The sequence below is a fragment of the Bufo bufo genome, chromosome 5 (genome assembly GCF_905171765.1).
Source record: "Bufo bufo chromosome 5, aBufBuf1.1, whole genome shotgun sequence".
Taxonomy (NCBI): Eukaryota; Metazoa; Chordata; class Amphibia; order Anura; family Bufonidae; genus Bufo; species Bufo bufo.
The window spans coordinates 40,046,201-40,190,379 of record NC_053393.1 but is presented as its reverse complement, the minus strand read 5'-3'; positions in this window follow the sequence as shown (position 1 = coordinate 40,190,379).

Here is a 144,179-nt window from a genome sequence, read left to right as displayed (position 1 = left end):
GGTGGCTGCTTGCTTTCTTCCAGCTGAGGCTGCAAGGCTCAGGCTGGGGATAATGATCAATTGTCTCAGCCGAGACAAGATCCTGGCTTTGGATCCCTATATCTGGGAGCTCCTACAAGCACAGCCTTCCTCTAGCAGGGGTGGCTGGCACACTAACTTAACTTCCTTCCCTCCCCATGAGGCAGGATGTGGGAATCATCCACTCTGCTCACAGAGGGGGGAGATGAACTGTAATGTACTATTCCAGTTCAGGAACACTAAACTGGCTTAAGTCCCTGCCAGAACATTGCTGCCACCTGCTGGTGAACATGAAGATTGACAACAATAAACAATTAACAAGGCTTAGAATGCACATTTGTGAGAATGTTATGTGAAATTACATTTGATAACAATGTTAATGCTCTTAACAGGTTGTAGCAGGGTAAAAGAGTTTCGTAACACAACTCTGGGGTGTTACATTTCCCCTTACTTCGAGTTAAGCCGCCCTCGGCTTATGCTTAGGAGGGGAGAGGAACCAGCTCTGGGGTACTCAATTAAATACAAAGTGCTGCATGTATTACATATAAAGACATACAAAGAGAAACATAGAATGGCTATCCCAAGGTTCCTGCCCACATGATTAGGGTGTCCTAATTAATAGTTTCCCTCTCTCGGTATAACCAGTGAACCAAGTACTGCACTAAGAAAACATTACTGACTAAGGGCTCTTTCACACTTGCGTTCTTGTCTTCCGGCATAGAGTTCCGTCGTCGGGGCTCTATGCCGGAAGAATCCTGATCAGGATTATCCTAATGCATTCTGAATGGAGAGAAATCCGTTCAGGATGCATCAGGATGTCTTCAGTTTCGGAACGGAACGTTTTTTGGCCAGAGAAAATACCGCAGCATGCTGCGCTTTTTGCTCCGGCCAAAAATCCGGAACACTTGCCGCAAGGCCGGATCCGGAATTAATGCCCATTGAAAGGCATTGATCCGGATCCGGCCTTAAGCTAAACGTCGTTTCGGCGCATTGCCGGACCCGACATTTAGCTTTTTCTGAATGGTTACCATGGCTGCCGGGACGCTAAAGTCCTGGCAGCCATGGTAAAGTGTAGCGGGGAGCGGGGGAGCAGTATACTTACCGTCCGTGCGGCTCCCCGGGCGCTCCAGAGTGACGTCAGGGCGCCCCAAGCGCATGGATCATGTGATCGCATGGATCACGTGATCCATGCGCATGGGGCGCTCTGACGTCATTCTGGAGCGCCCCGGGAGCCGCACGGACTGTAAGTATACCGCTCCCCCGCTCCCCACTCCTACTATGGCAACCAGGACTTTAATAGTGTCCTGGGTGCCATAGTAACACTGAACGCATTTGGAAGACGGTTCCGTCTTCAAATGCTTTCAGTACACTTGCGTTTTTCCGGATCCGGAGTGTAATTCCGGCAAGTGGAGTACACGCCGGATCCGGACAACGCAAGTGTGAAAGAGGCTTAACTTTGAAGTGTTCTGGCCTTTAAACACCAAAGGAAGCATGGGGGTGTCTTTACTCTCTAGTCCCACCATTATGTAATAAAAAATGCCCGCAAATGAAAGGGTGGCTTTATCCTGTATTTTCTTCCCTGCACCAAAGTCTGAAAAATATGGCTTATAGCACGATCACTATGGTGACTAAGGGTAGCTAAAATATGGCTCTAAGGTTTGAGGGCCCATACCTTAGGCAAAGGCTCAGAAGGGGAGGTATTAGCGTCTCCATGCACTTCTGGCAATGTCACAGGAGGAGGGTAGTATAATCCCATGGAACTCCTGGAAGAAACACCTCAGGATGGGAGCAATCCTGAACATATAACAAACGGGAAGGAGGGGTCTATGACTTCTAACCATTGCCGAAGCAGCGGGGTTACCCGTGTAGTTACTGGACCTGCCAGGACTTACTACTTGGTCCTACCCTGGGTACCTATGGGTATATAACACTGGGTGTAGGCCATTAGTATTAAGCGTCCGTATAGGCAGTCCGTATAAATGGGTGAGAGAACAAGAGCTGTAAAATAAGGCACACAGGAGTAATTTGCTACATTTCTGGTTAAGTGCAATGTTAAGTGCAATTATCACAATAAGTGCATGAAAATCACATTGCGGCACCTAGGAGAGAATACACACAATGGGCATGTTATACTTGAACACTACATAACCTGTAAACTTGAAATGAAATTAGTGCACAAACATTATGCAAATATCAGTGCAATAATGCGCTCAAATATGACTTAAGTCCTTTTTTTTCTTTGAAGTGCTTTCTGTAGAATCCTCTGGAAACAAATAAAAGTCACTTGTAATCCAATGGAACGATAAAGGTAATTGTAATCCACACAAGGTAGTGGGTAATTGCCACAGTGGGTAGTTTTCCTCACAGGAAAGTCTGGAAATCTTCCTCCTGGGTCCCATATTTGAGGACGCAAAAGTTCTTTAAACTGTATGCTCTCAGCAGCTGTAACTCTAGCAGAAACTTCATCTGTGATCTCCTGGTGGCTTTTTGTGGCAGAACTTGGAACTGCAGCTTCACCCTCTTCTGGAGGATCCTCTGTAAGCCTTGGCTTTTTCCTTGTAGGTGACGGGTTTTCTGGACAGCAATAAAGGACGGACCCTTGGTCTTTCATATCAAAGAGGTTCGGATTCGGTGCTGGTTCTGGAGTGCATGGAGCAGTATCAGTGGACTCCTCACTGGTAGGTAGGTCACTTTCAGTGGCTGCCGGATCTGATAGAGTCATATCAGGTGTGCTGTCTTCAGCAGGCGGCTGAAAAGAAGACTTGGAGGCTTCATACAATTCCCTTTCTCTGTGCTCTTTTTCCTCCACAATTTCTTTATATGTTTTTATGCGTTTTCTTCTTTCTGACAAGTCATCTCCACTAAACATCCTCTCTATCTTTTTCCATTCTTCCGCTCTCTTTAGCAAGTCCTATAATGTACTCCATCTGTAAGTTTTCCATTTGGCAAGGTCATCCTGCCAGATGACCTCTTCATCACTGCAGTAACTGTTGAGGAACACAAGAGGGCGCTCCTGCATCTTGTAGTTTAGGCAGGCTGCTGTGATGGAGCTCCACTGACTTCTTGTGGCGGTTCCTGGTACTGTCTGGGTAGTGAGGCTGGTCAAAGCTGCGGTGAGCTGCTGTACATCGGGAACTCCTGCCGGGGCAGAAGGACTCAGAACTCCTGGCTGTAGTGGCTCTGGCAAAGGTATCGCCAGTGGTGGTGATGGCAAGGAAGGAGCGCTCTCTCTGGGCAGCGGAGTGGGAGCTTTGGCCGCCTCCGCCGCGCCAACCGGCGTGATGAGGGACACCTTACGGACCTCTCTGGGTAAGACGTGCCCATGTACTCTGGGACTGAAAGTTAGTACTAAGTTATTTATTTGCCCCACCTGTAGATTTGAGGCCGCAGGGAGTTCAGGGATCACTATTGGGACCACCCGGGGTCTGGTGACCTGTTCCGGGACCAACGGGCATGGTGTAGGGGCAGCTGCACGCTGGACCGGGGCCTCAGGGAACAGATTGGTTACTACCTGAGGTTGCGGCCGGGTGGCCAGTTACGGTGCCTCATCCTGCTGTGCGATGGGTGACGTAATTGCGGCTTGTTCCGGTGCCAATGCTTCGGTCACTGGGTCAGGCGTTGAGGGTTCAAGCGTAGTTGTCCTCTCCGGGGCCTTGTTAGTTGGAGTCGTCGCCTCCGCAGAAGTGGGCTTGAGTCCGGCGGCCATATTGGTTTCTGGGTTGGCGGGCGTCTTTCTTGCTTCCTCTGTCATGATGAGTGCAGGAGGTAAAGGGTGAGCCTGAGAAGAGGAGTCTTCACTCCCTGGGCTTGTAGCGCAGAGTTATTGGTGGGCCGGATTTAGGTTTCCTGCTTCTAGAGGGGCATATTCAGTATTTTTGCGCTCCTGAGAGGCCGTTCCTGTGTTTTCCCGCTTCTGAAGAGCATGAAGAAGCGGTGCCATTATGTGAATATGGCAAATTAACCCATTGAGTGCTGGTGCGCACTGGATAGCGCTTTCTTACACAGCAACTAAGCAATATAGTAAATTTTTAGGGTTTTGGCACAATCCTCAGATCTTGCAGTACTGTAAAACATGCAATTTGATCCTGTTGGCACACAATTGGATCCGGTTCTGTAGGCACACAGTTGGATCCGGTTCTGTTGGCACACAGTTCCATCCGGTTAGCAGGGATAGGCACACAATTCAATCCAAACCTGTTATGGCACACAATTCAGTTCGTATCCTGTTTGTGACGCCAAAAATGCAATAGAGCCACCGGATGTATACACTCTAACGTCAATAATATGCAATCGTTGGGTCAGGTGTAAGTGATAGTTTATAGTTTTGTTCGTGATGCCAATTGCAGCGTGTGCAGGGTACTAACACAGGGCCCTTTAAGGGTGTTGTAACTCACGTACCAGGTTAGGAATGCCAGAGTGGTGTAATGTCTCTGTGTGGTAATGGCAATAGTGTCAACGTTGTCTCCTACCTGGGTACGGCTGGACTCCTGGATCCTGGCTCACTTGCAATAAAATGAGTGTGGTGCTAGTAGGAGTAATAGAGGAATTTGCAGCAGTAATTAAGATCCAGACCTTGGGTAAAGTTCAAACTTGTCTTTACTCGTTGCAGCTTTCATCCAAGCGAGATACAGTATTAATTTTTGGTCTCAGCAGGCATTGGCAATGTGTGGCAGGAATATTCCTTCTGCTCTATCATGTGCCTGGAGCTTTTGCAGGAAAAGGCGTCTGCTTAGTAGCTCTGTAATGTGGCAGGAATTTATCTTCTGCTGTCTGGGGACTGACTTGCTGAGGAGGAATTTGGCTTCTCCTGGGGTCTCTGGACGGTACTCACAGTTATTGTCTCAGGGTATGCTTCTTCCTGTAACTGGAGGTGGCTGCTTGCTTTCTTCCAGCTGGGGCTGCAATGCTCAGGCTGGGGATGATGATCAATTGTCTCAGCCGAGACAAGATCCTGGCTTTGGATCCCTATATCTGGGAGCTCCTACAAGCACAGCCTTCCTCTAGCAGGGGTGGCTGGCACACTAACTTAACTTCCTTCCCTCCCCATGAGGCAGGATGTGGGAATCATCCACTCTGCTCACAGAGGGGGGAGCTGAACTGGAATGTTCTATTCCAGTTCAGGAACACTAAACTGGCTTAAGTCCCTGCCAGAACATTGCTGCCACCTGCTGGTGAACATGAAGAATGACAACAATATACAATTAACAAGGCTTAGAATGCACATTTGTGATAATATTATGTGAAATTTTATTTGATGACAAGGTTAATGCTCTTAACAGGTTGTAGCGGGGTAAAAGAGTTTCGTAACGCAACTCTGGGGTGTTACACTCCTACCTGGATACGCTGGACTCTAGGTGTTGGCTCCGCGGCAATGAAAAGGGGGTTTGTTGATGAAGGGGATGAAGAAATAAATTGAGTCCAGATCTTGTGATAAGGTTGATAATAGCTTTTACTTTCATTAAACGTTTCTCCAACAGTTTCAGGCTTTGTCTTGGTTCCCAGCAGGCTTTAGCATTATCTGTGGCAGGTAAACTCCTCTTTGCTACATCTGTTGCTCTCTGGCTCTGCTGTGCTGACAGGCTTAAATAGAATCTCTGCTTCTGCAGGATGCTGCAACTTCTCTCTTGGAGTCTGGCTCTAGGTTAGTCCAGGGAACTATATTTCCTGGCTTCAGAGGCTCCAAGCTTCTGCCTCCATGTCCAGCTGAGCTGAAGGTGCTCCAGCTGGCCTGGGCAAGACACGTCCAGCAGGGTGCTGCTGGAACTAACTGGTTCTCACCCTTCCTGCAGCAAGTGGGACACGCCCACCACACCACAGAGGGGGGTGTTACAATTGAAGGAAAGCTCCATTCTGTGTACCTGTAGCTCTGCCATTTAGGATGCCACCTACTGATGAACCAGGCATATTACACGTGAACATAAACAGTTGCAAAATAGGAAATGCACATTATATAGGACTTGGAAATAAATACACAGATAACATGATATTAGACCATTAGAGATAGTAGTGAGGTGCAGAAGTGGTAATGCCGTTCTGGGGCGTTATACTTACCCCCCACGTAACACTCCGGGTTTTGTACGTGGCTCATGTCCACGATTGTGTTTAAAAGTCAGCATGAGGCAGGGTGCGTCTGTTGTGTGAGAGGCTGCAGATCACACCCTGCATGGCGCGTGTGAAGCAAACACTGGCCTGTGGACACTTCTAAAGGAGCCCTGAGACTGCCTGACCTTATTGTGGATGACATGAACTGATTACTTGTCCTGGCTGAACTGAACTGTAAGTTGCTGGAACAAGCAATAAACTGTATTGAAGTGACTTTGTTGTGTCCCTGCCTGTCTTTAAAACTGGTCATAGGAGCCCACAGCATTACACTATCTATTAGTGTTGAGCGAACTTGTGTTTTAACTTCTGCGTCCAAAGTTCGGGTTCGGGTTATCGAAGAATCCCGTTATGGATTCCGCTACCACGGATCATAACGGAATTTGGAATCCATAACGCTATTCTTCGATAACCCGAACCCGAACTTTGGACGCAGAACTTAAAACACAAGTTCGCTCAACACTACTATCTATCTATCTTTATCTATCTATCTATCTATCTATCTATCTATCTATCTATCTATCTATCTATCTATCTATCTATCTATCTATCTATCTCATATCTATCTATCTATTATCTATCTACATATCTCATATCTATCTATCTATCTATCTATTATCTATCTATCTATCTATCTATCTATCTATCTATCTATTATCTATCTATTATCTATCTATCTATCTATCTATCTATCTATCTATCTATCTATCTATCTATCTATCTATCTATCTATCTATCTATCATCTATCTCATATCTATCTATCTATTATCTATCTATCTATCTATCTATCTATCTATCTATCTATCTATCTAATCTATCTCATTACTTTCTATGTACAGTATATCATATTTCTCTGTTTCCGTGGTGTGAGGTTAATATTACTGCGGTTACTTTGGTTAACAGTTCATTGATTTTCCGCCATGTTCTCCAATATTATGGAGCCTTTGGGAGTCTGAACATAGTAGAAAGTAAAACACAGCTCTCTCGTCCTCTCACTACAGCGGCTCCGGTCTGCAGACCTCTTTATTAAAGGGGTTTTCTGGTTTTCCTATATCAATGGCCTGTCCTCAGGATGTGTAATCAATATCAGGTTGATGGGGGTCCGGCAACCAGCATCCCCGCCAATCAGCTGTTTGAAGAGAACATAGCACTTGTTCTCTTCATTGTTTCCTGCACAATGTAATTTAGCGGCTTCATCCCATTCACTCCTTTCAGGATTAGGGTATAGGGTTCAGGTGGTAAGGTGAGAAATCAGGCCTAGTCTGCACCATTTCCTGACTGCGTTCACAATGTCCAAGATACCCTAACAACACTCTGCAAAGACCCAGTAGTTCACTGCTAAAGGGGTTAATGGTATAAGTGGTACTATGTGCTGCATTGTAATTCCCAAAGGCTGTATACAGCGGTAAAGGGTTCATTTGCCAGCTCCGGATTTGATTGCTAGGTGTGGGCTGGCCTCACCCGGCTCATTTGAGGGCTGTGTGTAGCAAGACGAGAGACAATAGTAGTTTGAGCAGAAAAGCAGTCAGCAGACTGGATGAAAGAGACAGAAGCCCGTGCCAGCATCTCTGCGAGATAATTATTTGGCCTAGCAGAAGGTTTAGAAGCCATTACAAGTAAGAGTGCTGAAAAATACAAGCCAGTGAACGCAACACCTGTGTGGTGGCTGTGGACTTCACTGCATTTGGTTGGGGTTAGTAGTTTCTGGCTCAGTGATTCCCCCACTGTAGTTAACCCACATTGTGCCTCTTCACAGTAGTTATGTCCACATTTTCCTGCCTCACAGTAGTTACTTCCACATTGTGCCCCCTCACAGTAGTTGCGTCCACATTGTGCCCCCTCACAGTCGTTACGTCCACATTGTGCCCCCTCACAGTAATTATGCCGACATTGTGCCCCCTCACAGTAGTTACATCCACATTGTGCCCCCTCACAGTAGTAATATCAACATTGTGCCCCCTCACAGTAGTTATGCCCACATTGTGCCCCCTCACAGTAGTAATATCCACATTGTGCCCCCTCACAGTAGTAATATCCACATTGTGCCCCCTCACAGTAGTTATGCCTACATTGTGCCCCCTCACAGTACTTACATCCACATTGTGCCCCCTCACAGTAGTAATTTCCACATTGTGCCGCCTCACAGTTATGTTCACATTGTGCCCCCTCACAGTAGTAATGTCCACATTCTGCCTCCTCACAGTAGTAATGTCCACATTGTGTCCCCTCACAATAGTTATGTCCACATTGTGTCCCCTCACAGTAGTTATGTCCACATCGTGCCTCCTCACAGTAGTTATGCCAACATTGTGCACAATCACAGTAGTTACATCCGCATGGTGACCCCTCACAGTAGTAATTTTTACATTGTGCCCCCTCACAGTAGTTATGCCCACACTATGCCCCCTCACTAGTAATTTAATGTTCGCATTGTGTCCCCTTGCAATAGTTATGCCCACATTGTGCTCCCTCACAGTAGTAATGCCCACATTGTTCCCACTCACAGTAGTAATGCCAACATTGTGCCCCCTCACAGTAGTAATACCCACATTGTGCCCCCTCACAGTAGTTATGCCCACACTATGCCCCCTCACTAGTAATTTAATGTTCGCATTGTGTCCCCTTGCAATAGTTATGCCCACATTGTGCTCCCTCACAGTAATAATGCCCACATTGTTCCCCCTCACAGTAATAATGCCAACATTGTGCCCCCTCACAGTAGTAATACCCACATTGTGCCCCCTCACAGTAGTAATGCCCACATTGTGCCCCCTCACAGAAGTAATGCCCACATTGTGCCGCCTCACAGTAGTAATGCCCACATTGTGCCCCCTCACAGTAGTAATGCCCACATTGTGCCCCCTCACAGTAGTAATGCCCACATTGTATCCCCTCACAGTAGTAATACCCATATTGTGTCCCCTCACAGTAGTAATGCCCACATTGTGCCCCCGCACAGTAATGTTCACATTGTGCCCCCTCACAGTAGTTGCCCTCCAGCTCTATTAATAAAGTAAAAAAAAAAAACACAAATACTTGTTTCCCTGATGATCGGGCACATCCGGTGCTCCCCAGCGACATGTGGCCCTTACACACACACATTGTGCTGGAGGCTGATTCCCAGGCCTGCACTCTCCTCCCACAGCCAGCAGCGAGATGTGTGGACTATGGGGGATCACCGCAGCTGAGCTCATTGGGGAAGAAGAGAGAAGACTGCTCCCTGCTTCAACATCTAAATCATTTGACTGGGCATGCCCTCAACCCTCTGTGCCCGTGGCATGTGCCCCACTCTCCCATCCCCCTTGCTGCGCCCCCTGTGGCATGGTGAAAGGCAGTAGGTTAGGAGAAGGGCTGGATAATGGCATACATGGTTCCCAGAAAGTAAGAGCAGCGTTCGATACAACTGTATCCACTTCTCAGCACAACACGTAAACACGAGTGTTCTCATTTACTGACAGCAAGCAGAGATCTTGAAAACCATGAAGCGTAAGCCTTTTTTTTTTTATTGGGGAAACCCTGTTAATATGTTTAAGGTGAAGGTGCTCAGGTAAAGGGGTTTAATTGCAATACTTGCTTGCACTGGTTTGCCCACTGCAGATGAGGAGAGATCTGGATCGAGCTCCCACTTGTGATGAGGTCCATATGCGGCGTACTTAAATGGATGCAGATCACACATCAGCTATGGGTTGAGGGGGATAAACCCCTACTTTTATTCTCAACATAAATACAAGCCATTTTCCTGCAGCCACGACTAGGAGGAGATCAGTGCCAGGAGATTGTATTACAGCTCACACTAAGTTCAATGCAGGGGTCAGCACGAGCCAAAAGCACCATCTCTGCCAAAGCGCCATTTTGCCTAAGCGCTTGGCAGCTAATCATGGCGGTTAGACAGGGCAGGAGACGGAGATACTGTGTGTACTACTCAAACAAAGTTACACATAGTGTTGAGCACGAAAATTCGAAAATCTAATTTTTATTGCGAATATCGCCACTTTGAGAATTTGCGAATATTTACAATATAGTGCTATATATTCGTTATATCGAATATTCTTCATTTTTTCCATCTGAACACATGATTCCTCTCTGCTTCTTGCTTGTGGGCCAATGAGTCATTGGCCCACAAGCAACTTAAGCAGGGAGGAATCATGGGTTCAGATGGAAAAAAATGCTGAATATTCTAAAAAACAAACATACAGTATAGTACAGGGTGGGCCATTTATATGGATACACCTTAATAAAATGGGAATGGTTGGTGATATTAACTTCCTGTTTGTGGCACATTAGTATATGTGAGGGGGGAAACTTTTCAAGATGGGTGGTGACCATGGCGGCCATTTTGAAGTCGGCCATTTTGAATCCAACTTTTGTTTTTTTCAATAGGAAGAGGGTCATGTGACACATCAAACTTATTGGGAATTTCACAAGAAAAACAATGGTGTGCTTGGTTTTAACGTAACTTTATTCTTTCATGAGTTATTTACAAGTTTCTGACCACTTATAAAATGTGTTCAATGTGCTGCCCATTGTGTTGGATTGTCAATGAAACCCTCTTCTCCCACTCTTCACACACTGATAGCAACACCGCAGGAGAAATGCTAGCACAGGCTTCCAGTATCCGTAGTTTCAGGTGCTGCACATCTCGTATCTTCACAGCATAGACGATTGCCTTCAGATGACCCCAAAGATAAAAGTCTACGGGGGTCAGATCAGGAGACCTTGGGGGCCATTCAACTGGCCAACGACGACCAATCCACATTCACGTTCATCTAGGAATGCTCGGACCTGACACCCATAATGTGGTGGTGCACCATCTTGCTGGAAAAACTCAGGGAACGTGCCAGCTTCAGTGCATAAAGAGGGAAACACATCATCATGTAGCAATTTCGCATATCCAGTGGCCTTGAGGTTTCCATTGATGAAGAATGGCCCCACTATCTTTGTACCCCATATACCACACCATACCATCAAACAGTCTTGGAGGGATCTATCCAATGTGGGTTAGTGTCAGACCAATAGCGGTGGTTTTGTTTGTTAACTTCACCATTCACATAAAAGTTTGCCTCATCACTGAACAAAATCTTCTGCGTAAACTGAGGGTCCTGTTCCAATTTTTGTTTTGCCCATTCTGCAAATTCAGTGCGCCGATCTGGGTCATCCTCATTGAGATGCTGCAGTAGCTGGAGTTTGTAAGGGTGCCATTTGTGAGTAGCTAATATCCGCCGAAGGGATGTTCGACTAATGCCACTCTCCAGTGACATGCGGCGAGTGCTACGCTGTGGGCTCTTGCTAAATGAAGCTAGGACAGCCACTGATGTTTCTTCATTAGAGACAGATTTCATGCGTCCACATTTTGGCAAATCCAACACTGAACCAGTTTCACGAAACTTAGCAAGCAGTTTGCTAACTGTAGCATGGGAGATGGGTGGTCTCGTAGGGTGTCTTGCATTGAAATCTGCTGCAATGACCCGGTTACTGCGTTCACCAGACATCAACAAAATTTCTATCCGCTCCTCACGTGTTAACCTCGGCGACATGTCAATGGCTGTAAACAAAGAGAAACTTGTAAATAACTCATGAAAGAATAAAGTTACGTTAAAACCAAGCACACCATTGTTTTTCGTGTGAAATTCCCAATAAGTTTGATGTGTCACATGACACTCTTCCTATTGAAAAAACAAAAGTTGGATTCAAAATGGCCGACTTCAAAATGGCCGCCATGGTCACCACCCATCTTGAAAAGTTTCCCCCCTCACATATACTAATGTGCCACAAACAGGAAGTTAATATCACCAACCATTCCCATTTTATTAAGGTGTATCGATATAAATGGCCCACCCTGTACTATATTCTATAGTGCTATATATTCGTTTTTGACCCACGCCTGAATTGGGCGCGCAATATTTGCATATCACGCGATCATTACCTTGCCGATTTTCACATGAAAAAAAAAAGAATGTAGAATATAACGAATATACGAATTCGCGAATATATGACGAATATTCTGCAAAATATTAGCGAAATATCATGAATTCGAATATGACCCCTGCCGCTCATCACTAGTTGCACACAGCACAGGTATGCTACTTTCACATTCCACCACACTGTCCACCCTTTGTCCCTATTCTCCACATCAGTCCCTCCCTCCTTCCCTCACCCTTGTTCAGTTCCCATACACTTTATACCCTCATACATTACACTGACCCATCTTCCTCCACGGTGCAGCATGAAAAACACCAATATAAATCTCTCACCCACTTGCTGTCTCTTTCTGTTCGCCTGCTACTAGGGGATATTTCACCAAATCCTGGCCCTCCCTCTGTTGCTAACTTCTCCTCTGCCACACACAGAAACTCCAAACATCTGATTAATGTTCACTGCACGTCCTCTGCAGTCTCTTTTAACTGCGCGCTCTGGAACGCACGGTCGGTTCGAAACATACTACCCACAATCCATGATTTCCTCCTCTCGCACTCTCTGAACTAGCTAGCCCTTACAGAAACCTGGCTTCAACCCTCTGACATTGCTTCCCCTGCTGCTCTATCCTATGGTGGACCTTACTTCTCCCATACCCCCAGACCTGATGACAGGCACGGTGGAGGAGAAGGCATACTACTTTCTCCACAGTGCACATTTCAGGTCCTCCCCCCTGTACCCTCTCTCACATTCCCCTCTTTTGAGGTTCACACCATTAGACTCTTCCATCCATTCCCCCTGAGAGTTGCAGTTGTCTATCGTCCCCCAGGGTCCCCCCACCAATTTCTAGATAACTTTGCAGCTTGGCTTCCTCACTTCCTATCTTCTGAATCACCAACTCTTATTATGGGTAATTTTAATATCCCCATTGATGATTATACCTCCTCATCAGCCGCTCACTTTCTTTCTTTAACCTCCTCTCTTGGCCTATCACAGCTCACTTCCTCTGCCACGCATGAACAGGGCAATATACTTGATCTAGTCTTCTTCCGTCATTGCTCAGTCTCAAACTTTAGTAACTCATCCTTCCCACTTTCTGGCCACAATCTTCTTTCATTTACCATAAAGACCTCTCACTCTTCTCATGGCAATCCTACTTTTCACACTTACAGAAACCGACACACCATTAACTGCCAGCAACTTATTAACACCCCACAACTAGCTCTTACCACAATCACTTCCCTCCCCTGTCCAGACTTGGCTGCCAATCATTACAACCAGATCCTCAAAACCACCCTAGATCAAGTTGCTCCAATATCAATCCGTCCCTCTCGACACAGAACACGGCAACCCTGGCACACACCTTAAACACGTTTTCTCCAGCACTGCTCCCGATGTGCAGAACGCTTATGGAGAAAATCGCGAATATCAACAGACTTCCTCCATTATAAATTTATGCTTAAAACATACAATTCGGCTCTCAACATTGCCAAACAAAAGTACTCTCTCATCTCCTCACTCTCAAATAACCCAAAACGACTCTTTGACACTTTTCATTCTCTTCTAAACCCTAAAGTTCCAGAACCTGTCACTGACCTCTGCACTGATGGCATGGCCACTTACTTCAGAGACAAGATTGGCAGTATCCGGCAGGGAATAATCTCCCAGTCCCCAAATGATTTCAATCCTCCTCCCTCCAATTCCTCCACATGCTCTCTCTTCTCTTTTGACCCTATAACAGAAGAAGTCTCCAGGCTTCTCTCTTCTTCTCGACCCACAATCTGTAGCAGTGATCCTATTCCATCACACCTCCTCCAGTCCCTCTCCCCGGCTATCATCACTCACCTAACTACAATTTTTAACCTCTCTCTCTCTTCTGATAACTTTCCCTCCTCTTTCAAACACTCTATTATAACCCCACAACTAAAGAAACCATATCTTGAACCAACCTGTGCTGCTAACTACAGACCTGTTTCTAACTTCCCCTTCATCTCTAAACTCCTTGAACGTCTTGTCCACTCTCACTTAATAAGCTATCTCTCTGCAAACTCTCTTCTTGACCCCTTACAATCTGCCTTTCACCCTCTTCACTCTACAGAAACTGCCCTTACTAAAGTGTCTAACGATCTCCTAACAGCAAAAAGAAATGGTGACTATTCTCTACTGATTCTGCTGGAACTCTCTGCAGTTTTTGATACCGTAGACCATAGACTCCTCCTCACCATGCTCCACTCAATTGGCCTTAAGGACACTGCTCTCTCTTGGTTCTCTTCCTATCTCTCTGGCCACTCCTTTAGTGTACCATTCGCTGGCTTTTCTTCTTCTTCTCCTCTTCCTCTTGATGTTGGAGTTCCTCAGGGCTCAGTACTAGGTCCTCTACTCTTCTCCCTCTATACAGCCCCCATCGGACAGACTATCAGTAGATTCGGCTTTCGATACCATCTCTATGCTGACGACACCCAACTATACACTTCTTTCCCTGACATCACCCCTGCTTTACTCCAAAACACCAGTAATTGTCTGGCAGCTGTCTCTAACTTCATGTCCTCTATGTATCTAAAACTGAACCTCTCAAAAACTGAACTTCTTGTCTTTCCCCCATCTACTAACTCACCTAAACTTGATATTTCAATTTCGGTCTGCAGCACTATCATAACTCCTGAGCAACATGCCCGCTGTCTCGGGCCACATTTGACTCTGATCTTTCCTTTTTTTCCCCATATTCAATCACTTACATGATCTTGTCGTCTGCACCTCAAGAATATCGCCAGAATCTGCCCTTTTCTTACGTTGGAAACTGCAAAAAACTCTTGTTGTTGCCTTGATTCATTCTCGTCTTGACTACTGCAACGCATTACTAATCGCTCTCACTAAACTCTCCCCCCTTCAGTCTGTCCTAAATGCTGCAGCCAGGCTCATCTATCCATTCAACCGCTACACTGATGCTACTAGTCTGTGCCAGTCACTTCACTGGTTGCCCATCCACCACAGAATACAGTTCAAACTTCACACCCTCACCCACAAAGCTCTCCACAGTGCTGCACCTCCATACAACTCCTCCCTCATCTCCATCTACCACCCTACTGGTGCTCTCCACAGTGCTGCACCTCCATACATCTCCTCCCTCATCTCCATCTACCACCCTACTCGTGCTTTCCACAGTGCTGCACCTCCATACAACTCCTCCCTCATCTCCATCTACCACCCTACTCGTTCTCTCCACAGTGCTGCACCTCCATACAACTCCTCCCTCATCTCCATCTACCACCCTACTCGTGCTCTCCACAGTGCTGCACCTCCATACATCTCCTCCCTCATCTCCATCTACCACCCTACTCGTGCTCTCCACAGTGCTGCACCTCCATACATCTCCTTCCTCATGTCCATCTACCACCCTACTCGTGCTCTCCACAGCGCTGCACCTCCATACATCTCCTCCCTCATCTCCATCTACCACCCTACTCGTGCTCTCCACAGTGCTGCACCTCCATACATCTCTTCCCTCATCTCCATCTACCACCCTACTCGTGCCCTCCACAGTGCTGCACCTCCATACATCTCCTCCCTCATCTCCATCTACCACCCTACTAGTGCTCTCCACAGTGCTGCACCTCCATACATCTCCTCCCTCATCTCCATCTACCACCCTACTCGTGCTCTCCACAGTGCTGCACCTCCATACATCTCCTCCCTCATCTCCGTCTACCACCCTACTCGTGCCCTCCACAGTGCTGCACCTCCATACATCTCCTCCCTCATCTCCATCTACCACCCTACTCGTGCTCTCCACAGTGCTGCACCTCCATACATCTCCTCCCTCATCTCCATCTACCACCCTACTCGTGCTCTCCACAGTGCTGCACCTCCATACATCTCCTCCCTCATCTCCATCTACCACCTTACTCGTGCTCTCCACAGTGCTGCACCTCCATACATCTCCTCCCTCATCTCCATCTACCACCCTACTCGTTCTCTCCACAGTGCTGCACCTCCATACATCTCCTCCCTCATCTCCATCTACCACCCTACTTGTGTTCTCCGTTCTGTTACCGACCTAAGATTAATAACCTCCATAATTCGTTCCTCTCACTCCCGTCTTCAAGACTTTTCTCGAGCTGCACCGACTCTCTGGAATAATCTGCTTCGGAATACTAGGTCAATTCACGACTTCTCCACCTTCAAACATACATTGAAAACACATCTTTTCAGGCAGGCTTATCAAGCTACCTAAACTGACTATCCCCCGACTTAACCTCCCCCCACCAACTCCTCTGCCCTAAACTCGATCCTCTAGCAGTCCCAAACCCGAAGCAGATTGTCCGGCACCACTCCTATCAGTTCAATAATGGCTCAAATCCTACTTATCACAATCAACTACCTTATGTGTCAACCCCAATTCCTCATAGATTGTAAGCTCTTGCGAGAAGGGCCCTGACTCCTAGTGTTTCAGTTGCATATTAGCCAGTTACTTTTGTTTCTACATGAACCCTATGAATTTGTAAAGCGCTGTGGAATATGGTGGTGCTATATAAATACATTTTTAGTATTATTTTATTATTAATGATAGCTGTATAAATAGCTATGCAATGAGCTCCCCCTAGTGGTGGTTGCCGGCAGTCAGTTTTATGTTGTACTGAAGGTAAGCAGGAGACATGGCTGTATTTGAGGAGATGTGACATTGAGCCATATGGTGTTCAATATGATGCTTCGGACACGGAAGTCAAGTAAAAGTCGCTGAGGCAGGGAGTGACATTTTTAATTTATTTATTTTTATTTATTTATTTTATTAAAATATTCCTCCACTTAAAAAAAACGCATAATTTCATCAGAAATTTCATCAGAAATCCCCATAAGGCCCATACTAAGTTTTGTTATAAGTTTTACTCTTTTGCTTTTGGATAGTTTCTTGCCTCATAGATTGTATTAAAAGTCCCTATAAACCAAAGTTCTCCAATCCCCTTGAAACCTGCTTAGAAAAACACCAGGGTAGCAAAATTCCGCCTCCTTGTTATACGGTCATTAAATTATTAAATGAAGTGCTGATTCATGAAGCCACTACACTAAATGATGACAAATGTTTCCTCTGCCGCCTGCGTTTCCTCCTGTTAATGCTGTAAACACACTCCAAAAACAACTGCTGCTCCGTGTATGGAGAGATAAGGGGCGCAGATTACAATGATTAATTGTTGTTTGATCTAATTTATCTCCCCATATGTTCCCTGACACATTATGGAAACTGAATGTTACTTGTAAGCAGCTAAAAAAAAAAAAAAATAGCGAGATTAAAATAATGGGTTTTGCTTATCCCAGGAACATATGGTGACATTTAACATGGTATTTTTTTTTTTTTTAGAAACATCACTGCCACCTGGTGGCCACATTTCATATTGCACTGATGTGGAAATTGACAATTTTAATATTTTGCAGGTTGTCACAAAAAGGGACGGGGGCCTGAAATGTTTCAGTTATGTTTGTTAGTCTAGGGCAGGGATGCCCAACCTGCGGCCCTCCAGCTGTTGAAAAACTACAACTCCCAGCATGCCTGGACAGCCTACAGCAGTGATGGCTAACCTCCGGCACTCCAGCTGTGATGAAACTACGACTCCCAGCAGGCTCCATTCATTTCTTTTTGAGTTCTGAGAACAGCCAAACAACTGTACATCTTGGGAGTTGTAATTTTACCATAGCTAGAGTGCCGGAGGTTACCCTTCACAGGCTTACAGCTATTAGGGCATACTGGGAGTTGTAGTTTTGCAACAGCTGGAGGTTGAGCATCCCTGGTCTAGGGCTAGATGACCTCTTCTGTTCACGCACTGTGAAATTCAATGCAATGTAAAATGGTGGTCAGCGACTTCTCCTTTTGTGTCCCTGGATTTCTACAGATACATTCAGAAGTACCTAGAGATACAGAGTATGAGGGGGTTGTGCATTCACCTTCAACAAGAAGACCCCTGCAATTTAGTGGAGTTTATGAAGGTTTAAGCCCCTGCAAAAAAATATATATATTTTTATTAAATCCCCCAAAAAATAAGCTGATAAATTTCATAATACCTCTTCATAGCTGTCAGGGCACTATTTGCCTTGTACAGAGCTCCAAATATCATGCAAAGCTGTAGCGTGCTGCGTTACATTAGACAATTCTGTCTGCCTGCAACCACCACTAGAGGGAGCTTAGGAATTTTACTGCATACTGATCTCAATAATGAAGATGCATACAGTAGGCTCCCCCTAGTGGTCACTTTGGGAAGTGTGAATGTAAAACCTTTTGGGAATAGTCATTTCTTATTTGATCTTTATGGTAGCTTTTGGTAGAGAATACCTTCGTAACACGCCATGTGATGCCACCCACTGTTCTCAGTTATTCAATATGAATAACCCATATGTATGTGCTTAGCTTGTCACTAGTGTTGAGTGAATCGAAGTCCACAAAGTGATCCAAATTTCAGGATAAATTCGATTAGCCGCAAAGCTGGATTTTCTCATGCTTCGTGGTAGCGAATCAATTTAATCTGAAATAGTGTAAAAAAACAAAACAAAAATTACCTGATCCATTTGCTCGTGACGGGCCGACCGCCGGCGCATCTTGCTTGAAGACCTCGCACGAAATCCCGCGCGAGGTGACCTATGACGTCACTACGCCGGCCGGTGTGATGATGTCATCTCAGATTTCGTGCAAGATAGCAGTGGCCGGCCCGTTGCGAACCAATGGATCAGGTAAGGGCTTGTATACAGAATGGGGTGGCTCTACCAATAAGTAGGATGGAGTGGTGCTCAATATCTAAGTGTTAACTCCAACACAAAATTCTCCAAAATTCTTATATGATTGAAATTGGACATATAAAATGTATAACCAACACAATAATATAGAAGGACTTGTATTGGGCATGATGGACATGAGAATGTGGTTGATTTAAAGGTGGGTGCATTCTCATGTCCATCATGCCCAATACAAGTCCTTCTATATTATTGTGTTGGTTATACATTTTATATGTCCAATTTTAATCATATAAGAATTTTTATTTGTATATGGATTTATATATATATTTTATATATTCTTTATAAATTGTGTGTATTTTAAATTATTAGTATGATAAATGCTATATATATTGTAATCTCTACATAAGCGGTAGTGAAGAGATTATCGAAATACAAGAAAAGAGTTCAGAAAAGAATTTAGATAACACTAAATCCTTTATCTAAGATACTAAGGCCTCATGCACACGACCGTATTTTTTCACGGTCCGCAAAACGGGGTTCCGTTTTTCCGTGATCCGTGACCGTTTTTTCGTCCGTGGGTCTTCCTTGATTTTTGGAGGATCCACAGACATGAGGGGTTAATTGTACAGATCACAGCCCCCTGTAAGAGATCGGGTGCTACCAGGCAGCAGGGGGCAGTCATGTACACAGTTCTCAGTATATTCTAACTAGAAGCGTCCCCATCACCATGGGAACGCCTCTGTGTTAGAATATACTGTCGGATTTGAGTTTTCACGAAGTGAAAACTCATTTCTGAAAAAGCTTTTATGCAGACGGATCTTCGGGGATCCGTCTATATGAAAGTAACCTACGGCCACGGACGCGGATGCCAATCTTGTGTGCATCCGTGTTCTTTCACGGACCCATTGACTTGAATGCGTCCGTGAATAGTTGTCCGTCAAAAAAATAGGACAGGTCATATTTTTTTGACGGACAGGATACACGGATCACGGTCTTGGCTGCAAAACGGTGCATTTTCCAATTTTTCCATGGACCCATTTAAAGTCAATGGGTCCGCGAAAAAAAACGTAAAACGGCACAACGGCCACGGATGCACACAACGGTCGTGTGCATGAGGCCTAAGGATGATATTCCAGCAGCATTAGAGAAAAAAAACGCATTGATGGAAAAAAAACGCATAAGAATCGCATCACTATCGCAACCTGCGTTTTTACAATTTAAAGTAAGATTTTGACATAATATATCTGTGTGAGACTTATAAATTATGGAGAGATGTAATATTTTTGAATAATCGTATTTTAACATCAATTATCTTGCCATGGGATTTCTCCACTACAATCTGGGCCGGATTTTTGATATGACTCTTATCATGATCCAGGTCAGGATTTCGTTCCAACTGGATCTAATCAGGAGTAGGATATAAAAAGGTGGCGCAATAGGAGCCAGGTTACCACTGAGGAAGAAGTCAGTAACCTATGGGACTTCGAAACGCGTCTGGTAGGAATCTGGACTCTATAACACCACCATTCTTGCGTACGCTGGAGAATATCTACACCTTTACCCCCTTATCATCATCTGACTAAGAAACAGATCCGTCCCACACACGAACCAGTGCCCGCTATAGAACTTCCTGGAGTGATACTGTTCCATCCCTACCTTGACCGGAACAAGCCAGGACTCAAGCACGAGGGACGCCGAAGTAGCGGAGACCAGAGGAAAAAGCCGCACTTCGATTTGGAGGTAAGGGAATAGTACAGCTCAAAAACAGGTGGGACGCCACCTAGAGCTGAATTCCCGAATAACTTAAATTGCAATTTATTTGCGAACTATTGCACAGAGTCTCCATTATGACATATTGACATTGTTAGTCGCTCGAACGTATGGTGTGGACCCATACAGCACCTGCAAGTCGCAGCTAATATTCGAATTGAACTGAGCTCAGCCGATTTTTTGCGAAAGTTATACAAGTGTATTATAATACCAGTATTTGACGATTGTATTAATCGAATACCCGGCGATTATTTTAGTCGATTATCCGGATCTGGCGATTATTATAAATCGAAAAACAGGTTTTGATTGTGGTGGATATGCTAAGTGCTTATATGATGTCAGGCTCATGTGATTAATTAGTCATCTCACGCCTTAGTGATCATCACTTATATTCGCCATTTTAGTGATGTTTTAATTGATTGGTTTTTAATTTCTGTACAATTTACGTATCTTGTATGACTTTTTAAATATTATGATTTATGAAATATTGTATTAATTGAACTCCATTAAAGTCGAGTGTTCAAGCAGTCCTCCAGGTATATGAGTGCCATATCTTTTACTACTATCTATTTATAATCCTCAGGTAAGGGCTTGTTCACATCATTATGGATTGCACCCACTACTTACAAAGAAATGCGCTTCGTGACAAAGTAATTTGCCACAAAGCAAATTTTTTTTGTAAAATTCGGCAAAGCAGGCGAACCGAATTTTCCTATATTTCGCTCAGTTCTCAAGTTGTCACTTTGAAATTAGTTACCTTGGAAAATCTGATAATCTGGTGACTGTTTTAAGGCCTCTTTCACACGAGCGTGACGGATTAGGTCCGGATGCGTTCAAGATGCGTGCAAGCAAAATAAGTCCATTTTGACTGCGATTGTGTTCAGTGTTTGCATTTTTTTCCATGCGGATGACATCCGGATGGCATGCGTTTTAAACGCGCTTTAAAAAAAAAACGCAACCATCCTCTATAGTCGCATGTTCATTTGAAACACATAAAAAAAAAACTCCAGCATCTTCTTCTGTTTGAGAAAGCTCCATTTTGTGTGGATCTAATATGGTGTGTGGAGTGTTTGAGTTTGTTCCTTTGCAGGGTGTCCGTTTTCTCCTTATCAAATCCTGACCATGCGCTCTTGCCCTGGCTGGTGTACCGATACTTTGGAGAGCGGAGAGAAATGCTTGAGGAGGAATCGCGGAGGAAGAGGATGTGGGTTCATCCTAATATTTCACAGAGGGCTTCCAAAAGTCAGTTTGCAGACCTACGTGAGCACCTTGCAAAATTTTATAATTATTGTCGAATGTCGATCCCTACTTTTGATCTGCTTTTGGCAGAGTTGAGGCCTGGATTGACCTTCATGGGCACCAACATGCGGCGTTGTGTTTCAGCTGTGGAACGGCTAATTATAACTCTGAGATATGTACCGTATTTTTCGCCCTATAAGACACAGTTTTTTTCCCCCCCAAAGTGGGGGAAAAATGTCCCTGCGTCTTATAAGGCGAATGCTAATGAGCGCTTCCATTATGGAAGCGCTCATTAGCGCCGGAGGATCGGGAAGCAGTGGAGGCTCTGTACTCACCGCTTTCTGGTCCTCCTCTCGGCTGTCGGCTATGCTGTGCAGTGGCTGCGCACAGCGTGATGGCGCTCTGTGACCTCACCCTGTGCGCGCCAATTCACAACACAGCTGACAGCAGGAAGATGAAGAGCGCGGGCGGGGAGGAGCGGCGGCGGCCAGGAGCAGGAAGGGTAAGTGGTTTCTTTATTTTTTATGTTCTGAGGCTGCTGGGGTCTGAACTGAGATGCATGGGGGCAGTAACAAGAGGCATGGGGGCAGTAATAGGAGGTATGGGGGCATTAATAGGAGGTATGGGGGCAGTAACAAGAGGCATGGGGGCAGTAACAAGAGGCATGGGGGCAGTAATAGGAGGCATGGGGGCAGTAACAAGAGGCATGGGGGCATTAATAGGCATGGAGTAGTCATAACAGGCATGGGGCAGTAATAAGAGGCATGGGGCAGTAATAAGAGGCATGGGGGCAGTAATAGGAGGCATGGGGGCAGTAACAAGAGGCATGGGGGCAGTAACAAGAGGCATGGGGGCAGTAATAGGCATGGGGCAGTAATAAGAGGCATGGGGGCAGTAATAGGAGGCATGGGGCAGTAATAGGCATGGGGCAGTCATAACAGGCATGGGGCAGTCATAACAGGCATGGGGCTCTTATCTGAGATCTGATTGGGGGTCATTCACATTGGGGTCTGATCTGAGGTCTTATTGGGGTCTTATTAACATTGGGAGTCTGATTGGGGCTGTGAGCTGAGGTCTGATTAACATTGGGGGTCTGGTCGTTGGTCTGACCTGAGGTGTAATGGAAAATATTTTTTTCTTTTCCTCCTGTAAAACCTAGGTGCGTCTTATGGGCCGGTGCGTCTTATAGGACGAAAAATACGGTAAATATTTCTGCAGTTATAAACAAATAAATGTAATTTAGTTCCGATGTATAGATGATTTAAAGTTGCATATTAAAAAGATAAAGTGGATGGTGATAGTGTTTTGAGTGTTCCCTGATGTATATATTTTAATTTTTTTTGTGTTTACAGACTTTTGGCCACAGGAAATTCATTTGTGTCACCATTTAGTTGCGACTGCGAGCTGCTGTGCTGCCACAACCAACAAGGCAGCGATGGCTTCAGATTGCCCAGAGCTTCCTGGAGAAGGCACAATTCCCCAACTGTATTGGTGCCCTTGACGGGAAGCACATAGAAGAAGAACCCACCGAACTCAGGGTCCTGATTCTATAATTATAAACAGTTTTTCTCTGTAGTTTTGTTGGCCTTGGCTGACACAAACTACAGGTTTATAATTGTAGATATCGGGGTCTATGGAAGTTCGGCTGACGCTCGCATCTTCCGGGCTTCCAGAATGGGTTGGTGGCTTCAGTCCAACCAACTGGACATTCCCCAGCCAGCTCCTCTTCCTGGCTCCTCTGGCCCACCTGCACCATATGTAATAGTTGGCGATGAGGGGTTTGCCCTATCGCTAAACCTTATGCGTCCTTTCCCCAGAAGATGATTCGATGAGAGGAGACACACATTCAACTATTGGTTAAGCAGGGCAGAAGGTTTGTGGAGTGTGCCTTCGGGATCTTGGCCAGCAATTGGCGTATATTTCTTTCGGCCATCCAGCTTGCCCCGGAAAATGTGAATAATGTTATCAAAGCTTGTGTAGTTCTCCATAACTACATTTGCATGTATGAGGCCACTCCTGATGAAGATGCGGACGTCTTTACTGCAGCAGCCCATGGAGACCCCTCTCAACTTGGAAGAGCTGGTTCAGCAGGACTGAGAGTGAGGGAATTATTTTCAGAATATTTCATCTCTCCAGCTGGTTCATTCCCTTTTCAGCAACAGCAATCTTCACGTGGAGCAACATAATTTTGTTTCATTACCCTCAAGCTGACTATACATTGTATATATCCTGGATGGATAATTTTTCGAGTTTTTTTTTTTTGTATTTTTTTTGTTAGGGACTCGCAAAACGATGAGGACCCTTGACGTGGGTTGCTGGCTTACATATTTCGCATGCATAATGTAAGTTAAAATGTGTGTGAAATATAAACTAATCCCTCATTATTACAATATAATAAGTACTCTTTACAACCTTATTGAAATAAAATGACAGTGTATATGACTTCAAATAAAAAATAAAACCAAGTCCTTTTTTTGTCAGTATTATTATTTTAATTAAAATATAATCAAATAAAAAACTATAGTCGGATCTGACAAGGTAAAGAAAATATTTCGCAATATACCAAACATAATTACAAATTATAATAGCGTACTGGTGTGGCCGGGGGACCTTCACATTGAGAGGGCTGGTAAGTGCCCTGAGAAGAGGGTCCCAAGTCCTGGGAGGAGCAGTCTGATCTGTGGAGGTTGCTTGTTGCACATATGATGTGCCCATATTGTTGGGGTGGAGGGGCAAATGTTTGGCGAGGAGGAGGGTAGTGGGGAGCCCTGATGGGTATATGTGGAGGAGCCCTAGGTGGTGGCCCATTGATGTTCTGATGTGTACACCACTTTTCTAGGACACAAATTACATCGGTGGGGTCATTTGGAGGAGTGGCTGCTTCCAGAACGATCCCAAGTGCACCTTGTGTACGCAGATATAGATCCTCCGGTACTTTCTTTAAAAGAGGGCCCAGACTCCGCCCATACATTTCATAACGGTCCCCCTGGCGGGCACCCAACTATTCATGTCCACTTCAGCTGATGGCAACTACCGTTTCCGATGTGCCGGCAGCTGAAGTCAAGGTGCCGACTCCAATGCAGGAGGGATGTGGGGCCTGGAGATTGTAGATGGTCCTGCTTTGGCCATATCTTCAGTAGCGTGGAAAGGGGGATTCTCCTCCTCAGCTGCTGAAGAATGCTGCTGGCTACCCTGGTCACTCTCTTTCTCCAGGTTGTCCTCCGTTCTTCAATAGAGAAAGCGTAAAGAAAAAAAATGTATTAACAATTACACATTTGATTTTGGTCAAACCGATAATTTCATATACATTACAAAGCATATATGATTATATACAGTACAGACCAAAAGTTTGGACACACCTTCTCATTCAAAGAGTTTTCTTTATTTTCATGACTATCAAGGCATCAAAACTATGAATTAACACATGTGGAATTATATACATAACAAACAAGTGTGAAACAACTGAAAATATGTCATATTCTAGGTTCTTCAAAGTAGCCACCTTTTGCTTTGATTACTGCTTTGCACACTCTTGGCATTCTCTTGATGAGCTTCAAGAGGTAGTCCCCTGAAATGGTTTTCACTTCACAGGTGTGCCCTGTCAGGTTTAATAAGTGGGATTTCTTGCCTTATAAATGGGGTTGGGACCATCAGTTGCGTTGAGGAGAAGTCAGGTGGATACACAGCTGATAGTCCTACTGAATAGACTGTTAGAATTTGTATTATGGCAAGAAAAAAGCAGCTAAGTAAAGAAAAACGAGTGGCCATCATTACTTTAAGAAATGAAGGTCAGTCAGTCAGCCGAAAAATTGGGAAAACTTTGAAAGTAAGGGCTATTTGACCATGAAGGAGAGTGATGGGGTGCTGCGCCAGATGACCTGGCCTCCACAGTCACCGAACCTGAACCCAATCAAGATGGTTCGGGTGAGCTGGACCGCAGAGTGAAGGCAAAAGGGTCAACAAGTGTTAAGCATCTCTGGGAACTCCTTCAAGACTGTTGGAAGACCATTTCAGGGGACTACCTCTTGAAGCTCATCAAGAGAATGCCAAGGGTGTGCAAAGCAGTAATCAAAGCAAAAGGTGGCTACTTTAAAGAACCTAGAATATGACATATTTTCAGTTGTTTCACGCTTGTTTGTTATGTATATAATTCCACATGTGTTAATTCTTAGTTTTGATGCCTTCATAGTCATGAAAATAAAGAAAACTCTTTGAATGAGAAGGTGTGTCCAAACTTTTGGTCTGTACTGTATATATATATACTTACGGGCGCAGATCCAGTATGCCACGAAGTAACATATAGGGCCTTTTCTTAAGTAAGCCTGACCCACTGTGGCCTTGATGGGTCATTTCTTTGCGAAATTGGTCCTGGCAGATCCTCCATCTATTCTTGACTTCTTCAACTACAAACTATTGAATTAATTTACTTCCTGAAAAGGGAACACTTAAAAATAGTTTTATTGTCAAACTATTAAAAAACTAATGTGTGGCTACCCACCACAAGTATGAAACGGTCAAAAGTGCGAGAGGGAGGTTATTATTTCTTTAGTCAAATCTGATCAAACCTCCTTCTATCTGGAGACATGTAGGGGCACATAGTAGCGATGATATGTTTTGTAAACTCGATACTATGTATCACCACACACAGTGTTTATCTCCATCTGTTACACTCAACGGGCATGTCTTTGTAAATCTATTGCAGAGGTAACCAGTGGACCCATAGAGGGAATTAGGGATGAAAAGTTATATTGCGAGCACTCTCTATTAATGCAATATTAAAGCCATCAGTGCTCATTATATTATGATCCCATCTTCCCACTTATTAGAGCCCCACTGATATACCCATTTATTCTTCCTGTATTAGCGTCTGCTCGGCGCGTTTCTATGCCATTAAATAGCATGTCATCAGGAGCAGTGAAAAAACTGTACGTCAATAACTCCGGCCTGTAACAGCAAAAACAGGACTGAGAGATGCGCGCTGCATGCCCGTACACTAAGCGCGCAGCAGCGCTACAAAAGACAGGACGCTGCACTCCACTGATAGCGGGCGTGCAGCATAATAGAACCGAACCTCCGGCACTGTTTTCATAGTAGTGGTGGGTAGCCACACATTAGTTTTTTAATAGTTTGACAATAAAGCAATTTTAAGCGTTCCCTTTTCAGGCAGTAAATTAATTTAATTCTTTTGTGGCGACGCAAACCAATGTATCATATAGTTAATCCCCTACAAACTATTGAAAACAACCACTTTTGAAAAAATTAAATACGGTATCACTACCATGTGCTAACCTAGGGGTGTCGGCCAAACAATGTCGTCTGTAGCATAGCACATGGCAAACTACTGTATGTCGTCTGTAGCATAGCACATGGCAAACTACTGTATGTCGTCTGTAGCATAGCACATGGGAAACAATGTTTTCATTTAACATGTGCTATGTAATGGAGTACAACGTTAGACATGTGCTATGCTACTTACATATTACACATGTAGTTATATATGGACAGTGCACTTACTTCAAATCATGGGGTTTTGGACCAAACACTTGAACACCTCCTGTGTTACTTCCGCCCAGGCGGCATCCGTTTTTGTATCGGTCATGTTAGTCCCCCGACCTGGTGTCCCAAATGCAGGGCCTCTCCTGGACCATCACGATGAGCTTCTTCGCATCCATAGGCTTGCTGGGTTGCCTTGGCATCTTGGCTGTGGTTCAGCAAGGGCAGCAATATGGCCAAAGAAAGCAGTTTTTGCACAGGTAGTAGGAGCCAGACACAGAAAATGCTAATTTCCTGTGGGATCTACCTTCCAGCTGGGAAGTAACATGCATTAAAAAACGGAACACAACGCATTGCATCCGGACGCAATGCGTTATTCACGCAGCCCCCCATTCATTTCTATGGAGCCAGGGCTGTGTGAAAAACGCAGAATATAGAACATGCTGCGATATTCACGCATCAGTTCTGCAACGCTCATGTACACAGACCCATTGAAATGAATGGGTCAGGATTCAGTGCGGGTGCTACGCGTTCACGTCACTCATTGCATCCGCGAGGAAAACTGAAAGAGGCCTAAAGGAGAGAAGCAAAAGACTGAGCAAAAAGAAATAATGAAATTCCGCTAATTAATTTTTTTTTATATCATTCAATTTCAATTCTCTCTACCCTTACAAGTGAGTGTTATATAAATAAATGACTATTCATAATCCAGAATATTTCATAATCCGACACCCACCCAGTCCTATTGATTATTACTGTGCAGTTTGTACCAAATTAACAAATAATTAACATGGCTACTTAATTTCAAAAACGGTTATATCTGACCATGGACTGTGTCTAATGTGTCTAACACTGCAGCTCAGCCCCATTCATTTCAATAGGACTGAATTGCAATACCAAACACAGCCCATGGACAGGAGTGGCTCCTTGCTTTCGTTCTACAGGTATTGTATCATTTCTAAATTACATTGATATTTTGTATCCTGCATTGTGGGAGCTTAAAGGGCTGGTCCAGAATTCAAAAAGCATGGTTCAGAAACAGCACCACTCACCTGTCCATGGGTCATATCTGGAATCTCAGCTCCGCTCCATTCAAGTTCATGGAGCTCAGCCACAATACCGCAGGGGTTACAGTACGCTGTTTTTGGAAGAAAGTAGCCGTGTTTTTGCAATCCAGTACAACCCCTTTAAATGACAGTGATACAGTTGCTAGGTCGCATGATTGTAGAGGGGAGAAGCCAAGCCACTGATTTGTCCAAAGGCAATTCTGAATAAGCTTTGAAAGCTGTTTTGTACACGAATGGCGAAAAGAGCGCGAAAATATTTGGAATCTGGGCAAAATCCGTTAAACAATGTATTTGAAAAGTTTCTCAACTTTTTACTCACTTTTCCTCTGTAAAATTATGTAAAAATGGGCAGAAAATTTGGAATGAGTTTTAAAAAGTGTGAAAAGTGAATGAAGGGAAATTTCATAGCTGATCATGCAGTTAGCATTCAGGCCACAAGAGGGCACTATAGATCTCTAGATTTATGTTAATCTGCTGTAGCTCTCATAGGACAAGAGGACGTAGTCAGGAGACACAGACCTATAGACTCAGGAAGGACAGACTGTGACAGAGAGATGACAAAGCTCCCTGGAAGACGAGACCCACTCCAGCACTGAGGTGCACTTACCTGCAGAGACTTTCTGACCCCATTCCAGACGTCAGCTCCATAGAAGACGAGAGAAAACTCCACATTCTGCTGGCGGCAAATGGAACAAGTGCAGAAGTGGCGACATATGTGACATAATGTCACCGAGGGATACAGACTCACCCGCTACTGTAATGACATTCCTGGACTCCTTCCTTGTAAACCCTTTTAGGTCCTGGCCTCATACACAACAAGTATGGTGATCCTCAGTGGACAAGGAATACTGCTCCAGTGTGAGCACGTGTGTGCAGAGTCTGTGTGTGGTGCTCAATCAGAACCCTGAACAGAGCAGCCAGAGGGAAGAACCACAGCTTAAGGGCTCATGCATACAAACTTATTTTTCATCCATTTCTGTTCCGTTTTTTTACAGGTTCGTATACGGAAACATTCATTTCAATGGGCCTTGAAAGAAAAAACCAAATGACTCCGTGTGCATTCCGTGTCTGTATGTCCGCATTTCCGTTCTGCAAAAAAAAAATAGAACATGTCCTAGTCTTGTCCATTTAGCGGATGAGGACAGGCATTGTTACAATGGATCTGCAAAAAAATGGATGCAACACTGACGTCACACGAATGTCAACTATATTTTTTAGCAGATCCGTATTTTGCGGACTGCAAAATACATATGGTCGTGTGCATGAGTCCTAAAGAGGAACCAATGTGGTCTTGGGGCCCTGGTGCAGAGGTTCAGCCAAAGAGAGCGAGAACCAGCCGGATATCGGAGCACCTGGCAACAAGAAGAGCTTAAAGGGGTTGGCCCAACTCGCACTTGGGTGGCATATCGCTAAGCTATGGCACCAGTGTCCAATGGCGTGGGTTCCTCTGGGACCCTCAAAGCAGAGAGCGCACCGTGCATAAGTGACGTGGTCTACCTTCACTTCTATGGGAGTTCTGGAAAGAGCCGAGAGAGAGCACGCTTAGCTATTTCTGGAACTCTCATAGAAGTCAACGGAGAGCGCACCACGTAAGCGTGGCTGGCCACCTCTCCACTATGGGAGATCCAAAAATAGCTGAGCCGGCACTCGACCATTTTCAGCGCTCCCATTGAAGTAAAGGGAGGGTGGCCGCACTTGTGTAGTGCACCCTTGTTCACTTTAGGCCCCGTTCTATAGATAGATGGGGGTCCCAAAGTGTGAGATAGGACAACCTCTTTAATGGAGACCAGGAGTATAGAAGCCATAGCATTGCTGGAGAACAAAGGCGAGAATAGACATCACCAGGAAAGGGGGGCAATTTGCTGAATTTAAAAATAAAATAAAATTCAGTTTGGGTACAAATAAATTCTACCCGTATCAAAGTACTATTAAAAGAAGAGAGAGGCACTAATATTCTGTTAGAAAATAGATTGAACTATTTCGGGGTTAGCACCAGATTTACAACCAGTCCTTTTTCATAAAGGAAAGCTAATATGTATATTTTGGGGTTTCTGGGAAAGATATTTAAATTAGTTTTTCTTCAAAAAAAAAACAAAAACAAAAACAAAATAACTAAGCCTATCTGAAGGCAGTAGAAGTAAGATATGTGAATTTACATATATGATTCCCAGAAGTGCAAAGCAGCTGGACTGCAATACTCCACTTGCATACTAGGTAGTCTCCCTAATAAAAAAGAACCCCCCCAATACCCCGACAAAGGCCACTCAGCTACCTAGAGCAATGTTTTCTGGAGACACTCTGTTTTCCTGTCCTTTTAGAAGGAGAACTGACTTGCACATTTATTTTCCAATAGAGTGTATGGTGCGTGGGTCCCTTTCATTTGCTTGAAAGGAAACACAAGTAATTCAGGCTTATTAGAATCTTTTTAGACGGTCGGGAAAAATTCGGAATCAGTAGAATCGATTTGTTTGTCTCTATTCTGCAGTTGCTCTCAGCGCAATCAAGACTGGTCGCTGAGAGCAGAGACCGATCAAGCATTGTATTATCTGGTTACCGCTGCGAGACATGTAAAGAGCGTTCTATACATATATACAGTTTATATCTATCTATTATCTATCTATCTCATATCTATCTATCTATCTATCTATCTATCTATCTATCATCTATCTATCTATCTATCTATCTATCTATCTATCTATCATCTATCTATCTATCTATCTATCTATCTATCTATCTATCTATCTATCTATTATCTATCTATCTATCTATCTATCTATCTATCATCTATCTATCTATCTATTATCTATCTATCTGTCTATCTATCTATCTATCTATTATCTATCTATCTATCTATCTCTCATATCTATCTATCTATCTATCTATCTATCTATCTATCTATTATCTATCTATCTATCTATCTATCTATCTATCTATCTATTATCTATCTATCTATCTATCTATCTATCTATCTATCTATCTATCTATCTATTATCTATCTATCTATCTATCTCTATATCTATCTATCTATCTATCTATTATCTATCTATCTATCTATCTATCTATCTATCTATCTCTCTATCATCATGTATCTATCTATCTACACAACTTTTAAATGCTTTATATCATTTCTTTTTTCTTTCTACCAGTTTTTCCTTGCACAGCAGGCTTGTCACATCTTGTACTTCATGGATCTGCCTTGCATTTTCCTATTCACCTGATTCGGCGGTGACCGGCGCGGTGCTGTATACACAGAGATGTTGGCAGCTCATGAACTCCGGAGAGCTGGAGCGTTACATTGTGTCTGTTATCTATGGCACATAAAGTGCTGACTTGCCCCAGGCGCACACATTCTTATGGACGTGTAGTAAATAAAACATTGTTGCTATGGTAATTATCCCTCAATTCTGCCAACGTAAAAATTTCCCTAATGCCAGCTAACGTTGAAATCTCTGGGGGCACCGTCTACCTGACTGACGGGATAACACCAGCCATAGAGACATACACCCAAACGTGACTGTATGCTATAAGAGGCTTGGTGCACCAGGGGGACCCTTATGAAAGTGTTTGACGAGGGGTCTACACCAACCTAAATCCTGCCTAGGCAAGGTATAGTCATATGTTGCTGCTCATCCCACATAGAGGAAATGATGATAAAGTAGGGTCGCCATCTTTACTACCAATAATACAGTTAAGATAAACTGCAGTGCCCCCACAGGGAGAATGCAGTATTACACTATTCCTATTGAAATGAATGAGCTTTGTACCTCACATGGATCCGGAGATCTCCCCATTCATTGCTCCAATTGTTCTGCTAGATCTATTTCAAGCTGGCAGCTGCAGTGGCGTGAACTTTCTCAAGAGGCGTGCCCTTTCTGCTGCAGTTCTCTCCCAATCACAGCGCAGGAGGTGTGTCCTTTCTCAGGGGGCGTGTCCATTCTGCTATTGTTCCCTTCCTATCTCAGCCCAGGAGATGTGTCCTTTCTCAAGGGGCAATGTTCTTTCTGCTGCAGCTCTTTCCCTATCGCAGCTCAGGTGGTGTGTTCTTTCTAAAGGGTAAAACGAGTACAGTTCATTATATATAACAAGAGGAAGATACCAATGACATATCTATAAAATCATGACTGCCGCTATACCCATCGTTAGAACAGTGATTACCAGTTCACCAGTTTCCAGGATCAACTCCATTAAACCAGGCATACTAATAGGTAGGGTTGATCTTGCTGATTAAAATGATACCTGTCTTGTGAAAATCTGTTGTGTCGTCCCCGAGAAATAAAGATTTTTATTTTTTATGCAAATTAGAACTACACTCCGCCCCTTTGTGCCCATTAGCCCCTCCTCTTTCCTGTGCTGGCCCCACCCCTCCAGTGCACTGAAGGTCTCTCTTGCATATAGAATAAAAGTATTTTTTCTTGGGAATGCTGTATTCGATTTTCACAAGACAGGTATCATTTTAATCAGCAGGATCTACCCTACCAGACGGTATAGCTGGTACAAAAGGGTTGATCTTGCTGACAAGTGCACTTTAAAGGGTTATATTATAAATGCAGGGCACAAGGCCATAGTTTTTATGCCAGGTGACTGCATTATGTATGAATTCTGCATATATTATACACTTGTGTATTTATCTGGGCTGCCACCTGCCATAGATTACAGAGGACTCCGCGTCACACATCTCCTCCGGGGCAGCGGGTAATGACTCCTGTAATGGTTCCAGTATATATTACGTTCAGGCTGGATAATGTACACTGTGCCTTCCTGGAGAGGTTTACATTTCTTTAGTTAATCAGGTCATTGCTGATTCTTGTTACAAGCTCCCTGCTCCTTCCAGGAATCTATCGCCTCATGTCTCAGGAACATTTAAGGGTCACTTCCCCTAAAATAAGAAAATTCCTTAAATAGTCCTCCTCTGTAGCTGTGTGTAAGTTATATAATTTCCTGGGAAAGCTGGGTGGCATCCAGTAGGGCTACTGCCATACAGCTCCAACATTAATTTTGACCCTGACCTTTGACTGCCATATCTCCTACTCCTGCATCATTTGCCATTCTGGACTCTAGGAAAGCTGGGTACTATATTTTGACACAGCTTTCCCAGAAAAAAAGATGGAACGAGTTGACAGTAGGGGAGAAGTAATTTTTTTTTATTTATTGGGAATTTTTTGTACACCTTTGGATTAGTCTTGTCTGACGCCATCAGGATGATTGGTTTGTGTAAACTTGAGCTTTGAATCCCAAGTGGTTTGTTTTTAATCTATACTGTATAGTTAAATTTGTGCTGCGTCATTTCATAATATTATTTTCTAGCGGTTGTAGCTCTAGTGAACCCCCTGAACAAAGAGAGCTAAATGATCCTTTTCTTTCTGTTTGCAGCCACCACTAGGGGGAGCTTATTGCATACTGTGTGTTATGATTGAGATCAATGTATAAATAGTAAACTCTTAAGCTCCCCCTAGTGGTGACTGCAAGGTTAGCCAAGACTTAGCTATCGATGGGCAAACTGCGTCTCTCCAGCTGTTGTAAAACTACAATATCTCCTCATTTATTTCTTTATTTGCTCTGCTAGATTATCTTCAGCCTGGCAGCTCAGGGGCGGGTCCTTTCTGCAGCAGCTCTCTCTCTATAATTGTCAAAGCTTCCAACAGAACATATGGTGGCAGTTGAAGATTTAATCTGAGCATGATCGACCAGCTCAGTAAGACGGACAAATAAAAGGAAAAGAACAAACAGCAGGTGGCGCTATACAGATACATTTTATTGAATAGATCAGTGACTATACATAAATATATACATTTTTCATTACATGAAATTACAAAAGTATTCAGATCCAGGTGCTGGTTTAAATGAACATATTTTGTGACACAACCCCTTTTAACTCTGTTTGCTACTATAGTAGCTGTAGAAAAGCGCAAGCGGCCGTCATTGACAGAAGATATGTGTCACCGAGGTTCCTGGCCTCGGTGAGGTAAGAGCCGGTAATTTTAAGTGTCAGCGGCAGCTAGTGCTGACTGACACTATTGGTTATTTAGTGTGGCTGTAAAGCCGATCCGGGCCGGCTCATACTGGGAGCAGCCAAAGTGCAGGGTGGGTGGCTGTTCCCCACGTTCCAGGCCGGGTTTTGGTTAGGGATATAAAACCCAGCCAGCAGTCTCAGCTGAGTGTGGATTATCCTCCATTACACAGTGAATCTGTGAGTCTCTGTGGTTTGAGATCTGTATGATGTGTGCCGTACTAAAGGGCTGAGAGGCGCATTGCTAGAAAGCAGGCCCTAAACCGTAGACCGCACACTATAGTGTAAATGTCCCGGTAGACCGCACACTATAGTGTAAATGTCCTGGTAGACCTAGCTCTGTTGATGCAGGGGATTTGGTGCTTTGTGTGAGAGAAAAGGATCTCTGACCATCTAAAACTGTAGCACTGCCTTCACGATCAGAGCGTTGAGAAGCTGCCGTACAGGGAATTACAGGGCACCTAAGGCCAGGAAGTAAAGTGCGTGCGTGCACGAGGCGCCTATCCTCATATATCATCTACCTGAATGCCGAGAGCTCCCTGTGCGGCAGATTAATCCTGCACATAGGGGGAACAGAATAAAATCTTTTCTAAAGAAGCTCTTGGCCCGGATCCCGAAACAGTCGTTAAACAAAATCTATTATAGAGAAGAACCCGATATCCTCCATTATAGCGCACAAATGTAAAACATTAGCAGAATATGTCATTATACAAACAGAAGCCCACATAGCGATTCCTGATCGTACCCGGAGATAAGCGGCCGCCCAGACATATTCCTTTCATAACGTTATTTACTGATAATATGAGATAATCCAAAGGGAAATGTGATTTCAATTTCGGTGGTGGATTTACCTGAGGGGACACTGGAAAAGACCTACACGGCGGCTGCGGAAATGCAAATATTCAGTGTGTTATTCAATGTAAACTTAAATAATGCTCCCATATAGCGGTATATTGTGCGGTATGCCAGACCTTGCAGGGGAATTATGTGTGAGCATTAGGTGGGCCGAGGTAAATACAGTTCTGGTTACTCACGGTTATGTCGTCCCTGGGCAGGCTCGCATTAGTGATGAGGAGAACGGCACAGGAATTCTCTGGGGCACACTCTGGTGTAAGGGACATAGGCCAGATGGTGGTTCGAGGTGCGCTTGATGGTCTGTATTAATGTGCCCATGGCAAGGTCCCTTGTAGTCGTGATGCCAGTACCTTTTGTGGTGGTACAACCATTTACTGTAGTGTTAACTGAGGAATTGGAGACTGAGACAAGGATGGTGCAATCCAGCTTATAACTTTTACTGAACGTTGCTCCTGGTAACGGTTACATCCCAGTATAAAACAGTCTCTAGTACATCCAGATATGAAATACAGTCTCTTTATGAGGGACAGAGGTAAAGCTGCAAGAGGTCCACTGCTTACAGGTGTGATGTCTGTCTCTCAGGGTATTAATGATATAGGTTTTATGCTTACTGGTAGAGGACCTCTACGCTGGTCCCTGTTATCCCAGTGCAGGTTAGTGAGGCTGCCGGAGGCCGGTAAATCCTTCACTTTTAACTCCAAAGGTCCTAAGACGCGTATAGCGATGGCCGCAACCCTTTGGGTCTCTGTTTCTTTTGTGCTTTCTGGATTAGTATCCTTTTCTGAAGCTAAACTTCTAGGAGAGTTCTGAGCAAGATGTGGACCACTTCAGCTCAGGGCTGAAGACTGAGGACTACTACCTAAGACTAGGCCTGAGCTGGGCTATATAAATATGGGATGTGTTGTCTCCCCCTAGTGGTAGGTTCAGTGTAATAGAATCTAACACACCTGTAGGCAGGAATTATGCATAAAGATGCACCGCAGCATAAAACAGGTTATATAAAGCATACAAACCATAACACTACGGCTTTGCAGTACCCACGTGGGTAGTGGGACTCTGCAATTGTACCGTACCTGTCATATTGAGAGGCCATGTAACTGCTATAGGGCCCTTTGTACAGGTGGGGACCCATCGATTCCGTTTTTGAGATGATTGGAGCGCATTTATTTTGGGGGCATGTTTCTTATGTGAATTTTTTAAAACTTTCCCACACAGTATGCCTGATCGGCTCTGCTATAGGAGGGCTCATTCTTTTTTTTGCCATCAAAAACATTTATTTTAAGTTTGGGATAAATTTGTGATAGATTGCAACAATTATTATTCTAATTATGATCTACTTAATCCACCACTGGTATAATGTGCTTTGCTTTTGTTCAAATTTTTTCCATCATGCTCGGCCCATTTATATAGGACACGCCCCCAACCTATGGCAGCCCCCTAAACTATACAGACACACAGAGACCGTACCCTCTAAACAAACACATACCTCTACACCAAAACTCCTTATACAAATAGCCCCAAGTCAGAACCCATAAACGAGTACAAATACCAGACCCCCTAAATAAATAAAGACCCAGACAAGACCCTCTTAATATATAGAGACCCCAGAGTAGATGTTGCCTAAATACAGGCCCCAGACCAGCCTCTCCATTAATATAGACCCAAAACTATCCAGACCCCAGATCAGACTCCTCCTTGAAGGGGTTGTGTCATCTCAGACACCGGTGGCATATCACCGGCATATGCCGTCAAAGGCGATCCCCTCACCTGGCCTCATTGGTAGTGAACCCCTGCTCCTTACAATACCCTGGAAGAGATGAGTATATGTACATCTAGTATGTGGTCTGTATTTCAGGGTGGGGTCAACATTAAGGGGGAGTCTGATCTGGGGTCTTAACTAATGGGGCTTCTAGTTTTGGGTCTGTACAGGGATGCACCACCAATGAGGCCAGGTGATGGGCAAGAGGGGGACAGCGGAAGGGCCATGGGGAATGAGCGCTTTCATTGTAGCAAGGGGTTAGGTTAAGAAATTGGCATTCGGGGGGGGGGGGGGGGGCCGTTTCAGTTTCCGCCTCAGGCAGCAGAAAGGCTAGGTGCACCTCTGGTAAGGAGAACTGCAAGAATGGGTAGAGGTGAGTGTATTCCAAAGAAGACACGGTGCCCAGTTGATTTGCCTGCTCTTCCAGGCCTTACCTTCCAGCTGGACCTTATTTTAACATTATGTCAAGGCCGTGGGCAGTTTGGGCACTTTGACATAAGAGGAGTCAAGTTAGAAATGCGACAGGTCGTCACTCCTGAGCCCATGGGAAGAACACTGCAGAAGGAGACAGCCAGAGACACCTATGGTGACGGCCTGTGTGCAGCCATGGACACTGCGTCTGCTCTACTCCAACTATGTTCCTACTAGAAAGGTTTTTTTTCTGGAACTCGTTTCCGTGTGGAAATCTTTCCCAGAAATAGGCTACATGCACACGAATGTAAAGGCTCCGTGCCCGTGCTGCGGACCGCAAATGCACGGGCACAGACCGTGGGGCAGCCACATGAGGATCGCAGACCCATTCACTTGAATGGGGTCCGCGATCCGCATCCAACGGTCCGCACCGCAACAAAGTAGTGCACAGCAATGTAACTGTAATTGGAGTGTTATTATATGTCCAAATGCCACTTCAACAGTGTGGTGCAATGTGACGCGGCAAAGCCGCACTTACAGTCCCTTGATGCTTTTTCTTATTTCCTGGTCCACTCCAGAACTGTATCCTACAGACACGACACTCCTGGGGTCGTCGCTGCAAACCTCCCCCTTCGTGCTGTCGCCAGTCTCCACCGTGAGCCGGCCCATTCCCTTCCAGATTCAGCAGAGATGATCCCTTGTGGTTTCTAGCAGCACCAAGCACAGCCTCCTTCTGCTCACTTCCTGCTTCTGGAGGAACCTCCTCCCCTTACACAGGGAGAGTGTGATGCAATGAATCATTTGCTAAGTGCAGGGTCAAACTTGCATGTTCAGTTTTCTATCACACTTGTAGGGGTCCAAAACAGCCCATAAATTAGCTAATTTCCAACTAAATAGGTTATTCGTATTCCTCTGATAGGCAGCTCCAATGCTGGATTGCAGGGTGGTCTGTAACCATGGAAACGAGTGATGTATAATGTGATAGAAAAATGAATCCAACCAGCAAAGGAAGCAATATGGATAATAAAAATATATTAGTAAGTGCCTTGTATTAACTTTCTCTACATGATAAATGCCACTTACTGAAGTGAGACAACTCCTTTAAGAAGCCAAATCAGTAAAATCCAGAACAGAGACTGCGAACAAGTGTCAATTGTGTGTTCTTTTCCCGCCGAAGGTCACATTGTACATCAGGACAACATCAGCGTCGGTTCCTGCAGTACATGGTATAAGGCTTAGTTCGCACTTCAGTGTTTGGTCAATGATTTCCAGCAGTGATTTTCCAGCCCAAAGCAGGTGTGAGTCAAAACCACAGGACAGGTGCAGATCTCTCCATTCTACCTTATCTATGAAGGCTCCATTCCTGGTTTTGGTTTTAAAATCATTTCTGAAAATCACTGAAGCGTGAACTAGGCCTAAGGGGGGAGATGATAAAAAAGGGAACGTTAGAAGAATATCGAAGATTGACTTACCTTCTTCAAAGTGGGTTTAAATAAACAACTGCAATTTTCCGAATAAACAGAGCACAGCGTCTCTTCTCCGGATTTCCTTATGCCTTGGGCCGCGCCAGCTTAATATTTGCTTGACTGATTCGCTAGAGAGCCAAGGTGTGTATTTTTTTTTTAAAGGCTCTGCCCCCCCCCCTCCTTCCCCATCACTGTTTGATAATACAGTAACTTTTTTCTTTCATTCCGAATGCACAGTAATGGATATAAAGAGATACATTGCATCAGATGGCTTGTGAAGATAGGTAGTCGTGCATGGGCTTCACACCCCACTGAGACCTCCAACATATTGTCCATTATATTTAAAAGCAATGTCTTGTTCAGGACACCCTATTAGCGATTTCTGAGCTAATGTGGTGGAGGTCCTCTGTTCAGGATCCTCACCTTTTGGCCAAAGTGGAGATCAGGTACAAAGAACATCTCTCACTCTGGAGGACGACCTGTCCTGTATTACACAGAAAAAAAACATTGATTTGAATGGACATTGTGTAATACTTCATTTCTCCTGTGGTGGCGCTGTAGAGAAAATGAACACTTACTTATTTCCCTTTGAGATCATAGTTGATTGCTGAGGGTTTCAACAGGGAAACACAATGTCATTAGCTTATTGTTCAGGGACCCTATTATGAAAAAGAGACTTACCAAAGCGGAAAACCTCTTTAATAATGATTATCTTTATGGGGGGTCAGAACTATTGTTTTTATGCATCATGCTACAATTCCTCTGTATCCATTCACAGAGGGTAAAAATGACACAATTCTGGCTACCACTAGGGGGAGCTCTTTGCATGTGGATTAATACAGCTTGTATTAAACTCAATGGGTAATGTAAATATCTGTATGCAGTGAGCTCCCCCTGGTGGAGAAGCAATTTAGCCTCTACGCCTCCTCACTAAGGCCTATTTAATACTTTGTGCGGACTCAACCCCCCACTATTTAACACTTTGGTTGCGGAGCTCTGCTGTACATGCGACATGACGCGACAGTAGTGAAAAATTCAAACCTGCTAAATTTTTGGTCGTAGATCACAAAACCAAAGCGACTTTTCCAGTGTAGATTTTACAGCGCAACCCCTTTTATTTGGCCGCACAATATGTTCTACAGGAGAATCCATTTAGTGTAATTCTTTGCTCTCGGGCCTGGGCAGGCCTTTTATTTTCTGCATATTGTCATCAGTCAAGAGTTATGTTAGCAAATGTCCTTATGATGGCAGTAGTTACCTGCTTGACTATGGTTTCCAAAAATAACAAATCAGAGCCTGGATCCTTCAAGGAGTCTTTCCCGAGACTGTAGCTCACAGCTGATCTGCGATGAAGGCTGGTGGGGATATCTGCTAAGATTTGATTAGTTAGTTGTGGCTGCACTGCATTTTGGGTGCAGCAAAAAAACACAAAAAAAACACATGGTTTTTGAAACAATGTATCTGTGTTTATGCTGCTTTTAATTCCAGCTCAATTTTGTATTTTGTATTGAGTTTAATTCAGTTTTGCTGTGAGAGATTACATTGTAGTTTTTTTTTTTCCCTTTGCTGGAAGAAAACACAGCATAAAAACATACCTGTTGCAAAAACCACTGGTGAAATGGACAAAAAATATGTAAAAAAAAAAAGCCATTGCATCCGTATTGGAAAAATAATCCCAAATAAAAACAGGAAATTCCTTGGCTCCAGCAGCGCAATCCTCAGCCTCGGTGTGACCGTGGCGGGAGAGACACACTGCTGACTCACGCCCCCTGGTGACACAACGGCATCCTTAGCAAAACTCTGTTTCTCCCTGCTGCGGGCGTGTGCTGGAGGAGATTAGCAGTGGGCGGATTGCTCAGCTGCTCTATTCCTGGGTGCTAGTGTTCTGACTAATGGATTGCCTAGTCATGGACCTGTCAGGTTCTGATCCAGGGACTCGGCGCTCTATTTAGACCCCCTTCTGGCCAGATACCAGTGCCAGTGATAGGGCCCTTGCACAAGACAGTATGCCCTTTGAGGTATAGGGTCCTTGAGCTGGCCATATGTCCTGGAGCGGCATCGATCGTGCACGCGGGAGTACACAGCATCATAGATTACAATGATGCTGTGGACGTCGGGCCGCCCGCGGGGCTATTGTCCCGCACTCATATGATCTTATGAGTGCGGGACAATAGTCCCGTGGGCGGTCCGACGTCCACAGCATCATTGTAATCTATGATGCTGTGTACTCCCGCGCGCACGATCGATGCCGCTCCAGGACATATGGCCAGCTCAAGGACCCTATATCTCGGAGGGCATACAGTCGTGTGCAATGGCCCTTACTAGCTCGGTTCCTAGTTCCTTGTTCACATGCTTATTTGGATTGCTCATTCCTCTGACCCTGGCTTGTCTTCTGACCACTCTCTGTCTCTAATTTGACCCATTTACATACTAGTCTATATTGTGTTTGTCTGTCTTTGTTTGTTACTCCGTATCTGCACTTAAATAGCGTAGGGTCCATCGACCAGTTGCGGTCTAGCTATCTAGGGCTTGTACGGCAAGTAGGTAGGGAAAATGGGCTGGGTACTAGCCTTAGCGCTCACTGTATCATCTATCTATCTATCCATCTATCTATCTATCTATCCATCTATCTATCCATCGTGCAGTATTGTGCATGATTTTAAAAACATGATTGCTGTCTTCCCAAACTTCTAAAAACAGCTGTACATTTGTCCATAGGTTTAAGCTGAAATATCACACACAACCTGTGGCGCTGTTTTTAGAAGGGGTCAGCCATGTTTTCCCTGTGCCTCCTCTTTAGCTAGAATGATGGTGTTTACCCTCCTGCGGACTGGATGCAGATACAGCAGTATACCAGGAGGAGGTGACGCGTCTGCTGCAGCACCTCCTTGCATGTGACCTGCCGCTGATTACCGTATTGTAATTAAAATTCAGCTTTCCTTCTATCTTATCTCCGGCCCACACACATTCCGCCACACAGGGTTTTATAGCTTTATTAGCCAATAAATTATAGGTGATTAAAATTTTAAAAAAAATAATGGAAAGTCTTCAAGGACACGGCTAAGAATATCTGATGGACGCGGTGACAATCATGAAAATTATATCTGGAAAACACGCCCCCCCCAGTGGTAATCAATAAATGAGGTTATTGCCGTGAAGTAACAAGCCACTAATTAATGTTCTCCTCATTATGCTCCCACAATGCCGTGCACTGCAGCGCTGTCCTATTAGGATACAAATCACAAACACGCGAAAAAAATCCATTGTGTCTATCAACGCAAATCCCACTGTGAATCCTCAGCAAAAAATAGTACATCACATTGAAATGCTGGGGATTTAAAGCCAATCCACAGGGCAGTTTTTGCACTGATTTTTTTCTGCATTTGTTAACATCTCGTTCACACTTTGCTGCTACTGTAAGGCGGGTTTTCCACCTCAAAATCTGGACAAAATTTATAGAAATGTTATTTTTCAGCCTCTTGGCTCAATGACTATGTACTGAGAGATCTTCTGTGGGTCTCGTACAGACAAGGCAGTGAGAGAACGGAGGAGCAAAGATACTGCACAGAAGTAGCGTCATACTGTGACCATATAAATGATGTCATGCAGTACTTAATAGCGCCATACAGTGCCCTTATAACTGATGTCATATAATACTTACGGTAATAGTGCCATGCAGTGTCCTTATATCTGATGTCATACTATACTAAATAGTGCCATACAGTGCCCTTATAACTGACGTCATGCAATACTTAATAGTGCCATACAGTGCTCTTATATCTGACGTCATACAATACTTAATAGTGCCATACATTGCTCTTATATCTGACGTCATACAATACTTAATAGTGCCATACAGTGCTCTTATATCTGACGTCATACAATACTTAATAGTGCCATACAGTGCTCTTATATCTGACGTCATACAATACTTAATAGTGCCATACAGTGCTCTTATATCTGACGTCATACAATACTTAATAGCGCCATACAGTGCTCTTATATCTGACGTCATACAATACTTAATAGTGCCATACAGTGCTCTTATATCTGACGTCATACAATACTTAATAGTGCCATACAGTGCTCTTATATCTGACGTCATACAATACTTAATAGCGCCATACAGTGCTCTTATATCTGACGTCATACAATACTTAATAGTGCCATACAGTGCTCTTATATCTGACGTCATACAATACTTAATAGTGCCTTACAGTGCCCTTATAACTGACGTCATAAAATACTTACGGTACTAATAGTGCCTTACAGTGTCCTTATAACTGATGTCGTACAGTACTTAATAATGCCATACTGTGCCCTTATAATTGATGTCATATAATACTTACGGTACTAATAGTGTCCTTATATCTGATGTCATACAATACTTAATAGTGCCATACAGTGCCCTTATAACTGACGTCATACAATACTTAATAGTGCCATACAGTGGCATTATAAATGACTTTATGCAGTACTTACATTAGTAGTGCCATATAATTAAAAAAGGAATAAAACTTAATCAATAAGAAATAGATAATTCCCCAAAATAATGGCAATGAAAATGAAAACTCATCCTGCAAAAAAGCCCTACATCAGTGAGCTGTACAATCAACGTCTTGGAATGCGGTGACACAAGAACATTTTAAAGTGTTTGTATTGTGCAAAAATAATGCAACATAAAAAAAGTTATAACTTTGATATCATAGCAATCATAATGACCGACAGAATAACTGTATGATGTCACTTATACCGCAACGCGAACCCTGTAACGACAAATGGCGGAAATCCAGTTTTTTCTGTCCTCACCCACAACAAGAAAATAAAGTATTCAATGCATTTTATGTGTGTGCTGCATATGTTTATTTCAAGGGAGAGCTTTTTATATCTGGCCAGAATCCTGCGTTTCCTCCTGTCACTCTCGTGCCGCTCCTCAGCTGTTCGGTTCCTGTAATTGGCCCTATTGATGTATGTTGTGATTCATTTTTCGTGTAGGAGTCACTGCACTCTGTTTAACCACAAAGTCAGTGTTACTAATTACACCGCTATCAGCTCTCCAGAGGATGATGGACTCAGTATGGACTGGACAGATGGTGAATTTTACTCCATTTATTCCAGATGATATCATGTAAATAGACTTACATGACGGCTCGATGAATCATTGCCACTTCCAGTTCAGGATGTGAATAGACACACAATTTACATCTAATAACATGCACTAGAACATGACCCATAAACCTTTAGAGGGGTTTCCTGAAGATACTTTCATGGCCAGTCCCTAGGCCATTCTCATAAAACATTAAAAAGAGTCTAAGTGGGACCTTCGCTGGTCTGGAGAATGAGAATGTCTGGCTCCTGGTCTTGGTGTAGAGGCGGCCACACATGTCTTCTTACATCTATGTCTCTCTGTGTTGTCTTCAAGATCAAGACCATTGTCCAATCCTTGGATTTGGAGGATTAATCATGGAAGACGGCTGAACCCTTGGTGGTTGGTTCCCAACTTAGGGTTTGGGGAAACTCTCAAACCTCTTTGAACCTGGATAGGTTATTTCCCTGGAGGACAGCAGCAAATTTTCCAAGGTGTAAATTTTTGTACAGGGTTTTCCCCATGGTCAGGGTTGTACACAGAGGCATAGGTGTAGGAGATGCAGAAAAAGGAGTCACATCCAGGCCCTGGTGCCTGAGGAGGTCCAAAAGCCCCTCGACCACATAAGATGACGTAGCTAAAGGTTTATGGGCCCTGGTGCAAGAATTCACCTTGGGACCCCTTCCCCTGAGTGCTTTGTGACAAGTGGCAGGACAGCACATAGCCTTCCTTCTGCCTGGAACAAAAATTGAAGCAGCACCCCTTCCACATCCCGAATTCTTGACCTAACCCCTTCTCTCCAGCCAGAGGTGTAACTTCTGGGCCCCAGTGCAAAATCTATGACAAAGTCCTCCTAGCATGCACTTTCTATAATACCGTTTTCTTCCTCTGTGGCACAAGGGTCTTTGGGACCCTCCTGGGCCCGGTAGCAACTGCTACCTCTGCACCCCCTATAGCTACACCCCATGGCACATGGTAGGTGGGGCATATGTTGCAAATTTTGCATTGGGATCTAAGAGCTTGTTTCTGGGTTCACATAGAGAGGCTCGGACTGGCCCACCGGGGAGCCGGGGAAATCCTCGGTGGGCCCCAAACCAGCAAGTGAGCTTCTTCGCTTAGAAGCGGTCTGCGATAAGCTCCGCCCCCTGTACACAGTAGGATGCATGCTGCCTGCGATTCATCCTAAATGACAAGGAGGGCTCCACACCAGCGTTGATTCATGGGAACTGACATGTTTTGTGTAATCAGCACTTCTGGTCAGTAGGCTGTTTCCACATGATCTGATTTTCATTAAATTGCGTAAAAGAAAAACCTGAGGCATTTTGCAGCGATTTTATGTAAATTAGATCATGTGGAAACAGCCTTACTCTGACCAGGAGTGCTGATTGGACTAAAACCTGTTAGTCAATAGCACTGACACGATCTCCTCCAATGAGGCAGCTGTGCTAGAAGGACTGCTGCCTGTGTGATCAGTCTGGAGCCCTGCTGCTGCGAGGGGGAGGAGTCTGGCTCAGGACCTGGGGACACAACTAGCAGCACAGAGGGCCATGAGGTGAGGAAGGAATCTACATGTATTGTAATTGGTTTAAAAAAAGTGCCTGCATGCATGACAGTGTGTGTATATAAGAGTGCCTGCATGTATGACAGTGTGTGCATGTAAGAGTACATGCATGCATGACAATGTGTGTATATGTAAGAGTTCCTTTATGTATGACAGTGTGTGTATGTAAAAGTGCCTGCATGTATGACAGTGTGTGTATGTAAGAGTTCCTAAATGTATGACAGTGTGTGTATATAAGAGTGCCTGCATGTATAACAGTGTGTGCATGTAAGAGTACATGCATGTATGACAATGTGTGTGTATGTAAGAGTTCCTGCATGTATGACAGTGTGTGTGTAAGAGTGCCCGCATGTATGACAGTGTGTATGTAAGAGTTCCTATATGTATGACAGTGTGTGTATGTAAGAGTTCCTATATGTATGACAGTGTGTGTATGTAAGAGTTCCTAAATGTATGACAGTGTGTGTATGTAAGAGTTCCTAAATGTATGACAGTGTGTGTATGTAAGAGTACATGCATGTATGACAGTGGGTGTATGAAAGGGTGCCTGTATGTATGACAGGGTGCCTGCGTGTATGACAGTCTGCGTATGTAAGAGTGCCTGCATGTATGACAGTGTGTGTATGTAAGAGTACATGCACGTATTACAGTGTGTGTATGAAAGGGTGTCTGCATATATGACCGTTTGTGTATGAAATAGTGCCTGCATGTATGACAGTGTGTGTATGTAAAAATGCCTGCATGTATGACAGTGTGTGTATGAAAGGGTACCTGCATGTATGACAGTGTGTGTATGAAAGGGTGCCTGCATGTATGACAGTGTGTGTATGAAATAGTGCCTGCATGTATGACAGTGTGTGTATGAAAGGGTACCTGCATGTATGACAGTGTGTGTATGAAATAGTGCCTGCATGTGTAGAAGTGTGCATGTAACAGAGTTCTGTTGCTGTATCTATGCAGATAGACCAAGGCCAGTGATTAGCTGCAGCAGCAGCCATGTGGGCTATTACACTACAGCTTCCTATATAAAGGATTGTTTTAAAGAATGTTGAGGCAAATCGGAAAAACCCCTTAAGTGTCAATATTTGTATGAAACTATAGGGTGGGCCCCTAGAGTCACTTCTACTGGTGGGCCCTTGGCACCCCAGTCTGACACTGTACATAGAGGCAGGGAGCCCCATTGTAAAGTTAAAATGTGATCCTTTTTGATGTTGCTAATACAATCAATCCTGGAGCAGGAAGACCTCATGTGTCTTTGCTCCCCATCTTCTTTCCATGAACCTTGGGCCAACAGCTATCTAACGTTTATGGCCAGCCTCAGATATTACTCCATCCTCTATGATTCTAGGCTTCCAGTAAATGGAAGTAGTATCTTGAGGCGGAATGGGTCAGACTTAGAGAGGAGCAAATTTCTTAAAATTCGATTCTGGTCCAATTGAGTCCCTGGTGAAGTCTCTCTCATTATGCAGAATCTAATCACACAACATTCTGATTTATTAGATTGAGAACTTTTTTCAAAACTTGGGTTGAATTCCCAAATTTTAGACTCAATTTGCAAATCTCTAGTTAGACTACTTGCCCCCAACTCTTTGGGGTCAAAGCCTATGTCATGGCCCTACCACTGAAGGCTTAGAAGCTTGAACAGTAAGCGTTCCACCTAATAGGGCACATCTATGGTCACCTCAAACATCCATTATTTCTGGATTGATCTCACATCAATGGGTCATATCTTATGAATACAAATTTATCTTATTAAAAATTTCCCTGATAACAGACATTAATTTATAAAAAATTTTTACGAGGGTGGAAACTGATGAGTAAAGTAGGGAAATGTGGAAATGTTCAATTAAACAAGAGGAGGGTAAATAATTAATGGAGCTGACCTGACAACTCCTGCTGACTTTCTAAATAATACATTACATTTTCACAAAGTCGGGGATTGAATATTCTCTGCACGTCCATTTAGTCGAGCAGAGTATTACAGACCCACAGATCGATTTAACCAGCCACCCCCGGAGAATAGTATACCTCAGTGAGGAGAATCACTGTCTATCTAGTCCTTTCATGGTCTATAGATATTTAGTAAAACAAATGGGCCGGAAAATGTGGAAATCACAAAAGTCCATGACAAAAGTCAGAATTAACCCAGTCAAAATTTGCAAAAGGTGTCGATATGGAGGCTGATGCCAGCAAATGTATGGTCTTGACTCTTCAGGCACATGGTGGCTTTGAGATGCGAGAAAACCTTGGAACAATCTCAATCAATTGGGAAAAGTCAACAGCCAACTTTCAAAATTTTCACTGGAATGGGAGGAGAGCAGCAGTGGACAGAACTGTTTGGGCGCCTGAAATCATATGGGTCAATATTAAAGTTGAAAGTGGGCTTAGAGTTTGGTGGACTTGTCATGTAGAGCTACAAAAGACCAATGTTCTCGATTTTGACAGGAATCTCTGACAACATAGAAATCGTTGGATTTACCAAGGCAAACAAGATAATTGGAAAGGGAAGGAAAATCCACATTGTATAGCGAGACAATATGCGTGTTGTTTCAGATGAATAAAGATGACAGAATTTTGCTTACAGGAAAATTTGGGAGCAGATACAGGAAACGTAATGACACAGTATTGTATTGTAAAATCCACTGGGTCACCATAAGATGGATGTAGTGCTAATGGACATCAGAGAAAAACAGACACAACATGCTTGATGACCACCCTTATCGTCACCACAATCTAAAAAGCATGTCTGAAGAGCTGACCTTAATTGTTTTCATTGTGTCTGCTTTTTTTTGGTATGGGTTTTATGCATGGTGCTATGTCTTATACTGTGAGCTGCTAATGTGTCGGATTCAACAGGGTATGAAAAATGGTTGGATGCTCAACTGAACTGTAATCCAGCGGACGTGAACCCACTGTGTCACTGAATTTGGCTTAGGGTTACTCCAAAGGGCATTTTCTAAGTGGCCCCCTTGGTCTTCACTAGGGATGAGCGAACCCCAACTGTATAGTTCGGGTTCGTACCGAATTTTGGGGTGTCCGTGACACGGACCCGAACCCGAACATTTTCGTAAAAGTCCGGGTTCGGGTTCGGTGTTCGGCGCTTTCTTGGCGCTTTTTGAAAGGCTGCAAAGCAGCCAATCAACAAGCGTCATACTACTTGGCCCAAGAGGCCATCACAGCCATGCCTACTATTGGCATGGCTGTGATTGGCCAGTGCACCATGTGACCCAGCCTCTATTTAAGCTGGAGTCACGTAGCGCCGCACGTCACTCTGCTATGATCAGTATAGGGAGAGGTTGCAGCTGCGACGTTAGGGCGAGATTAGGCAGATTAACTCCTCCAAAAGACTTCATTCTGTGATCGATCTGCAGCTGTGGATCATTGAAGTGCTATTATTGACTTGCTCACTTTTTTGAGGCTGCCCAGAGCGTTTTTAGATCACTTTTTTTCTGGGGTGATCGGCGGCCATTTTGTGACTTGTGGTGCGCCAGCACGAGCTATCACCAAGTGTATTTAACCATCGATAGTGTGGTTATTTTGTGCTATATCCTACATCAGCTGCAGGCTGAGCCTGTGTCACCGAAGTGCATTTAACCATCAACAGTCTGGTTATTTTTTGGCCATATACTACATTAGCTGCAGGCTGAGCCTGTGTCAAAGAAGTGCATTTAACCATCAACAGTCTGGTTATTTTTTGGCCGTATACTACATCTGGTGAAGGCTGAGCCTGTGTCACCCAAGTGCATTTAACCATCAACAGTGTGGTTATTTTTTGGCCATATATTACATCAGGGGCAAGTTGAGCCTGTCACCCAGCGCCTAAAAAATAGACCTGACATTTCTATTCAACCAAATCTGCACAGTTTTAGCTGGTCAAGTTATTTGTAGTGACCGTAAAAGCAGACTTTTTGTTCTGGGTTGAAAAAGCATTCCCAAATTTGCCATTCTGAAAATAACTAGTTTGTGGTATTTGAGGCCTACTTGAAATCTATCCCAAAAAGAAAATCTTACATTGAAGGTATTGATAGTGTCATTCAGAAAAACCTAAGACATACGCTAGCGTGCTGATAGAAGTGTCATTCTGTGATTAAACCTATAACTGTCACACAGCGCAAAAAAAAACAGGTCTCACATCTCTATTCAACCAAATCTGCACAGTTTTAGCTGGTCAAGTTATTTGTAGTGACCGTAAAAGCAGACTTTTTGTTCTGGGTTGAAAAAGCATTCCCAAATTTGCCATTCTGAAAATAACTAGTTTGTGGTATTTGAGGCCTACTTGAAATCTATCCCAAAAAGAAAATCTTACATTGAAGGTATTGATAGTGTCATTCAGAAAAACCTAAGACACACGCTAGCGTGCTGATAGAAGTGTCATTCTGTGATTAAACCTATAACTGTCACACAGCGCAAAAAAAAACAGGTCTCACATCTCTATTCAACCAAATCTGCCCAGTTTTAGCTGGTCAAGTTATTTGTAGTGACCGTAAAAGCAGACTTTTTGTTCTGGGTTGAAAAAGCATTCCCAAATTTGCCATTCTCAAAATAACTAGTTTGTGGTATTTGAGGCCTACTTGAAATCTATCCCAAAAAGAAAATCTTACATTGAAGGTATTGATAGTGTCATTCAGAAAAACCTAAGACACACGCTAGCGTGCTGATAGAAGTGTCATTCTGTGATTAAACCTATAACTGTCACACAGCGCAAAAAAAAACAGGTCTCACATCTCTATTCAACCAAATCTGCACAGTTTTAGCTGGTCAAGTTATTTGTAGTGACCGTAAAAGCAGACTTTTTGCTCTGGGTTGAAAAAGCATTCCCAAATTTGCCATTCTCAAAATAACTAGTTTGTGGTATTTGAGGCCTACTTGAAATCTATCCCAAAAAGAAAATCTTACATTGAAGGTATTGATAGTGTCATTCAGAAAAACCTAAGACACACGCTAGCGTGCTGATAGAAGTGTCATTCTGTGATTAAACCTATAACTGTCACACAGCGCAAAAAAAACCAGGTCTCACATCTCTATTCAACCAAATCTGCACAGTTTTAGCTGGTCAAGTTATTTGTAGTGACCGTAAAAGCAGACTTTTTGTTCTGGGTTGAAAAAGCATTCCCAAATTTGCCATTCTGAAAATAACTAGTTTGTGGTATTTGAGGCCTACTTGAAATCTATCCTAAAAAGAAACACTTACATTGAAGGTATTGATAGTGTCATTCAGAAAAACCTAAGACACACGCTAGCGTGCTGATAGAAGTGTCATTCTGTGATTAAACCTATAACTGTCACACAGCGCAAAAAAAAACAGGTCTCACATCTCTATTCAACCAAATCTGCACAGTTTTAGCTGGTCAAGTTATTTGTAGTGACCGTAAAAGCAGACTTTTTGTTCTGGGTTGAAAAAGCATTCCCAAATTTGCCATTCTGAAAATAACTAGTTTGTGGTATTTGAGGCCTACTTGAAATCTATCCCAAAAAGAAACACTTACATTGAAGGTATTGATAGTGTCATTCAGAAAAACCTAAGACACACGCTAGCGTGCTGATAGAAGTGTCATTCTGTGATTAAACCTATAACTGTCACACAGCGCAAAAAAAAACAGGTCTCACATCTCTATTCAACCAAATCTGCACAGTTTTAGCTGGTCAAGTTATTTGTAGTGACCGTAAAAGCAGACTTTTTGTTCTGGGTTGAAAAAGCATTCCCAAATTTGCCATTCTCAAAATAACTAGTTTGTGGTATTTGAGGCCTACTTGAAATCTATCCCAAAAAGAAAATCTTACATTGAAGGTATTGATAGTGTCATTCAGAAAAACCTAAGACACACACTAGCGTGCTGATAGAAGTGTCATTCTGTGATTAAACCTATAACTGTCACACAGCGCAAAAAAAAACAGGTCTCACATCTCTATTCAACCAAATCTGCACAGTTTTAGCTGGTCAAGTTATTTGTAGTGACCGTAAAAGCAGACTTTTTGTTCTGGGTTGAAAAAGCATTCCAAAATTTGCCATTCTGAAAATAACTAGTTTGTGGTATTTGAGGCCTACTTGAAATCTATCCCAAAAAGAAACACTTACATTGAAGGTATTGATAGTGTCATTCAGAAAAACCTAAGACACACGCTAGCGTGCTGATAGAAGTGTCATTCTGTGATTAAACCTATAACTGTCACACAGCGCAAAAAAAAACAGGTCTCACATCTCTATTCAACCAAATCTGCACAGTTTTAGCTGGTCAAGTTATTTGTAGTGACCGTAAAAGCAGACTTTTTGTTCTGGGTTGAAAAAGCATTCCCAAATTTGCCATTCTCAAAATAACTAGTTTGTGGTATTTGAGGCCTACTTGAAATCTATCCCAAAAAGAAAATCTTACATTGAAGGTATTGATAGTGTCATTCAGAAAAACCTAAGACACACGCTAGCGTGCTGATAGAAGTGTCATTCTGTGATTAAACCTATAACTGTCACACAGCGCAAAAAAAAACAGGTCTCACATCTCTATTCAACCAAATCTGCACAGTTTTAGCTGGTCAAGTTATTTGTAGTGACCGTAAAAGCAGACTTTTTGTTCTGGGTTGAAAAAGCATTCCCAAATTTGCCATTCTCAAAATAACTAGTTTGTGGTATTTGAGGCCTACTTGAAATCTATCCCAAAAAGAAAATCTTACATTGAAGGTATTGATAGTGTCATTCAGAAAAACCTAAGACACACGCTAGCGTGCTGATAGAAGTGTCATTCTGTGATTAAACCTATAACTGTCACACAGCGCAAAAAAAAACAGGTCTCACATCTCTATTCAACCAAATCTGCACAGTTTTAGCTGGTCAAGTTATTTGTAGTGACCGTAAAAGCAGACTTTTTGTTCTGGGTTGAAAAAGCATTCCCAAATTTGCCATTCTCAAAATAACTAGTTTGTGGTATTTGAGGCCTACTTGAAATCTATCCCAAAAAGAAAATCTTACATTGAAGGTATTGATAGTGTCATTCAGAAAAACCTAAGACACACACTAGCGTGCTGATAGAAGTGTCATTCTGTGATTAAACCTATAACTGTCACACAGCGCAAAAAAAAACAGGTCTCACATCTCTATTCAACCAAATCTGCACAGTTTTAGCTGGTCAAGTTATTTGTAGTGACCGTAAAAGCAGACTTTTTGTTCTGGGTTGAAAAAGCATTCCAAAATTTGCCATTCTGAAAATAACTAGTTTGTGGTATTTGAGGCCTACTTGAAATCTATCCCAAAAAGAAACACTTACATTGAAGGTATTGATAGTGTCATTCAGAAAAACCTAAGACACACGCTAGCGTGCTGATAGAAGTGTCATTCTGTGATTAAACCTATAACTGTCACACAGCGCAAAAAAAAACAGGTCTCACATCTCTATTCAACCAAATCTGCACAGTTTTAGCTGGTCAAGTTATTTGTAGTGACCGTAAAAGCAGACTTTTTGTTCTGGGTTGAAAAAGCATTCCCAAATTTGCCATTCTCAAAATAACTAGTTTGTGGTATTTGAGGCCTACTTGAAATCTATCCCAAAAAGAAAATCTTACATTGAAGGTATTGATAGTGTCATTCAGAAAAACCTAAGACACACGCTAGAGTGCTGATAGAAGTGTCATTCTGTGATTAAACCTATAACTGTCACACAGCGCAAAAAAAAACAGGTCTCACATCTCTATTCAACCAAATCTGCACAGTTTTAGCTGGTCAAGTTATTTGTAGTGACCGTAAAAGCAGACTTTTTGTTCTGGGTTGAAAAAGCATTCCCAAATTTGCCATTCTGAAAATAACTAGTTTGTGGTATTTGAGGCCTACTTGAAATCTATCCCATAAAGAAAATCTTACATTGAAGGTATTGATAGTGTCATTCAGAAAAACCTAAGACACACGCTAGCGTGCTGATAGAAGTGTCATTCTGTGATTAAACCTATAACTGTCACACAGCGCAAAAAAAAACAGGTCTCACATCTCTATTCAACCAAATCTGCACAGTTTTAGCTGGTCAAGTTATTTGTAGTGACCGTAAAAGCAGACTTTTTGTTCTGGGTTGAAAAAGCATTCCCAAATTTGCCATTCTGAAAATAACTAGTTTGTGGTATTTGAGGCCTACTTGAAATCTATCCCAAAAAGAAAAACTTACATTGAAGGTATTGATAGTGTCATTCAGAAAAACCTAAGACACACGCTAGCGTGCTGATAGAAGTGTCATTCTGTGATTAAACCTATAACTGTCACACAGCGCAAAAAAAAACAGGTCTCACATCTCTATTCAACCAAATCTGCACAGTTTTAGCTGGTCAAGTTATTTGTAGTGACCGTAAAAGCAGACTTTTTGTTCTGGGTTGAAAAAGCATTCCCAAATTTGCCATTCTCAAAATAACTAGTTTGTGGTATTTGAGGCCTACTTGAAATCTATCCCAAAAAGAAAATCTTACATTGAAGGTATTGATAGTGTCATTCAGAAAAACCTAAGACACACGCTAGCGTGCTGATAGAAGTGTCATTCTGTGATTAAACCTATAACTGTCACACAGCGCAAAAAAAAACAGGTCTCACATCTCTATTCAACCAAATCTGCACAGTTTTAGCTGGTCAAGTTATTTGTAGTGACCGTAAAAGCAGACTTTTTGTTCTGGGTTGAAAAAGCATTCCCAAATTTGCCATTCTGAAAATAACTAGTTTGTGGTATTTGAGGCCTACTTGAAATCTATCCCAAAAAGAAAATCTTACATTGAAGGTATTGATAGTGTCATTCAGAAAAACCTAAGACACACGCTAGCGTGCTGATAGAAGTGTCATTCTGTGATTAAACCTATAACTGTCACACAGCGCAAAAAAAAACAGGTCTCACATCTCTATTCAACCAAATCTGCACAGTTTTAGCTGGTCAAGTTATTTGTAGTGACCGTAAAAGCAGACTTTTTGTTCTGGGTTGAAAAAGCATTCCCAAATTTGCCATTCTCAAAATAACTAGTTTGTGGTATTTGAGGCCTACTTGAAATCTATCCCAAAAAGAAAATCTTACATTGAAGGTATTGATAGTGTCATTCAGAAAAACCTAAGACACACGCTAGCGTGCTGATAGAAGTGTCATTCTGTGATTAAACCTATAACTGTCACACAGCGCAAAAAAAAACAGGTCTCACATCTCTATTCAACCAAATCTGCACAGTTTTAGCTGGTCAAGTTATTTGTAGTGACCGTAAAAGCAGACTTTTTGTTCTGGGTTGAAAAAGCATTCCCAAATTTGCCATTCTCAAAATAACTAGTTTGTGGTATTTGAGGCCTACTTGAAATCTATCCCAAAAAGAAAAACTTACATTGAAGGTATTGATAGTGTCATTCAGAAAAACCTAAGACACACGCTAGCGTGCTGATAGAAGTGTCATTCTGTGATTAAACCTATAACTTTTTATTTACATTTGGTCATTGGGACCATAGATGTCCCTGATTTACACGTGTTATTGATTCTAAAATTTAACATTTATTTCTTGTCCTTAAAATGTAATGAGCACTACTATTAAAATAATCAGCTATGCATACTGGATACATATGTGAATTGTGCCAGTGATACGGTTCCTGAGTTCTCAGTGTTGCCAATAGAGGCCGCTTATGGCATAGGCTGTTTGAGGCTCTCTTGCCTGTGATTATGATGCTCCAATACTAGGTTGCTGCGCTCTGTTATTAGCACAGTGCGCCACCCTCAACAACAATCGCCCTCATGAGGCACACTCTCTCACTCTGTGTCCTCTACAGATCACTTCCTAGTTATGCATAAGCTTATGCACTTCCTAGTTATGCATAAGGCTTATGCATAACTAGGAAGTGATCTGTAGAGGACACAGAGTGAGAGAGTGTGCCTCATGAGGGCGATTGTTGTTGAGGGTGGCGCACTGTGCTAATAACAGAGCGCAGCAACCTAGTATTGGAGCATCATAATCACAGGCAAGAGAGCCTCAAACAGCCTATGCCATAAGCGCCCTCTATTGGCAACACTGAGAACTCAGGAACCGTATCACTGGCACAATTCACATATGTATCCAGTATGCATAGCTGATTATTTTAATAGTAGTGCTCATTACATTTTAAGGACAAGAAATAAATGTTAAATTTTAGAATCAATAACACGTGTAAATCAGGGACATCTATGGTCCCAATGACCAAATGTAAATAAAATGTTGTACAGTCCCAACACGTGTTAGGGAGAGATATGTAAAGAAAGTAAACCTATAACTGTCACACAGCGCAAAAAAAAACAGGTCTCACATCTCTATTCAACCAAATCTGCACAGTTTTAGCTGGTCAAGTTATTTGTAGTGACCGTAAAAGCAGACTTTTTGTTCTGGGTTGAAAAAGCATTCCCAAATTTGCCATTCTCAAAATAACTAGTTTGTGGTATTTGAGGCCTACTTGAAAATTGTGGTGAACGGGAACAATGAGGAAAACATCTAATAAGGGACGCGGACGCGGACGTGGACATGGTCGTGGTGGTGTTAGTGGACCCTCTGGTGCTGGGAGAGGACGTGGCCGTTCTGCCAGAGCCACACGTCCTAGTGAACCAACTACCCCAGGTCCCAGTAGCCAGCAGAATTTACAGCGATATTTGGTGGGGCCCAATGCCGTTCTAAGGATGGTAAGGCCTGAGCAGGTACAGGCATTAGTCAATTGGGTGGCCGACAGTGGATCCAGCACGTTCACATTATCTCCCACCCAGTCTTCTGCAGAAAGCGCACAGATTGGCGCATGAAAACCAAGCCCATCGGTCTGTCACATCACCCCCATGCATATCAGGGAAACTGTCTGAGCCTCAAGTTATGCAGCAGTCTCTTATGCTGTTTGAAGACTCTGCTGCCAGGGTTTCCCAAGGGCATCCACCTAGCCCTTCCCCAGGGGTGGAAGAGATAGAATGCACTAACGCACAACCACTTATTTTTCCTGATGATGAGGACATGGGAATACCACTCAGCACGTCTCTGATGATGACGAAACACAGGTGCCAACTGCTGCGTCTTTCTGCAGTGTGCAGACTGAACAGGAGGTCAGGGATCAAGACTGGGTGGAAGACGATGCAGGGGACGATGAGGTTCTAGACCCCACATGGAATGAAGGTCGTGCCACTGACTTTCACAGTTCGGAGGAAGAGGCAGTGGTGAGACCGAGCCAACAGCGTAGCAAAAGAGAGAGCAGTGGGAAAAATCAGAACACCCGCCGCTAAAAGACTCCGCCTGCTACTGACCGCCGCCATCTGGGACCGAGCTGTCACGGAACCATGAACCAGACGTACAACAAGAGATAAGTGAAAATAAGAAGGCTTTATTGAAAATAAAGCTGTAAAGCAAAAGTCCAAACGGATGGTGAAACCGAGCAGAGTCTTTGCGAAGCCAGAGGTCAGGAACCAGAAGGGTAGTCAGACGAAGCCAGGATCAGGAACCAGCAGGGTAGTCAGACGAAGCCAGGATCAGGAACCAGCAGGGTAGTCAGACGAAGCCAGGATCAGGAACCAGCAGGGTAGTCAGACGAAGCCAGGATCAGGAACCAGAAGCAGCAGCAGTCTTAGAAGCATGTGAACACAAGAGGACCTGTCATGGTCTTACCTGCTTGCTGCTCTCCTTCGTTTGACATGTGCTGGCGGCCATCTTGGGTCCTGGGTTTCTTGTAGCCTTCCACCCTGCGGCTCCTCCTTCCCCTGGGAGGAGCTGGATGCCTAGCTCACATATATAGGAGGTCTGTGGCTTCAGTTCCTTGCTTGGTCCTCTTGTGTTCACATGCTTCTAAGACTGCTGCTGCTTCTGGTTCCTGATCCTGGCCTCGTCTGACTACCCTGCTGGTTCCTGATCCTGGCTTCGTCTGACTACCCTGCTGGTTCCTGATCCTGGCTTCGTCTGACTACCCTGCTGGTTCCTGATCCTGGCTTCGTCTGACTACCCTTCTGGTTCCTGACCTCTGGCTTCGCAAAGACTCTGCTCGGTTTCACCATCCGTTTGGACTTTTGCTTCACAGCTTTATTTTCAATAAAGCCTTCTTATTTTCACTCTCTCTTGTTGTACGTCTGGTTCATGGTTCCGTGACATTAGGACCAAGCCATGAATTCTGACGGTACAGGGCCATCCTCGCTACCCACGCTGGTTGCCAGACTTGATCAGCAGGATCACCTGTTGGGTCGGTTCGCTGTGGCGTTGCAAACCCTGCTTGAACGCACGGCTCATTTCGCTCCCGTTGCCGATGGGTCGGTTGTCGCTCCTGGGCTCGCTCCTACTGCCGCTCCGGTGGTTGCGCCAGAGTCTACCCCGACACCTGTTGTTGCGCCTGCGGTGTTTCGGGGTATGACCGGTTCTGCCCCTCTTCCACAGCGCTTTGGGGGAGAGCCAACTCAGTGCCGAGGTTTCCTTAACCAGGTGGGCATTTATTTCGAGTTGCTGCCACATGCCTTTCCTACTGAGAGATCAAAGGTGGGCTTCTTGATCTCGCTGCTCTCGGACAAGGCCTTGGCCTGGGCCAGCCCTTTATGGGAGAACAACAATCCGGTGGTTGCCGAGTTTTCCGGTTTTGTTGCTTCTCTTCGGAAGGTATTCGATGTGCCGGCTCGTGCTGCCTCTGCTGCGAAGCTCCTTATGTCCATCAGACAGGGTTCACGATCCGTAGCTGAATACGCCATTGAGTTTCGTACCCTGGCAGCAGAGGTGGGCTGGAATAATGAGGCTCTGGTCGCTGCTTTCTCTCATGGTCTCTCGGATGCCTTGAAGGATGAGGTTGCAGCTAAGGACCTACCAGTTGAGCTCGAGTCTCTTATTTCTTTCCTGATTTTGATTGACACCAGACTCAGGGAGAGACCTTCCTTTAAGGAGAACCTGCGGAGGTCTTCTAACAGATTGGTGCCTACGTTTGCTGTCCCACCCGTGCCTCCCTCTCCTCCCACGCCTCCTGGGGATGACTTGTCTGGGGGTGAACCCATGCAGCTGGGGTTTGCTCGCCTGTCCGAGGGGGAGAGGGCACTCCGGAGACGCGAGGGCCGATGCATGTACTGTGGTCTCGGTGGGCATTTTCGGTTGGCATGTCCGAACCGTCCGGGAAACGCTCGTACCCTGAGATCCTGTCGGGGGCAGATCTTGGGTGGAGTCTCCTCGTCCCCGGTTTCCCGTGTTGACAAACCACTGATCACTGTTGTCCTCTCCTGGGTCGGGGGCTCGGTGACGACCCAGGCGTTGGTGGACTCTGGTGCTGGTGGTTTGTTCATTGATAGTGTGTTCGCTGCCGCCAATTCCATTCCTCTGAAGGCTCGAGGTTCCCCACTGGCTCTTGAGGCGATAGACGGCAGACCCCTTCTGCCGCCACACGTGACTCATGAGACCCTTCCAGTGGGAATAGCCATTGGTGCCGTTCACAGAGAGTCGGTCTGCCTTCAGGTTATTTCGTCTCCACACTACTCGGTGGTCTTGGGGTACCCCTGGCTCCAGAAGCATAATCCGACTTTCGATTGGAGATCGGTCGAGATCCTCTCGTGGTCACCGCAGTGTGGGGCTAGTTGCATCCATGGGTCTGTCAAGTTGCTGTGTACTTCCTCGGACTCTCTGTTGCCTCCTGAATACGAGGAGTACCGGGATGTATTCGATAAGGTGCGCGCGGTTGCCCTACCTCCGCACCGCCCATACGATTGTGCCATAGAGTTACAATCTGGTGCCGTTCCTCCTCGTGGCAAAGTCTATCCACTGTCGGTAGCGGAGAATGAGGCCATGGAGGAGTACGTGAGGGAGGCGCTTTCACGCGGACACATTCGCAAATCTTCGTCCCCGGCAGGGGCTGGATTTTTCTTTGTGAAAAAGAAGGGCGGTGAGTTGAGGCCTTGCATCGATTACAGGGGTCTCAATCGCATCACGATCAAGAACGCTTACCCGATACCCTTGATTTCCGAGCTGTTCGATCGCCTTAAAGGGGCCACGGTCTTTACCAAACTCGACCTGAGGGCGGCATATAACCTGGTAAGGATCAAGGCGGGCGATGAGTGGAAGACCGCGTTTAACACTAGGACCGGTCATTACGAATCCTTGGTTATGCCCTTTGGGTTGTGCAATGCGCCCGCAGTCTTTCAGGAATTCATCAACGATGTTTTCCGTGACCTGTTGCAGCAGTGTGTGGTAGTCTATTTGGATGACATCTTGGTATATTCTGAATCCATGGAGGCCCACATTCTGGATGTCAGACGAGTGTTGCAACGGTTACGAGAGAACAAGCTGTTCGGTAAGCTTGAGAAATGCGAATTTCACCGATCCCAGGTAACCTTCTTAGGTTACATCATTTCCGCTGAGGGGTTCTCCATGGATCCTGAGAAGGTTTCGGCTGTCTTACAGTGGCCCCAGCCCAGTGGTCTTCGTTCCCTGCAGCGCTTTTTGGGCTTCGCCAATTATTATCGTAAGTTCATCAGGGACTTTTCCATGCTGGCCAAGCCTCTCACGGATCTGACCAGGAAGGGCAGTAATTCCCAGGTCTGGCCGCTCGAGGCCATCCGAGCTTTTGAGGCCCTAAAGTCCGCCTTTGTGTCGGCTCCGATTCTGTTGCATCCCAACCCTGGGTTGCCCTTTGTCCTCGAGGTGGACGCGTCTGAGACGGGAGTAGGCGCCCTTCTGTCTCAGCGTAGAACACCAGAGGGTCCTCTGCTTCCTTGTGGGTTTTACTCCCGGAAACTGTCTTCCGCGGAGTGCAACTATCAGATTGGTGACAGGGAGTTATTGGCCATCGTGCAGGCCCTTAAAGAATGGAGGCACTTGCTCGAGGGTTCGGTGGTTCCGGTTCTCATCCTGACGGACCACAAGAATCTGACCTACCTTTCTGAGGCCAAGAGATTGACACCACGTCAGGCCAGATGGGCTCTGTTCTTGTCACGTTTTAATTACGTGGTCTCCTACCTACCCGGTTCCAAGAACATCAGGGCGGATGCCTTATCACGGCAGTACTCCGAGCTGTCCAGGGAGGAGTCGATTCCGACTTCGGTCATACCTCCGAATCAGATCCTGGCCGCCATTCGCACCAGCCTGACCTCTCCCCTGGGTGAGCAGATTTTGGCGGCTCAATCTGGTGCTCCCTCTGGGAGACCCAACGGCAGATGTTTTGTGCCTGAGGAGTTGCGCACTCGGTTGTTGCGAACCTACCATAACTCCAAGACCGCGGGGCATCCTGGAAAGAATCAGCTGTCCTGGGCTGTTTCACGTCTGTTCTGGTGGCCTTCCCTACGTTCCGACATCGCCGCATATGTAGCGGCATGCTCCGTTTGTGCCCAGAGTAAGTCCCCTCGGCACCTTCCGTTGGGCCTTCTGCAACCCATAGCCACCGGGGAGCGCCCATGGTCACACCTGGGGATGGATTTCATTGTGGACCTCCCTGCATCCCGAGGCCATACGGTCATTCTCATGATTGTGGATCGGTTTTCCAAAATGTGCCACTGTGTTCCTCTCAAGAAGTTACCCTCTGCACAAGAGTTGGCCACGATTTTTGCCAGGGAGGTCTTCCGGTTGCACGGTTTGCCTAAGGAGATTGTGTCGGATCGGGGGAGTCAGTTTGTGTCCAGGTTCTGGCGCGCCTTTTGCTCCCAGTTGGGGATTCATCTCTCCTTCTCCTCGGCCTACCACCCTCAGTCCAATGGGGCCGCAGAACGATCCAATCAGGCCTTGGAGCAATTCCTTCGTTGCTATGTCTCCGATCACCAAGACAATTGGGTTGACCTCCTGCCTTGGGCTGAGTTTGCCAGGAACACGGCGGTGAACTCTTCCTCTGGGACGTCTCCCTTCATGGCCAATTATGGGTTCCAACCTGCCGTGTTACCGGAGGTATTCTCTCCCCAGGATATTCCGGCTGTGGAGGATCACCTTTCCGTCCTACGTGCTTCTTGGGTACAGATCCAGAAGTCCCTTGAGGTCTCTGCGCAGCGCCAGAGATTCCAGGCTGATCGCAGACGAGCGCCTGCTCCTTCCTACCAGGTCGGAGACCGTGTATGGTTGTCCACCCGCAACCTCAACCTTCGAGTGCCCACTCCCAAGCTGGCGCCTCGCTTTGTTGGTCCCTTCCGAGTGCTTCGCAGGGTAAACCCGGTAGCCTATGCCCTTGCGCTTCCTCCTGGCATGCGGATCTCCAACGTGTTTCATGTCTCCCTGTTGAAGCCACTGGTGTGTAATCGTTTCACTTCCTCGGTTCCTCGGCCTCGTCCGGTCCAAGTGGGCAATCGTGAGGAATATGAGGTGAGCAATATCCTGGACTCACGCCTGGTCCGCGGTCGGTTGCAGTTTTTGGTCCATTGGCGTGGTTATGGTCCAGAGGAGCGTTCCTGGGTTCCCTCCGCAGATGTCCATGCTCCTGCCTTGCTCCGAGCCTTCCACGCACGCTTCCCTCAGAAACCGTTTTGTGCTCCGCGGAGGAGGGGCCCTTGAGGGGGAGGTACTGTCATGGTCTTACCTGCTTGCTGCTCTCCTTCGTTTGACATGTGCTGGCGGCCATCTTGGGTCCTGGGTTTCTTGTAGCCTTCCACCCTGCGGCTCCTCCTTCCCCTGGGAGGAGCTGGATGCCTAGCTCACATATATAGGAGGTCTGTGGCTTCAGTTCCTTGCTTGGTCCTCTTGTGTTCACATGCTTCTAAGACTGCTGCTGCTTCTGGTTCCTGATCCTGGCCTCGTCTGACTACCCTGCTGGTTCCTGATCCTGGCTTCGTCTGACTACCCTGCTGGTTCCTGATCCTGGCTTCGTCTGACTACCCTGCTGGTTCCTGATCCTGGCTTCGTCTGACTACCCTTCTGGTTCCTGACCTCTGGCTTCGCAAAGACTCTGCTCGGTTTCACCATCCGTTTGGACTTTTGCTTCACAGCTTTATTTTCAATAAAGCCTTCTTATTTTCACTCTCTCTTGTTGTACGTCTGGTTCATGGTTCCGTGACAGGACCAAGCAAGGAACTGAAGCCACAGACCTCCTATATATATGAGCTAGGCATCCAGCTCCTCCCAGGGGAAGGAGGAGCCGCAGGGTGGAAGGCTACAAGACACCCAGAAACCAAGATGGCCGCCAGCACATGTCAAACGAAGGAGAGCAGCAAGCAGGTAAGACCATGACAGTACCTCCCCCTCAAGGGCCCCTCCTCCGCGGAGCACAAAACGGTTTCTGAGGGAAGCGTGCGTGGAAGGCTCGGAGCAAGGCAGGAGCATGGACATCTGCGGAGGGAACCCAGGAACGCTCCTCTGGACCATAACCACGCCAATGGACCAAAAACTGCAACCGACCGCGGACCAGGCGTGAGTCCAGGATATTGCTCACCTCATATTCCTCACGATTGCCCACTTGGACCGGACGAGGCCGAGGAACCGAGGAAGTGAAACGATTACACACCAGTGGCTTCAACAGGGAGACATGAAACACGTTGGAGATCCGCATGCCAGGAGGAAGCGCAAGGGCATAGGCTACCGGGTTTACCCTGCGAAGCACTCGGAAGGGACCAACAAAGCGAGGCGCCAGCTTGGGAGTGGGCACTCGAAGGTTGAGGTTGCGGGTGGACAACCATACACGGTCTCCGACCTGGTAGGAAGGAGCAGGCGCTCGTCTGCGATCAGCCTGGAGTCTCTGGCGCTGCGCAGAGACCTCAAGGGACTTCTGGATCTGTACCCAAGAAGCACGTAGGACGGAAAGGTGATCCTCCACAGCCGGAATATCCTGGGGAGAGAATACCTCCGGTAACACGGCAGGTTGGAACCCATAATTGGCCATGAAGGGAGACGTCCCAGAGGAAGAGTTCACCGCCGTGTTCCTGGCAAACTCAGCCCAAGGCAGGAGGTCAACCCAATTGTCTTGGTGATCGGAGACATAGCAACGAAGGAATTGCTCCAAGGCCTGATTGGATCGTTCTGCGGCCCCATTGGACTGAGGGTGGTAGGCCGAGGAGAAGGAGAGATGAATCCCCAACTGGGAGCAAAAGGCGCGCCAGAACCTGGACACAAACTGACTCCCCCGATCCGACACAATCTCCTTAGGCAAACCGTGCAACCGGAAGACCTCCCTGGCAAAAATCGTGGCCAACTCTTGTGCAGAGGGTAACTTCTTGAGAGGAACACAGTGGCACATTTTGGAAAACCGATCCACAATCATGAGAATGACCGTATGGCCTCGGGATGCAGGGAGGTCCACAATGAAATCCATCCCCAGGTGTGACCATGGGCGCTCCCCGGTGGCTATGGGTTGCAGAAGGCCCAACGGAAGGTGCCGAGGGGACTTACTCTGGGCACAAACGGAGCATGCCGCTACATATGCGGCGATGTCGGAACGTAGGGAAGGCCACCAGAACAGACGTGAAACAGCCCAGGACAGCTGATTCTTTCCAGGATGCCCCGCGGTCTTGGAGTTATGGTAGGTTCGCAACAACCGAGTGCGCAACTCCTCAGGCACAAAACATCTGCCGTTGGGTCTCCCAGAGGGAGCACCAGATTGAGCCGCCAAAATCTGCTCACCCAGGGGAGAGGTCAGGCTGGTGCGAATGGCGGCCAGGATCTGATTCGGAGGTATGACCGAAGTCGGAATCGACTCCTCCCTGGACAGCTCGGAGTACTGCCATGATAAGGCATCCGCCCTGATGTTCTTGGAACCGGGTAGGTAGGAGACCACGTAATTAAAACGAGACAAGAACAGAGCCCATCTGGCCTGACGTGGTGTCAATCTCTTGGCCTCAGAAAGGTAGGTCAGATTCTTGTGGTCCGTCAGGATGAGAACCGGAACCACCGAACCCTCGAGCAAGTGCCTCCATTCTTTAAGGGCCTGCACGATGGCCAATAACTCCCTGTCACCAATCTGATAGTTGCACTCCGCGGAAGACAGTTTCCGGGAGTAAAACCCACAAGGAAGCAGAGGACCCTCTGGTGTTCTACGCTGAGACAGAAGGGCGCCTACTCCCGTCTCAGACGCGTCCACCTCGAGGACAAAGGGCAACCCAGGGTTGGGATGCGACAGAATCGGAGCCGACACAAAGGCGGACTTTAGGGCCTCAAAAGCTCGGATGGCCTCGAGCGGCCAGACCTGGGAATTACTGCCCTTCCTGGTCAGATCCGTGAGAGGCTTGGCCAGCATGGAAAAGTCCCTGATGAACTTCCGATAATAATTGGCGAAGCCCAAAAAGCGCTGCAGGGAACGAAGACCACTGGGCTGGGGCCACTGTAAGACAGCCGAAACCTTCTCAGGATCCATGGAGAACCCCTCAGCGGAAATGATGTAACCTAAGAAGGTTACCTGGGATCGGTGAAATTCGCATTTCTCAAGCTTACCGAACAGCTTGTTCTCTCGTAACCGTTGCAACACTCGTCTGACATCCAGAATGTGGGCCTCCATGGATTCAGAATATACCAAGATGTCATCCAAATAGACTACCACACACTGCTGCAACAGGTCACGGAAAACATCGTTGATGAATTCCTGAAAGACTGCGGGCGCATTGCACAACCCAAAGGGCATAACCAAGGATTCGTAATGACCGGTCCTGGTGTTAAACGCGGTCTTCCACTCATCGCCCGCCTTGATCCTTACCAGGTTATATGCCGCCCTCAGGTCGAGTTTGGTAAAGACCGTGGCCCCTTTAAGGCGATCGAACAGCTCGGAAATCAAGGGTATCGGGTAAGCGTTCTTGATCGTGATGCGATTGAGACCCCTGTAATCGATGCAAGGCCTCAACTCACCACCCTTCTTTTTCACAAAGAAAAATCCAGCCCCTGCCGGGGACGAAGATTTGCGAATGTGTCCGCGTGAAAGCGCCTCCCTCACGTACTCCTCCATGGCCTCATTCTCCGCTACCGACAGTGGATAGACTTTGCCACGAGGAGGAACGGCACCAGATTGTAACTCTATGGCACAATCGTATGGGCGGTGCGGAGGTAGGGCAACCGCGCGCACCTTATCGAATACATCCCGGTACTCCTCGTATTCAGGAGGCAACAGAGAGTCCGAGGAAGTACACAGCAACTTGACAGACCCATGGATGCAACTAGCCCCACACTGCGGTGACCACGAGAGGATCTCGACCGATCTCCAATCGAAAGTCGGATTATGCTTCTGGAGCCAGGGGTACCCCAAGACCACCGAGTAGTGTGGAGACGAAATAACCTGGAGGCAGACCGACTCTCTGTGAACGGCACCAATGGCTATCCCCACTGGAAGGGTCTCATGAGTCACGTGTGGCGGCAGAAGGGGTCTGCCGTCTATCGCCTCAAGAGCCAGTGGGGAACCTCGAGCCTGCAGAGGAATGGAATTGGCGGCAGCGAACACACTATCAATGAACAAACCACCAGCACCAGAGTCCACCAACGCCTGGGTCGTCACTGAGCCCCCGACCCAGGAGAGGACAACAGTGATCAGTGGTTTGTCAACACGGGAAACCGGGGACGAGGAGACTCCACCCAAGATCTGCCCCCGACAGGATCTCAGGGTATGAGCGTTTCCCGGACGGTTCGGACATGCCAACCGAAAATGCCCACCGAGACCACAGTACATGCATCGGCCCTCGCGTCTCCGGAGTGCCCTCTCCCCCTCGGACAGGCGAGCAAACCCCAGCTGCATGGGTTCACCCCCAGACAAGTCATCCCCAGGAGGCGTGGGAGGAGAGGGAGGCACGGGTGGGACAGCAAACGTAGGCACCAATCTGTTAGAAGACCTCCGCAGGTTCTCCTTAAAGGAAGGTCTCTCCCTGAGTCTGGTGTCAATCAAAATCAGGAAAGAAATAAGAGACTCGAGCTCAACTGGTAGGTCCTTAGCTGCAACCTCGTCCTTCAAGGCATCTGAGAGACCATGAGAGAAAGCAGCGACCAGAGCCTCATTATTCCAGCCCACCTCTGCTGCCAGGGTACGAAACTCAATGGCGTATTCAGCTACGGATCGTGAACCCTGTCTGATGGACATAAGGAGCTTCGCAGCAGAGGCAGCACGAGCCGGCACATCGAATACCTTCCGAAGAGAAGCAACAAAACCGGAAAACTCGGCAACCACCGGATTGTTGTTCTCCCATAAAGGGCTGGCCCAGGCCAAGGCCTTGTCCGAGAGCAGCGAGATCAAGAAGCCCACCTTTGATCTCTCAGTAGGAAAGGCATGTGGCAGCAACTCGAAATAAATGCCCACCTGGTTAAGGAAACCTCGGCACTGAGTTGGCTCTCCCCCAAAGCGCTGTGGAAGAGGGGCAGAACCGGTCATACCCCGAAACACCGCAGGCGCAACAACAGGTGTCGGGGTAGACTCTGGCGCAACAACCGGAGCGGCAGTAGGAGCGAGCCCAGGAGCGACAACCGACCCATCGGCAACGGGAGCGAAATGAGCCGTGCGTTCAAGCAGGGTTTGCAACGCCACAGCGAACCGACCCAACAGGTGATCCTGCTGATCAAGTCTGGCAACCAGCGTGGGTAGCGAGGATGGCCCTGTACCGTCAGAATTCATGGCTTGGTCCTAATGTCACGGAACCATGAACCAGACGTACAACAAGAGATAAGTGAAAATAAGAAGGCTTTATTGAAAATAAAGCTGTAAAGCAAAAGTCCAAACGGATGGTGAAACCGAGCAGAGTCTTTGCGAAGCCAGAGGTCAGGAACCAGAAGGGTAGTCAGACGAAGCCAGGATCAGGAACCAGCAGGGTAGTCAGACGAAGCCAGGATCAGGAACCAGCAGGGTAGTCAGACGAAGCCAGGATCAGGAACCAGCAGGGTAGTCAGACGAAGCCAGGATCAGGAACCAGAAGCAGCAGCAGTCTTAGAAGCATGTGAACACAAGAGGACCAAGCAAGGAACTGAAGCCACAGACCTCCTATATATATGAGCTAGGCATCCAGCTCCTCCCAGGGGAAGGAGGAGCCGCAGGGTGGAAGGCTACAAGACACCCAGAAACCAAGATGGCCGCCAGCACATGTCAAACGAAGGAGAGCAGCAAGCAGGTAAGACCATGACACGAGCACCCCAAAGGCAGCTTCAAGGAGTTCCCTGGCATGGCACTTCTTCAAACAATGTGCTGACGACAAGACCCGAGTGGTTTGCACGCTGTGCCATCAGAGCCTGAAGCGAGGCATTAACGTTCTGAACCTTAGCACAACCTGCATGACCAGGCACCTGCATGCAGAGCTTGAACTGCAGTGGAGTAAACACCTTAAAAACAAGGAAGTCACTCAGGCTCCCCCTGCTACATCTTCTGCTGCTGCCCCCTCGGCCTCTTCTGCTGCTGCTGCCGCCGCCTCGGCCTCTTCCTCCGCCTCTGGAGGAACGTTGGCACCTGCCGCCCAGCAAACATGGGATGTACCACCAACACCACCACCTGCGTCACCAAGCATCTCAACCATGTCACACGGCAGCGTTCAGCTCTCCATCTCACAAACATTTGAGAGAAAGCGTAAATTCTCACCTAGCCACACTCGATCCCTGGCCCTGAATGCCAGCATTTCTAAACTACTGGCCTATGAAATGCTGTCATTTAGGCTGGTGGACACACACAGCTTCAAACAGCTCATGTCACTTGCTGTCCCACAGTATGTTGTTCCCAGCCGCCACTACTTCTCTAAGAGAGCCGTGCCTTCCCTGCACAAACAAGTGTCCGATAAAATCAAGTGTGCACTGCGCAACGCCATCTGTGGCAAGGTCCACCTAACCACAGATACGTGGACCAGTAAGCACGGCCAGGGACGCTATATCTCCCCAACTGCACACTGGGTAAATGTAGTGGCGGCTGGGCCCCAGGCGGAGAGCTATTTGGCGCACGTCCTTCCGCCGCCAAGGATCGCAGGGCAACATTCTTTGCCTCCTGTCTCCTCCTCCTCCTACTCAGCTTCCTCCTCCTCTTCTTCCACCTGCTCATCCAGTCAGCCACACACCTTCACCACCAACTTCAGCACAGCACGGGGTAAACGTCAGCAGGCCATTCTGAAACTCATATGTTTGGGGGACAGGCCCCACACCGCACAGGAGTTGTGGCGGGGTATAGAACAACAGACCGACGAGTGGTTGCTGCCGGTGAGCCTCAAGCCCGGCCTGGTGGTGTGCGATAATGGGCGAAATCTCGTTGCAGGCTGGGACTAGCCGGTTTGACGCACATCCCTTGCCTGGCGCATGTGCTGAATTTGGTGGTGCAGAAGTTCATTCGCAACTACCCCGACATGTCAGAGCTGCTGCATAAAGTGCGGGCCGTCTGTTCGCGCTTCCGGCGTTCACACCCTGCCGCTGCTCGCCTGTCTGCGCTACAGCGTAACTTCGGCCTTCCCGCTCACCGCCTCATATGCGACGTGCCCACCAGGTGGAACTCCACCTTGCATATGCTGGACAGACTGTGCGAGCAGCAGCAGGCCATAGTGGAGTTTCAGCTGCAGCACGCACGGGTCAGTCGCACTGCGGATCAGACCCACTTCACCACCAATGACTGGGCCTCCATGCGAGACCTGTGTGCCCTGTTGCGCTGTTTCGAGTACTCCACCAACATGGCCAGTGGCGATGACGCCGTTATCAGCGTTACAATACCACTTCTATGTCTCCTTGAGAAAGCACTTAGGGCGTTGATGGAAGAGGAGGTGGCCCAGGAGGAAGAGGAGGAAGAGGGGTCATTTTTAGCACTTTCAGGCCAGTCTCTTCAAAGTGACTCAGAGGGAGGTTTTTTGCAACACCAGAGGCCAGGTACAAATGTGGCCAGACAGGGCCCACTACTGGAGGACGAGGAGGACGAGGATGAGGAGGAGGTGGAGGAGGATGAGGATGAAGCATGTTCACAGCGGGGTGGCACCCAAAGCAGCTCGGGCCCATCACTGGTGCGTGGCTGGGGGGAAACACAGGACGATGACGATACGCCTCCCACAGAGGACAGCTTGTCCTTACCTCTGGGCAGCCTGGCACACATGAGCGACTACATGCTGCAGTGCCTGCGCAACGACAGCAGAGTTGCCCACATTTTAACGTGTGCAGACTACTGGGTTGCCACCCTGCTGGATCCCCGGTACAAAGACAATGTGCCCACCTTACTTCCTACACTGGAGCGTGATAGGAAGATGCGCGAGTACAAGCGCACGTTGGTAGACGCGCTACTGAGAGCATTCCCAAATGTCACAGGGGAACCAGTGGAAGCCCAAGGCGAAGGCAGAGGAGGAGCAAGAGGTCGCCAACGCAGCTGTGTCACGCCCAGCTCCTCTGAGGGCAGGGTTAGCATGGCAGAGATGTGGAAAAGTTTTGTCAACACGCCACAGCTAAGTGCACCACCACCTGATACGGAACGTGTTAGCAGGAGGCAACATTTCACTAACATGGTGGAACAGTAGCTGTGCACACCCCTCCACGTACTGACTGATGGTTCGGCCCCATTCAACTTCTGGGTCTCCAAATTGTCCACGTGGCCAGAGCTAGCCTTTTATGCCTTGGAGGTGCTGGCCTGCCCGGCGGCCAGCGTTTTGTCTGAACGTGTATTCAGCACGGCAGGGGGCGTCATTACAGACAAACGCAGCCGCCTGTCTACAGCCAATGTGGACAAGCTGACGTTCATAAAAATGAACCAGGCATGGATCCCACAGGACCTGTCCATCCCTTGTGCAGATTAGATATTAACTACCTCCCCTTAACAATATATTATTCTACTCCAGGGCACTTCCTCATTCAATACTATTTTTAATTTCATTTTACCATTATATTGCGGGGCAACCCAAAGTTGAATGAACCTCTCCTCTGTCTGGGTGCCGGGGCCTAAATGTGCGACAGTGGCCTGTTCCAGTGGTGGGTGACGTGAAGCCTGATTCTCTGCTATGACATGAATACAGATTCTGCGCTGACATAAGGCCAGATTCTCTGTTACGGGACCGCTCTCCTCTGCCTGGGTGCCTGGGCCTAAATGTGTGACAGTGGCCTGTTCCAGTGGTGGCTGACATGAAGCCTGATTCTCTGCTATGACATGAAGACAGATTCTGCGCTGACATAAGGCCAGATTCTCTGTTACGGAACCGCTCTCCTCTGTCTGGGTGCCGGGGCCTAAATGTGTGACAGTGGCCTGTTCCAGTGGTGGGTGACGTGAAGCCTGATTCTCTGCTATGACATGAATACAGATTCTGCGCTGACATAAGGCCAGATTCTCTGTTACGGGACCTCTCTCCTCTGCCTTAGTGCCTGGGCCTAAATGTGTGACAGTGGCCTGTTCCAGTGGTGGGTGACGTGAAGCCTGATTCTCTGCTATGACATGAATACAGATTCTGCGCTGACATAAGGCCAGATTCTCTGTTACGGGACCGCTCTCCTCTGTCTGGGTGCCGGGGCCTAAATGTGTGACAGTGGCCTGTTCGAGTGGTGGGTGACGTGAAGCCTGATTCTCTGCTATGACATGAAGACAGATTCTGTGCTGACATAAGGCCAGATTCTCTGTTACGGGACCTCTCTCCTCTGCCTGGGTGCCTGGGCCTAAATGTGTGACAGTGGCCTGTTCCAGTGGTGGGTGACGTGAAGCCTGATTCTCTGCTATGACATGAAGACAGATTCTGCGCTGACATAAGGCCAGATTCTCTGTTACGGGACCGCTCTCCTCTGTCTGGGTGCCGGGGCCTAAATGTGTGACAGTGGCCTGTTCCAGTGGTGGGTGACGTGAAGCCTGATTCTCTGCTATGACATGAATACAGATTCTGCGCTGACATAAGGCCAGATTCTCTGTTACGGGACCTCTCTCCTCTGCCTTAGTGCCTGGGCCTAAATGTGTGACAGTGGCCTGTTCCAGTGGTGGGTGACGTGAAGCCTGATTCTCTGCTATGACATGAATACAGATTCTGCGCTGACATAAGGCCAGATTCTCTGTTACGGGACCTCTCTCCTCTGCCTGGGTGCCTGGGCCTAAATGTGTGACAGTGGCCTGTTCCAGTGGTGGGTGACGTGAAGCCTGATTCTCTGCTATGACATGAAGACAGATTCTGCGCTGACATAAGGCCAGATTCTCTGTTACGGGACCGCTCTCCTCTGTCTGGGTGCCGGGGCCTAAATGTGTGACAGTGGCCTGTTCCAGTGGTGGGTGACGTGAAGCCTGATTCTCTGCTATGACATGAAGACAGATTCTGCGCTGACATAAGGCCAGATTCTCTGTTACGGGACCGCTCTCCTCTGTCTGGGTACCGGGGCCTAAATGTGTGACAGTGGCCTGTTCGAGTGGTGGGTGACGTGAAGCCTGATTCTCTGCTATGACATGAAGACAGATTCTGTGCTGACATAAGGCCAGATTCTCTGTTACGGGACCTCTCTCCTCTGCCTGGGTGCCTGGGCCTAAATGTGTGACAGTGGCCTGTTCCAGTGGTGGGTGACGTGAAGCCTGATTCTCTGCTATGACATGAAGACAGATTCTGCGCTGACATAAGGCCAGATTCTCTGTTACGGGACCGCTCTCCTCTGTCTGGGTGCCGGGGCCTAAATGTGTGACAGTGGCCTTTTCCAGTGGTGGGTGACGTGAAGCCTGATTCTCTGCTATGACATGAATACAGATTCTGCGCTGACATAAGGCCAGATTCTCTGTTACGGGACCGCTCTCCTCTGCCTGGGTGCCTGGGCCTAAATGTGTGACAGTGGCCTGTTCCAGTGGTGGGTGACGTGAAGCCTGATTCTCTGCTATGACATGAAGACAGATTCTGTGCTGACATAAGGCCAGATTCTCTGTTACGGGACCTCTCACCTCTGTCTGGGTGCCGGGGCCTAAATATGTGACAGTGGCCTGTTCCAGTGGTGGGTGACCTGAAGCCTGATTCTCTGCTATGACATGAAGACTAATTCTGCGCTGACATAAGGCCAGATTCTCTGTTACGGGACCTCTCTCCTCTGTCTGGGTGCCGGGGCCTAAATGTGTGACAGTGGCCTGTTCCAGTGGTGGGTGACGTGAAGCCTGATTCTCTGCTATGACATGAAGACTGATTCTGCGCTGACATAAGGCCAGATTCTCTGTTACGGGACCTCTCTCCTCTGCCTGGGTGCCGGGGCCTAAATGTGTGACAGTGGCCTGTTCCAGTGGTGGGTGACGTGAAGCCTGATTCTCTGCTATGACATGAAGACTGATTCTGTGCTGACATGAAGCCAGATTCTCTGCTATGGCATGAAGAGACTGATTCTCTGCTGACATGAAGCCAGATTCTTTGCTATGGCATGAAGAGACTGATTCTCTGCTGACGTGAAGCCAGATTCTCTGCTATGGGACCTCTGTCCAATTGATATTGGTTAATTTTTTTTTTTTTTTTTTTTTTTTTTTTTAATTCATTTCCCTATCCACATTTGTTTGCAGGGGATTTACCTACATGTTGCTGCCTTTTGCAGCCCTCTAGCCCTTTCCTGGGCTGTTTTACAGCCTTTTTAGTGCCGAAAAGTTCGGGTCCCCATTGACTTCAATGGGGTTCGGGTTCGGGACGAAGTTCGGATCGGGTTCGGATCCCGAACCCGAACATTTCCGGGAAGTTAGGCCGAACTTCTCGAACCCGAACATCCAGGTGTTCGCTCAACTCTAGTCTTCACCCTTTTATCCCTATACAGGGATCTGGTCTTTTCTGCAGGGGAACTACAAGGTCGTTACCTCATAGTGTAGTCTCTGTTCAGTGATAGCTGACCTAGGGGGGTCAAGAGACACCAATGCGTAGCAGACATGAGTGAGGTCAGTAGACAAGTTGTGGACAGTACAGAGTCAATACGATGGACGGGCCGAGATCAGAATAAGCATGGTAAACAGGCAGGGATCAGAAGACACAACCCCCATTACAGAGACTAAGAATGATAGGAACCTTATTGCTCAGGCAGCCTCCCATATTATTATTATTTATTATTAAAGCGCCATTCATTCCATAGCGCTGTACATATGATATGTGGTGCACATACATAATACAGACAATTGCACTAAGCATGAACAAGACAAGATGCAGACTGGTACAGAAGGAGAGGGGACCCTGCCCGTGAGGGCTTACAATCTACAAGATAGGTGCTTAGTATATCCTAGGGAGACCAGTCATTGTCAGGGGGTTCAAGTAGGCTTTTCACACTGGATCTTAAAGAGTCAGGGAGCATACACACACTCTCTAAGGACGTATGCACAGGAAGCATCTATCTATCTATTAGGGCTGGGCCGACAATCAAACAAAAATAGCTAAACCAACCATCATCCTGATTAACCAACTGTACTTTGCCTATGTCAGTTTATTCGGTTTGGTTTCATGACGTCATGTGGGGCAAGGCCGGGCAGTGGTAAACATAGAGAATTAAGGAATACCCCTGACGAAGCTCAACCGAGCGAAACCCGGGTCGGGTGATTGATCCATTGATCCATTGTATACTGCCTGTATACCGTATACTTGTGCATTGTGAGTATAATAAAACCATTTTTACTCCAATTTGCATGACGGTACTTCACTATTTGGTGTTCCATAGAAGCCTGGAAAGGAGAGGAGGAGAGGTTTTGACTGGCCTGTTTGCTTCCCCATGCTTGTGATTATCTTGCTGGCTTCGATTGTGGATTCTCTGTGATTTCCGAGGTAGCGCGGTCCAATCAAAAGAAACGCTTTCACCTGTGTGAACTGTACCCACTTCACCGTCGGGACCTGCGACACCACCAAGCAACGTACTTTTTGAGGCTTATTTATTTATTTTTTATAAATAGAGAATTAAGGGCCCCATAGCAAGGATCAAACCAGGCCCCCTCACAGGACAGAAGGGTTTCCAAATAGAAAAGATACACTCAGATACGTAGCTGTATTCTCACTCTGCAGGTCCTCAATGTGATGTGGGTAGAAATCACAAAATTAAGCAAATAGAAGACGGCGCGGCTGCTCACTCCTCTGAGCCTCCTTATTCTCTCAGCACAAGGACAATCGTTCCTCTAGACATGGAAAAGAACCATCAAGCTCCACAGATAGGCGTCTCTTCTCTACCCGACCCTCCTGTAGGTAATCAAGGAATCGCAACCATAGTGAAGCACTGACTTCCTCCGCATATTATAAAATGATTTATTTAACTCACAAACGGATTCTTGTTAAAAGCATATAAGATCATAGGACTGCATACAAAGTATCGCCCAACCCGAGTTTTGCTTTTTACGCTCTTCTTCAGGAGCGATGACTGCACTTAGCAGCCAAACCTTATAAACCACATCGCAGTCCCACCCATTATTAACAATACCCAAATCCAATTCACATTCCCACAGATACAAACAAATTATAACATATTAAATAAATACATCAAACATCTTTCCTATGCTTATCTTTCATATCTCCTACACTTATACTTAATTGTTTAAAACAACTTCAAAAGGATTCCGCTAGTCTCATTCATAAAACTCCTCCTATCACATGTCTCTGCACCTGATCCTGGTCACATGGCCCGTTCTACCCATCCAGCACTAAGCACCATCCCTTACATCTGAAGGTCCTACCTCACCACCACTGCCGTAAGTACGGCCCACTGAGTTATACTTGAAAGTCGTCACACTAAACTAAACATGATTTTAAATCGCATTCTATTTGAAGCCCATTAGGCTGGAGGGAATCAAGCTTGTACATCCATTCAACTTCCCATTTATTTATTTTAGCAATAAAGTCCCCCCCCCTCCCCGCCAGTGCATTTTAACCAATTCTATACCCATAAATCGCAATCCCTTCGGAACCTTCTGATGACATCTCTTAAAGTGTAGGGGAACACCATGTGTTTCTACTCCTTTGTTTATATTTCGAATATGTTCATAAATCCTAGTTTTGAGTTTCCTAGTTGTTCTACCCATGTACTGGATGCCACAAGGATACTCTAGCACATAGATAACCCCTGTACTCTCACACGTAATGGTCCCCTTCACCTCAAAGGACTGTCCTCTCTTCTTGCAATAGACTCCTTGCGTTACCCTTAGTCTATCATCCCTACTCCTATTCTTGCAGGGAAGGCAAAACCCACACCACGTAAATGTATTACCTTTATTCCCTCCATTGCTTTATTGTTCCGCACTATGCACCAAATGTTGCCAAAGATTAGAGGCCTTTTTAAAAATGACACTAGCGTGTTTTGGAAGGACACTTCCTAGAACAGGGAAGAATGACCCTGTTCTAGGAAGTGTCCTTCCGAAACACCCAGATGTCAGGCTGGTGCTGGCCGGGTGTCATAAAACTTTCCCAGGCCTTGGAGAATGTTGCCTTGCCTCTGTTGGAACTGCTATGTGTTCCCCTTGTATCTCCTCCTCGGTTGGCCAAGGAACTACGTACTGTACTCTGCAGCCAGCGTTGTCAGCTGGAAATTTTAGGAGCAATTTTTCCACAAGGGTGCCTGCATGTATGACGTGTGTGTATGAAAGGGTGCCTGCATGTATGACAGTGTGTGTATGTAAGAGTACATGCATGTATGACAGTGTGTGTATGAAAGCGTACCTGCATGTATGACAGTGTGTGTATGAAAGCGTACCTGCATGTAACATAGAAACATAGAAACATAGAATGTGTCGGCAGATAAGAACCATTTGGCCCATCCAGTCTGCCCAATATATCTGAATACTATGGATAGCCCCTGGCCCTATCTTATATGAAGGATGGCCTTATGCCTATCCCATGCATGCTTAAACCCCTTCACTGTATTTGCAGCTACCACTTCTGCAGGAAGGCTATTCCATGCATCCACTACTCTCTCAGTAAAGTAATACTTCCTTATATTACTTTTAAACCTTTGCCCCTCTAATTTAAAACTGTGTCCTCTTGTGGTAGTTTTTCTTCTTTTAAATATGCTCTCCTCCTTTACCGAGTTGATTCCCTTTATGTATTTAAAAGTTTCTATCATATCCCCTCTGTCTCTTCTTTCTTCCAAGCTATACATATTAAGGTCCTTTAACCTTTCCTGGTAAGTTTTATCCTGCAATCCATGTACTAGTTTAGTAGCTCTTCTCTGAACTCTCTCTAGAGTATCTATATCCTTCTGGAGATATGGCCTCCAGTACTGCGCACAATACTCCAAGTGAGGTCTCACCAGTGTTCTGTACAGCGGCATAAGCACTTCACTCTTTCTACTGCTTATACCTCTCCCTATACATCCAAGCATTCTGCTGGCATTTCGTGCTGCTCTATTACATTGTCTTCCCACCTTTAAGTCTTCTGAAATAATTACTCCTAAATCCCTTTCCTCAGATACTGAGGTCAGGACTGTGTCAAATATTCTATATTCTGCCAACTGGCAACTGTGTCTCATCATCATAATCCACCTTGTGAAACACTAATTGCTGTTCCCCACCGTCATCTTCTTCTGACTGTGGATCCTCAAGAGTTTGGGAGTCAGGGCACAATATCTCCTCATGTCCCTCGTCAAGCGGGCTTGGTGAGAGGCCCAAATCAATGAATGGCGATGAAAAGAGCTCTTCGGAATATCCGAGTCTGGGATCACTTGTTTGCCAAGACTCTCCATGGTGGGAGGAAGGAGGATCAGGGTAAGGATTCTGTTGACCAGACTCTTGGCAACTGAGACTGGACTTTGTAGAAGACAGGGTGGTGCTTAACCGACTGGAAGCATTATCTGCTGCAATCCAACCAACCACCTGGTCGCACTGGTCTGACTTCGAGAGTGGTGTCCTGCGCCACCCTGCAAACTGGGACATGAATCTAGGTATCGTGGATGAGTGTGTTTCTTGTGCTCTGGCAGCAGGCACAGTTTCACCGCGCCAGGGCCATGGCCTCTGCATGCCTCATTAGCAGCATGGCCACTTCCCCACTTTTTACTGCTCACCTCTCATATATTAAATGGTATATATGCTTACAAGTATGTCACACGTACAGTAGCGCAGGTTTTGTAAGTGTATGCGCAAATAAAGTACACAAAATGTCAGATATTTTTATGATGCGCACACGTTATATAGGAGATGTAGCGCAGATAATGTCTCTGTCACCAGCGGCTAATAAAAAATTACACTGAATTAATGTCACTGATATTTAGGATGTGCAAACGTTATACAGGAGATGTAGCGCTGGTAATGTCGCTGTCACCAGCGGCCAAACAATTGCGCTGAATGTCACAGATATTTAGGATGCGCAAATGTAAAATAAAAGATGTAGCAGAGGTTGTGTCACTATCAGAAGCGGCACTAACAATTGTACGCAATTTAGCGCAGGTTGCGTTAATAATATATATTGCAGCCAGATACAACTATAGTCCTAGCACCCAATGACGCGTTCCGGCCAGCCAATCACTGTAATGCCAGTAACCAACATGGCTCCGGCATTACAGTAAGTGCCAGTACCTCATCGAACGTTTATTGGCTGTGTAGCAACCAACAAACGTGCGGGGAGGAGACTTGAGCATTGCGCTCGAGCACACGCAGTGTTCGGCCGAACACCGCGATGTGCCGAGCATCGTGATGCTCGAGTAAAATTTGTGTTCGGCCGAGCATGCTTGCCCAACACTAATCAGGATGTCTTAAGTCCAGTCCCTTTTACGGTATTTGGCCAGATAAAATACTGCAGCATTCTGGTCTGTACGTGCGCAGACCTTTAAATCTGTGAAAAAGATAAATACCGTATCCGTTTTTCCAGATGACACCAGAGAGACGGATTCGGTATTGCAATTCATTTGTCAGACGGATCCGCATCTGGATCCGGAAATAAATTATATCCGTTTGCATACGGATTTCCGGATCCAGCAGGCAGTTCCGGCAATGGATCTACATTCTTCTAACGCTAGCGTGAAAGTACCCTTAAACTTGCGCTGCAGGAACAAACTGGAACTTGGATGCCAGCGTGCTCCCTCTGCTGGCAGTCCAGCGCTGTGTGTGGCCTTTTTAAAGTGCTTACTTCCAGCGTGTGGGCCCATCATTGCTGCCGCCTCCGGACCGAGAAGCGTGTTCTAACGCTATGGTCTGAGGCTCTGAGATCAGAGGTTACCAGCTATGGGGTATGCAATGTGTGGGAGAGGGGGATAGGAGGTGCGTGACTTGCAGCTGCTGTTTATCCCTGTAGGACATGTATAGTGTGACCGCTGATATAGCCTTATATATACCCCTGTGTATTGCTGTATACTCCTGTATATACCCATCTATTTGCTGTGCACTCCTGTCCTGTATATGCTTCCCTATATTGCTGTATACCTGTGTACTCCTGTTACAGGAGGAAGTATATACAGGAGTACACAGCAACAAAGGGGTATATATACAGGAGTGTATAGCAATACACAGGGGAATATACAGGAGTCCTGTATACACCCCTCTATATTGCTGTGTACATAACCTCAAACAGCTCATCTGTGGGTGTTTATTCTTCAGTTATTTTAACATCCTTAAAATATGCATGATTATATTACCAAAAATATCCCAGATTTTATACTTAAGCAAAAGTAAAGTACACAGGAGTATCTCCAAAGGAGAAAAAAATTGCCTTGTTTTTTTTTTTTAACGCAGAACTCAAAATGTGATCAAACCATTTGGTGTTTTATAACACCCCATATTAAGCCACACCCGAGTCACACCTCAAATAATTGTTCTATAATCGAAATCGAGGTTACATGTTCAATTAATCACGATTTTCATTTTTGACATAATTTCCCAACCCTTCTATCTATCTATCTATCTATGTATATATCTATGTATATATCTATCTATTTCATATCTACAGTATCCGTTTACACAGTAAAGAACATGCATTGTAGGTATCTAACCTTCCATGAAGATGGTGATATATTGGCGATGTTTTTCTTTGCATTGTCTATCTATAGGTCAGAGAGATGGTCTTCTGAGGTCAGCACTGCTCCCCTCTTTCCTGTTCAGTGAAGGCTGGTAATAAATGCTCTCTCTTCCTAAGAAGTAGTGTGTAAATAATGTGTCTTGTTGTCTAGGTCCTCACTTCTGACAACTGTCTCCAGGTCTTATCTGTCACAGGAAATAGCGCCTCATTAATCTTTTTACAAAAATGTAGAACCAAGTTCATTTCATTTAACAAAGTATTACTAAGCAATACTGTAGTGTAGTTGTTGATTACCTTACTTAGGATATTATCCATAGTATAATAGTATACTGGGTCCTGTTCACACTAGATTCATAGCTTCCATTTAAAGAATAATGAAGTTGTGGCCGGTGTGACTTATGAATATATGAATTGTTGTAATAAAATACTATGGTCAACCTGTGGAACCACAGCCAGCAAACCCATAAAACTACTACCAGTCTTCCTGAACCACCCCGGTTGGAAGAAACCTAAGATTATTCCTAGGTTCGACACCAGAGCCTACTGCAAGGCCAGATGGACTTTGATGTTAGGGACCCAGGTATCATGTGCAGAATAAGGCAGCAGAAAACTGGTATGAGCTTGCTAGACAAAGACTCACCGGAATGACTAGGATGCAAGAAGTAGTATACAAGCAGGGTTAGACCCAGGAGAGACAAATAGAGCCTAACAGCAAACAAGGGGTTAATTCCGAAACTAGTCATGGCTGGGGCTTGATTGGTCAGCATGGCAATCCTTCCAATATAGCCCTGCACAGAATTATGACTGGGTAAACTCCTCAAAATGGGTTCTGTCAGGGTTTCCTGTATTTTTGTGGCAAGAATAGCACTGCAGATCGAGCTGTTCTTGCTGCCAGAAAAGGATTCTCTCACCCAAGTGTAAACAGAGCAATTACAGTATCCTCAGGATAACAATATCTGATAGTCTGCCACCCCAAACCCCACCAATCAACTGTTCTGCAGTAGCTTCTAGTGAACGAAGCTGGTTCCTGCAGCACTGCTACTAACAGACTGAGCTGTGTAGTTCTGGTGCTGGAGCTACTGCAGAACAGTTGATCGGAAGAGTGCGTTGTGTAGTATCTTGGCCAATCAGATAGATATCCTAAGGATAGCCCATTACTTGTAAAGGAGTGGACAACCTAATTGAGAGCCTCATGCACATGACTATATTTTTCTTCGGGGTGCTATCCATTGTTTTCATGGATACAACAGGGACCCATTCATTTCTATGGGACCATGCACACATCCATTCTTTTCACAACTCCATGTGCCCGATCTGAGAATCTCGCCACAGGAGCTATTCTTGTCTGTATGTGCGAATGAGAACAGCCCTTTCTGCAATGAGCAGGACCGTGGCACGGTTACACGGACCCCAAATTATGCAGTGGGTCAGGATATGGGTGTAATAGTCTATAGTTTGTTCGTGACGCCAATCGCAGCATGTGCAGGGTACTGTTGCAGGGCCCTTTAAGATGTAATAACTCACGTACCAGGTTAGGAATGCCAGAGTGGTGTAATGTCTCTGCATGGTAGCAGTAATGCTGTCAACGGTGTCTCCTACCTGGGTACGGCTGGACTCCTGGATCCTGGCTCACCTGCAATACAATGAGTGTTGTGCTAGTAGGAGTAATAGAGGACTTTGCAGCAGTAATTGAGATCCAGACTTTGGTTCAAACTTGTCTTTACTATTTGCAGCTTTCATCCAAGCCAGATACAGCATTAGTCTTTGGTCCCAGCAGGTATTGGCAATGTGTGGCAGGAATCTATCTTCTGCTCTATCATGTACCTGGAGCTTTTGCAGGAAAAGGATGTCTGCTTGTTGCTCTGTAATGTGGCAGGAATTTTGCTTCTGCACTATCTATCTTCTGCTGTCTTGGGGACTGACTTGCTGAGGAGGAATATGTCGTCTCCTGAGGTCTCTGGGCGGTACTCACAGTTATTGTCTCAGGGTATGCTTCTTCCTGTAACTGGAGGTGGCTGCTTGCTTTCTTCCACCTGAGGCTGAAGGGCTCAGGCTGGGGATGATGATCAATTGTCTCAGCTGAGACAAGATCCTGGCTTTGGCTCCCTATATCTGGGAGCTCCTACACGCACAGCCTTCCCCTAGCAGGGGCGGCTGGCACACTGACTCTAACTTCCTTCCCTCCCCATGAGGCAGGATGTGGGATAATCCACTCCGCTCACAGAGGGGGGAGCTGAACTGGAATGAACTATTCCAGTTCAGAAACACTAAACTGTAGCTAAGTCCCTGCTAACACATTGCTGCCACCTGCTGGTGAACATGAAGAATGACAACAAAGGACATTTACAAGGCTTAGAATGCACATATGTGAGAATATAATGTGAAATTACACAGGATGAAAATGTTATTGCTCCTAACAGATTGTAGTGGGGTAAAAGAGTTTCGTAACACAACTCTGGGGTGTTACATTTCTATTAATGGGAGCATGTACACAGAAGGAATCCGTATTTTGCAGATCAGCTTTTGCAAACAAAGCCATGTGCATGAAGCTTTACTCACAGTCAAAATGTAAAGGTAAAGGTAATATGTATTAAACATTTTTCTAAAATGTCAGAGTACAAATACAGCATTGTGTCTCCATCCAAAACTATTATTGGAATAGAACATATTTCATAATTTTGTGGCCCTCAGATGAGGGTCCACAGATGGGGCTCCAGGACCTTGCTGCAGTTGGACTTTCTTACTCACGAGGAACTGTAATGGGGTAATACACCACCTCTACAGGAAAGTTCCTAAGAAGACTATACTGTACCTGCTAGTTAGCATTTCTTTGGGCACATCCTGATTATTGATAGAGTACAAAGTAATGCATGCCTTTGTAGATCCTAGACAAAGGTCAACAGATGGGTTTCAAAAACCTCATTACATTTGGGTTCTCTCATTCATGAGGAACTGTAATGGGGTCCTAAACCACCTCTGATAGAAGAGCCCTTAGAAATTTTTATACCGGCTAGGCAGTTATTTTTCCCAGACCCTAAAACAAATAATGATTTTTGTTTGTTATTTTATAGACCTCAGTCTGGTTTTACAGATGCAGCTCAATGAACTTGTTGCAGTTGGGCTCTTTTATTCATGAGGGACTGTAATGGGGCATTATGCTACCCCTTTCTGGAAAGTCCCTTAGAACTGCTTTACCTGCTGGGCAGCAATTCCACCAAGACTATATAACAAAATGTGGATATGCCCTAATTATTAGAGGTGTGAATTTCTTTATAGACCTGTTTGGAGCCCACAAATGTAGCTTTATGACCTTGTTGCAGTTGCACTATCCTATTCATAAGGGACTGTAATGGGACATTATGCTACCCCTTCTAGAAAGTCCCTTAAGAACCCCTTTACCTGATAGACAGTAATTCTTCCACAACCATATATCAAACTGTGGGCACTACTTGATCGTCTAATCCACAGTGATCTTGTATACTACTGGCATATACTGTAATCATCTCTACCACTGCATTTATTTGTACCTGTAACCTCAAAAGTATGCATCATGGTCTCTAGGTAGAAAATTATTATTTTTTCTCACAACATATAGGAAATATGGAATTAACTTCGAGGAGTGATGACTGAAATATTTATAAACATTAGATACATGACTGATCGAAAACAACTACGCCTTGTCACACTGTGTAGTTTGGAGTTTGGAGTCACAGAGCGTGGGAGGCATATCTAGAAGAGCATCTGGGTAGTTTGCATACCTGACAACACCTTCCTTTCACATTATTTGACAGTTACATGTTTGATTGCTTGATGAGAGTTTAGCGGCACTTGACAAGTGCAGTGTATGAATAATGCCACGGGAGTGATAGGAATTCACAAGGTGCCCTCCCCTCCCCCTTTAGTTACACAAACACTGGAACGGCTGTTTCGCAATCTAAATAAGACGGAGCTAGGTCTTCCGTACAAACTTGTAAAATCATTAGAGATATGTGTGTTGCAATTCTGATATTGTGGATCTACCCACACAGTAAAATTTGGAACAGTCTGTACTAACAGATAATATAATTACTTACAGAATGACTTCATAAAACTGGCTATACTTTTTTAATAGCTCCCTTATCCCCTACACAAGCACATTTGTTGCGGCCCAGCAAGCATGTGTCCAAAATTGGCAGAGCCGCTGTCAAACACCCAAGCATATCACCTTGAGAATTAAAATGGCTTTCCAGGACTTAGATATTGATGACCTACACTCAGGATAGGTCATTAATATTAGATCAGTAGGGATCCAATACCTGGCACCCCCCTCCCGATCACCTGTTTCAGACACTAGAAACTGTACAACATGTCGGGAGATGGAAACAGATAGCTTTGTAGACTGTGTATTGGCCATGCCTGTTTACCGCAGCTCAGTTCCTATCTTAATTGAATGGTAGCTGAGCTGCAGTATGCCGGCAACGGACACTATACAGTGTACAGAGCCTTCTTCTTCCATTCTGTACACTCCAGTGTCATGGCAGCCCAACACAGGTGATCGATGGGGGTGCTGGGTGTTGGACTGTCACTGATCTGATATTGATGACCTATCCGGAGGGTCATCAATATCTATAGCCCAGAGAGCCCCTCTAAAGGATCAGCCAAAATAATTGGACACATTAGATGGTTGGCCAGCCCTGTTGAAATTGGTCAGAACTTCCCTTTACACAGCCATAGAATTAAAGGGTGTTTCTGACCCCTAAAAAAGTACATCAAAAAGTAAGAAAATGTAATATATGTTGTTACTCCCCACCGTCACTCACTAGGGTCTCTAGCGAAGAAGAAGCCGCACTCACTTTTGTGACGATGTGAATAGACCATATGCAGTTTGAAAAAGGCTCAGGCTTGAGATTAAACTAGCTACTGATGATGCTATTATGCTTTGAATAAATGTCTCTTCATATCGTCAAGAAAGTGGGTGCCGGTCCTTCTTCGCTATATACTAGTGAGACGCCTTCTCTGGATGTGTGCACCATGTGCAAACTGCAGTGTCAACTCATCTTCTTCGATACTCACTAGGGTCTCTATCATGCCATCCAGCAACATGTGGCCAATGCACATGCTACACGCTAGGTGATAAAATTTAACTGCAGCCACCACTAGAGGTAGTTCATTGAAGATAGAGTTATGTGGGAACTTATATACGTTACATACAGAGAGCTCTTCCTAGTGGAGTCGGCAGGAAGCTAGAATTTTAATCCTAAGAAGTGAGACTCTGGCCACAATCTAAAATTTTACAAAGTGGTTTCAATCAAGTTTATTGCGTGTTGTAAAATAAATCCCCCCCCTCCACATGCTCATTTTCTAGGGGTGTTAGGACCCCTTGGTGTTGGCGAGCACTAGACTGTGCTGTCTTATTGCTCATAAATACTGTAGGAATCAGCTACAAGGGCATAAAGCCCCCCAATGGACCCAAGACAATAACGGAAGGGAATAGATTTTGACTACTACTCTCTGTATCGTGGACGTGCATTTGCCAAAAGGAGACACCAAGAAAACTATCTCCCAAACATTCAAGAAAATTGGGGTTTGAAGAGGAGCAAGGGATCTGAAAAATAAATTAGAATTAGACACAATGTTAGTTTTTACAGTACTTATTGTATGGAGTTATAAGGACAGTTGTATATCATTTTATGTATATTCTTTCTAGAGGATACTCTGGTGAGTTTATTTTGCATTGACTGTTTGCTTATGAAGGCTCCATTTCCTGAAAGTTTTCTTGTTTGGCATTGTTTTTTGTGTAATTAGTCATTCGAAAAAAAGCTGGAAGATTAATGAAGTGGTGACAATTCAAACTTTTTCCCCCACACCCTTTGAAACTATAATAATAAAAGCTGAAAATTTTAATGAGCTTCTCTACTTAAGAGGATGGTTTACGCTCAACATTGACTCAATCACTAAATAGAAACAGTATAATTAGGTACATAGTGCTCCCCCTAGTGGTGTCTGCAGGTAGCCAGAATCTTATCATTGAATCCTGTGGCCCTCTGAGAGGAGGCATTATGCTGGCACAAGTTGTGATCAGCATTGACACGGGCTGTTATCAGTATTGTCTGTTTGGGCACTCTGCTGGCAAAAAATAAAATTCTGGCTGCATGCAGCAATCACGAGGGGGACTGTAAAAACCTCTATGGTGCAGGTAAACAGTATGTAAGGGCAGTCAGTCTTTACAGAAAGTATATTTTTGGCTGCTTGTTCTAGGGCTGTATTGGAAACAGGTGGACATAGATGTATCAGGAACATCAGTTCTTACTGTTCACACTAGAGGCAACAAACTTAATGGTTACAGCAGCATGGTCCAGAATGGTTCCAGTCTCTCAGTAAGGGAAACAGGTGTAACAGTAGTACTTTCTTTTTAAGAGGCCATATCTTACTGTCTTCTTTTTTGTGATGCACCCAACTTCCCTGGATGTTGACACCCTGGCTGTAGTCTCCTCAAGGTGGCAGCTGTGAAGATGGCTAAGCTACAGTTGGCACCACAATATCTCATTAAATGTGGCACGGTCTTGCACATTTTAGACAATTTCTCCCAGATACTCCCAGACTGTTCTCGCAACCACGGGGCACACCCTGACCCTTCCTTGTGACACACAATATTGCTCACAGGTGGCAGGTTAGTTGGTCATAGGCCTGTCTGGTACACAGGTCACAGCTGCTATCAGCATCCGGGAGGTGGGTGTCTCTCTTCTATCCCTATGCTCCTGCCTCAGCTCCTCTTTGGTGCCCAGCTGCACCTAGGCACTTTGATGATGCACCTTTTTGTGTAGCGCCACTCACCTCCACTGAATCTACAGTGTTTTCCAGCTCACACCACTGCTGTGTCTCTCTTTGGCATTTCTTATATCTAACTTCTAACCACAAAGCTCTAACTTGACTATATATTGACCCTAAGAAACGTGCAAAGTTGCTTGGGGATGACCTCTAAGCCCAGCCTCTGCCACATTACCTAGCTTAAAATATTACTTATGACCCTAGAGATTCACCAGTAATCAATGTAGACCATTTGTAGGACCCCTCAGAAATCTTTTCAAGGTATATGACTGTCCTTAGTTGTCAGAATGCTGTCACAGGCTGCCCCTGACATCACCAGTGGTCTCCCTCTAGGGTATTTACACAACTAGTTTCTGTGGAACATGATTGTGTCCACATTGTCCAATGGTTATGCTTAATCCTTGTATTATGGTATAGATTGTTACTTACAGCCCTTCAATCTGGTCCCAAAATGACCATTGATGGAGTGCCTTCTGTCCAACCCATCCATCTGTGGCTACTAGAGATGAGCGAAGTTTTGAAAAATTCTATTTGGCCTATTCACTGAACTTCGAGAAGAGATTTGATTCATTACGAAATCATTTGTCACAAATCGAGATATACCCAGGTCATTCTACATAATCATATTCCTCAGACTTGGTGGCCCAATTCCAGTGTGGAGGCTTTGAAGTTAAACTGCAGGGAGATTGCAGGGAGAGTGTATCGCTGTATGCATTACGTTCTAATGCCCACTGGCTGGGAAGGAATTGCATGCCCATGGCAAACTCGTCCAGTGGTGGCCACACTTCAAGTTTGCATGACAAGTAGTCCAGGGGATCTTGGATCATGGGTGACAGGGTGCAATCCAAGTATACAACCACCTGCTTGTCGCGGTTCTGCTGCATGTACTGCTGCTGCTGGGTGGTTTCTTCAGTAAGCGGCTGAAAAAAACTGCAAAGACTAAAGTTGCTGCATATGGAGTAGGTGCTGCTCCTGATCCCCTCCACACCAGTCATGACAGTGGAGCCTGAGCGCAGAGGGTCCCCCTTATCAGACCTTTGTGAGGATGGGCGATGGCGCTCGTAAGCAGCGACCAACTGAATACACAGCATGTCTCTATAGTAGTCTATTTTTGCATTTCTCTCAGAAAGTCTAAAAAATGCCCCCATTTTTGACCGGTAGCGAGGGTCTAACAATGTGGATAGCCAGTAGTCATCCGTCTGCCGAATCATAACAGTGAGGCTCTCACTACACAACCATAACAACATGCATCTGGTCATTTGCACAAGGGACTTGGAGGGCCTCCCTGCCTACTGCCATGGTCTGTCGGGGTCATCTGCATCGTCTTCGTCTGCCAATTCATTCTACTCGGGGCTCTGGTGGTCATGAAATGTAGGTGATAAGTCTTCTGTCCCCTCGCCAATCAGATTTCTTAGCATCCCCTCCAGGAAGTGAAGGAGTGGAATGACATAATTCATCCCATAGTTTTGCCGACTGACAAATAAAGTGGTCTCAAATGGCACGTGTCACACATGAGCTGCCACTGGCTAAGGTTGATGTTACACTAGGGAGTAAACCTGTCCATCTGCAGCATTAATAAATCGTTGACCGCCTTCCTCTGCTCATACATATCGAGCGTGGAGTTCCAATAGGTTCAAACTATATCAGGCGATGTTGGGGAAGAGCATTTTGCCTGTGCAGCTCAAGGAAGGCGTGTTTTGCAAGGTAAGAGTGGCTGAAGTGCATGCACACTTTCCTGGACTTTTTTACAGCTCTTGCAGTTTAGTGGAACCGGTTGACAATGAGATTGAAGACCTGCTCCATCCAGGGTGCATGGGTCAGCTCTCCCTTAGGCCTCTTGCACACAAACGTTTTGCATCCATTCCGTGCATTGGGGACCGCAATTTTCGGTCCCCAATGCACGGGCAACGTCCGTGCAGCGGTCGGGACGGATCGAGACCCATTCAACTTGAACGGGTCCGTGATCCATCCGCACCGCAAAAAAATAGAACAAGTTCTATTTTTTTGCGGTGTGGAGGCATGGACAGAAACACCACGGAAGCACTCTGTAGTGCTTTCGTGAGAGGTTCCGATCCGTGCTTCTGTTCCGCATCTCCGTGATTGCGGACCCATTCAAGAGGCCTCATGCAGTGCAGACAAAATATTCTTCACCATATCAGTAACCATGGTTCCTATCTCCAGTTGGTGCAGAGACAGCCAGTGTTCAATTTCTTTATTGATGTTGTGGAGCAAGTGGCTCCCTGCACCAAGGCTGATCAGGTGCAGAATTGAGTGACGACGCCTAGCTTTGCATAAGTGATATGATGGAGGACCACTATGAACTTTAATTAGATGGGAGGGTGAGGACAAGGAGAAAGATGAGGAGGCAGAAGAGGTACCTTGGCCAGGAGCACATTCAGCTTCTGTGCAGTTGGATGTGTGCACGCATACTGTTGTCTTTGTGTAATCACCTCGGTGATCGATTGCTGTCGAAACAAGTGACGAGGAGGAGGAGGAGCATCAGGAGACGACATTGAAGTCAATGGGAAGAATCAACAGCTTCCTTCTGCTGACATTGTCAAGCCCATACTGCTGGAGAGGGGGTGCGTGCCAGTGGGAGATGCAGCGGTTGCTGCATCAGACTATAAGACTAAATGAGTGGTACGGTTTTCCCACGACACTTTATGCTGATGCTCCATGTATTGACACAGGGCCGTTGTGCCAACATTAACATCCTGGCCATGCCTCACCTTTTTCCCACATATTCTGCATACCACCACGCTAACGTCCCCCAGTGACTTGGTGAAAAATTCCCACACTGATGAGTATGGCATTTTCCCTCTATCACTGCGTGATGCCTGCCTGCCGCTGCTTTTATGAACTCGTGCACTGCTAGATTGTTCCTCACAGGTATTCTCCCGAGTAGCAAACAGTGTACCCCTCCCACGTTTGGCAGCAGATCTCCCACTGCTTCCACCCTGCTGTCTTACGGGCATGCTGCCACCCTCGCCCTTTGATGATGGTCGTCACTTTTGTCACCCTCACCTGTCTCTTGCACACTTCCCTGACCTCTTGCAACATGTACTCCCACCTGAGTGTCTTCATCAGTAGTTGCATGCCTAGAGGACTCTCAGCGGACCTCTCCTCCAATTCTGTGCTGGCCTGTAGCTGCTGACTGTCCTCACAAAGCTCACTCTCGCTGAAAAGAGGAGCAGAGCCGCCAGCATACACTACTTGGCTAGCAGAAGGAGCAGTAAAAGAAAGAGGCGGGTTCAGGACAGGTGAGGGCACAGAGGCAGTTCCTGGGCCATTCCAACTAAGCGTGGTGCCAGACCAACTCGCCGATTCTTGGCTGTGTGCATCTGTTGTCGCTTGAGATGATGTTGAAGAGCACGTCAACCATTCCAGTACAGCTGGATTGGTGGTCAAAACACGACCACTGGATGACAGTGGCAGCTCTGGCCTGTCGCTGTGGCTGCTGCTGCCACCACCCCTTCTTCTGCTGCTACTTGTGCCGGCTACAGCAACATTTTTGCCACTGCCCATTCCATTGGAAGGCCCAGACAACTGTCTGTTGGCCATAGTATACAGTATCAGTAATGTAACCGATTAACTAATAATGTGGCAGCAGTTCAACAAGATGCACGCGGTGATATATTTGACCGCCCTTTAATACTGAGGCACAGTAACTCAATATATAAACTAACTGATTAACTGGGATTGTGGTAGCAGTTGAACAAGATGCACACGGCGATATATTAGACTGCCCTTTAATAATGAGACACAGTAATTCTAAGTATAAACTAATAAATTAATAAGAAATGTGGCAGCAGTTCAACAAGATGCACGTGGTGATATATTTGACCGCCCTTTAATACTGAGGCACAGTAACGCTATATATAAACTAACTGATTAACTGGGATTGTGACTGCAGTTGAACAAGATGCACGCGGCGATATATTAGACTGCCCTTTAATACTGAGACACAGTAATTCTAAGTATAAACTAACAAATTAATAAGAAATTAGACGGCAGACGGCAATGTATTAGACCGCCTTTTAATACTGAGGCACTGTAATTCTATATATAAACTAACAGAATAACTGGGATTGTGGCAGCAGTTCTACAAGATGCACACGGCAATTAGACTGAGCCTGCAGTGTCCCTGCAATGTCTCTGTGCTCTCCCTATCCAATATTCTTCAATAGAAAGCTTTCGGCAGCCCTGTTCCTAATGCATTAGTGCTTGTCTCAGCTCACAGTGAAATGGCAGAGACTGCATGGGCTGTAACATCACAGGGGCTGGCTATCTGCTGATCGGCTGCCTGCATGGCATTATGGGTCATATCACGTTCCCGGGCTTCTTACTTTCACTTTGTAAGATGTGCAGAAGCTATTTTAGAAGCGCAAGGAAATTCGGATTCGTGGTTGTGCACATGTATGGGGGTGGGTGTTATAGCTGTCATTTTATATGGAGAGCCAAAGGAACCCCAGTTTGACACTGGTTCGCTATTCTTTGTAAAATATTGCATAAGGAAGCTAGAAACACGACACCTGGTTATTCGGGTTCCTAATCATATTAACTCTTATATGTTTTATAAAAAAAAAAAAAAGGATCAACGGTTCTTGTGATCAAAAGTTTCCATGGAAAGGGACCTGACTGTCAGACCAGTTACAACAAATATTTCCTGATTAAAATCCCCATAACTATGCAAAGCAGCGTTCAATCTGAATTCCAGTCCCCGAGGTGTAACAGACATCAAGCATGTCAGAAATGATCAAGGAAACACTTAACGGTGGAAAGGCTGCAATGTTACGCAATGAGATTGGCCAGTCTCCCGGAGCAGACATGTGGCTAGACTATCCCTTCAGTCCAGTGCCAACAGTATCTTCATCTTCTTTTATTCCTTTTTCCTTCTCTCAAATTCAATTTGATCCATGATCATTTGGTTCAGAAGTTCTTCTCTGGGTTTAAAAAAATATTATTATTTTATTTTTATTTTTTTTCAGAAACAGCTCCACCCTTGTCCACCCCTTAAAGGAGTTCTTCAGTTCATTTTAACTGATGATCTATCCTAAGGATAGGTCATCCGCGTCTGATTGGCAGGGGTCTGACACCTGGGACCCCTGCCGATCAGCTGTTTGAGAAGGTAGCGGCGCTCCAGGAGTAGGCTGGACAGTCCGGTTTTCTGTCTCCCTGCCCTCCGTCCGGCGCAGGGCCTGGACGGACACAGGGATGTCCACCCTTTCAGTAGCTCACACTCAGACAGCAGCACTGCGCTGTCTGAGTGTGAGCTGCAGCAACTAACTGAGGCTTCTCTCATCCCCAGTCAATCACTAGAGCCACAGACTGGAGAGAAGCACCCCGTGGGTAGCCAGTGGCCAGTGGCTACCCTATTTGATGTCAGAACTAGTATCACTGGCTTGGGCGGGGCTAAACTCTGTTCACTTGAATGGGGTTTTAGCTCCGCCCAGGCCAGTGATAATACTTGTGATGTCACTGGGCCTAAGGGGAAACAGAGAGAAAGCCTCTATGTTTGTCCCTATGACACTGGTTGACCTGTTACATGTGCGCTTGGCAGCTGAAGGCACCTGTGTTGGTCCCATATTCATATGTGTCTGCATTGCTGAGAAAGAGGATGTTTTAATATATGCAATTTAGTCCCTAGGAGCAACGGGGGCATTACCGTTACACCTAGAGGCTCTGCTCTCTCTGCAACTGCCGCGCCCTCTGCACTTTGATTGACAGGACCAGGTGTGATGATATTTTTACTGCCGAGCCCTGTCAATCAAAGTGCAGAGGGCACGATAATTGCAGAGAGAGCAGAGCCTCTAGGTGTAACGGCAACGCCCCCATTGCTCCTAGAGGCTCATTTGCATATATTAAAACTTCATTTTTCACAGCAATGCGGGCACATATGAACATTATTACTATTATTATTATATTTTATTTTTCTCATTCACTTCTAGCGCCGACATGTTCCACCTAGCTTTACAGACGTTATCATTGCTTGCTGTCTCCATTGGAGTTGTTGAATTGTACTATCAATTGGGAGCAGAATAGTTAAACTTTCTTCAGAATACGAGCATCCGCCAGGGGTGAAAACTAATCGAATCTCTTGAATATATTTGCCTAAATTTTCACGCCATTATTTTTCACTTGTAACCATTTGTAAAACCAAGAGAAACAAAATCATAAACAAATACAACTGCGTAGAAAGCGAACATCTCCCTCCACGCTCTTATTTTCTTCTTTGTGCGTTCTTTGGAGTATCACATTACGGAGTATTCTCCGCTCTAATCGGCATGCATGCCTGCATCCGTGATGAGCTTTAGTTCCGGGGGCTGATTTCAAGATACGATATCCTGATAATACGTGAAGATTCAGAAAAATCTGAAATAACTCAATGCAGATGCCCAGAAGATTGAAGGTAAATTCTTTTACCCGTGCCAGGAGACAAACACGTTTTTCCAAGGGTTGTCCGAGATGTTAAAAAAAATGTGGCAAAAAGCAGGCAATGTGATAAAATAACAGAAGAACCTATAATCTCCTGTTAGATCTTGCACTGTGCCAGTGATAGATAGATAGATAGATAGATAGATAGATAGATAGATAGATAGATAGATAGATAGATAGATAGATAGATAGATAGATAGATAGATAGATAGATAGATATGTATTGCCCTGGAGCAAGGGTGCTTTGAAGTCTGAACGTTTGTGGACATTTGCCCATATTTCCAATATGCAAATTCATCAACTCCTTACTTTATTGATTGCACTTTAAAGGGTTAACTTGCACTGACTTACTTAGTGGATGATGGAGGCAATGACTAGGCCTGTTTGCTTATAATAATGTCTCTCTCTTTCCTGAGAAGATAATGGGAGTTGTAGTGCATACACAAGCAGTAGGCAGAGTTCTTAGTTATATAACACAGCAGGTTTTATATAGGAGGTGGCAATAATGGTAGTAATCCTCTCCGAATCTCTATACTTTCTTCAATGCCCAGGCTGCTGGGTGCAGATATTAGATCCGGATGCCCAGTCCGTCTCTGAAGTGTGGTGAGCACTGGAGGCAATTAACCCTTTCCACATGTAGTAAAGTCTCTTACAGTAAACGTACGATTACCTTACTGTCTTAGTCCAGTATGGCCTTCAAAGGCGTTCTTTAGGAATACCATGATTTTTTAGCAAGTGCTCGCAGTCTGCCTCTGTAAACAGAAGGTTTATATTTACCTGCCCCCCCCCCCCCCCCCCCACTCTGGTCCTCCTGTGTCAATAATCTGATCATCAGCCTGTTAACCCTTTAGCAGTGTTCCACTGGGTCACTGCAGATAGATAGATATGAGATAGATAGATATGAGATAGATAATAGATAGATAGATAATAGATAGATAGATAGATAGATAGATAGATAGATAGATAGATATGAGATCTGGATGCCTGACCTAAATAAAACAAGTACAATCATAAAAGTATGGAATCATGCATACTGTGTAGAGGCTTTGTACTATAGGTAACTGCTGCTTAAAAGAAAGGCTCCTTAAAGGGTATGTTTGCACTGCTCTCCCAAGCACCTACCTAGTGTTGTCAGCAGTTTTGCATGGTCAAAACAGCTGAGAGACCCCCTTTAAGAAAATAGGACTGAGCTGCAGTACCAGGTGCAGCTACAAGCCTATATGCCTATATACAGTGCTGTGCCAAAGAGATTCTATGGCAGCCAGGGAGCTTACGATTGTACGGTCAATTACAAAAAAAAGTAAAAAAAAATAAAAAGTTATATTATGTGTAAAATATACAATCTGTAACAAATCAAACAAAAATATTTTCCATTACAAAATAGTTTATCATGTAAAAAAAAAAAATAATAATAATTGTATCGCCGCATTAGTATAGCCATATACTATACAACAAATGCATTATTTATTTATCCTGCAAGGTCAATCTCTTCTATAAATGATCAAAAGTTACATGCACAGAATAGAACCAATAAAAACTACATCATGTTGCACAAACAATGAGTCCTCCCATAGTTCTGTCATTTTAAATTAAAAAAAATTAAATCCTAGAAGGGTCCCATTAAAAATGCAACTCATCCTATCAAAAATACCCTTAAAGAGGACCTTTCACCGATTATGACATTGTGAACTAAGTATACAGACATGTAGAGCGGCGCCCGGGGATCTCACTGCACTTACTATTATCCCTGGGCGCCGCTCCGTTCTCCTGCTATGTCCTCCGGTATCTCCGCTCACTAAGTTATAGTAGGCGGAGATTCCAGTCACTAAGTTATGGTAGGTGGAGTCAGCCCTCGTTCTGCTGTAGCGCTGGCCAATCGCAGCGCAGAGCTCACAGCCTGGGAGGTTATTTTCTCCCAGGCCTTGAGCTCTGCGCTGCGATTGGCCAGCGCTACAGAAGAACAAGGGCAGACTCCGCCTACTATAACCTAGTGAGCGGAGATACCGGAGGACAAAGCGGGAGAACGGAGCGGGGCCCGGGGATAACAGTAAGTGCAGTGAGATCCCCGGGCGCCGCTCTACATGTCTGTATAGTTAGTTCATAGTGTAATAATCGGTGAAAGGTCCTCTTTAATACGGCTATGTCGACAATATAGTGGTAAAAAGTTATGGGTTTTGCAATACAGAGCTAAAAAAAAATATATTGTATTCCTAAGGGCCAAAAGAGCGTCGTCCTTAAGGGGTTAATAAAATAAATGCTCCTTCCAGTCAGCGTGCACCCTCCTTGGTTGGGTGCACTTCAGACTCCTCGGAGATCACTGGTTACTTCACACTTCAAAATGAATATTAAGCCGCTAACACTTCCCCTGCAGCAATACCCGCCACACATCAGGGCGCTGCCATTTGCATTCTCACTGTGCTGATCCATCGCTTCTTTGGCATCTGAGCTAGCAGGTGTTGAAATCACACTGCATTCCCTCATTATCGCTCTATGGGAAGATTACTATAGTACTTACGTGGCACTGTGTGGCACAATTGGCAGTCCATACTAGATGGTACATAATGTGCTATGAATCAGCAGCAAGCTGACTTACTGAGTAGATATAGTAAAGCTGAACTTGTGAACTGTTTCATTTGTGCAGTATGCAATAGTAAAGGGGTATTTTTTAGTATAATCAGAGTAAAACAATATTTTGCATTAATTCCTCAAATACCTCTGTTAGCAGTCATTGAATGGGAACCTTCATCATGTGATGATCACCCAGGTCAAAGGCTTGTTTCAATACAGTTATCAGAACTCTCTCTTCTTCGAGGAGCCTGGTGTATAGCTAATATCCCTGAGTGGAGGGATTTATGAAAACATCTTAGGTCATCTAGGGTGGTGAAGGAGTTAAAAGAAACTTTCCTATAGTATAAAGTATTAAAGGGTAAAAAGTAACATCTCCTGTGGTCTAGGGTAGTGAAGTGAGCAGTGCCTAGTTTCTATGGTGCTCTACCAAAATCTCTAGCGGTCTGTTGCAGTGAAGGGATTAACACAAGGTTCCCGGGGGTTCGTCTAGGATAGTGGATAGGTTAATGTTGACATCAGAGAGATCTGAGGCGGTGGAAAGGCATATTATGGTACTAGCGTGACAAATAATTTAAGGTCATGTAGGGATGAATACTCATATCCCTGGTGGTCTAGAACATTGAAGGGGTCAATACCATTTTCCCTGTTGGTCTAGAGTAATGAAGAAGTCAATGCCAACAATCATGGGGAATTACGGTGGAGAGGGGTTCATGCCAATATCCCTGGCGATCAAGGGTAGTGGAAAAGTAACCAGTAACATCCCTAGTTATGGAGTATTCAATGTTTTTAAAGTTCCCTGGGGTATAAACTATTAAAAGAGTAAATTATAACATCCCAATCCCAAGTGGTTTAATGTAGTGGAGAGGTTAATGCTCACTTTCATGAGGATCTAAAATACCAAAAATGGGAATTTCAACATCCTTGGTGGTCTAAGACAGTGAAGTGGATTTCATTGTGGGCTAGGGTTGTGCAGAAGTTAATTCCAACATCTTCCATCGTTTTTAAAGGTGTTTACAGTAATATCCTCGAGATGCAGGCTATTGAGAGCTTATTGAAAATACTAGCATCCAAAGTGGTCTAGGGTAGTGGAGAGATTTATGCTTACTTTCCTGGTGGTCTAACATATGAAAGAGGCAAGTTTAAAAATCCCTGGTGGTCTAAGGTAGTAATGAGGTTTATAATCCCTGGTGGTTAATAGTAATGTCCCTGGGGTATAAGGTATTGAAGGGGTTTATAGTAATATCCATGGAGTGTAAGCTATTGAGAGTAGTGGAGAGTTTTATGTACACTTTTGTAGTGGTCTAAAAAGACCAATTCCAACATCCATGGTGGTCTAAGTTAGTGAGGAGGTTTATAATGTCTGGGGTCAAAGTAAAGGGGGGGGGGGGGGGTCAATGTTTTTAGTTAGTGTCCAGTTTGGTATTGTCATAGACTGCAATTAAGACAGATGACAGATCTTTAATATGTTGGCCAGAACCTCCTCTTTCTCTGGATCAGGGGAGGCTTCAGTGACCAGAACCCCATCGGTCCCCCTTCTATGACATCCGCTATATTCCTAGCAGTGCCACATGAACAGTAAGACCAGTGATGAGTCCCTATGGATGTCTAGCAGAGTAAACAGCAGTTCCCGCTCTGTAGGTGGGGTACTATTTGTATTCTGCACTTTGGTTTTGAATGAAATACAATTCTTTAACTTTACTTAAACAAACATAATCACATTCCACACTGCATGACCCAACTCATGTGAAGACTGGAAGTCTTGCGTAACGGCGCTCACCCAATGAGAACGGATGCATGTGTGACCTAATAGTTGATTCATTAGGTTAAAGCTGTGCCAGCTATTGTATACGGTGCCAACCTGTGGGTAGAACATACCTCAGCATTGTCCCAATGATCCTGGGCATCTGCATTTTGGAAAAAGACTTAAATCATCTTCCATGATTCCTGTGACATCTAAGGTTTGATGGATGAGTCAAGTTCTCATCATCAAGAGCAAACAATAAACCTCATCTCAATAAAATTTCAATATTATGTGCCTACATCAGAGGTCTCTAGCCTGTAGCTCTCCAGTTCTTGGGCAACTACAACTCCGAACATCTCCTGACAGCAGTATCAAAAGATTTATGCTGCCCGAATTTATGGCCTAGAACGTTCAAGGAGCATTAGACCCAAAGAGATGCTAAAAATAATGCTATAGGGCTTTGGTTGCCGCTTTATATTAAGGGTTCACGTATTTACTTCAAATGCCAACAGTTTGAAAAACTGAAGAAGGAAATGCAGATTAAATAAAATCTTAAGGAAAGATTTTCCATTGAAGTTAATGGAAAAAGGGAAGCGGGGAGAGGCATAGTTTTAGGGTATGCTACATGTAAAACGGTATGCAAATTAGTTCTCCTCCAGATGGAAAAAAATTGTGTAGTGCCACCTATAGGTAGTTGGTAAGATAGGTTTCTTCCTTTGGTAAGAGAACTAATGTGCATACTGTTTTCCCATAAACCATTGCTTGTAGGGCACCATTCCTCAGCTTGATTGCCTCAATGAGAACCAGTACCCGCTCAGAGCAACAGCACTGTGAGAATAAAGCCACTTCTCTAGTTCGTATTAGCTGACCAAACCAAAAGCAACCAACTAAGTGAATTCTGTTCACAGTGGCCACCATTTTTAGCATGGGTTCTACTTTTTGTAGACCCTGATTTGGATGATCCAACAGAAGGCTAGATAGGTTGCATTGGGCCAACCCCACTGGAGACATCACATATGGCCTGGTGCTGAAAATGTAGACATTGTATAGCACATGCATGGTCACTGTATGGTATTACTTGAGCACTGTATGGTGCCACTGCTACTTAGGCCCTGTATAGTACATTATTTTTTATAGTGTACTGTGTTTATATTCTTAAAGGAGTCGGTCACCTTCTAAGGGCCTTTCTGCCAGACCTGCAGAGGGAAGCATAATAACCTGCTCCCTGCCACTGGGTTCCAACTACTTCTGTCCCCCATTACCACCTCCACACTCCAGTTTCCAAATGTCAACGTTTAGTTGCAGCGATTACATGTCTCCCATCCATCATGTGACCCAGTGATGTGGCACATGGGGACAAGTCACCACTGTGGCCAGTCATTGGCTGCAGTGGCCATATGATCCATGTCAAACTGGATGTTAACATGTAGAAGCTGGATCTTGGCAGGAAGGAATTTGAACCCAGTGGAGGAGAACAGATAAGGGTTCTTCCCTCTGCAAGTCCAGAGACGGGAAGGTTGTGGGAGGCTGCAGAGAAGCCCACAAAGGTGAACAACCCCTTTAAGCAATGTTATTTATGCAACTTTGCAGAAGTATTCTTTGGCCAACATATGGCTTATGGCACTATACCATATGAAGGTTATATTTGGCCGTATATAGTGTGGTTTTTACTACACTGGATAACCATGCACCATAATGATGGAGACACCAAAGTAGCCTACTGGGCATCATGCAAGGTATGGCAGGCTTTGGACTGGGACAGTAAATGTATCATGCAATGAAGGCTCCTGAAATCTTTTTCCAGACCCTTTTTATTTTTAGATGGCCAAGGACCCCATAATAGCACCAAAGCCATGCTTGCCCATACTGATCTGCCTTGCTATGGTTAGAATCATGGAATGTCTGAAAGTCCGACTGGCTATTGTCTCTGCTGGCCAAACATCAAGATCTACTGAATCCTCACTTTGCCAGTAGATCACTATGTGGTCATCATTACCACCTCGGATGCCATAGATTTCTCCTTCTCCCTGACCTATTTTACATTGCGGTTTAGAAAGTTTGCTGTATAATTGCTCCACTTGCAATAAAACATTTCCGGCCTTATATACACATCCAGCTGTTTTGAAATATCTTGTATAAAGGTGCTTCAAGAGACACACCCTTGGACTGAAAACACAAACGCCCATTGCCACCGGCGCATCACATGAACAAAATGTCCTGGGCATAACCCTTAGCTTATTAGAACTTGGAATAATGTTATCTTGATAGTTCTTGGATATTAAAGATAAAATTGATAGGTGATAGTTATACCAGGGGCGTAACTACCATAGCGGCAGACCAGGCGACTGCTATGGGGCCCAGGGCAAGAGGAGGCCCAGTCTTAGTTGGGATTATCTCCTCTTCTACTGGAGGTGAAAGCTTGGTCAGGACTCTATCCTCTAAAAGGAACAACTTTTAGCAAACGATGCAGTGGAACAACGGCTCAAGGGTCATTGAAAGGGGTTTAGGCGGAATCCCTTCTGTCCTGTGTGGGGGGCCTGGTTTGATCCTTGCTATGGGACCCCTACTTCTCTATGTACACCACTGAGTTATACCTAGTGGAGAGGGAGGAGCCTGACACAGGAATTCTTTGCTCCCCCTACTCATGCCTTGCTCTAAATTCAACCATATTTGTTATCTCCTTCTCTGGAAGTTGCTAGAAAATGGGACTTCATCCCAGTAGATCAGGCAAACCATCCTTCAGAGTGCCCTACGTCCTGCCAAAACACTCTCCTCTACACATTCCAGTAGTCCTTTTATCTCTCTTGTAAGTGACGAGGGCTCTACACTGCAGGAATAAGGAGAGTAGAGTATCTATAGAGTCTGGTCTGTGTATTTGTTTAGGGCGTCTGGTTTAGGATGTCTGGTCTGGGGTCTGTGTTCCATTAGAGTATCTGTACTGAGGTATTTATTAATTTAGGGAGCCGGTCTGGGGTCTTTACTTTTTTAGTGGGACTGTATTGACTCTGAATCGGTCTATTGTCTGTTAATATTTGCAGTGGACCCTGTAAGCCACAATTTGTTATGTACTGCCTAAACCAAGGAGCGGAGTGTAAGGAATTTCCTGGTATTCACCCTTTAACCCTTATACAGGAACCTGCATTTCTCAAGTCAATGGTCCTGGAGTAGTCTTGGATTGGCGGTGTAGCCTGGGGTGGCCAGGAGTAGTGTTGATCACGAATATTCGAATTGCAAATTTTTATCGCGAATATAGGTACTTTGAAAATTCGCAAATATTTAGAATATAGTGATATATATTCGTAATTTCGAATATTCAAGATTTTTTATTGCAAATTTTTGTAATGCGAATGTTCGTAATTTTTATTGCTAATTTTTCAATTGCCGAGTAAAAACATGATTCCTCCCTGCTTCTTGCTTGTGGGCCAATGATTCATCGAATATATTAGTTTTTTCGAATATTCGTAATACTCTAAAACAAGAATATATAGCAATATAGCGAATAGTCGAAAAAAAAAACAAATCTAGAGCAATTTCAACTATTGAAAAAAAAGATTATAGCACCATATTAGCACCATATTAGCTAAATTTGTCTATATTCGTTTTTTTTTTCGAATATTCGCTATATTGCTATATATTCTTGTTTTAGAATATTACGAATATTTGAAAAATATATTCGATATAGTGCTATGACTCATTGGCCCACAAGCAAGAAGCAGGGAGGAATCATGTTTTTGCTCGGCAATTGAAAAATTAGCGATAAAAATTTGCATTACGAAAATTCGCATACTACGCGGTCATTACCTTATCGATTTTTCGAGTAAAAAAAAATCGGAGAATATAACGAGTATTCGAATTCACGAATATTCTACAAAATATTCGCGAAATATCGCAAATTCGAATATGACCCCTTCCGCTCATTACTAGCCAGGAGCAAGAAAGGTCTCCTAGATGTGGTTCTGGAGCCTAGTTGGGAGAGTAACATGGTTTAGCCTGAGGTCTGTATTCAGTTTGGGGTGTGATGAAGGTCATATGGCTATGTGTTATTTATAAGGCTTAGGTTGGGACGGTGTCTTAGGTGAAATAATTGTGGTTCTCAGTTACCAAAACCACCTGTGACATTGCACCCAGGAAATACCTCAAAACGTTTTTGAAGTACATTTACACAAACCCTCTCTTTCCCACCCTCCTTGTGACCCATTGGATTGTTGGCAACTAGGTTCTCCCTTTTTATCCTTCTAAAAAGTTGGCAGGCATGAAAGTAACCTAGGGTAAGGATGGTGGGGGACAACTCCCTTCTGTTACAAATTCTCTCTTCTCTTGGCATCGTGGACTTGGCCCTCTCCTGGATTACCACATACCTAACAGACTGGACATTTAGTATCTCCCGACTCTCCCACTACCTCCTCGTCTCGTCCCCTCTCTGTTGGTGTCCCTCCGGCTCTGTCCTAGGACTCCTGCTCTTCTCAATCTACACCTTCACCCTCAAACAGCTTATAGAGTCCCATGGATTTCAGTATCACTTCTATGCTGATGACACGCAAATTTACCTATCTGCTCTAGATGTCACCTTCTTGCTATCCAGAATTGCGCAATGTCTTTCTGCTATATCTTCCTTTTTTTTGGAGAAAAATTAACTTATTATCTTCCCCCACCTCACCCAGCCCCTCCCCCCCAAACAGAAATATCTATCACAGTTAATGGCTGCCCGCTCTCTCCAGTCCCCCAAGTCTACTACCTTGGGTTAATCTATCATTCTACTTCATCCAAACCACATATCTGAGCCTTTCCACCTCTTGCCTCCTCCAACTCAAAAATATCTCTCGGATCCTTCCGCAACCAGAAGTCTGCAAAAATGCTTGTACATGCCCTCATCATTAGTGTTGGGCGAGCATGCTCGGCCAAACACCATTTTGACTCGAGCATCGCGATACTCGGCACATCGCAGTGTTCAGCTGAAGCTCGAGTCTCCTCCCTGCATGTTTGTTGGCTGCTGTAATGCTGTAGCCATGTTGGTTACTGGCATTACAGCAATTGGCTGACCAGAATGCGTCATCGGGTGCTATATAGCTCGGCTCAGTCTTAGTCAGGGCGAGCTGCAGCAGACGGGCCAGATAGTGTAGGGACAGGATTTTTTTTATTTTTAGGCAGGGTTTAGTGTTGAAAGGTGTTAGAGACCCAAAAGTCCTTTTAAGGAGTAATGTTTTATCTGGCTGCAATATATATTATTAGCGCAACCTGCGCTAAATTGCGTGCAATTGTTTAGACGCTGCTGACAGTGACACAACCTCTGCTGTTGTGTTACATTTGTGCATCCTAAATATCTGTGACATTCAGCGCAATTGTTTGTCTGCTGCTGACAGCGACATTATCTGCGCTACATCTCCTGTATAACGTTTGCGCATCCTAAATATCTGTGACATTCAGTCTAATTTTTTTCTTAGCCACTGGTGACAGCGACATTACCCGCGCTACATCTCCTGTATAACATTTGCGCATCCTAAATATCTGTGACATTCAGTCTAATTTTTTTCTTAGCCACTGGTGACAGCGACATTACCTGCGCTACATCTCCTATATAACGTTTGCGCATACACTTACAAAACCTGCGCTACTGTATGTGTGACATACTTGTAAGCATATATACCATTTAATATGCTCAAGGCAAGAAGTAAGGGACGGGGAAGTTGCCGTGCTGCTGATGATGCACGCAGAGGCCGTGGCCCTGGGCGCGGTGAAACTGTGCCTGCTGCCAGAGCGCAAGAAACACACTCATCCACGATACCTAGATTCATGTCCCAGTTTGCAGGGCGGCGCAGGACACCACTCTCGAAGTCAGACCAGTGCGACCAGGTGGTCGTTTGGATTGCAGAAGATAATGCTTCCAGTCGGTTAAGCACCACCCTGTCTTCCACAAAGTCCAGTCTCAGTAGCCAAGAGTCTGGTCAACAGAATCCTCACCCTGATCCTCCTTCCTCCCACCATGGAGAGTCTTTGCAAACAAGTGATCCCAGACTCAGATATTCCGAGGAGCTGTTTTCATCGCCATTCCTTAATTTGGGCCTCTCACCAAGCCCGCTTGAAGAGGGACATGAGGAGATCTTGTGCACTAATTCCCAAACTCTTGAGCATCCACAGTCAGCAGAAGATGACGGTGGGGAACGGCAATTAGTGTTTTACAAGGTGGATGATGATGATGCCAATAAGTCAAAAGCAATTGTCTCAAGAGGTTACTGATGAGGATGAGACACAGTTGTCAATAAGTGAGGTTCTTGTTAGGTCAACAAGCCAGGAGGATGACTAGAGTAAGGAAGTGGAAGGGCTAGGTGTTCCAAAGTCTGACGCTTTTTTGAGAAAAGTGCGGATGATAAAAGAATTGTCATTTACAACCTGTGCCGTACCAAAATGAGCAGGGGTGTTAACACTAGCAACCTCACCACCACCAGCATGATCCGCCACATGGCATCAAAGCACCCAAACAGGTGTGCCGAACACTTGGGTCCACAATCAGTGTCTGTGGGTCACACCACTGCCTCCTCTTCCCCTATGTTACTTGCTGGCCAATCCCCTGTCCAAGACGCAGGCCCGGATGCTTTCTGCCCTGCACCTGGACCTTCGCAAGCACCATCAGCTAGCACATCCACTTCTCTGTTCCAGCGCAGCATACAGATGTCCATACTCCAGGCCGTTGAACGAAAGCGCAAATACCCAGCCACCCACCCACACGCCATAGCACTAAATGCACACTTTTCCAAATTGCTGGACCTGAAAATGTTGCCATTTAGGCTTGTGGACACTGAGACTTTCCGCAGCCTGATGGCGGTGGCAGTCCATCGTTACTCAGTCCCCAGCCGCCACTGATATTTTTCCCGGTGTGCCATCCCTGCCTTACACCAGCATGTGTCCCGTAACATCACCCGTGCCCTGAGCAACGCAGTTATTGGGAAGGTCCACTTAACGACTGACACATGGACAAGAGGTTTCTCAAAACCCACCCCAATTTGCCTAAGCTACTGGTGAAGGTGCGCCGCATTTGTGCCCATTTCCGAAAGTCATCTACAGCTGTCACCGATCTGGCAATGCTGCAGCAGCGCTTGCAATTGCCAGCTCACCGGCTGTTGTGCGACGTGAGCACGCACTGGATCTCCACGTTCCACACGTTGGCCAGGCTTTGTGAGTAGCAGAGGGCAGTAGTGCAATACCAGCTGCAACATGGTCATCACCTTTCCAGTCAGCTACCGCTCTTCACAAGCGACGAGTGGGCATGGATGTCTGACCTCTGTGAGGTTTTACGCAACTTTGAGCTGGTGAGCGGCGATGCCACTATTATCAGCGTAACCATCCCACTTCTGTGTCTACTGAAATGCTCGCTGATCACAATGAAGGCCGACACTTTGCATGTGGAAGAGGTGGAAATGGGGGAAGACAGTACACAGGGTGATAGCCAGACAACCCTCAGTTCGTCTTCTCAGCGCGAATTGGTTGATGATGATGAGGAGGAGGAGCAGGAGATTGTTGCCTCCGCTACAGAGTGTAATACCCATAGCAGGTTATTTAATCTGTTCAACCTGGATGGGCCGAAGAGGAGAAGGATGATGAGGAGATTAAGAGTCATCCTCCTGATGAGGACAGCAAAGTCTTGTCTGTTGGGACTCTGGCACACATGGCTGACTTTATGTTATGCTGCCTTTCCCGTGACCCGCGCGATGTACGCATTTTGGCCAACACCGATTACTGGTTGTTCACCCTTCTCGACCCCCGCTACAAAAAGAACTTCTCATCTCCCATTCCTGTGGTGGAGAGGACTAGCAAACGGTGCAATACCAGAAGATCCTTGTAGAAAAATTGCTCCAAAAATTTCCATCTGACAACGCTGGCGGCCGAGTACATAGTTCCTTGGCCAACCGAGGAGGGGAGACAAGGGGAACACACAGCAGTTCCAACAGAGGCAAGGCAACACTCTCCAAGGCCTGGGACAGTTTCATGACACCCCGCCAGCACCCTCACCCTGATGAGTGTCACAAGGAGGGAAAAGTTTTGGAAGACGTTGAAGGAGTACATAGCAGACCGTGTGAATGTCCTCAATGATCCCTCTGTGCCATATAACTATTGGGTGTCCAAGCTGGACACGTGGCACGAACTGGCGCTCTACGCCTTGGAGGTGTTGGCCTACCCTGCCGCCAGCGTTTTGTCAGAGCAGGCATTTAGTGCTGCTGGGGGCATAATAACTGATAAGCGCATCCGCCTGTTAACTGAAAATTCTGACAGGTTGACTCTTATCAAAATGAACAAGGCCTGGATTGCCCCCGACTTCTCTACTCCACCAGAGGAAAGTTGATGAACATAAAGGCACTTTAAATGTGCCTTTTATGGTGTATTGAATACACTGTATTCCCATGCACCCCTTCCACCACAAAAAAGGGTATATGGTTCAATCTTCCTTTTCTCGTCCTCCTCCTCCATCATATCAACATGCTTATTAGGCTGCCCACGCTCCTAATGTTTTAAAGGGTCAGATCAGCAGCAGACCCTCACACCTAATGTTTTAGAGGGTCACCAGCAGGCCCTCGCCCATTATGTTTTAGATGGTCAGATCAGAAAGCCCTTGCTCCTTTTGTTTTTGAGGGTCACCAGCAGGCCATCAATCATAATTTTTCAAGGCTGTGTATGATACCCTCCTTTATGTGTAATAAAGGGTGTATTGGAGTGCCGGTTCCTTGTAATTTTTGGCAGCCCTTTCACTTAGTGCATAGGCTTTATGAGTGTAGGAATACCATAATTGTACCACAATGTGAATGAGGCCTTCCTTTGTGTGATATACAGGTTGTATCGGAGTGCCTCTTCCTTGTAATTTTTGGCAGCACTTGCACTTTATATACAAGTAAATACACAGGAAAGAATGTTTCATAACAATTTTTCCTCTTAAATCGATTTTATCTTCAGTTTTGTGCGTATTATTGTCAGTCTGTAAAAGTGGCGTACTACTCGGACAACATCGTTCCCAGCAGCGACCTGGGAGTCCAAGATGCATCCAGACATCCTCCCCATGCTGTTCCCAAACAATTTCAGTTGTGTTTCCATCAATTTCTGACCTTTTCCTGTAAACCAGACACCTTCCCCTCTTCAGAGCAGGGGGTGCCTGGTTTAATGCTCTGGTTCTCCCATTAAAGGGACTCTGTCACCACTTTCTAACCCCCCCTTTTCAAAGTATTGTTATCTGCATGGCGCCCTTGTGATTATAAATGTGTTGTTAGAAGTTAAATTCGCCGTCTCCTTTTGATAAAAAGAGCTTTTATCTAACCTGTCAATCTTCTTGATAAGGTGCCCAGGGCGTTTCTTTTCGTCTCAATCTGCCGCCCGCCGCCGCCACCGTTGGTGCCCAGCTCCTCCCCTCATGCTTTCAGCGCCGCCTGAATGTAATCAAATACGCCTCCGGCTCTCTCTGTGCCCCCTCCTCCTTTTCAAAGATCCCGCGCGTGCGCACAGGGCTGTGCCTGATGCGCCCGTGCGGACATTTACAATCAGCCTCATTGAGCGAAGTGCGCATGCGCGCACTTCGCTCAACCTCCTCATCAGACGAGCACTGCAGCAGGCAAAATGTCCGCACGGGCGCATCAGGCACAGCCCTGTGCGCACGCGCGGGATCTTTGAAAAGGAGGAGGGGGCACAGAGAGAGCCGGAGGCGTATTTGATTACATTCAGGCGGCGCTGAAAGCATGAGGGGAGGAGCTGGGCACCAACGGTGGCGGCGGCGGGCGGCAGATTGAGACGAAAAGAAACGCCCTGGGCACCTTATCAAGAAGATTGACAGGTTAGATAAAAGCTCTTTTTATCAAAAGGAGACGGCGAATTTAACTTCTAACAACACATTTATAATCACAGGGGCGCCATGCAGATAACAATACTTTGAAAAGGGGGGGTTAGAAAGTGGTGACAGAGTCCCTTTAACTTCCATTATACTCGGGTGCTCTGTAGAGCACCCGAGCATCCCAAAGTGTTCTACTTGAGCACCAGAGCACCCGAGCACTTTGGTGCTCGATCAACACTACTCGTCATCTCCCGCCTAGACTATTGCAAAATCCTCCTCTGTGGCCTCCAATCGAACATTCTCGCACACCTCCAGTCAATCCTCAGCTCTGCTGCCCAACTAATCCACTTCTACCTTCTGTCAATCCCTTCACTGGTTCCCCTTTTTCCAGAGAATCAAGTACAAAACACTAATTTTGACATACAAGGCTGTCCACAACCTGTCCTCTCCATATATCTGTGATCTCCCAATACCTTCCCACATGCAATCTCCCGTCCTCACAAGACCTCCTTCTCTACACTCCTCTTATCTGCTCTTCCCACAATCCCCTCCAAGCTTTCTCCCTTGCATTCCCTGTACCCTGGAACTCTCTACCACAACATATGAACCTCTACTCTACTGTAGAAACCTTCAAAATGAACCAAAAAACCCACCTCTTCAGACAAGTCTACAACCTACAGTGACCCTACTTCACCAATACTGTTGGATGACCAGCCTTACCCTCACCTACTGTATGCTTCCCCCATCCCTTGTAGATTGTAAGCCCTTGCGGGCAGGGTCCTCTCTCCTTCTGTATCAGTTTGTAACTCATCTTATTGATCTTGATTAGTTTTTTACGTATATACACATTTCATATATACAGCGCCATAGAATAAATGGCACTATAATAGTAAACAATAATAATAACTATGGTACTTCTCTTCTCTTCATTGAGTTATTTCTGATGTAGCTCCTTCCCATAACTTGTTCCTACCAATATTAAATTAATTAATAACACATACATTTGACATGATAGTATATATAAAAAGTGGTCATACAAAAAACAAAACAAAAAAAAACAGGAAATTAGGAAAGGCAGAGATAAAACAGAAGCCCATTTGGTCTGTTCCTAAGGGTTAAAAAGAAAAGCTAAAAACAAGCAACTTCAAAAGCAAAAAAAAAACATAGAAAGCACATCAGTCTATAATGAAACAGAATTAAGGTGTAACACGATGCTGATGTGCATCCCTCGGGCTGTTGCTGTGATAACGATGCCCTGATGGTCCTGGCACGAGGGCAGAACAGCTGCAGTGAATCCCACAGAGCAATAGTAGATGATTCATCGCCATGAAATGCATTGTATCCGCTGACTGTGGGTGAGCTCCTATCTCAGACTAGTGTATCCTGATACAGTGTATCAATCACTGACAATGTATGTTTTATTCTGTAGCCGCCTTTCATCACCAGCAAAATGGGATTTTTATGCTTGCTTCAAAGGACCTCGTCACAATGACAAGCAAATCTACTTGATTTTCCATCACTAATGCACAAAGTTTCAGCTTGTCCCTAGTTTACCCGTCGCAGAAAAAAATTGCAATCTGCCAACTATCAACTACTGTACATGAATAGAGGGGACAGTATTATATTCCTGTACATAGGGGGCAGTATTATAGTAGTTATATTCTTGTACATAGGAGCAGTATTATAGTAGGTATATTCTTGTACATAGGAGCAGTATTATAGTAGTTATATTCTTGTACATAGGAAGCAGTATTATAGTAGTTATATTCTTGTACATAGGAGGCAGTATTATAGTAGTTATATTCTTGTACATAGGAGCAGTATTATAGTAGGTATATTCTTGTACATAGGAGCAGTATTATAGTAGTTATATACTTGTACATAGGAGGCAGTATTATAGTAGTTATATTCTTGTACATAGGAGCAGTATTATAGTAGTTATATTCTTGTACATAGGAGCAGTATTATAGTAGTTATATTCTTGTACATAGGAGGCAGTATTATAGTAGTTATATTCTTATTCATAGGGGCAGTATTATAGTAGTTATATTCTTGTACATAGGAGCAGTATTATAGCAGTTATATTCTTGTACATAGGAGCAGTATTATAGTAGTTATATTCTTGTACACAGGAGCAGTATTATAGTAGTTATACTCTTGTACATAGGAGGCAGTATTATAGTAGTTATATTTTTGTACATAGGAGCAGTATTATAGTAGTTATATTCTTGTACATAGGAGACAGTATTAGAGTAGTTATATTCTTGTACATAGGAGCAGTATTATAGTAGTTATATTCTTGTACATAGGAGCAGTATTATAGTAGTTATATTCTTTCATATAAGAGGCAGTATTATAGTAGTTATATTCTTGTACATAGGAGCAGTAATATAGTAGTTATATTCATGTACATAGGAGCAGTATTATAGTAGTTATATTCTTAACCATATTTCTTTTTATTGAGGTAAGAAAACAAGGCCACATGCCTACACAAGACATCAGTTTCATAATATTAAGAGTCACAATAGTTATCCAGCATACAAGTCATGTGTAAGCAATACCAGCTATTATCATTTTCATCAGAAACATACATCAAAAGAAACAAAAAGAAGGGAAAAGGGGGTAGGGAGGAGAAGTGAGGGGATCCTGTTCTATTATGTGAAATTCCTGTGTGATTTCCACGGGGACCATATCTTTAGGAAGCAGTGACGTGAGTTTGTTTCCCAATGCGCCAGTTCCTCAAAGCGGTAGATTTGATCTACCTTGTCCGTCCACATATCGAGATTTGGAGGGGAATCGTTTTTCCACAAAAAGGGAACTAGTAATCTAGCAGCTGTGATCAGCATTGTAGGGAGATTATTTTTAGCAGGGGTTATCGTGCTATTAGGGCACCAAAGTAAGATAAGTTTAGCATCTAGTGTGACTGTAGTTTTGCAAACACTATTGATCATTGATTCTATCAGTTTCCAAAACGGCTGGATCTTATGGCAGAACCACCAGATATGTGATAATGAACCGGTTTCTATGCCACACCTCCAGCACACCTCGGGTACCTCAGGGTTAAGTTTGTGCAAGAATTCAGGAGTTTTGTACCATCTACTTAGTAGCTTAAAAGAATTTTCCTGAACTCTCACACAACGACCAAAGCCGTGAGAATGAGCCAAAACAAAGGCTCTCTCTGGTTCCGTTAGGGTTATAGAAAGCTCTCGCTCCCATGAAGTCAAATACCCAAGCTCTGGTGGTAAGAAGGTAAGCATTTCTTTGTACATCTGGGATAATGGCCTAGGAGGAGGCTTAGGGGCCAAGACTTTCTTCTCAAGCCAAGAGGGGGAGCTATTACTAACAAAGGTTCCAACGCATAACTTGGTATCTCTCTTAAAATCTGCCAGATGGAAAAAGGGGGCTGTCTTGATTTCGGGGCGATCCGTTATAAAATCCCACTGTAAACTACCATCTGGGAGAAGGACATCCCGCAGGGACAAGCCGGCTAGCCTAGACCAAATCCCAGAGGGGCTTGACACAGAAGGATGGATATAGCTCTGTAACAATTTAAGAGGCATGCAAGGATTGGGAAAGCTAAACTGCTGGGATTTGACCATTTTAGACCATTCTACTAGCATTCCTTTCCAAACCGGGGATGAGGCGTAATGGTTAGCTGAGAAGGGCCTGACACCCCATAGAGTGAGCTGATCTTGGTTGGTGAGTAGTACAGATTCGAGCCGTGAGCAAAGGGAGCTAGATTTACATGTCAGGGTGGATACACATCTACATAACTGAACACCAGTGTAATATGACTTTACATCAGGCATCCCAAAGCCTCCAAACTTCTTATCTCTCGTAAGGACAGAATAGGCAATGCGTGGCGACTTGCCATTCCAGAGAAAGCGTGTGAACACTCGGCGGACCTCTGAGAAGTATGAATTTGGCAACCATATAGGTATGGCTTGTAGCAAATAAAGAAATTTGGGGAGAATGAATGCTTTCAGATAGTTTTTCCTCCCTATCCATGAAACAAAAGGGAGTTTCAAATTTTGTAAGTGGGTGCGAACCTCTTGCAGGAGTGGGGCATAGTTAAGGGATGCTAGGTCTTGAATATTGGCCGAAACATGCGTTCCTAAAAATGTAATGTCTCTGGAGGCCCAGGTAAATGGGGTGGAACGTTTTAGACTGTTGACTACAGATTGGTGGCAAGAAATATTAAGTGCCATGGATTTCCCATAATTTATTTTAAAATTGGATACAAATCCAAAGTCCTCAAAAGTATTCCACAACTTGGGCAAGGCTTCTGCAGGGTTGGAGGTCATGACTAAAAGGTCATCCGCGAATGCTGCAGTAACATGGGTTTGTGAGCCAATCTGAAGGCCTCTAATAACAGGGTCTGATCTAATTTTACACAGAAGGGTTTCCATGACCAGTACAAATAGTGCCGGGGAAAGGGGGCACCCCTGTCTTGTCCCGTTGGTGATGCGAAATGGTGGGGATAATACTCCATTGACTTTGACCATGGCAGAGGGGGCCGAACAAAGGGTGTTGACAGCACTGATAAACTGGTCCGGGAGGCCAAACTTCGACAGGGTCCGCGACATAAAAAGCCAGCTGACCCTGTCGAAGGCTTTTTCCGCATCTGTACTCACTAGGACTAGAGGCTTAGAAGATTTCCTAGCCCAATTCACCAGATGTAGAAGCCGTACCGTGTTCTCCGACCCCTGTCTGCCATGGACAAAACCTACTTGTTCCTCATGTACAATGTCGGGAAGAACATCCTGGAGCCTGGTAGCCAGAATTTTCGCCCACCACTTCACATCATTATTAAGTAAAGATATTGGCCTATAGTTACTGCAGCATGTTGGATCTTTGTTTTCCTTATGGAGGACAGTAATGTGCGCCAATAAGGAATGAGGAGCGAGAGAACCCCCTGTCAGAAGGTAGTTGCACAAGTTCCTGAAACGTGGGATTAACACATCCTGAAAGGATTTATAGTATGCAATGGAAAATCCATCAGGGCCGGGGCTTTTGCCCGATGGGATAGACATAAGGACCTTGCGCACCTCCGAATCTGAAATAGGCTTAATTAGGAGGGAAGTTTTTGATGGGGAGACAGAAGGAAGGTCTAGAGACTGCAAGAATTTATCAGTGGCCTCAGATAGATCTCCAGGGGTAGTCCCATTAGGGGGTGGCAAATTATATAAGGCCTCATAGAAGGCACAAAATGCTTTAGCAACATCTGGGGTAGACTTATGTACTTTGCCCTTGGAGTCCTTAATGGAGGAAACAAAGGAGTCAGAAAACTGCTTCTTGGCAATTGCCGACATCAGTCTGTTTCCTCTATCCCCATGAGCATAGGCCTTAAATCGGGAACGAAGTACCAGCTTTGCTGAGGTGACATTCAATAAATTTTTTAGTTTTGTTCTGGCTTCAGTTAGTTCTGCTAGGGTGCTTATAGCACGAGATTCTTTGTGGGAGGATTCTAGACGGGTTATGGTCGCCAATAAGGCGTCTAGGGCTAGTGTCCTTTGTTTTTTCACAAAAGCTCCCAAAGCTATAAGTTCCCCCCTTAGGACCACCTTATGAGATTCCCATAGTATAGAAGGAGAAGGAGGTGAATCTGGGGTGTCATTATGTGTGAAAAATTCAGATATTGAGGCCTTAAGTTTGTCTGCGTGTCTAGGGTCTAGAATCAGGGTATCATTGAGACGCCACAAGCGCTCCTTTCTCTGCGGGCCAGACAGGGAAAAATTTACAATGACAGGGGCATGGTCGGATAATGTTATATTACCTATCCGGGCTCCAGAGACATTACGCATATGTGAACTGGACAGGAAAATGTAATCCAATCTGTGAAAAGATAGTTTGGCATGTGAGTAAAAAGTATAATCTCGGCCATTAGGGTTTAGGGCCCGCCAGATATCTAAAACTTTAAGTTTCCTCAGGGAAATTTTTAATCTTTTCAAAAGCTTATAAGAAACAGAAGGTCTGCCCACCGAGGTGTCCACCGCTGGCTCCAGGGCAACATTGAAGTCGCCCCCCAGTACTAATAAGCCCTCTGAGAAGGAGGATAACGCAGCAAGGGTCTGAACGAGCCATGGCACTTGACCTTTATTGGGAGCGTACAAGTTAGCAAAGGTCACTGGAGATTCACCCAGTAAACCCTTTATAAAAATGTACCTACCCTCTGGGTCTGCTGAGATAGCTGAGTGTTTAAAGGGGAGGCATTTATGAATAGCTATACTAACCCCCCTACTGGTGGAATCGTGAGTACTATGAAACCACTGGACAAATTTCTTAGGGGGAAGCCTAGGAATCTTGCCCGTTCTGAAATGGGTCTCTTGCAAAAAGGCCACAGAGACCTTATCTTTCAGAAGGAGAGATAGTGTTTGAGACCTTTTACATGGCTCGTTCAGCCCGTGCGCGTTTAGTGAGGCGACTACTATAGAGGACATTGCTGCGTACATTCAGGTGAGTAAATGCATAATACATCCGTGGAATTATGGAAGAGCACATAGATGATATGAGCAGGAGAAGGGAAAGAAGGTAAGGGAAGTGTAAAGGAACAGAAAATTAACAAGAGAACATTAAACATGTCAAGTTGACAAATAAGTGACTCAGACAAGACACCTATCCGAGGAAGGTTGGTACTCTACCTATCACCAGCCAAGACAGGATTGGACTGGCGAAGGGGCAAGTAAAGCACCTGTGGTCTGAACAAAAGAGACCAAAACAAAAAATGTGTCCAGCATCTTAATCCGTCCGGTCATCACCCTGCAATGAGGAACGGAATACGTTGTCTTAGAGGTAGCGTCCCATAGCAGCAATGAAACGGTACAGAACCGTTTAAACATAGCATTAAGCCAAAATAAAAGGTAGGCCACAAAAATAAACACTAAAAATGTAAAAAACTCTGAAAATGTAGAAAGGCCAAGTTCGCCTTTAGTAACCCGTATAACATGGAGATGAACAGCAGTCATCTCCTATTCTGGGGAGATAAAGATATCAGCAAGGTATGCTTACAAGCACCTCTAATCAGGTGGGATCTCTGTCCATCCTGCTGCGTCCCGAACGATCCGACTTGCCTGCGGACGCCGTTTGCCATGCGGTCACACGAGGTGGTATGGGAAGAGCGCCATCTTGGTCAGCCGGTAACCATGAGGGGATTTCCATCGGGGGAACGTCCAGGGACCGCCAGACAGATTCCAGGTCAGCGGGAGAGCGTACGGTGAGTAGCTTGCCATTTCTGGAGATCGCCAACCCAAAGGGGTATAGCCAGCGGAATGGGGTCGAGGTTTTCCTCAGGATATCCAGGAGAGGCTTGAGAAGGCGCCGCTTGGCCAGGGTGGATGGAGCTATGTCTTGGAACATCTGAATCGGGGTATTTTCGTACTCCAGTACCTCCATTTCTCTTTGGCTTTTCAGGATGGCTGCGGTATCAACGTAGCTCAATAAGCCACATATTACATCGCGTGGCGGTTCTTGCGGTTTAGGCCTAGGGCGCAGCGCCCTGTGTATGCGTTCCACCACGATTCCCGCCGCTCTGTCAGGATCCAGCAGCTTAGAGAACAATTCCCGTGCCACTGTCGGTAAGGCCTCCGCTGCAAATGACTCAGGTAGGCCGCGGATGCGGATATTGCGCCGGCGGCTGCGGTTTTCTTGGTCTTCCAATTTCAGGAAGGCATCGTTTAGCAAGGCCTTGTGAGACGCCATCACCTCCGACGCTTTACTTTCATATGTCAAGATGGCCTCCTGAGTGGCTTCTAACGCCACCACTCTCTGCCCCAGATGCTTCATGTCGTCCTTGATATCAGACAGGTCTTGTTTCAGGGGCAAGAGGGCAGATTCAAGGACCCGGCGCAGGGTTCGCTCTGAGAGAGGTGGGTCTCTGGGCCTCTTATCCGAGACATCGGAGCCACTGCCTGCATCTGATAATTCCCCTGCGTCAGAGTCTTGTGCAGTAGACGTCGCCATATTGGAGCCTTTCTGCGCCGTGAACCTTGACGTTTTCCGGAGAAACTTCTCCATCTCTGGCTGTTTGGAGCGCCGTGGGGTGGACTCTGAGCTTCCTCTGTTCTTTTCTCTGCCAGGTTTCCCCATAATCAAGCAAATTATAGGCTTATATAGGGCAAATGGGCCGGAATGCTGGAGGAGCTCAAGCTCGTGCGGCCATTCAGCAGCGTGGCTCGGCCTATAGTAGTTATATTCTTGTACATAGGAGCAGTATTATAGTAGTTATATTCTTATTCATAGGGGCAGTATTATAGTAGTTATATTATTGCACATAGGAGCAGTATTATAGTAGTTATATTCTTGTACATCGGAGACAGTATTATAGTAGTTATATTCTTGTACATCGGAGCAGTATTATAGTGGTTATATTTTTGTACATAGGAGCAGTATTATAGTAGTTATATTCCTGTACATAGGAGGCAGTATTATAGTAGTTATATTCTTGTACATAGGAGCAGTATTATAGCAGTTATATTCTTGTACATCGGAGACAGTATTATAGTAGTTATATTCTTGTACATAGGAGCAGTATTATAGTGGTTATATTTTTGTACATAGGAGCAGTATTATAGTAGTTATATTCCTGTACATAGGAGGCAGTATTATAGTAGTTATATTCTTGTACATAGGAGCAGTATTATAGCAGTTATATTCTTGTACATAGGGTCAGTATTATAGTAGTTATATTCCTATACATAGGAGCAGTATTTTAGTAGTTATATTCTTGTACATATGGGCAGTATTATAGTAGTTATATTCTTGTACATAGGAGGCAGTATTATAGTAGTTATATTCTTGTACATAGGAGCAGTATTATAGTAGTTATATATTCTTGTACATAGGAGCAGTATTATAGTAGTTATAGTCTTATTCATAGGGGCAGTATTATAGAAGTTATATTCTTGTACATAGGAGACAGTATTATAGTAGTTATATTCTTGTACATAGGAGCAGTATTATAGTGGTTATATTCCTATACATAGGAGCAGTATTATAGTAGTTATATTCTTGTATATAGGAGCAGTATTATAGTAGTTATATTCTTGTACATAGGAGGCAGTATTATAGTAGTTATATTCTTGTACATAGGAGGCAGTATTATAGTAGGTATATTCTTATACATAGGAGCAGTATTATAGTAGTTATATTCCTGTACATAGGAGGCAGTATTATAGTAGTTATATTCTTGTATATAGGAGCAGTATTATAGTAGTTATATTCTTGTACATAGGAGCAGTATTATAGTAGTTATATTCTTGTACATAGGAGGCAGTATTATAGTAGTTATATTCTTGTATATAGGAGGCAGTATTATAGTAGTTATATTCTTATACATAGGAGCAGTATTATAGTAGTTATATTCATGTACATAGGAGCAGTATTATAGTAGTTATATTCTTGTACATAGGAGGCAGTATTATAGTAGTTCTATTCTTGTACATAGGAGCAGTATTATAGCAGTTATATTCTTGTACATAGGGGGCAGTATTATAGTAGTTATATTCCTATACATAGGAGCAGTATTTTAGTAGTTATATTCTTGTACATAGGAGGCAGTATTATAGTAGTTATATTCTTGTACATAGGAGCAGTATTATAGTAGTTATATTCTTGTACATAGGAGCAGTATAATAGTAGTTATATTCTTATTCATAGGGGCAGTATTATAGTAGTTATATTCTTGTATATAGGAGCAGTATTATAGTAATTATATTCTTGTACATAGGAGCAGTATTATAGTAGTTATATTCTTGTACATAGGAGGCAGTATTATAGTAGTTATATTCTTGTACATAGGAGCAGTATTATAGTGGTTATATTCCTATACATAGGAGCAGTATTATAGTAGTTCTATTCTTGTATATAGGAGCAGTATTATAGTAGTTATATTCTTGTACATAGGAGCAGTATTATAGTAGTTATATTCTTGTACATAGGAGGCAGTATTATAGTAGTTATATTCTTGTATATAGGAGGCAGTATTATAGTAGTTATATTCTTATACATAGGAGCAGTATTATAGTAGTTATATTCTTGTACATAGGAGCCAGTATTATAGTAGTTATATTCTTGTACATAGGAGGCAGTATTATAGTAGTTCTAATCTTGTACATAGGAGCAGTATTATAGTAGTTATATTCTTGTACATAGGAGCAGTATTATAGTAGTTATATTCTTGTACATAGGAGGCAGTATTATAGTAGTTATATTCCTATACATAGGAGCAGTATTTTAGTAGTTATATTCTTGTACATAGGAGGCAGTATTATAGTAGTTATATTCTTGTACATAGGAGCAGTATTATAGTAGTTATATTCTTGTACATAGGAGCAGTATTATAGTAGTTATATTCTTATTCATAGGGGCAGTATTATAGTAGTTATATTCTTGTACATAGGAGGCAGTATTATAGTAGTTATATTCTTGTACATAGGAGCAGTATTATAGTGGTTATATTCCTATACATAGGAGCAGTATTATAGTAGTTCTATTCTTGTATATAGGAGCAGTATTATAGTAGTTATATTCTTGTACATAGGAGCAGTATTATAGTAGTTATATTCTTGTACATAGGAGGCAGTATTATAGTAGTTATATTCTTGTATATAGGAGGCAGTATTATAGTAGTTATATTCTTATACATAGGAGCAGTATTATAGTAGTTATATTCATGTACATAGGAGCAGTATTATAGTAGTTATATTCTTGTACATAGGAGCCAGTATTATAGTAGTTATATTCTTGTACATAGGAGGCAGTATTATAGTAGTTCTATTCTTGTACATAGGAGCAGTATTATAGTAGTTATATTCTTGTACATAGGAGCAGTATTATAGTAGTTCTATTCTTGTACATAGGAGGCAGTATTATAGTAGTTATATTCTTGTACATAGGAGCAGTATTATAGTAGTTATATTCTTGTACATAGGAGGCAGTATTATAGTAGTTATATTCTTGTACATTGTACCTAGGAGGCAGTATTACAGTACTTCTAACTATCGGGCAACCTATCACATACAGTATTTAGTTCACTACATTGAGGGATTCTCTTCCCTTATTCATACTTTTATACTCAATTAGTAAAATGTAATGTTATTAGATTTTGCTGTAGATTTGCTAATCCTGCCTAATATTTAGACCGTGTAAAGTAGACTGTTTGCCAAATTTGTCATTGTGGTTTAATGCTGGATGATAAATTTGTTGTATTTTTAGGCACTTTTGTATCTGTTTTTATGGATCTTGTTTGTGCCAATTTAGCTAGGTTGCTCGCTCTTATCAAAGTGTATAAAGCACATAATAAAAGTAGTACAAAACATGCACTCCAGTTTTTGGGTGGAAATTACGATGGAATTCTGATTAGTTTTTCTTAGGAAATCTCCCCTATCGTGCAATGAAAACTCGCAAATATCAGCAACGACAGATGGCAAACATTTCAGACCATACACCTGGGGCACTTGCTTTCTGGAAACTTAGAAACCCTTTTGGTGCTGCCGTTTGACCAAAAGGGCTTAATCAGTATGGTCGTCGCCCAGCATATGTTGTGTGTATGACTGATGATTAGTACTGCGTTTGATCAAAGATGGGAGGGTGTCCTTTTGTCTGTATTATTGATATTTAAAGAGATCTACCAATGTGACAAATTACCTTTAAGGTGTTTCTGTACGGCCCTAGAGAACTATGCAGATATCTCCACCCTGCTGCTCCTCCTCCCCTCTCACAGCATCAGTCTCACACATAGCTTGAGGCAGAGAGTCTGCAGCTGCATCCCCCCATCCCTTTCCCTCTCCTTCCTGTCTTTAGTTACTGAAAATGAGCTTTTTACTGAATGAAGAGCTTTGCAGGAAGGAAAGGAAGATTGCAAGGAATAGTAAGTACACTGTCCTCTAATGTATAATAAAATATCAGATTGTGTGGGCTGCTTCAAATAATGTACAGTCAAAGGGATAATATTCCAACTAATGTTATGGTGTTATAGTTAGAAGCATTACTTCCGGCATGATTAATGTTAGATGTTCCATTAAAAGTGAAATTATAAATAACAGCTGCTTCCGAGGAGCTTATTAAACTTTCAGCATGGAGGTATGTTGACTAGTGTTGGTCGAGCACCAAAGTGCTCGGGTGCTCGAGTAGAACACATCGGGATGCTCGGGTGCTACAATAGAAGTCAATGGGAGAACCCGAGCATTAAACCAGGCACCCCCTGCTCTGAAGAGGGGAGGGTGCCTGGTTCACAGGAAACGGTCAGAAATTGATGGAAACACCACCGAAATAGGTCGGGAACAGCATGGGGAGGATGTCTGGATGCATCTTGGACTCCTAGGTTGCTGCTGGGAACTATGTTGTCCGAGTAGTACGCCACTTTTACAGACTGACAATAATACGCACAAAACTGAAGATAAAATCGATTTTAGAGGAAAAATTGTTAGGAAACATTCTTTCCTGTATATTTACCTGTATATAAAGTGCAAGTGCTGCCAAAAATTACAAGGAAGAGGCACTCCGATACAACCTGTATATCACATAAAGGAGGGCCTCATTCACAACCTTGAAAAATTATGATTGATGGCCTGCTGGTGACCCTCAAAAATATTAGGAGCAAGGGCCTGCTGGTGACCCTCTAAAACATTATGGGCGAGGGCCTGCAGCTGATCTAGCCTACTAAAACATTAGGGATGAGGGTCTGCTGCTGGGATGACCATCTAAAACATTAGGGGTGAGGGCCTGCTGCCGAGCTGACCATCTAAAAATTTTGGTGGTGAGGGCCTGCTGCTGAGCTGAGCCTCTAAAACATTAGGAGCGAGGGCAGCCTAATAAGCATGTTGATATGATGGAGGAGGAGGACGAGAAAAGGGAGATTGAACCATATACCCTTTTTAGTGGTGGAAGGGGTGCATCGGAATACAGTGTAATCAATACACTATAAAAGCCACATTTAAAGTGCCTTTATGTTCAGCCGCTTTCCTCTGGTGTAGTAGAGAGGTCAGGGGCAATCCAGGCCTTGTTCATTTTGATAAGAGTCAACCTGTCAGCATTTTCAGTTGACAGGCGGATGCGCTTATCAGTTATTATGCCGCCAGCAGCACTAAATACTCGCTCTGACAAAACGCTGGGGGCAGAGCAGGCCAGCACCTCCAAGGCGTAGAGCGCCAGTTCGTGCCACGTGTCCAGCTTGGACACCCAATAGTTGTAAGGCACAGAGGGATCACTGAGGACGCTGACACGGTCTACTATGTACTCCTTCACCATCTTCCAAAAATGTTCCCTCTTTGTGACACTAGGCCTGCTCATCAGGTTGAGGGTGCTGACCGGGTGTCATGAAACTGTACCAGGCCTTGGAGAGTGTTGCCTTGTCTCTGTTGGAACTGCTGTTTGTTCCCCTTGTCTCCCCTCCTCGGTTGGCCAAGGAACTACGTACTCTGCCACCAGCGTTGTCAGCTGGAAATTTTTGGAGCAATCTTTCTACAAGGACCTTCTGGTATTGCACCATTTTGCTAGTCCTCTCCACCACAGGAATGAGAGATGAGAAGTTCTCTTTGTAGCGGGGATCAAGAAGGATGAACAACCAGTAATCGGTGTTGGCCAAAATACATAGATCATGAGGGTCACGGGAAAGGCAGCCTAACATAAAGTCAGCCATGTGTGCCAAAGTCCCAACAGACAAGACTTCGCTGTCCTCATCAGGAGGATGACTCTCAATCTCCTCATCCTCCTCTTCTACCCATCCACGCTGAACAGATAGAATAAAATTTCGATGGGTACTACCCTCTGTAATGGTGGCAACCGTTTCCTGATTCTCCTCCTCCAATTTGCGCTGAGAAGAAGAGCTGAGGGTGGTCTGGCTATCACCCTGTGTACTGTCTTCCCCCATTTCCACCTCTTCCACATGCAAAGCGTCCGCCTTCATTGTGAGCAGCGAGCGTTTGAGTAGACACAGAAGTGTTATGGTTACGCTGATAATAGCGGCATCGCCGCTCTCCATCTGTGTTGATTCCTCAAAGTTGCGTAAAAAACCTCACAGAGGTCAGACATCCATGCCCACTCATCGCTTGTGAAGAGCGGAAGCTAACTGGAAAGGCAATGACCATGTTGCAGCTGGTATTCTGCTACTGCCCCCTGCTGCTCACAAAGCCTGGCCAACATGTGAAACGTGAAGTTCCAGAGCATGCTCACGTCACACCAGTCGGTGAGCTGGCAATTGCAAGCGCTGCTGCAGCATTGCCAGGCCGGCGGAAGCTGTCGATGACTTGCGGAAATGGGCACACACGCGGCGCACCTTCACCAGTAGCTTAGGAAGGTTTTGAGAAACCGCTGAACCACTAGATTGAACACGTGGGCTAGGCATGGTATGTGTGTGAGCTTGCCGAGCTCCAAAGCCGCCACCAAGTTACGGCCATTATCAGACACAACCATGCCTGTTTGTAGGTTGAGTGGCGAGAGCCACAGCTCAGTCTGGTCCCTTATCCCCTGCCACAGCTCTGCCACGGTGTGCTGTTTGTCACCTAAGCAGATCAGTTTAAGCGCGGCCTATTGCCGCTTCCCCAACACAGTGCTACACTGCTTCCAGCTACTGACTGATGGCTGACTAGTGCTGCAAGATGAGAATTCTGAGGCGGAAGTGGAGGAGGAGGCAGAGGAGGAGAAGGGGGGTTGCAGCCACTAACGTAGGTGGTGGTGGAAACCGTGATGGAAGTAGGGCCCGCAATCCTTGGCGTCGGTAGCACCTGTGACATCCCAGGGTACGACTCACTCCCAGCCTCCACAACGTTTACCCAGTGTGCCGTCAGGGAAATGTAGCGTCCCTGGTCAAAAGCACTTGTCCATGTGTCAGTCGTTAAGTAGACCTTCCCAATAACTGCATTGGTCAGGGCATGGGTGATGTTACGGGACACATGCTGGTGTAAGGCTGGGACTGTACACCGTGAAAAATATTGGCGGCTGAGTCCCGCGGGACAGCCGCCGCCATCAGGCTGCGAAAAGTCTCAGTGTCCACAAGCCTAAATGGCAACATTTCCAGGGTCAGCAATTTGGAAAGGTGCGCATTTAGTGCTATGGCCTGTGGGTGGGTGGCTGGGTATTTGTGCTTTCGTTCAACGGCCTGGAGTATGGACATCTGTATGCTGCGCTGGAACAGAGAAGTGGATGTGCTAGCTGATGGTGCTTGCGAAGGTCCAGGTGCAGGGCAGAAAGCATCCGGGCCTGCTTCTTGGACAGGGGATTGGCCAGCATGTAACACAGGGGAAGAGCAGGCAGTGGTGTGACCGGCAAACACTGATTGTGGACCCAGGCGTTCGGCCCACCTATTAGGGTGCTTTGATGCCATGTGGTGGATCATGCTGGTGGTGGTGAGGTTGCTAGTGTTCACGCCCCTGCTCATTTTGGTACGGCACAGGTTGCAAATGACAATCCTTTTATCGTCCGCACTTTCCTCAAAAAAGCGCCAGACTGCTGAACACCTACCCCTTGGCAAGGGAGATTGTCGCAAGGGGGTGCTCCGGGGAACAGTTGCGGGCCTTCTTTCTATTGACACCCCACTGCCTCTTCCAGCCTGTTTCGGTGCCGCGGATCCCTCCCCTGTGTACTGCTGTCCTCGGTCGGCTTGCCACCTTCCCAGGTTGGGTCAGTGACTTCATTGTCCAGCACCTCCTCTTCCACTTCCTCACTCTGGTTATCCTCCTGACTTGTTGACCTAACAACAACCTAAGTTATTGACAACTGTGTCTCATCCTCATCATGAAACTTTTGAGACACTAATTGCGGTTGACTTATTGGCAACTGTGTCTCATCATCATCATCAACCTCGTAAAACACTAATTGCCGTTCCCCACCATCATCTACTGACTGTGGATGCTCTCAAGTTTGGGAATCAGGGCACAAGATCTCCTCATGTCCCTCTTCAAGTGGGCTTGGCGAGAGGCTCAAATAAAGGAATAGCGATGAAAACAGCTCCTCGGAATATCTGAGTGTGGGATCACTTGTTTGCCAAGACTCTCCATGGTGGGAGGAAGGAGGATCAGGGTGAGGATTCTGTTGACCAGACTCTTGGCTACTGAGACTGGACTTTGTGGAAGACAGGGTGGTGCTTAACCGACTGGAAGCATTATCTGCTGCAATCCAACCGACCACCTGGTCGCACTGGTCTGACTTCAAGAGTGGTGTCCTGCACCGCCCTGCAAACTGGGACTTGAAGCTAGGTATGGTGGATGAGTGTGTTTCTTGTGCTCTGGCAACAGGCACAGTTTCACCGCCAGGGCCTCTGCATGCACCATCAGCAGCACAGCCACTTCCCCATCCCTTACTGCTCACCTTGCGCATATTAAATGGTATATATGCTTGCAAGTATGTCACACGTACAGTAGCGCAGGTTTTGTAAGTGTACGCGCAAATATAGTGCACAGAATGTCACAGATATTTTTTTAGGATGCGCACACGTTAAACAGGAGGTATAGCGCAAGTAATGTTGCTGTCACCACTGCCTAATAAAAAATTACACTGAATGAATGTCACTGATTTTTAGGATGAGCAAACGTTATACAGGAGATCGCTATGGCGAAATACATATACAAACGGAAAATGCGAATGTGATCGCACACTACATCCAGCACTCTGCCCTCCATGCTGGATGAGACATTGGTTTATATTTTGGCCAAAGCATAGTAAGCCACTCACCGCGTCAAGGCTGTCTCATGAGTGGTCCCTAACTCTTGTTCCTACCTGTTCATGGGCCATGACAGCCACATAAAATCCAGGGAATGCAGGTCAGCATGCAAGCCAAGTACACTTTGCTTGTAACCCCGTCCGGTGCCATTACAGCTTTCATCGGATCCAGGGATGCAAGTACCAACATGCATGCTGAACCCACCATATACTTCTCCTGGAGCCAAATGGCTAATGGTAGGTTCTATACAAGCAGACTCAGTTTTATACTGACTTTAAAACCAGCCTCAAGGACAGATTAACTGGTCAGGTGTGCAATGACTCCAAGGAGATTGCCACGCCTCCAATATATACTACAAAGAAAAAAATAAGGGGTTGGGTCAGCACAACCTGCCTGTAGGTGCAGATCGCTATGGCGAAATACATATACAAACGGAAAATGCGAATGTGATCGCACACTACATCCAGCACTCTGCCCTCCATGCTGGATGAGACATTGGTTTATATTTTGGCCAAAGCCAGGTAGGAACAAGAGTTAGGGACCACTCATGAGACAGCCTTGACGCGGTGAGTGACTTACTATGCTTTGGCCAAAATATAAACCAATGTCTCATCCAGCATGGAGGGCAGAGTGCTGGATGTAGTGTGCGATCACATTTGCATTTTCCGTTTGTATATGTATTTCGCCATAGCGATCTGCACCTACAGGCAGGTTGTGCTGACCCAACCCCTTATTTTTTTCTTTGTAGTATATATTGGAGGCGTGGCAATCTCCTTGGAGTCATTGCACACCTGACCAGTTAATCTGTCCTTGAGGCTGGTTTTAAAGTCAGTATAAAACTGAGTCTGCTTGTATAGAACCTACCATTGGCCATCTGGCTCCAGGAGAAGTATATGGTGGGTTCAGCATGCATGTTGGTACTTGCATCCCTGGATCCGATGAAAGCTGTAATGGCACCGGACGGGGTTACAAGCAAAGTGTACTTGGCTTGCATGCTGACCTGCATTCCCTGGATTTTATGTGGCTGTCATGGCCCATGAACAGGTAGGAACAAGAGTTAGGGACCACTCATGAGACAGCCTTGACGCGGTGAGTGGCTTACTATGCTTTGGCCAAAATATAAACCAATGTCTCATCCAGCATGGAGGGCAGAGTGCTGGATGTAGTGTGCGATCACATTCGCATTTTCCGTTTGTATATGTATTTCGCCATAGCGATCTGCACCTACAGGCAGGTTGTGCTGACCCAACCCCTTATTTTTTTCTTTGTAGTATATATTGGAGGCGTGGCGATCTCCTTGGAGTCATTGCACACCTGACCAGTTAATCTGTCCTTGAGGCTGGTTTTAAAGTCAGTATAAAACTGAGTCTGCTTGTATAGAACCTACCATTAGCCATTTGGCTCCAGGAGAAGTATATGGTGGGTTCAGCATGCATGTTGGTACTTGCATCCCTGGATCCGATGAAAGCTGTAATGTCACCGGACGGGGTTACAAGCAAAGTGTACTTGGCTTGCATGCTGACCTGCATTCCCTGGATTTTATGTGGCTGTCATGGCCCATGAACAGGTAGGAACAAGAGTTAGGGACCACTCATGAGACAGCCTTGACGCGGTGAGTGGCTTACTATGCTTTGGCCAAAATATAAACCAATGTCTCATCCAGCATGGAGGGCAGAGTGCTGGATGTAGTGTGCGATCACATTCGCATTTTCCGTTTGTTATACAGGAGATGTAGTGCAGGTAATATAACTGTCTGCAGCGGACACCGTCTACAGAAAAAGTACACTGGATGTCACAGATATTTTTAGGCTGCGCACACGTTACACAGGAGATGTAACGCAGATAATGTCACTGTTACCAGCGGCGAAAAAAATGACACTGAATGTCACAGATATTTCGGATACGCAAATGTTATACAGGAGATGTAGCACAGATAATGTCGCTGTCTGCAGCGGCCAAACAATTGCAAGCTATTTAGTGCAGGTTGCACTAAAAATATATATTGCTGCCAGTTACAACTATAGTCCGTAAAAGGACTTTTGGGTCTCTAACAAGTTTTAGCAATTTAGTGCAGTTTGCACTAAAAATATATATTGCTGCCAGATACCACAATAGATCTTAAATAGACTTTTGGGTCTATAACAAGTATAAAAACTAAAATATTGCTATTTTAATCCCTACACTATCTCTTCCTTCTGCTCTCGATGCACCCGATGACGTGTCCCGGCCAGCCTATCACTGTAATGCCAGCAGCCAACATGGCTACCGCAGTACAGTGAATGGCAGCACTTACCTGCACGTTCATTGGCTGCGTAGCAGCCAACAAACGTGCGGGGAGGAGGCTCGAGCATCGCGCTTGAGAACACGCGGTATTCAGCCGAACACCGCGATGTGCCGAGCATCGCGATGCTCGAGCCGAACTAGTGTTCAGCCGAGCATGCTTGCCCAACACTAATGTTGACTCATTCGCTTGGATTTGACATTTGCATGATAAATCATGGCATGGAGATCAAGTGGCAGCATGGTGGCTCAGTGGTTAGCTCTGGTGGCTTGTAGTGCTGAGATCCTAGACTCAAATCTGACCAAGGACAACATCTGCATGGAGTTTGTATGTTTTCCCCATGTTTGTGTGGGTTTCCTCCCATACTCCAAAGACATACTGACAAATATTAATAAAATGGGCTGAAGATTATTAATGAAGAATGGCCATTAGGAGCATTAAGTTTTTGGGCAAAAGGGCTATGATTTTTTCATTTTCATTTTTCCTTCCCCATCTTCCGAGAGCCTTTTTTCATTGTGTTCACATAGCTGGGCTTGTTTCTTTGTGTTTTATTTTTTTATGGCACTGTTTATTCTACCATAGCTTGTAATGAAAAATGGGGAAAAAATTATTTGAGTAGTGAAATTGGGAAAAAAGTTTTTTGGGGTTTTTATTAGTGTTGATCGAGCACCATAGTGCTCGGGTGCTCGGGCCGAACACATCGGGATGCTCGGGTGCTCTAGTCTAGGAGGGAGATGGTGAGTAGTGTTAATCAAGTACCAAAGTGCTCGGGTGCTCGAGTAGAACACTTTGGGATGCTCGGGTGCTCTACAGAGCACCCGAGTATAATAGAAGTCAATGGGAGAACCCGAGCATTAAACCAGGCACCCCCTGCTCTGAAGGAAAAGGTCAGAAATTGATGGAAACACCACCAAAATGGTTCAGAACCAACATGGGGGAGGATGTCTGGATGCATCTTGGACTCCCAGGTCGCTGCTGGGAATGATGTTGTCCGAGTAGTACGCCACTTTTACAGACTGACAATAATACGCACAAAACCGAAGATAAACTCGATTTTAGAGGAAAAATTGTTAGGAAACATTCTTTCCATCATACACAGCCTTGAAAAATTATGATTGATGGCCTGCTGGTGACCCTCAAAAACATTATGGGCAAGGGCCTAGTGCTGCTTTGGTGACTCTAGATAACCTGTGGCCGATTGCATGTCCCCGTGACGGCGACGATCCATTCGGACGTCTGGCCTATCAACTTTCGATGTGATTGTCAACGCAAACCATGGTGACTACTGGTAACAGGGAATCAGGGTTCGATTCCGGAGAGGGAGGCTGAGAAACAGCTACGGCTACCACATCCAAGCATAGCAGCATGCGTGCAAATTACCTATTAGGTATAATTAGGTGAGGTTGAATTGATATATCAAATCTGTGTTTTTTGGACGGTAATTTAATGGGCATTAATGTCCATATGTTGTTGTTCACATTAGTTGACGATTCAGCAAACATCAATGCTCATATGTTGTTATTCACATTGATTAAGCTGCAATTGATCCCAAGTGAAAATTAGACTTTTAAGTTGATGTTCAGATGCTGCATATATTCATGCGTTAATATGTCCATTCACATGGATAATAACCGTATGGGATTTAGTGGCTGGCGATTTTGTGATACCAGTTTAAGGAAAGTACCAGTTGAAAAGAGCAGAATCTATGGTATAAATGCGCTGTGTTGTTTGATGGTTCATAGTTCATACTCAAGCCAGATAGTTGTTGCAGGTTACTCACGGCTGCCATCCTCTCTGTGGGATTCTCCGCCACTTGTGTGTGTCCTCGCTGGCTCAGAACAGCTTCGGCGGCTACACTCACCGCAGCTTTAGATCACAAGCGCGCAATGTAACGCCTTGTGCCAGTCTGTGGATATTTCTCTTGTGCACAAAAAAAAAGAAAAGACACCGTCCTCAATATCTTCGTGTCGGCCCTGACAAACCAGACGCGTTTCGAAACAGAGTTTGTTTCTTCCTCAGTGGTATGTTGTGAAAAAAATATAGACCTGGGGTTCCATATTGGAGTTTTTATCCCGATTAAAGTCAGATCAAATCTATGGCCTGGATCACCTCTATAGAAAGCCCGGATCACTCAAATACACAGATTTGATATATCAGTTCGGCCAATTTTTGTTTTTTAAATTTGATTTATGCATGAGCTCCGCATATTATAAGCCTGGATCACCAAATAATGTATTTTTAATATTTTTATTTATTTTTTTAAATAAGATGAATTAATAAAATACAGGAGATGTGTTAAGAGCCAGTCATATTAGTGAACTATTTGTAGCATTCGGTACCGTGGGGTGAACGGCAGACTGGGCTCCACACCAGCTGGTGAGCTCCCTCAAACAGTTAATATAATATTATAATTAGGTGAGGGCCTACAGGTGATCTGACCCTGTAAAAGATTGCAGATGAAGGCCTGCTGGTGAACTGATCCTGTAAAAAATTATATGCGAGGGCCTGCTGGTGAGCTGACCCTGTAAAAGATTGTAGGTGCGGGCCTGCTGGTGAGCTGACCCTCTAAAAGGTTGTAGGTGAGCTGACCCTCTAAAACATTATATGCGAGGGCCTTCAGGTGAGCTGACCCTGTAACAGATTTTAGGTGCAGGCCTGCTGGTGAGCTGACCCTCTAAAAGCTTGTAGGTGAGGGCCTGCAGGTGAGATAACCCTCTAAAACATTATATGCGAGGACCTTCAGGTGAGCTGACCCTGTAAAAGATTATATGCAAGGGCCTGCTGGTGAGCTGACCCTCTAAAAAATTATATGCGAGGGCCTGCTGGTGAGCTGCCCCTGTAAAACTTTACACTCACCTAAAGAATTATTAGGAACACCTGTTCTATTTCTCATTAATGCAATTATCTAGTCAACCAATCACATGGCAGTTGCTTCAATGCATTTAGCGGGGTGGTCCTGGTCAAGACAATCTCCTGAACTCCAAACTGAATGTCAGAATGGGAAAGAAAGGTGATTTAAGCAATTTTGAGCGTGGCATGGTTGTTGGTGCCAGACGGGCCGGTCTGAGTATTTCCCAATCTGCTCAGTTACTGGGATTTTCACGCACAACCATTTCTAGGGTTTACAAAGAATGGTGTAAAAAGGGAAAAACATCCAGTATGCGGCAGTCCTGTGGGCAAAAATGCCTTGTGGATGCTAGAGGTCAGAGGAGAATGGGCCGACTGATTCAAGCTGATAGAAGAGCAACGTTGACTGAAATAACCACTCATTACAACCGAGGTATGCAGCAAAGCATTTGTGAAGCCACAACACGCACAACCTTGAGGCGGATGGGCTACAACAGCAGAAGACCCCACCGGGTACCACTCATCTCCACTACAAATAGGAAAAAGAGGCTACAATTTGCACGAGCTCACCAAAATTGGACTGTTGAAGACTGGAAAAATGTTGCCTGGTCTGATGAGTCTCGATTTCTGTTGAGACATTCAAATGGTAGAGTCCGAATTTGGCATAAACAGAATGAGAACATGTATCCATCCTCTGATGGCTACTTCCAGCAGGATAATGCACCATGTCACAAAGTTCGAATCATTTCACATTGGTTTCTTGAACATGACAATGAGTTCACTGTGCTAAAATGGCCCCCACAGTCACCAGATCTCAACCCAATAGAGCATCTTTGGAATGTGGTGGAACGGGAGCTTCGTGCCTTGGATGTGCATCCCTCAATTCTACATCAACTGCAAGATGCTATCCTATCAATATGGGCCAACTTTTCTAAAGAATGCTATCAGCACCTTGTTGAATCAATGCCACGTAGAATTAAGGCAGTTCTGAAGGCAAAAGGGGGTCCAACACCGTATTAGTATGGTGTTCCTAATAATTCTTTAGGTGAGTGTATATGCGATGGCCTGATGTTGAGCTGACCCTGTAAACCATTATATGCGAGGCCCTGCTGGTGAGCTAACCCTCTAAAAAATTATATGCAAAGGCCTGCTGGTGAGCTGACCCTGTAAAAGATTTTAGGCGCGGGCCTGCTGGCGAGATGACCCTGTAAAAGATTTTAGGCGGGGGCCTGCTGCTGAGCCCACCCTCTAAAAAATTATATGCGAGGGCCTGCTGGTGAGCTGACCCTGTAAAACATTATATGCGAAGGGCATTATATGCGACGAATAAGCATGTGTTGATATGATGAAAGAGGAGAGGAAGGATGAGAAAAGGAAGATTCAACCATATACCCTTGTTTGTGGTGGAAGGGGTGCATGGGAATACAGTGTATTCTGTACATTATAAACAACACATTTAAAGTGCCTTTATGTTCAGCTTTCCTCTGGTGGAGTCTTGTTCATTTTTATAAGAGTCAACCTGCCTCCATTTTTAGTTGACAGGCAGATACCCTTATCCGTTATAATGGCACCAGCAGCACTAAATACCGGCTCTGACAAAATCTACTGTATAGCAATACTTAGAGATATATAGATGAAGCAGAGCTGGGTGTGCTTGGGCAGCTGTCATATATAGAGATATAGTAGAGCTGAGTGTGCTGGTGCAGCTGTCATGTATATTAGATGTAGCAGAGCTGGGTGTGCTGGGGCGGCTATCATATATAGAGATATAGCAGATCTGAGTGTGCTGGGACAGCTGTCATATAGAGATATAGCAGTGCTGGGTGTGTTGGGGCAGCTGGGTGTGTTGTGTATAGATGTAGACTTAGCCAGCTATAACAGTAGAAGTCTCATATTTTTTCAGTCAGCAGCAAGGCAGCTCTTATGGTCGTATGGTTAGGTGCTTTGCCTCTGATACAGAAGGTCATGGGTTCAAATCCCAGCAGAAACTTTTCTGAAATACAAGCACTGACTCCATATATGGACATACAGGGTGAGACACAGGAAGAGGCTGCATCGAATCGCTGACATGGAGGTAAGTATAAGTGTTTATTTTTATTTTTCTAATACCCGACTGTTACTGCCATGGGGGGAGCGGGAGGCACTTGATACTGGCACATGGGGGGGGAGGGGGGTTGGCGCCTGATACTGGCACATGGGGGGGAGAGAGGCACCTGATACTGGCACATGGGGGGGAAGAGGGGTTGGCTGGCACCTGATACTGGCACATGGGGGGGGAGAGAGGCACTTGATACTGGCACTTTTTTTGGGGGGGGGGGAGATGGAACTATGATACTGGGACATGGGGGGGAGGAGAGAGGCACTTGATACTGGCACGTGGGAGGGGGGGTTTGGCACTTGATACTGGCACATGGGTGGGTTTGGCACTATGATACTGGCACATGGGGGGAGAGGCACTTGATACTGGCACTTTTTTGGGGGGGAGATGGCACTATGATACTGGGACATGGGGGGGTTGGCACTTGATACTTGCACATGGGTGAGTTTGGCACTATGATACTGGCACATGGTGGGGAGAGGCACTTGATACTGACACTTTTTTTGGGGGGGAGATGGCACTATGATACTGGGACATGGGGCGGGGGAGAGAGAGGCACTTGATACTGGCACATGGGGGGGGTTTGGCACTATGATACTGGCACATGGGGGGTGGGAAGGAGAGAAGCACTTGATACTGGCACATTGGGGGGATAGGAGATGGCACTATGATACTGGGACATGTGGGGGGGAGGAGAGGCACTTGATACTGGCACATGATGGGGGGCATCTATGTGGACACTTACTGGCACATTATTGGGGGGCATTATGGGGGACACTAGGCCGGCAGCCTATCAGAGGCCGGACACTAAGGGGCATCTACTGGGGCACTATATATGGGGCATTTTATACTGGTACATTATGGGGGGCACTAGCAGGAAGGGGGGAGAGGAGCACTATGAGGGAATTTACTGGGGGCACTATATAGGGGTATTTTATACTGGGACATTATGGGGGCACTATGGGGACATTAGCTCAACTGGGGGCATTGCAAGGGGGTATTTTTGCACTGTCACATTATAAGGAGAATTATTTCTACTGGGGGGGCATTATGGTGGGCTTCATTACTCCCCCATGGTATGACCCCCTAGTAGCAGCACCATCCTCTCCCTGCTCTGCTATCCCTCTGCCCCTTCTCCAAATCCTTATTATGAAATCTTTCTCATTAGGACAAAGCACAACATCAGCTCCACCGAGCCCCCGACCAAAGTGTGGAAGTGGTGTCCGAGATCCCCAAGGGCCAAGTCAAGTAACTGTAAGTTTTCATATGAAATATGTTTATGTTATACACATATAGCCTACACTGTGCCACACAATATACGGTATACCGCTACACTGTGCCCCACAATATACAGTATACCGCTACACTGTGCCAAAGGAGTGGGGTTTACACAGGAGGAGGGAGGTGCGAAGCGCGCTGGGGGGCCCTTGCAAATATTTGCTGTGGGGCCCAGTCACTTCTAGTTACGCCCCTGGTGAGAGTGCTGGAGGGGTGTCATGAAACTGTCCCAGGCCTTGGAGAGTGTTGCCCTGCCTCTGTTGGAACTGCTGTGTGTTTCCCTCGCCTCCCCTCCTCGGTTGGCCAAGAAACTACGGACTCTGCCGCCAGCATTGTCATATGGAAATTTTTGGAGCAATTTTTCAACAAGGATCTTCTGGTATTGCACCATTTTGCTCGTCCTCTCCACCAGAGGAATGAGAGATGAGAAGTTCTCTTTGTAGCGGGGATCAAGAAGGTTGAACAATCAGTAATCCGTGTTGTCTAAAATGCGTACAACGCGAGGTTCACGGGAAAGGCAGCCTAACATGAAGTCAGCCATGTGTGCTAGAGTACCAACAGGCAAGACTTTGCTGTCCTCATTAGGAGGATCACTCTCAATCTCCTCATCCTCTTCTTCCCACCCACGCTGAACAGATGGAATTAAACTTCCATGGGTACTACCCTCTGTAGTGGATTCAACCATGTCCTGCTCCTCCTCTTTATCGTCCAATTCGCGCTGGGAAGATGAACGGAGGGTGGTCTGGCTATCACCCTATGTAATGTCTTCCCCCATTTTCACCTCTTTCACATGCAAAGCGTTGTCCTTAATTGTGAGCAGCGAGCGTTTGAGTAGACACAGAAGTGGGATGGTTGCGCTGATAATAGCGTTATCGCTGCTCACCATCTGTGTTGATTCCTCAAAGTTTCTTAAAACCTCACAGAGGTCAGACATCAATGCCCACTCCTCGCTTGTGAATAGCGGAAGCTGACTGGAAAGGCGACAACCATGTTGCAGCTGGTATTCCACTACTGCCCTCTGCTGCTCACAAAGCCCAACAGCCGGTGAGCTGGCAATTTCAAGCGCTTCTGCAGCGTTGACAGACCAGCTGAAGCTGTCGATGACTTGCGGAAATGTGCACACATGCGGCGCACCTTCACCAGTAGCTCAGGCAAATTGGGGTAGGTTTTGAGAAATCGCTGAACCACAAGGTTGAACACGTGGGCTAGGCATGGGATGTGTCTGAGCTTGCCGAGCTCCAAAGCCACCGCCAAGTTACGACCATTATCAGACACAACCATGCCTGGTTGTAGGTTGAGTGGCGAGAGCCACAGCTCAGTCTGGTCTCCCATCCCCTGCCACAGCTCTGCGGCAGTGTGTTGTTTGTCCCCTAAGCAGGTGAGCTTCGGCACGGCCTGTTGCTGCTTCCCCACTGCAGTGCTACACTGCTTCCAGCTACCGACTGATGACTGACTGGTGCTGAACGCGGATAATTCGGAGGGCGGGGCGGAGGAGAAGTGGGGTTTGGAGCCACTAACATAGGTGCTGGCGGAAACCCTGATCGACGTAGGGCCCGCAATCCTTGGTGTCGGTAGCACCTGTGCCATCCCAGGGTACGACTCGCCTCCGGCCTCCACAACATTCACCCAGTGTGCAGTCAGGGAAATGTAGCGTCCCTGGCCGAATGCACTTGTCCATGTGTCCGTGGTTAAGTGGACATTCCCAGTAACTGCATTGATAAGGGCACATGTGATGTGAAAAATAGTGGCGGCTGGGGACTGTGTAACAAGGGATGGCCGCCGACATCAGGCTGCGGAATGCTTCAGTGTCCACAAGCCTAAATAGCAACTTTTCCATAGAAACATAGAAACCTAGAATGTGTCGGCAGATAAGAACCATTTGGCCCATCTAGTCTGCCCAATATACTGAATACTATGGATAGCCCCCGGCCCTTATCTTATATGAAGGATGGCCTTATGCCTATCCCATGCATGCTTAAACCCCTTCACTGTATTTGCAGCTACCACTTCTGCAGGAAGGCTATTCCATGCATCCACTACTCTCTCAGTAAAGTAATACTTCCTTATATTACTTTTAAACCTTTGCCCCTCTAATTTAAAACTGTGTCCTCTTGTGGTAGTTTTTCTTCTTTTAAATATGCTCTCCTCCTTTACCGAGTTGATTCCCTTTATGTATTTAAAAGTTTCTATCATATCCCCTCTGTCTCTTCTTTCTTCCAAGCTATACATATTAAGGTCCTTTAACCTTTCCTGGTAAGTTTTATCCTGCAATCCATGTACTAGTTTAGTAGCTCTTCTCTGAACTCTCTCTAGAGTATCTATATCCTTCTGGAGATATGGCCTCCAGTACTGAGCACAATACTCCAAGTGAGGTCTCACCGGTGTTCTGTACAGCGGCATAAGCACTTCACTCTTTCTACTGCTTATACCTCTCCCTATACATCCAAGCATTCTGCTGGCATTTCGTGCTGCTCTATTACATTGTCTTCCCACCTTTAAGTCTTCTGAAATAATTACTCCTAAATCCCTTTCCTCAGATACTGAGGTCAGGACTGTGGGGCCAGTAGTTTGGATTTGGGGCCAGTAACTTCCAGGGCCAGTAATTTGGAAAGCTGCGCATTTAGTGCTATGGCCTGTGGGTGGGTGGCTGGGTATTTTCGCTTGCGTTCAAAGGCCTGGGATAAGGACATTTGGACGCTGCGCTGGGACACGGAAGTGGATGTGGTCGCTGATGGTGCTTGCAAAGGTCCAGGTGCAGGGCGGGAGTCATCCGGGTCTGTGCCTTCGACACGGGATTGGCCAGCACGTAGCATAATGGAAGAGAAGGCAGTGGTGTGACCCGCAGACAGGCGTTCGTCCCACTTATTATGGTGCTTTGATGCCATGTGGCGGATCATGCTGGTTGTGGTGAGGTTGCTAGTGTTCACGCCCCTGCTCATTTTCGTATGGCACAGGTTGCAAACTACTATTCTTTTGTTGTCCGCACTTTCCTCAAAAAAGCGCCATACTGCGGAACATCTACCCCTTGGCAAGGGAGATTTCCGCAAGAGGGTGCTCCGGGGAACAGTGGTGGGCCCGCCTTCTCCCTTTTGCCACCCCACTGCCTCTTCCAGCCTGTTGCGGTGCTGCGGATCCCTCCCTCTCTGTACTGCTGTCCTCGCTCGGCTTTCCACCTTCCCAGGTTGGGTCAGTGACCTCATCATCCACCACCTCCTCTTCCACTTCCTCACTCTGATCATCCTCCTGATTTGTTGACCTAACCACAACCTCAGTGATTGACAACTGTGTCTCATCCTCTTCATCAACCTACAGAGACAGTAATTGCGGTTGATTTATTGGCAATTGTGTCTTATCATCATCCACCTCATTAAACACTAATTGCCATTCTCCACCGGCATCTTCTTGTGACTGTGGATGCTCAAGAGGTTGGGAATCAGGGCACAAGATCTCATGTCCCTCTTCAAGCGGGCTTGGCGAGAGGCCCAAATTAAGGAATGGCGATGAAAACAGCTCCTCGGAATATCCGAGTGTGGGATCACTTGTTTGCCAAGACTCTCCATGGTGGGAGGAAGGAGGATCAGAGTGAGGATTCTGTTGACCAGACTCTTGGCAACTGAGACTGGACTTTGTGGAAGACAGGGTGGTGCTTAACTGACTGGAAGCATTATCTGCTGCAATCCAACCAACCACCTGGTCGCACTGGTCTGACTTCGAGAGTGGTGTCCTGCGCCGTCCTGCAAACTGGGACATGAAGCTAGGTATCGTGGATGAGTGTGTTTCTTGTGCTTTGGCAGCAGGCACAGTTTCTCCGCGCCCAGGGCCTCGGCCTCTGCGTGCACCATCAGCATCACGGCCACTTCCCCGTCCCTTACTGCTCGCCTTCTTCATTTTTAATGTGATATAAGCTTGAAAGTATGTCACACGTACAGTAGCGTAGGATTTGGAAGTGTATGCACAAAAAGATTTACAAAGGTATTTGTGATGAGGAAACGTTATACAGGACAGGTACCACAGGTAATGTCATTGTTCGTAGTGTCTACGGAAAAAGGTACACTGGATGTCACTGATATTTTAGGGATGCGCACACTTTAAACAGGAGATGTGGCGCGGATAATTTAACTGTCAGCAGCGGATACCGTCTACGGAAAAAGTGCACTGGATGTCACTGATATTTTAGGGATGTGCACATTTTAAACAGGAGATGTGGCGCTGATAATTTAACTGTCCGCAGCGGACACCGTCTACGGAAAAAGTACACTAGATGTCACTGATATTTTAGGGATGCGCACACTTTAAACAGGAGATGTGGCGCGGATAATTTAACTGTCCGCAGCAGACACCGTCTACGGAAAAAGTACACTGGATGTCACTGATATTTTAGGGATGCGCACACTTTACACAGAGATGTGGCACAAATAATTTAACTGTCCGCATTAGTCTATTACACAGTATTTAGCGCAGAATGCGCTGAAAATATATATTGCTGTTGTCACACACAACAGGACTTTTGGGTCCCTGAAAATTTTTGGGTATAAAAATCTTCCTATTACACTCCCTACACTGTCTGTCCCTTCCTATGCACAGCTCTCCCTAATAGGGATGAGCGAACCCGAACTGTATAGTTCGGGTTCGTACCGAATTTTGGGGTGTCCGTGACACGGACCCGAACCCGAACATTTTCGTAAAAGTCCGGGTTCGGGTTCGGTGTTCGGCGCTTTCTTGGCGCTTTTTGAAAGGCTGCAAAGCAGCCAAACAACAAGCGTCATACTACTTGCCCCAAGAGGCCATCACAGCCTTGCCTACTATTGGCATGGCTGTGATTGGCCAGTGCAGCATGTGACCCAGCCTCTATATAAGCTTGGGTCACGTTGCGCTGCACGTCACTCTGCTGATTCAAGCATAGGGAGAGGTTGCAGCTGCGACGTTAGGGCGAGATTAGGCAGATTAACTCCTCAAAAAAACTTCATTCTGTGATCGATCTGCAGCTGTGGATCATTGAAGTGCTAATATTGACTTGCTTACTTTTTTGAGGCTGCCCAGAGCGTTTTTAGATCACTTTTTTTCTGGGGTGATCGGCGGCCATTTTGTGACTTGTGGTGCGCCAGCACAAGCTATCACCAAGTGTATTTAACCATCAAAAGTGTGGTTATTTTGTGCTATATCCTACATCAGCTGCAGGCTGAGCCTGTGTCACCGAAGTGCATTTAACCATCAACAGTCTGGTTATTTTTTGGCCATATACTACATCTGGTGCAGGCTGAGCCTGTGTCACCAAAGTGGATTTAACCATCAACAGTGTGGTTATTTTTTGGCCATATACTACATCAGGGGCAAGTTGAGCCTGTCACCCAGCGCCTAAAAAATAGACCTGACATTTCTATTCAACCAAATCTGCACAGTTTTAGCTGGTCAAGTTATTTGTAGTGACCGTAAAAGCACACTTTTTGTTCTGGGTTAAAAAACTATTCCCAAATTTGCCATTCTCAAAATAACTAGTTTCTGCTATATGAGGCCAACTTGAAATCTATCCCAAAAAGGATATCTGACATTGAAGGTGCTGATAGTGTCATTCAGAAAAACCTAAGACACACGCTACCGTGCAGATAGAAGTCTGATTCTGTGATTAAACCTATACCTGTCACACAGCGCAAAAAAAAACAGGCCTCACATTTCTATTCAACCAAATCTGTACTGTTTTAGCTGGTCAAGTTATTTGTAGTGACCGTAAAAGCACACTTTTTGTTCTGGGTTGAAAAACTATTCCAAAATTTGCCATTCTCAAAATAACTAGTTTCTGCTATATGAGGCCTACTTGAAATCTATCCCAAAAAGGATATCTTACATTAAAGGTGCTGATAGTGTCATTCAGAAAAACCTAAGACACACGCTACCGTGCAGATAGAAATCTGATTCTGTGATTAAACCTATACCTGTCACATAGCCCAAAAAAAAAAACAGGCCTGACATTTCTATTCAACCAAATCTGTAGTGTTTTAGCTGGTCAAGTTATTTGTAGTGACCGTAAAAGCACATTTTTTGTTCTGGGTTGAAAAACTATTCCCAAATTTGCCATTCTCAAAATTGTGGTGAACGGGAACAATGAGGAAAACATCTAATAAGGGACGCGGACGTGGACATGGTCGTGGTGGTGTTAGTGGACCCTCTGGTGCTGGGAGAGGACGTGGCCGTTCTGCCACAGCCACACGTCCTAGTGTACCAACTACCTCAGGTCCCAGTAGCCGCCAGAATTTACAGCCATATTTGGTGGGGCCCAATGCCGTTCTAAGGATGGTAAGGCCTGAGCAGGTACAGGCATTAGTCAATTGGGTGGGCGACAGTGCATCCAGCACGTTCACATTATCTCCCACCCAGTCTTCTGCAGAAAGCGCACAGATGGCGCATGAAAACCAAGCCCATCAGTCTGTCACATCACCCCCATGCATATCAGGGAAACTGTCTGAGCCTCAAGTTATGCAGCAGTCTCTTATGCTGTTTGAAGACTCTGCTGGCAGGGTTTCCCAAGGGCATCCACCTATCTCTTCCCCAGGGGTGGAAGAGATAGAATGCACTAACGCACAACCACTTATGTTTCCTGATGATGAGGACATGGGAATACCACCTCAGCACGTCTCTGATGATGACGAAACACAGGTGCCACCTGCTGCGTCTTTCTGCAGTGTGCAGACTGAACAGGAGGTCAGGGATCAAGACTGGGTGGAAGACGATGCAGGGGATGATGAGGTCCTAGACCCCACATGGAATGAAGGTCGTGCCACTGACTTTCAGAGTTCGGAGGAAGAGGCAGTGGTGAGACTGAGCCAACAGCGTAGCAAAAGAGGGAGCAGTGGGCAAAATCAGAACACCCGCCGCCAAGAGACTCCGCCTGCTACTGACCGCCGCCATCTGGGACCGAGCACCCCAAAGGCAGCTTCAAGGAGTTCCCTGGCATGGCACTTCTTCAAACAATGTGCTGACGACAAGACCCGAGTGGTTTGCACGCTGTGCCATCAGAGCCTGAAGCGAGGCATTAACGTTCTGAACCTTAGCACAACCTGCATGACCAGGCACCTGCATGCAAAGCATGAACTGCAGTGGAGTAAACACCTTAAAAACCAGGAAGTCACTCAGGCTCCCCCTGCTGCCTCTTCTGCTGCTGCCGCCTCGGCCTCTTCTGCTGCTGCCGCCGCCTTGGCCTCTGCTGCTGCTGCCGCCGCCTCGGCCTCTTCCTCTGCCTCTGGAGGAATGTTGGCACCTGCCGCCCAGCAAACATGGGATGTACCACCAACACCACCACCTGCGTCACCAAGCATCTCAACCATGTCACACGGCAGCGTTCAGCTCTCCATCTCACAAACATTTGAGAGAAAGCGTAAATTCCCACCTAGCCACCCTCGATCCCTGGCCCTGAATGCCAGCATTTCTAAACTACTGGCCTATGAAATGCTGTCATTTAGGCTGGTGGACACACACAGCTTCAAACAGCTCATGTCACTTGCTGTCCCACAGTATGTTGTTCCCAGCCGCCACTACTTCTCCAAGAGAGCCGTGCCTTCCCTGCACAAACAAGTGTCCGATAAAATCAAATGTGCACTGCGCAACGCCATCTGTGGCAAGGTCCACCTAACCACAGATACGTGGACCAGTAAGCACGGCCAGGGACGCTATATCTCCCTAACTGCACACTGGGTAAATGTAGTGGTGGCTGGGCCCCAGGCGGAGAGCTGTTTGGCGCATGTCCTTCCGCCGCCAAGGATTGCAGGGCAACATTCTTTGCCTCCTGTCTCCTCCTCCTCCTACTCAGCTTCCTCCTCCTCTTCTTCCACCTGCTCATCCAGTCAGCCACACATCTTCACCACCAACTTCAGCACAGCCCGGGGTAAACGTCAGCAGGCCATTCTGAAACTCATATGTTTGGGGGACAGGCCCCACACTGCACAGGAGTTGTGGCGGGGTATAGAACAACAGACCGACGAGTGGTTGCTGCCGGTGAGCCTCAAGCCCGGCCTGGTGGTGTGCGATAATGGGCGAAATCTCGTTGCAGCTCTGGGACTAGCCGGTTTGACGCACATCCCTTGCCTGGCGCATGTGCTGAATTTGGTGGTGCAGAAGTTCATTCGCAACTACCCCGACATGTCAGAGCTGCTGCATAAAGTGCGGGCCGTCTGTTCGCGCTTCCGGCGTTCACACCCTGCCGCTGCTCGCCTGTCTGCGCTACAGCGTAACTTCGGCCTTCCCGCTCACCGCCTCATATGCGACGTACCCACCAGGTGGAAGTCCACCTTGCATATGCTGGACAGACTGTGCGAGCAGCAGCAGGCCATAGTGGAGTTTCAGCTGCAGCACGCACGGGTCAGTCGCACTGCGGATCAGACACACTTCACCACCAATGACTGGGCCTCCATGCGAGACCTGTGTACCCTGTTGCGTTGTTTCGAGTACTCCACCAACATGGCCAGTGGCGATGACGCCGTTATCAGCGTTACAATACCACTTCTATGTCTCCTTGAGAAAACACTTAGGGCGATGATGGAAGAGGAGGTGGCCCAGGAGGAAGAGGAGGAAGAGGGGTCATTTTTAGCACTTTCAGGTCAGTCTCTTCGAAGTGACTCAGAGGGAGGTTTTTTGCAACACCAGAGGCCAGGTACAAATGTTGCCAGACAGGGCCCACTACTGGAGGACGAGGAGGACGAGGATGAGGAGGAGGTGGAGGAGGATGAGGATGAAGCATGTTCACAGCGGGGTGGCACCCAAAGCAGCTCGGGCCCATCACTGGTGCGTGGCTGGGGGAAAACACAGGACGATGACGATACGCCTCCCACAGAGGACAGCTTGTCCTTACCTCTGGGCAGCCTGGCACACATGAGCGACTACATGCTGCAGTGCCTGCGCAACGACAGCAGAGTTGCCCACATTTTAACGTGTGAGGACTACTGGGTTGCCACCCTGCTGGATCCCCGGTACAAAGACAATGTGCCCACCTTACTTCCTACACTGGAGCGTGATAGGAAGATGCGCGAGTACAAGCGCACGTTGGTAGACGCGCTACTGAGAGCATTCCCAAATGTCACAGGGGAACCAGTGGAAGCCCAAGGCGAAGGCAGAGGAGGAGCAAGAGGTCGCCAACGCAGCTGTGTCACGGCCAGCTCCTCTGAGGGCAGGGTTAGCATGGCAGAGATGTGGAAAAGTTTTGTCACCACGCCACAGCTAACTGCACCACCACCTGATACGGAAAGTGTTAGCAGGAGGCAACATTTCACTAACATGGTGGAACAGTAGCTGTGCACACCCCTCCACGTACTGACTGATGGTTCGGCCCCATTCAACTTCTGGGTCTCCAAATTGTCCACGTGGCCAGAGCTAGCCTTTTATGCCTTGGAGGTGCTGGCCTGCCCGGCGGCCAGCGTTTTGTCTGAACGTGTATTCAGCACGGCAGGGGGCGTCATTACAGACAAACGCAGCCGCCTGTCTACAGCCAATGTGGACAAGCTGACGTTCATAAAAATGAACCAGGCATGGATCTCACAGGACCTGTTCATCCCTTGTGCAGATTAGATATTAACTACCTCTCCTAAACAATATATTATTCTACTCCAGGGCACTTCCTCATTCAATACTATTTTTACTTTCATTTTACCATTATATTGCGGGGCAACCCAAAGTTGAATGAACCTCTCCTCTGCCTGGGTGCCGGGGCCTAAATGTGTGACAGTGGCCTGTTCCGGTGGTGGGTGACGTGAAGCCTGATTCTCTGCTATGACATGAAGACAGATTCTGTGCTGACATAAGGCCAGATTCTCTGTTACGGGACCTCTCTCCTCTGCCTGGGTGCCTGGGCCTAAATGTGTGACAGTGGCCTGTTCCAGTGGTGGGTGACGTGAAGCCTGATTCTCTGCTATGACATGAAGACAGATTCTGTGCTGACATAAGGCCAGATTCTCTGTTACGGGACCTCTCTCCCCTGCCTAGGTGCCTGGGCCTAAATGTGTGACAGTGGCCTGTTCCAGTGGTGGGTGACGTGAAGCCTGATTCTCTGCTATGACATGAAGACAGATTCTGCGCTGACATAAGGCCAGATTCTCTGTTACGGTACCTCTCTCCTCTGCCTGGGCCTAAATGCTTGACAGTGGCCTGTTCCAGTGGTGGGTGACGTGAAGCCTGATTCTCTGCTATGACATGAAGACAGATTCTGTGCTGACATAAGGCCAGATTCTCTGTTACGGGACCTCTCTCCTCTGCCTGGGTGCCTGGGCCTAAATATGTGACAGTGGCCTGTTCCAGTGGTGGGTGACGTGAAGCCTGATTCTCTGCTATGACATGAAGACAGATTCTGCGCTGACATAAGGCCAGATTCTCTGTTACGGGACCTCTCTCCTCTGCCTGGGTGCCTGGGCCTAAATGTGTGACAGTGGCCTGTTTCAGTGGTGGGTGACATGAAGCCTGATTCAGTGCTATGACATGAAGACAGATTCTGCGCTGACATAAGGCCAGATTCTCTGTTACGGGACCTCTCTCCTCTGCCTGGGTGCCTGGGCCTAAATGTGTGACAGTGGCCTGTTCCAGTGGTGGGTGACGTGAAGCCTGATTCTCTGCTATGACATGAAGACAGATTCTGTGCTGACATAAGGCCAGATTCTCTGTTACGGGACCTCTCTCCTCTGCCTGGGTGCCTGGGCCTAAATGTGTGACAGTGGCCTGTTCCAGTGGTGGGTGACGTGAAGCCTGATTCTCTGCTATGACATGAAGACAGATTCTGTGCTGACATAAGGCCAGATTCTCTGTTACGGGACCTCTCTCCTCTGCCTGGGTGCCTGGGCCTAAATGTGTGACAGTGGCCTGTTCCAGTGGTGGGTGACGTGAAGCCTGATTCTCTGCTATGACATGAAGACAGATTCTGTGCTGACATAAGGCCAGATTCTCTGTTACGGGACCTCTCTCCCCTGCCTGGGTGCCTGGGCCTAAATGTGTGACAGTGGCCTGTTCCAGTGGTGGGTGACGTGAAGCCTGATTCTCTGCTATAACATGAAGACAGATTCTGCGCTGACATAAGGCCAGATTCTCTGTTACGGTACCTCTCTCCTCTGCCTGGTTGCCTGGGCCTAAATGCTTGACAGTGGCCTGTTCCAGTGGTGGGTGACGTGAAGCCTGATTCTCTGCTATGACATGAAGACAGATTCTGTGCTGACATAAGGCCAGATTCTCTGTTACGGGACCTCTCTCCTCTGCCTGGGTGCCTGGGCCTAAATATGTGACAGTGGCCTGTTCCAGTGGTGGGTGACGTGAAGCCTGATTCTCTGCTATGACATGAAGACAGATTCTGCGGTGACATAAGGCCAGATTCTCTGTTACGGGACCTCTCTCCTCTGCCTGGGTGCCTGGGCCTAAATGTGTGACAGTGGCCTGTTCCAGTGGTGGGTGACATGAAGCCTGATTCAGTGCTATGACATGAAGACAGATTCTGCGCTGACATAAGGCCAGATTCTCTGTTACGGGACCGCTCTCCTCTGTCTGGGTGCCGGGGCCTAAATATGTGACACTGGCCTCTTCCAGTGGTGGGTGACATGAAGCCAGATTCTCTGCTATGGCATGAAGAGACTGATTCTCTGCTGACGTGAAGCCAGATTCTTTGCTATGGCATGAAGAGACTGATTCTCTGCTGACGTGAAGCCAGATTCTCTGCTATGGGACCTCTGTCCAATTGATATTGGGTCATTTTTATTTTTTTTATTTTTATTTTAATTCATTTCCCTATCCACATTTGTTTGCAGGGGATTTACCTACATGTTGCTGCCTTTTGCAGCCCTCTAGCTCTTTCCTGGGCTGTTTTACAGCCTTTTTAGTGCCCAAAAGTTCGGGTCCCCATTGACTTCAATCCCGAACCCGAACCCGAACATTTCCGGGAAGTTCGGCCGAACTTCTCGAACCCGAACATACAGGTGTTCGCTCAACTTTACTCCCTAACAATGAGCAATTTAGCGCAGGTTGCGCTACAAACATATATTGCTGCTGTTATATGCAATAGTCCTTACAAGGACTTTTGGGTCTCTGAAACGTTTTTGTGCATAAAAATTAAATTACACTCCCTACACTCTCTGCCCCTTCCTATGCTCAGCTCTCTCTGACTACGAATGAGCCGAACATGTGCCATCGGGTGCTATATAGCACCCGATGACGCGTTCCAGCCAGCCAATCACTGTATTGTCAGTAGCCAACATGACTACTGGCATTACAGTGAGGGCAGCACTTACCTGCACGTTTATTGGCTGCATAGCAGCCATGAACCATGCAGGGAGGAGAATCGAGCATGGTGCTCGAGCACATGCGGTACTCGGCCGAGTAACGCCATGTGGCGAGCATCGAGTTGCTCGAGCCGAACAGGTGTTCAGTCGAGCATGCTCGATCATCACTAGTTTTTATAGCATTCACTGTGCACTTAAAATGACATGATGACCTTAATCTGTAGGCAGTGGCGTAACTAGAAATGACTGGGCCACACAGCAAATTATTGAATGGGGCCCCCTCTTCCCCCAGTAACTTCTTCACACCCCCCTCCTTTCATGCA